A 144,179-nucleotide genomic window follows, 5' to 3' on the forward strand; every position below is an offset into this window, starting at 1 on the left:
AATTAGTAGGATAATTTCTATGATCATTTAAAAACATAAATAATTCTATATGTTATTTTTATGCATAATTTAAGTTAATTAAAAACATTTCATTCAAATACTCATTTGGTGCAGTCATTTTACATAATGGTAGGATAAAAATTAATATGTACAAACTTTTCTACTACAATAATAGTAGGATTTATATTTAAAATACTACATTATTATCTTGTGTAAATACTGTAGAAGTACTTTTAAAAATTCTATTATGTGTTGTTGTTTTTTTTTTTCAGGACATCCATGATATGGCTCATAATGAAAGACCTGACTGGCAAAAGGTTATCGCTTATGTAAAGGAAATATATAAGCATTTTGAAAGTTAAAATTTAAATCATATGAAATACTGTTATGCCACAAAAAAATATATTAGAAGCATAATATTTTAACAAGTTAAAGTTGTTGATACCTTATATGTTCGTTTTATAAATATGTGTTTTTAAAGTTCAAAGAAGTTTATTTTTGTTTTACTTAATGAGTATAAAACACAAACATTTTAACTAGTGTTTTATATAGAAATATTTATGTAGTAAACTGTAACTACTGTATTAGATTAAGGTCTGACCATTATATTTTTAGCTTGAAGAATTTGTTTGCTCAATACATACAATTGTTTGAATTAAAGAGCTGTATTAATAATAATACAAATATTTTTGTAATTTTATGGTAGTATTAAAAAAATTAAATAAGCTGGTATTAATAGAAGTTGACTTGAACTAAGAAACGTCTTTAAAACTTGATAATTTTTTCAGTTCAAACAAATTGTTCACTCATATTACTCTATTTTAAGAAATGTAACAATTCAGTATCAATAGCAAACACCTTGAAAATGCTAACTGACCAATAGATCACTTGTGGTCAAGCTATTGAAGAGGTTAATCTAATACTTATATTATGTTTTTGTATTGAGCTACATATACCAGTTTAGTTTTTATACATATTCATTGAAAAGTGTTTATGTGGTATTACTAGATAAGTTAGATTGAAATTCATTGTTTTTTAAAACAGGTTTATTCTGTAAAATAAAGTAATGGTAGTAAGAGGTTTTCATGTTATAAAGCAGTTTCAAATTGAATTTTATGATGCCACATTTAGTGACTTACTAAAAAGCTAAGTAATAACATTTGTCAGTGGGAGTGAGGAAGAACTCCACTAGTAATAATTGGCAACAAATCACCTCATGTCCTGAGTTAGTTAATATAAAATTAAGGCCAAAACATTTATTAAAATTATGGCTAAAACATTTATTTAGAATGATATACACCCCTGACTTGGCGATGTTACTGTTCTGACATGGTGAGATTTACTGTATGTTCCTTGCAGCATCAGTTATATTTTACATTGGAAGTTTAATTCTAAAATACGAGCTTCTCATTGGGAATGAGTAGTTATGTAAAATGAAATGATCTCTACTACTCAGATACTCTGCAATACTCAGTTGGCATTTTCATGGTCAGTTTTCTATTGTTGAGTTATTATTCACTTGTTGAGGTCCAATAGTACAGTGTATAGCTATGTATTTAGACAGATACTAAAATCTTGTAATATTTTGTATGTACATTATTGTAAAATGTATGAAAATTATAAATATGCAGTTGCCTTTTTAAGTAATTTTAAAGGTTGGCCCAGAACTCTTAAGAAACAGAAGGTTAAAAAAAAAATCAAAGCATTTTTAAAGAAAAATTAATTTTGTTCAGTACATTTTCTGAGTGCACCATTATTGTTCCAGATGAATCATAAACCAAAAAATTCAACACAAAATAACTGCGTATAAGTACATACTAGAAAATATCAGTTAGTTAACAAACATAAGAAATAGCTTTGTTTTTTTGTAATTGGCATTGAAAATTACCTTTTCTGTTTAGCTATTGTGTCAATTGTTCTATATTTTCATTAAAATATTTTAGAATGTTAGCCTTTTTTAATGGGCCAACCCAAAGTTAGCCATTTGAGATAAGTTGTTACTCTAGTATTTGTGGACTCATGACTGGAATTTCATAGTTTTTAACAGATAACCTGATAAGACTGCGTAATTTTAAGACTGTCTAGCTGTCTTTTCTTATTCCAGTATTCAAGCATACAAGTAAAGCTGATGCTGCATAATTTTATATTTCAAGTTGTAAAGCCTTAAAATTTTTACATTCACTTTTAAAATTAAGTTCAGCAGTAATAATGTATTCCTAAACAATATCTCATTTTTTAACTTAGTTATTAAAATTTAAAGCTCATTTTTTATTGCATGTTAGATTTTTCAAACATAAGCATTCCAATTTCAGAATTACTTTGATACATATAGTTGCTTTCTCATGGGAGTGTTATAAACAACAATTTTAATAGGCCGATTCCAAAAAACATTTTATTCTCATTCCAAAAATGTTCACTTGATTCATAGTTTGATTTTAATTATTTTACAGGTAATTTGCAACAGGTGCATATTCAATAAATGCAGTACATAAATTCTAATCTTAAAGTTTTTTCTACATTTCAAATGATAAATTTGATTGCTATCTATTCTCTATTAATTAATGTCAATTTCACATATGTTATTTTAATACATAAAAATACCCAAAATGATATAACACCCACATCGAAATAAGTTAATGATTAGGCAAGAAAATAACATCATACTTCTGTATTTGTACTCAATTCTAATTTCAATTTACTTATCAGTGTTAAATGAAACCATGAGAGCTATCAATTAATCCCTGGGTTTATTGACTGTGATGATTGTAAGTGAGTGATTCACAACTGATACGTCTCGTAGTGTACCCAGTTTGTTGCCAAAGCTTATGAAAATCTATTTTGATAATACATTATTACTTAGATCTGTGATACCTCCATATTAATATGACACAAAAATTAGAGATTAGAATTGAGTTACAAGAACCGAAGTGTAAAGTTTCAATTCCAAACCTTTCTGGAATCAAAATAAAATGTCTTTTCCTAGACAAATAATTAATTATTAAAAAAATGAAATACAATGGAATATTATTAAATTTTTGTCAGAGTAAAGTTCGTAATGCCCAAGATTTGAAAAGATGCATGGATTTATTTGGAATCTCTTTAGTTCTGATTTTGCTTATAATACTTTGCTGTGCAATGATGAAACAGTATGTTATACAATTTATCTGATAAATTATTAATTAATATACATGGTAAGTGTCCTTTTTTTAATCGTTCATTCCCGTTGCGTATCTTAATAAGACTGATATATGTAATTTTATATATGTGTGTGTTTTATGTATAAATACATAAGTAAAGTGTTTGGCCTATTTTTGGTATATTGAAGGTTTTGTAATTTGTATAGATCATGACAAACTGTTAGTTTTTGCATTTATATATGTCAAAGAATAACAATTAAGTACTGATATTTTAAGCCAAAGCAATGAAATTATGTAAGCTATTTTCAGAGTTACTTTTAGTGAAAACAGTAAGACCATTAAACTTTTATGAGATTGTACAAATTTCAAACATTGTTACTAAAAAGTTATTGTAATGTTTAATATTTATTGTAGAGTTGTTATGTTTAAATTCATTATGGTGCAATTTGTTATGTATTATTTGAAGTCTCTGTGCTCATTTTAACAAGTTTTCCAACATTCTGTTTTCTCTGAAGCTCTGAGCATGGGTCGTGATTGTAAAAATACATAACCAACTCAAGAAATTTACTGTAGAAGGAGGATGCTGAACTTCTTAAGAAATTGCTTATATTAGTGACCATCATAACTCAAATTTAGAAGTGATAATAGGATTGTGTAAAACATTTCCCATTGCTGGATACAGCTTCAATATACACAATGCTTGGCTGGAGGAGTTGTAGTAGGCAAGTTTTCTAAATCTCATCTATTTAGTGAATGTTCAATTTTCACATTTAAGGTATTATAAGGTATGGCAATTCTTCTAATATGGCAATTATGTGCCCTTTTTCTTGTGTGCAGCTTTTTTCAAGTAATATAACTATGGTATACACTAGTGTTGTGAAAACATTTTTCTGGAAGCCAACCTGTATTATCAGATTTATCATTTAGCAATACCTCTCCTTCAAAGCTAAAACATTTCAAGATGGATACAAAGGTCAAGTTAGCTAACTCTTTCCAAACGTCCATGCTTGCTGTCATATGATCATTAGAGTTATGATACTAAACAAGAAGTTCATTGTTGAAGCACTGATGAAAGATTTAATTAATTTTAAAGTTCCAAAATTAAACCATACCAATGAAAAATACTAAGTGCCTTTTGCAGTTTGATGTATATGTTCAATCATCAGCAGAGTAAAGAAAGTTATTATTTAGCACATAGTCCTCGGCCACCAACATCCCAAGTGTAACATTGTGCTGCTTTGGTCTGATATTTACAGAAGTCCTCTACAGACATACTAGTCAATTGTGGAGCTTTGAAATGTGCAACAAAATTTAAAGTCTTCCCAGGGTTATAAGTGAACTGTGTAATGTTTTCAAGTTCAAAAGTTTATGCTAGTGTAATGACAAAACTTCAGCTTAAAAAGTCCATTTAGGCAAATGTCTCAACCTGGCTGTGCCGATCCTCTGGTAGATTGTCAAATTCATTTGTCATTTTGAAGTCCCACAATTGTTACAATATTCAAGATACCAACTAAGACACATAGAGGATTACTGTCATCATCTTTCTAAAGTGGAGTGTATTATCACCATTGACCGGTCTGCAGATGTCAAATAGAAACATTCTTTACTTTCCACATGACCTTCACAGTTTAAATAGTACTACCACTCTGAAAATAGTAGTATAAAAACTTGTAAGATTAAGCTTTATTACAGTTTATTAAGTGTTATAGGTCTGAAAAATGTTTTATTCTATATACTGTTACTAGACAAATACCTTTAGTTTTCTACAACAGTAATTTCTTAAAAATAATGTTTTATAATAAAAGGTAATGTACAATTAAGGCATAAATGTAAAAGGATAAAAACTAATATGACTGATTTACTCTGTTTGTTTTGTGATATATCTGTGTGTATATGGTTACAAAATTTATAATAAGTTAAAAATTGAGTTTATTCAGCAGGTTTTAAAGCAGGTATTAATTTGAGAATGCCTAATATCTCAGTAAAAAACGTCAGTGTTCAAGAAATTATCTGGACAATGAAACAAATTTTGCCTCAATGGTGCAAAGAGCAATTGTAAGATAGTTAAGGATTTAACAGATTAAACTGAGAAAAGAATTCACGTAAGAATTTTATTCCTGTATAATGTAGAGGTAATATCATATTTTACATATCTTAATATTCCTAATTATTACCTTCAAAATGTGTCAAATAGATGTCCATATCAAGTGAAAAGTTCAGAAAATTTAAATATAAATGTTTGTCCTATAAAATAACCAACTTATAGGACAATTTGGGGTTCTGAATGTTTCATCTCACTACTTTAATTTATGGTTGAGGTATTATTTTGTACATATGACCTATTTGTAACAATATTAGTACGTTAATTAAAAGGTAATGTTGAGGTGTAGATGAGCTTTGTTATGTCGGTCATGAAAAGTTCAAGATGAGAATACAGACTACAAAATATGAGAAAAGAAATATCACACGAATGAGACTCTTTGTTCCATGGCACTTATGGACGGCAGCAGTTTGGTGCCAGGTGGAGATAGTCAACAGCAGTTGACTTCAAAACACATTACACATTCAAATAAATGTGACTGGTGATTGTCCCATCTTTAATATGACTGTTTTGTGTCTGTCCCAGTATTTTATATTTTAGTTCCTGTAAAAGCTTTGTGTTACTATTTTATATTCCACACGTATAAAATGGTGTGATTATTATCTGTATGAGCAAACAATTTAATAAAGTAATACATCACACATCATGTTTTACCATTGTTGCACATCTCTAGAATTTCAAAGATGTGCTGTTTGTTTTAAGTTGTTCAATATGTTGCCACATAATATCTGAAATGAAATGTTTCAACATATTTATTACTTGGTTTTCTTACAGGCATTTTGTTGTGTTTATAGATTTCCTTTCTTCTTTAAGTTGTCAGAAGTATTAAGACAAATCGTAAAGTTATAACTTGTTCTATTAATAATAAGAGTAGAATTTGTCGTAATGATGTTATGAAGCAGTGTTAAACAAAATAAGAGTGAAATTGATGGTAGATACGATAGTATATTTATTGGAAGTGAATATTTCAGGTATTGTTGACACTAATGTATTAATGGTTTGAAGCATCACTGCTTCTTCTATCAGTCTTCAAATACTATAAACTGTTTACAGTGATTTTTTCCAAAGATATAAATGAGTTATATAATCTTGTTTTGTTAAGAAACCCAATCTAGTCAATGTAAGTTTTGCTTGTTTTCTTATTGTTCTATAGTTCCTATGTTAAACTTTGTTTTAGCGTCTATGTAATTTGATGAAATAAAATTTGTGATTTGTTCTTATGTTGTTATTGTTTTCTTACACAGAGCTTTCCAGTAATACATGTTTTATGTTGATTATTGTAAAATTTAATCAAAGTTGTGTACAGTGATAACATTTTAGTGACAGTATATTTTAATGTACAATTAATTCACAACGTTACAAAAGTTTATTATTTTTATAGTTTTATATTTTTTGTTTCTGAGTAATTAAAAAATAAGAGTATAATCAATTTCATGGCAGACAACAGATTTTTCTTTCTATAACAATACTGTGGTAAATATTTGTAAAAAATAACCAAAGAGTAGATTGTGAAGGTTGCTTCTAGAATGCATAAAGAGTGACAAATGAACATTAACCTTTTACATGCTATGGCATCAGTATATATGAAACATGGTGAAAACCTCATAAATTGCCTGTGGCGATTGGCTTGACGATCTGTATTTAGACAGTATTTTATATAATCACAGTTGAAATATCCGAGTAACAATTTCGCTGCATTTCATATTTTTCAATGTATCAGTTAGTTCCGGGTTTAATGTTTTCTTCCTCGTAGGTTGTTTCAATGATAATTATTAATTATGATTATGATGTTGTTATGGTCTGTCAGCCAAAGAATTTATAAGAGGTATTAAGGAGCCATTTATAAGTGTTTTGCAGTTTTTAAGCCTCTGTGGTTTTAATGAAATTTATTAATTTAAAGTAAAAGTTGTTATGTGTTGTGATTTAATTTAAAAAAAAGTACAGTATTTTACTAGTAAAAAATCCATAAGTTAATGTTTTTAACAAATCTTTTCAGTGATTATTTACAATTAAAAGTGTACTTACATTCAGGCTCTGTAACATATATTTTGTCTGAGCACATATATTGAACTTGCAGAGAGTAGATGTTTTGTATAGTGCTGCTGTTATTAAGAGTTATTCCTTTTGAGAACTGTTTACTCACTATAAAATAAATTAAATAAATAGAATTGAATAAATAAAATAGAACTACTTTATTCAGCTATAACTGGTTATTCTGCCAACATCAAGCTAAAACTTGTCAAAACAGCTGATTGCCAATGTCATTCAGTTGGTGATTTAAACCATTGGACAACTATCACTCTGACTCATCTGGCCATAGACTGGGGACAACAATCAAACCCCATATGACATTGACCTTGAACATATAAACAGGTTCATGCTTAAACTACTTTCTGACAAGATTATCACCAGTTACATTTTTACTAATTGATATTTTTACTGATTAACTTTGCTTGTACATATATTTTATAAATTTGTAATTTTGTATATAATATCCTGTCTATATATTTAGTTTATATTTTATCGTTTGTAACTTGGCACAAATTAAGCTGGGTAAAGTATATATTGATTGATTTTAACTGTGAAATTTAACATCTACAATGGCTACTCCAATGAGAAATATATCTAAAACTGATATTAAAATCAATGACTTAATATTTGCCAAAGTGAAAGGGTTTCCCCATTGGCCTGCAAAAGTAACTGGCATTGATGATGAAACTTACAAAAATATAACCAAGTATGAAATTACCTTTTTTTCAACAAATGAAACTGCTTTCGTTAATAAAACGGATATTGTTAATTATAACGAATGTAAAATGAAATATACTCTCGACTCTATAGCAAAAAAACATAAAGAAAGTTACAAACTGGCTCTGTCTCAGATAGAAAAATTGGATAAAACACAAAGGTGTCAACCATCCTTGTCTCTACTTCATCAGAAAACCCCCTCAAATAAACAAAAAAAGAATGTTTCAGGAATTAATAAAACAACCTCTTCAAGTCCCTCATTACTCTATCAAAACCCATTAAATAAAACTCCAAATACTGAATCAGTGCAGACAGAGACTAATACGAGTAATATAGATGTGGACAAAGTAAAAAAATCTCAAAGTACAAAGAGCACCAATACCAATGAGAAAAGTTCTATTAGTCTCTCTTTATTAGAAAATAAGTGGGTAACTGATGATACTATCCAGCTGTATTATGATACGCTAACATCCTTAATCACAAAGTCGGATAAAACAATCTTACTTATGAATACCGTAGTAACCCATGCTATCAAATGTCTTCAAGACTATGACCATTTACTTGAGCCTTTACAATTATTTAATAAAAACTATGTTCTCTTCCCAATTCATGACTTGAAGCAAGATGTGCAAGACAATTATCCAGAGAACACTCAGTGCTCATACAAAACAGAAGGATCTCATTGGAGCCTTATGTTGTTTGTAAGAAACCTGCAAAAATTTCTATACTTCGATTCATGTGGCACATACAACAGGGAACATGCACAGAAGGTGGCTGAGAAGGTCCATGAGCACTTGGGTGTGGAAGGTGATGTCCTTTTTCAAATTGTCGAAGTCCCTCAACAGCCTAATACTGTTGACTGTGGAATTTACTTAACAATTTTCACAGACATTCTTATACAACTGATAGGTTGTGGTTCTTTGGACCCACTGGTATAACACAGGCAGCAGATTAGTATGCACAATTCGTCACTCTGACATCTTAACAAAACGCTCCCAACTGGCACTACTCTGGCACAACTATCCACATTTACTGCTGAATTGTCAGACTGTATCTGACATGATGTTTAAGCACTTTGTATCTACCTCTACTGGACCTCAAGCTCAAGTAGGCAATATTGTGGTAAGTGCAAACACAAAGCCTGTGACATTGATCTCTGAAAGTGACAGCAATATGACTACATATCAGGTGAAAGAAACACAACCAAAAAACCCATGGCAGTTTGAAAGACGGTCAAAGCGTTATAAATTAAAACCCAAACACAAAATATTTGCTGAAAGGGAAACTGCTATCTCAACATCAAATAGCTTCCATGTACTTACTGAAAAAAACAATTTACTACAGATAAAGGAGTCTAATAAAAATAAAAATTATGTATACAAAACTAACACAACAAGTAAAAAAAGGACAAATCATGTTCATGAGTATCGCCATGACAGCAACTATGAACTTTCAATTGACAAAATAAAAGTAGAATTGTACGCTGACAGCCAAGGTAAAGGACTACCAGAGATTATTGGTTCATGCAGTAAGGGAAAGATTTATGTGGATGGAGTAGTTAAATCTGGAGCCGATGTCCAACAGGTCTACAACCAAGCAGCTAAATCTCTACAACGTCCTATAATAATACTTGCAGGAACAAATGATATTTTAAAAGGATCTCCTCAAGTTATTTATAAAAAAATGGAAAATGAATTACAAATTCTGAGTAGGTCTAAGCCAGTGTGTGTAACAACAATCCCCCCTAGACATGATGTACACCATGACAACTCAATACACTATGATCTAGCCCTGACTAATAGTTACATAAGAGAAATTGTTTTAAGAATGGACAATGTTCACCTCATTGATTTGGATTCTTTCCAGCGTTATCACTTCACACGACAGGGTCTGCATTTAAACTATAAAGGAAAGAGAAAACTTGGTTTTATGATAGTTGATTTTGTGAACAGTGTTAATGGAAAAAAACATGAAGTAGACCAAGAAAACTGGGCAACTGGGCCAAGAAAAGTCTTCAGTCATCCACCAAATTCAAGCTCAGAAAGTAAAGGAGGTACTTGGACCAACTCTGTCACTGACGTCACAGACGAGAGCCCCGTACCTGAGGTCAACACTCCGTCATCTTCACAAGTGAAGTGCCGTGAGCAAAATGAGAGCATTGCAAGTGATCGAGTTTCTTTGGTGAATGTCACAAGTGATAATAATCAGTGTCCTTTGGAGCACTCTGTGGGTGTATCGGTCTCGAGTCATTTTTTGGAGGGGGAGAGGAGTCTAATTGTAGAAATTTAATTAGCTTAAGACCAGGTAATTTGCACTTTCGTCATTTTGAAAATTGTTCTAACACATCACGTTTACAAAATAATATTATAAATATAAAATTGCTATTTTTAAACATTCAAGGTCTTAATGGCAAAACCACTGTTCTAGAAACTTTCATACAAAATGAATTGAACCTATATGTCATTTGCTTATCAGAGCATTTTCTTAAACAATCAGTGGTAGCAACTTCATTTCCAAATGGTTTTTACTGTGCTTCTGCTTTCTGTAGAGCAAACCGGATTAGAGGAGGAACATTAATATTTGTCCACAATAATTTTCATGCAAGGCCTCTTTCTTGATGTTGCAGAATTTTGTATAGAACTTCATTTTGAAGTAACCGCTGTATCTATATATATATAAAAATGAATGTTTGTATGTTTGTCCTTTATGGAATCGTGAACTATTGGACCGATCATGATGAAAATTTGTACGTATATGTATTTTTCCACGGAGAAGGTTTATAAGCTATGCCCATCCCTTTCCCGATTCAGGATTCCGCCCCACTGGTTACAGAAATACCCATAAGAAATGCATTGCAGCAAACATATGTTAACGTCTTTTCAAATTTTTAATCAGCTGTTTTGTAAACATATATTACACTTATAGTTTTAAAGCATAGAGTAAGCTTAAGAGAAACGACAAATTTTGTTTTAAACTGTTTCTGCAATCACTGTTAAACATAGACTTTACTATCCAGATAATACAATTCAAATTTGACGTAAAAATTCACCTTTAACTGCAATATTTATTTAATATAAACCATGCTCATGCTTGATCAGAAGAGCAATGCAGATATCATAATTACTATCTTACGTTGGCTACAAATATAAAGAATGTTATAAAATCAACCTTAGTTGTTTTTTTTGACAGAAGTATGGTTCTCAAAACTCCGTGTGTACATATTCTCTCGATCGAGACAACAAAGCAAGCTCAATCGTGGCATCGGAGATATAACTAATTTAATCTAAAATTTATTATAGTAAAAAAAAAAAATTTACTAAGTAATATAAGGACTTCGGTTCTTAAGATTTGCGTGCGAAGCCGTGGGTAACAGCTAGATAGAGGCAGGAATATGGTACATACCTTCATAATACGCCCAAGAGGCTCACGATGGAACGACTATCAATTATCTCAGCAATGTTTAGAATGTGATAGAAAAAGAATAAGTGAATATAGTGTACTGTTTTCAACGGGAAATTGCGTGCGAAGCCGCGGGCAACTTTTGCAAAAAATTATTGAAATGCGCAGCAAAGCGCGCCGGGCCCGCTAGTTGTTAAATAAATTCAAGTTAATTATTGTGTCATTGTACCATTCAACTGATGGTGACCATAATATTTTTCTCAATAAACTTGAAAACCTTTTATTATATTTAACTCAATGGGCCAATTATACAATAGTTATTGGAGGCGATTTGAACATTAAATTTGATATTACAAAAAACAAACCATCTGTTAAATATTTTTTAAATTTATTAAGGGAGTACAATTTTTATTGTCTGAATCAATCTCCCACACGAGGTGCAAATTGCCTTGACAACATTTTTGTCAATTGTGGGCAGAATAGGGTTAACTCTTGTAATATTTTTCGTTTTCCCTTTTCTGATCATGATGGTGTAATGGCTGACCTTAATGTGCTAGATACTCAAGCTCTTTCTGCACCAAATGATAAAAATGGTTTTATTGGAAAAAACATGTACTTACAAATTGTCTTGCCTAAACAAGAAATATGCAACTTAATATCTAGTTTGAATGCTTATGACTGGGAACATTTAATTAATGAAATTTAGTTCACTGACGCTGAACAATCTTTTTGGTCCTTTTTTCAAATTCTTTTAAATAATATAAATTATTACTCAGTTATTAAGAAAAAATCATTTATAGCTAAAAGCAATTTTAAATATAAATGGTACACTAGTGAATTAAGGAATATGAAAGAAAAGTTGTTATGTTTTGACTCTTTAATCAGAAGTTCTAGGGAGCCTTCGAATGAACTTCTCCAACTTTTTAACCACCTAAAAAAAGAATATAAATTATCTATTAAAAACGCCAAACTTAATCACAACACCAATTATATTAAAACCAGCAACAATAAAAATAAAGCTGCATGGGAAATAATTAAAAGCAAGAGTAAAAGTACACCCCATAGGCTTCAAACTGATATTACTTCAGAAGATTTTAGTAATTTTTTTATTGACTCAATAAAAAAAATTAAAGTGAAAACCGGTACATTTATTAATAGTAGTTTAAATTCATTAAAAGCTAATTGTATTAATTCATCATTTTTATCATTTAAATCAATCAAGCCATCTGACACAATTGATGCAGCTAAAAGACTAAACAATTCAGATAGTAATGACATCTACAATATATCCAATAATCTGTTAAAGAGATTGATTTATACTTTTGTTGAGCCACTAACACTTTGCTTCAATATGTGTATGAGTCAGGGTATTTTTCCGGAGCAACTGAAGGTGTCCAGAATTTGTCCAGTCTTTAAAAAAGGTCCCTATAATGATCCAAGTAGCTACCGCCCAATTTCGGTCATCCCAGTCTTGTCTAAATTACTAGAACTACTGGTCTATGACCAAATAAGTGACTATTTAGAAGAAAATAAAATTTTAAGTCCATCACAATTTGGTTTCAGAAGAGGTAAATCCACTATTGATGCCATTGACAAGCTAATACGAAATATACTGTCAACTTTTGAAAATAAGGCCTTTGCTCAGGCCACTTTATGTGACCTGAGTAAGGCCTTTGATTGTGTAGAACACAGTACTCTTTTAGCCAAATTAAAGCATTATGGAATTCATGGAAGTGCCCTTGATTTTATAAAATCATACCTCATCAATAGAACACAAAAAGTATACATCAAAGGAAGTTGGTCACAGGAAGTCAAAATAGAGTACGGTGTCCCTCAGGGATCTGTACTTGGACCCTTACTTTTTATCATATATATATAAATGATATAACATTGGCTGTTGATGCTAATACGCTTCTCTACGCTGATGACACAACTTTTTTCAATAGTAGTAATAACCTGAATGAACTAAAGAAATTAACCGACACTACAATAAACAAGGCATCAATATGGTTTAAAGAAAACGGTTTTTTAATGAATGAAACTAAAACTCAAAACATTTTGTTTACTTTAAAATCAATTCCTGAAAATAGTTTTAATTTTGAATCAAGTAGTGTAATCAAAATTTTAGGAATTCATATTGATAATAATCTTTCATGGGGACCTCACATTGATTTTCTGTCTACTAAATTATCTAGAATTATTTTTTTATTGAGACGTCTATCTTGCTGCATAAGTGAAAATTATGTTCGGACTGCATATTTTGGATACTTTCAGTCAATTTTGAGATACGGATTAATACTGTGGGGAAATAGTGCTAGAGTTCAGGAAATACTGGTGCTTCAAAAGAAAGCTGTTAGAATTGTTGGTAAAGCTGAATATCTTGATCATTGTAAACCTGTTTTCATTAACCAAGGAATACTTACAATAGTTAATTTATATTTGTTTGACTTATCTGTTTACATTTTAAATAATAAGGACTTAATAAACCATACACAAACACATAATTATAACACACGAAACAAAAATAACATTTTAATTGAATATTGTCGACTGAGCAAATCTTTGAATAGTCATGTTATAATTGGCTTGAAGGTGTATAACAAATTGAAACATTTGATAGAAAAATACCCTCTTAAAATTTATAAAAATAAACTTTATGAATGGCTATTAAAAAACCCTTTATATAATATTGATGAGTTTTTTTCTATTAACAAAATAGACTTTTAATGATTGTTTTAAGATAAACTCATAATATAACTAGTATAATTATCAACTAGACAATTAATGTCTTATATTGTTATATATATAATATTTATGTATTATACTTATTAAATATTATTTAGAGACAATGCTACTTAGTCTGTAGCTGAATTAGACTTTGTCAATGCATGTAACATGTTTTACGACAAATAAACGAATTTATTATTATTATTATCACATGCAATTATGTTTTTGGCTAGTAGCACTGTTTACTTTGTTCTGTAATGGTGTTTTTATGTAGAAACAAATAATAAGGCAATGGAATTTACAGTTATTGGTGTAATCATATCAATATTGATATTGGATGTTTGTATAGCAACAGATTTTTGTTTCTGTTATGGTTTACATTATTGCAGCTAAGTGCATAAAGTTTTACAATATGTTGTTTATAATTTCATGACCTTTTTCATGAAATAGCTAAAAAAATAATACATATGGACAGTTTTGAATGAAACTCAAAAGTTTCGAAAAAGTTAAAGCAAATGTACCTACACATATTTAAAATAAATTGTTTTTGTACCAGAAAGAATATGTATTATATTCTTCATTTTTTTGCAAAAAAATTAAAATTATCTAGTGGTTATTGAACAATTTATTTCCAAAAGGCTTGAAAATATACAAAACTCAGGCAGGCAATTTAATTTCAATTTCAAGTAGCTTTATTCAAACCAAATATACATCAGTGTACAATAGTGTTATTTGTAAAGAAAAACAACTTTTGCTATGTTATGGGGGTAACATAGTAAAATAATTATGACACTCAAATCATAGTTATATTTGTTTCTTTAAACATGGTTTCAATTTTCACATTGTAAAATTTTCATATCAAGATTAAAATATTACTGTTACCATATTATAATAGTTTGTTAGAAAAAGATAAAACTATGCAGTCACAAAACTTGAGGTTTCCAATAAGCATATTGTTAGTCCAGCATTGATGGAATGCCATGTATTTTCGTAAATGGAGAGGTTGAATTCAAGACATTATTATCAAACAGATGTGCATAATATCAGCATTCTTAATTCAGCCAAAACGCCAGTAATGGTAATGTATGACACTTTCTGAAGCCTTCATGTCACCCAAAGGTGAAGCTTAAACTTCTGACTAGATAGTAAATCATTAAAACAACAATGTTGCAAATTGTCTTCAATGATAAAACCTTTAACGAAGATCCTGCAGACTCAAGACAAGAACACTCAGTAAGTCCACTGTCTGATCATACATAGTCTAAATTTCAGCTGTTGTCAACTAACCATTAAGGCCTGTATAAAAGTTTTATCAGAAAAAGTTGGAAATGAGATAACAGCTTATGGAACTGATGGATGTGGGGTAAAAATATTAACTTACGGAACAGCCGAATCAAGACTACATATACACTGGCGGTAGGGGGAGATAGAGAAGAGTGGAACAGTCCCTTACGGCATATATCTTCAAATGGAGTCCAATCAGTTTTTATTGCGCTCACTGCTTATTTGTGACATATTATATAATTTACATGGAAATTATGCTTTTCTTCAAATTATTAAAAAAAACCTTAGAATTTCTCTCCCTTTGGCACTTATTTTTACCACACCATTTTTTAAAGGAATTGTTTATGAATTATATTAAGGTAAACTTCATAGTTTTTAGACACAAACAAAAACACCTGATAAATACTTAGGACATCCATTGATGAAAATCTTACATTATAGAATCTGGAACCTCTATTGAAAAAATATTCTTGGTAGGGCAAATTTAGATAATTGTTACATTTGTATTTTAAGTAAATAACAAAACATGAAATGTGATGTAAACACAGTACGGATGGTTTAATTTTCTTGTATTCATTTAATTATAATTTTAAAAATTTCTGTTTATGGTGCCACAACCTGTAGAAATCAAAATTCAAAACATTAGGTATCATTACATATAATGAATATATGGAATGCGTATTTACAGACCAATATTTTTTGTGAAACAGATTTGACAAGTTTGCCTGCCGCAACTATATATAATACCAGAATGACTGTGTTATCCCCTCACACCACCATTCTATCACAAAAAGTGTCAGTATACAAGCATAGTTCTACAATAATTTAACCGGAGAGATAAAAAACATGTACAGCTAAAATATTTATATTGATAAGGTTCTTTATAGTTTTAGTAAATCTTGGCTTTTGACAGTTTTATTACTGTTAATGTAAAACGTTTTATTTATTTGGTTTGACTGATCATTGCATAAAATAGTTTTTTCCTGTTTGGAGGAGAAAAATCCTACATAAGACACCAGCAGCCCGTGTTTCTAGGTAGTGTCAGATTCTGACTAAAAACCTCCCCCCCCTACTCTACCCAAGACTGGGACCGCATGAAGCATTACTTCAGCCTTGTGGTTGCCTGCGGGCTACTTAACTACACTATAAAGCTCTTCTTTAATCTTAATATCTGGAGAATATGTCACCTTCTTCTTAAGTGTATGCCAGTTGGCTGGGCTCTGTAGCATTTTTCTCACTATATTTTCTGGAGTAATGTTGCCCAAAACATGAGTGTAGGGTCTCCGCATCCGATCCCATGCTTTGCATGCCAGCACTATATGTTCAGGTGTATCCACCGTTCTGTAATGCTTGCAGTTTTCACTTTTCGTCCTCTGCCTCTGGTACAGGTACTTATTGTTGCTATTTTCTGCTGCCACCAGGATTCATCTATCTTGCAAATACAGCTGAATCATGTGCATCAGGTACGGGCTGATTCTTCGCCTTTAAAGTGATTCCAAGATACTCCTCCACAAGACATTGAAAGCGTTATGGATATTTAGTGTCACCACTACCGGGATGTGCCACGGTCTCCCACTGGCAGCGTAATCCTCCAACCTCATCACCTCTTTTGCAGCATCTGCAGTAGATCGCCCCACTTGCGGACACCAAACTGGTTCTCTGTCAGCCCTCCTGTCGCTTCTATTTCTTCTACCAGTCTTTTGAGCAGTAAGTTAGTAAGTTCAATAGACAGAGTGGTTTAAAGGATGATAGCAGGTCTTCTGGCTTACCTTCTTTTTTTTAAGAAAATGGTTCGCCATCTTCTATGCCTTAGGGAATTTCTCATTAATAAGGGCATGAATCATGCATGACCCGTAGAATAACGTCTGGCTTAACTCCTTAACTTTAACAACCTCTGGAGGGATTCTGTCTGGTCCTGGACTCTTTTCTCATTTCAGCTTCCTACTTGCTGTCTCCTACTAGTTTACAGTGAAGGCTGGGATTTCTGTTGCAGCTATTTCTTTGGAGCCCACAGCAGGATGCTTTGGGAACAAAGTGTCCACCACTCGCTTCAACAACTAATCTAGTAGGATGGGAAGTCTTCACCCGAGTTTCATTTGCTCTATGGGTTCTCACCCATTTCATCACACAGCTCCTTCTACCTATCCCGCATTGATTTTAAGATTTCCCTTTCCAACAATCATCTAACCTGAGCCAGCTCTTGCTTAATATCCTCTTGAGCATCGATTCTCCCTAGTAAGAAACCTTCTTGCTTTCAAACAGCTTCTTCATAGGTCTGCTATATCCCAGGTCTATCAATAAGCCGGTTATAATTTTAGTATTCTACTTCTTAGTCTGAAGGCTTGAATTTCATGCCGTAACTATAGCCTCAGTCAAAGCTATAGCCTCTGGAGTTTAAATACTGCTTCCAAGTGTTTGATTCAGAACATTTTTGAGTCGCTCTAATCCTGCAGTATTTACAGTCTAGCCCTTAGCTTGTGGGGCATCCCTTGTAGATGCACCTTTCACCATTATTTCTATGCATTTATGATCGCTCAGAGTTTCTATTTCTGCTACTCTACATGACTTCATTTTACTTATGAATCCCTCTGAGCAAAATGTTAGGTCAAGTATAGACATTGAGTTTCCTCTTACAAAAGTAAGAAGGTTGCTTCTGTTTAGACAAGACAATCCCAAAGCAGCAGCATAGTCCAGCAAGTAACGCCCTCTGGCATCCTCGCGTGACTCTCTCCAATCTGGTGACAGCATTTAAGTCTTCAGCCACTAAGACTGCTTTACTGCTGCTCCTTATACAATCGGCCAAGTCATCCAGGGCTTCCTCTGTTTCTTCTTTAAGTCTGTTAGGTGAGTAACTAAAGATCCGCAGTTCAAAGAGCTCAATCCAGACAAAACCCTGTCCTGCTCCACCCTTGAGAATGGCCTTCCCACTGGTCTGAAGCAAGATAGCAGAGCATCCTTCTCAGTCAGTTTTACAATTTCCCTTTGAAACAATATAACCGATTTGGTTCGCTTACAATTAAAATATCTGCCCCTGACGGATTGTCTGTACATAGCAGGTCATGAGCAGCTTTACTCCTATTGACGTTTAGTTGGAGTATCTTGTACATTTACTGTTGATGCATCCGCCATATCTTCTTTTTTTCCTGTCATCCTACAAGCCGCCTTTTTTTGTCCTTCCTCTCCACAGTTGAAACAAACATTTGTCTTATCGGGTCCCTTGCACTTTCCTGCCAAGTGCCCTACTTCCCAGCAACGTTGGTTTTCCTCTCTGCTCTTCACCTGACAAAACACCTAACCAATACGGATCCTTTTTTTCTTTATCCAGTCTTCTAGCTACCTCCAGTCTGATTTTCAGTGTTGCCTTCTTGGTACCATTGTAAGCCGGCCATAGAAACTTGACAGCAATTTCATCTTTGTTTTCCATTCCTAGTATAGACTGGACTTCTTGTTTTACATCCTCCTTAGTTGTCTAGCCCTCAAGGTCGCTGATGTGTAAAACTGCCTTTCTTTCTTTTTTTACGTGAATTCTTAAGTCTGGAATCTTTCCTCTTACAGTTTTACAAAGTGAATCTGTTGCCCTGTTCTTCCCTTTCACCTTAATGAGCAGGTAATCTTTCCTTGTTTTTGCAGTGATAATGTCTACATGTTGAACTTAGCTGGAACCAGCTCTCTCTTAAAGGTTTTTAGTATATCAAAATATGACTGCCCTTCCTTGCCAGCAATACTCACTTCATCTTTTCTGCTTGGAGTTGCTTTATTGTCCACTTTTGATGGCAATTTTTCTGAGGTGTTACCATGGGGTGCTCCTCCTTGTCTGTTGCCTTCTGTATCCGTTGATGGGTTTGTTTCTAGTGATTTCCTTCTTTTCCTACCCAAGCAGAAATCTAGCTGGATTCCAGCCTCAATGAAGCAGCGTTGTACAATTTTGTGCGGTCTATCATGATCCATCTCTTCAGGAATTGCTATGATCGCTCAGAGTTTCTATTTCTGCTATTCTCCATAATTTTATTTTACTTGTGAATCCCTCTGAGCAACGTTCAGTATATAGACGTTGAGTTATGTTCATGCTGCCAATAGATTTTGTTTCTACCATGCTTCTAGTCCTTGAAAGAAGATTGATTACTTCTTCGTCCTGGAAGCCAACTTTGTTTTGCACTAAGACCACAAAACGCAAACAGTCAAAAAGGATTCTTGTATGTTCAGTAGGGGGTTCCATTCCCTCAAACTCGTCACTCTCTTTCCATGCTCTGTAAGCAGCTTCGTTTTTTAAATCTTCAGTAGGGGGTTCCATTCCCTCCATACTCTCCTTCTGCAATTATACGGTTTTTGAGTTCAGGCACTTGGGATCTCGAGACCCTGCACACCTGTTCTAGATCATGTGCTATCTCCCCTGTCATGCTGGGAGTTGCTATTATTGTCTGAGTTGCTACAGTTTTGCTCTCAACAAGTCTTGCTCTGCTTTGTTTGTCTGTTGGCTTTCCTAATTTTATCTCCTTGACCTCCACTGCAAGTTGATTCAGAGTCACAGCCAATCTTTCAGGTCTTCTCCAGATGTCTTAATCTCTGTCTTTGTCTTAGGGTTGTTCTGAATTAAGGCTTGAAGATCTCCTATCTTCTTTGATATTCTATTTCCCTCATCATCTCACCACTGTTTCGAGGGGAGCCTTCTGCTTTCCTTTTGACTTGATGGTGTGGAAAGGTCTAGTCTGTCTAGTGAATGGGACCAGTCTTTAGGTGAGGATCTTCCAATACTAGTATATTTGGATATGCTGTAATAGAAGTGTCTTCTCAAACTCGTCACTCTCTTTCCATGCTCTGTAAGCAGCTTCGTTTTCTAAATTTTCAGGAGTTTTCCGACTCTGGATGGTGGTCTCCATCAAAACTACACTGTCCTTTTCTTCACTTGATATATTATCTGCCAAGGAGGCCAAGTGTTCCTTCTCCAAGACATTACAGTCACCGGATGACGATGACCCAGAGCCTGCTTGCTCAACCCCATCAGCCGCCAGTACTGGAGATCAGACTTTCTGGACCATAAGGCTAGATCCTTGATAACCTGCCATGTTGGTTTTTTTCTGGGTTTCTACCCATATCCGGTACCCCAGGTGAGCCCTGTTGAACTAGCCCAACAGGGAAGTTGGGTTGCCTCTTCTGCCAATTCAGCAATACCAAAGTCCCTCCTTTCCACTTTTCCTGCCAGAAGGGACTTTGAGGACCACCGTTATCCTGGCAAGTGGCTCTTACAGGGTACTATCTTCCGGAGCCAGAAGACCCCTGGTTATTTTTCAGGTTGTTATTCCTCCAACGCATCCTTTCTCTATCTGGCTTGCACAGGCTTTTTTGGGCTTTGCATAAAATAGTTAAAGTTAGTGGTTTAATTTGATATCACTGGCTTACAGGGCCTAGCATCATAACTAACATTAAAGTTTTCTTTCTGTTCACATTGTGTTGAAACATTGCTTACACAAATTATTGACAGTTTCAGTTGAACATTTGTTGACTGAAGATCGCTCTTAATAACGAGACAGAAATGTCTCTAGAATTTAATTGTGTGAGCAATGATTCAACTCATTGTGAACCAGAAGACTTTAACGTTAGATTTATACTTTATTGAATTAAATGGAGTGTAATGTGGAGTATTGCTTTACTTGCAAGCTAACATAACGACATTGTTCAGTACACACAATGTGTACTAATTAAATAGAGACATTTTGGATTGAAAAGTTTGTTTCTCCATACAGCCTTTTTTTTATCAAATCAGTTTTATTCAGAGGATGGAGTCTATCACATATGAGGACACCATGATTGATACAGTTTGTTAGAAACCATTTATATCATGAGAATGAACTGTTGAGAAGGTTTCTCAAGAAACCTGTAACTTCTTTTTATAACAGGAATTGTTACAATTAAAACCTCTGTTTCTAATTGTGTTAGTAGTTTTTTGACATGATTTGAACCGAAATAAACGACAGCCATGAGGGTGGCCGTGTAAACTTAAGCATTACGATTACCTGATATTGTATGCAAATGTACCTGTGAGATATAATGCTGAAGAAATATTGATTTGAATCGGGATAATGTGGAAATACTAGAGTATTTAATTGCAGAGATAGAGGAAATGATAATTTTCTGAGTTTTAGATGTAGCAGTGAACCATGAAAGAAGCGGTGAACACTTGTCTGGGCTCTACAAAGTTTTAGTACTAATATAAGTATTTAATAATTAGTTTATTAATTTTCAGTGCAATTAAAAATTAGTAAAATTAGTTTTTCCTTGAATACTTTATTTGTGATCTTGAGATTCAGCCCAATGTTTTCAATATTTTAAATTGGGCTTGCTTCATTTTAATTTTTGAGATTGTGAAATTATAGAATTTTGCCTAAATACAACCCTAATACTTAACAATGAATGTTTACTGTGCTAAAATTATTAGTTATTTTCTTTTACAATGTAATGAATCTCATGGTTAAAGAAAAATTATAAATACTTACCAAAACATATGAAAAGAAGGCAGGTGGGACAGGAAGAAGTGCCCCACTGTTTGATTGCCTAATGGGAAAGCTGAGACAATGCAGCATGTCAAGTCAGGGTCAGGGCCTTCGTTGTGAATGTTAATTAACATACACTCTTTGCCTCTAATTCAGTTAAACCATTTTTCATTCATCTTCCCTCGTTGATTTTCTATATTTTTTAATGCAGTCTCTTTGTTGTTCACCGACAGATCACATTTTCTGGAGAGCTTTAAATATTATAACACCATTGGCCCTAAAAATTGTACATGTGTTTTTCAGTTAACATAACAACTGTTGTTTACCTGTTAGTTTGACAATGCTATACATGTATCCATGAAATGTTGAAACTCAAATATATGCCTTAAAAGTACTTACTTATAAAAAATAATGCATTAAACAATAAGTGTTTGAGGTTTAACACATTGACTACAGTGGACGCACATTACTATTATTCCGGCTGTTCTAAAGTCGGTACATTACTTGAGTCCCAGGAAGGTGTTAACATTCTGTAGCTAAAGATGTATCATAGTTGGACGTACTGACTGTAGTGAACATACATTACTAGTATTCAGGCTATCCTAAATTCGGTACATGACTTATGTCACAGTGAATGTGTTAACAATGTATTCTGTAGCTAGAGTTGTATCAAACAGGTTGGGACAGAGGAACTTGCTTATTTGAATTAGGCGCCATGAAGCGATTGTTTTTCCAATAAGGGTTGGGGTAGGCACATTCTAGAGAGCAGGTCATAAGATTTTTGATACAGTCAGTTTGTTTCATGGAATGTTCATAGGTGGAGCATGTGTTCGCTGTTGAAGTGTACTTTTCAAATGGATGCTTAATCATTGCTATGCAAAGTTCATTCCATGGCCTCATTTTAATATCGCGCCCGTGGTTGTGTTTCTGGCTGGAATTGTACAGTTTACTTGGCATAATAATGGTTGAATAATATTTCAAAATGCTAGAATCATAAATTAGGTTTAACCTTTCAGAGAACATTACCTGTGTTCATAAGAATAAAGGTATAGGAACCAAAAAAATACCCAAAATAAGAAATCATTGTTTTATTTTTAGACGAAAAGTATCTATAGTAGCTATTTTGAATGTGGACCTATACAATATTTTCAGCTAACATTTTCAACACTGAAATCTGTGCGCAGTCGTAATAGATTAAGAACTATTACTTTCTTACAAGCCCTAGAGCCAGCAGAAAAATTAGCCCAAAGTTTCACATCCTCATTGTACTATTTTAAAATTTATTCTAAAAGCTAAATTGTTTAGTTTTGTTATCTAATATTTACGTTCTTATAAAAAAACACATACAGAAATAATCAACAAAGAAATTGAATCGTTTATTTCAGAAAGGGCACATGTCACAGTTTTTCTAATTTTACACCAGCAATAAAAAAACCGTTTGTATTAAAGAAACCGAGTTTATTGTGAATTTTTAATAGATTATCTGAAGAAGTATACTGAAATACATATTCCACACAAATTTCACATATTTAATTTTTTAATTGTAGCCTCTACAATTTTTTTTAGTTTTGGATACGTGCCCTTTCTTCTCCATTAAAAACAGGGAAAATGATCATATAAACACATATTACACAATCAATTTAATGTTTTAATTTGCTAAATAGATAAAACAGTGTGTCTAACTGTTAAAAAGGACTTAATTTTTCCATTATTAGTTTAATCCAGGTCATCTTGACGTGTAGTTGGCCAAGCTATGATAGTGTCGTAGAATGATTTGCTTCTTCTGGTATGTATTTTTGAACTTTTTTTATGTCCTCAATCTTTTTTTCATTAATTAGGTTCTTTCCGTGGTAAGCTCGCTCTGATGGGTAATGGTATATGTACAACATTAGGTTTCATGAGAGGAAATGTGCTGCTTACCAATCCATTGATTGTTTCACTTCCCTTTTACAGTACCTTCATTCATTTCTAGATAGTATAGTTCAGATATTTTCAGCTTTTTTTTTCTATCTTTGTTTTTCATAGTCATGGTTTCTGTTGAATTTACATACTTTTTAAAGTATTTAGGCCACCACTGATCAAAATCCAAGATAATGCTACTGTCTTTTAACATTACAGTTTCAATTTTCCCTTTTGTGGCCATCTTTTATCAAAGTTTCATATTGTTCGGGTGTATATACTCTGTCTTGGTTTTTTTATTGCTCTTTTAATAACCCCAAAAGACCTGTCACCAGCGGCAAGAAACTGTGGCCTCTTACGGGAAAGTATTGTTTTACAGATAATTTTTCTGGTTTTGGGATATTGATAACAAGGCCCTCAAATACCGTGTGGTTTCTATTTTGGCCTGTACTCGCATCAGAGACCTGTCACACGGCAAGAAAACTGTGGCCTCTTACGGGAAAGTATTGTTTTACAGGTATTTTTTCTGTTGTGGGATATTGATAACAAGGCCCTCAATACCGTGTGGTTTCTATTTTGGCCTGTACACGCATCAGAGAAAACATGAATCTCTCGTGCCGTTTCGGGTACATGTTTGTTTATAAAATCAAAAATAAAGGAAGACACACTTCATTTCCTCCCCTTTTTAGCGATCCCCTCATGATAGAGATACGTTGTGCTCTTTTTTTGTTTTCAAGTCATAGACACAAAAGCAGTTAACCCAGAGTTGGCGGTAGTAAAAATATCTCTTGTACTGGGATAATTAGGTAAAGGGTAGATTCTGCATATAGTCAACACAAATTACCATATGTGTCTGGCTCATCTTCACTTCACACTTTTTTGTAACAAATTCTAAAGCAGAATAGAATTTTTTTCCACGTCTCAAGTGTACTATTTTTTCCGCTGCCGCTACTCTTTTTGCATTATCGTTTAGCGTATTGCTTTTTGATTTTGGTAGTAAGCTCCTCACATAAACCGCACACATCTTTCTGTGGCCTACCAAATCTGAAGTTGTAGTTTTCTTTATAATAAGTATAGTATGTACTGTACTTAACGTTTCAATTCTGGATTTATTTGTGTGAACATTTTGTGCATGATTTTAATGCTCAGCTCAGCAGAAAGATAAGTTTATAGGCTTTCCTGTGTAGTGAGACACTTTGGTTGGAAAGCACTCAATGTGATTCTTTTAGCTTCTGACATATTTCTGGAGGCACAACATTTACCTTAGGGTTTTTTGCCACGTTTGTCCTTTGGTGATTTTCCTACACTTAGTAAAGTCTGAAATCCTTCTAAGTCGTTTGCTGGTGACAGAGTACAATGCTATGATTGCATTTTTACAAACGGCAATATTTTCTCCTTTGTATGATAAATGATAAGAAACTGTATGCCTCTTACCTTTTGTTTTTTCAGCGGGAATACCTTGGCTTTGGTTCGAGACCTTTTAATTGCTTTAATTTCCATAAGTCCTTGCAGAAACGAATCTTGTTGATTTTTTGTTATCTATGCTGTACAACTCCAAAAAACATTTGTACTTGATCATCTTAGGTATTTTATCCAAACAATTTCTGTGGCACCTGAAAAAAAAAACATTTGTACTAAAACTGTCAGTATTGTTATTAAATATTTATACAGCAATACCTTACAAGTAATTGTTGTACATATCACTGATTATACAACCCACAAGTTATTGTACAACCTGGGATTTATTTAAAACGATAAAGATATATTTTAGCGTTAAAGTTCAATAACATGATTCATTTTTATGGCTTAATGTTTATAGGTTAAGTTTTGTAAGCTTTACTATTGATAAAGTCAGTAATAAATTTCTGGACTCTTGTCAGACTGATTAGTGTAGGCCTTTTTCTGTGTATGATTTAAAAATTATGTAATCCTAATTAATATAATTAAAACAACTTACTCACAACTGTTTTTTTTTTCCCAGGACCTTTTCCAGGAACTTCAGCTCCTTTGTAGTTTCTATAAGGCTCTCCAGATAACCGAGCCTTCTTAATAATATTACGTTTGTACTTATCATTGTTGTGAACTCCCCATTTCCTCTTCTTACTTAATGGAATTTCTAGACCTTGGTCAGTGTCACTTTCCATCATTTCTTTCTGCTAATATTGTAAATAAATACACGAAAGACTAACAAAGATGCTTTCACCAAATCGTCTGAACAATATAACAAACATTTGAGGTTAGACCAAGCAAAGCAAACTCAGTGCAGGCAACTGTTGCTCCAAGCATGCGCATCTGTCTAGTGTAGTCTGTTTGCTGTAGAAAGGGCACATGTCCAGGATATGTGCCCTTTCACAAATAAATCTAGTTTTTCAGATTGCCATAGTAACAAATGGAATACAGTTAGAGATGTGACCTTTTAACAGTAAATGTGTCCTAACACCCAAAGAAACTATTTCTGCAAAAAAACCATATTTGAAAAAAATGTGATTTGTGCCCTTTCTGAAATAAACGATTCAATTATAGAAACCTTTCATAGAAATGTCAAAATATGCATGTTCTGGAATGTCAGTACTATGTTTATGTGATTTAGAACATTATGTTCTTGAACATCAATACTACTTATTGTTACTAATGTTAATGGAAAAGGAGTATTACTAATTTGTACTCTACCTATCTAAAGGCATTTAATATCTGTGAGGTTATCAGCCTCAGTACTACCTAGAGTACTACCAGCTATCTTTATTTCCATCTTAAACGCTTTTGAAGCCACACATTCTTTTTTATTGGCTAGTGTTGCCAAAGCATATTTAATCCAAAAATAAAATGCTAGGTTCTTCATAAATTACTACAGTCAAGAATTGTTTAATGACAATATTTAATATATAAAAAGAAATTATAGTTAATTAGTATTATTTCCAACTATAACAATATATAGAGATATTTTACTTTTGTATTATATTTAGAAACTAAACAGTTCAACACATTTTAGAATTATAGTGAATTCTATATATTTTATGGAAAAATATGAGCCCCTTTTAATGATCTCATTTTTTATTAAGTCGTTTTCTAATATCCAAATAAAATTTTAGAATCTTATATTGAAATGTGTAAGAGATATTGGGCTACTTGTATGATTTGTGAGCAGCCAACAATACAAGCCAATTCAATGAAGTACCACGAAAGTATTTTTCCCGTGTAGCGTAGTTAATAGTGCGTTGTTTCATGCAATTCTATAGTATTTGGATTATCTGAAGTATAAAATAGAAATATAGCGAGCAGTCCGATACAAACAATAGGAGAAATTTATATTTGTTTTATGAGACCCAACAAGATTAAAACCTGTCATGGATTGTCATTGATCATCATAGCTACTGCAGTTCAGGCAGAATTCAGTAAAACACAATTTTAATCATAGTACATTAGATATAGTGTAAAGTGAATTGGTTATAGACAGAATAGTTGTAGAGTGGTGTAAATTGAGATAAAAGGATTAGTCTCTTTACTCTTATGAGGTTTGCTACTTGCAGTACTTCTGATGGAGACTGTGTTTAAAATAAGTTTAATTTGTGCCAGGTAATTACACGATTGTACAGTAGAAGTCCGATTCACTAAGCTTGACGAGACCAGGATGGGACTACCTCAGTTGCAGCGACCTTGTATAATATGAAGATCGCAATTTAATATCTTAATTTACAGAAAAAATAAATATTTATTAATAAAATTAATAATTTACATAATTTATCACCCAGCTGCAACCAATAGGTGAGTACTAACCCTGTACTGTTATTGTTGAATAATCAATGGTTTATAGTCATACAAACAGCATAGAATGAGGTGTTGCACTGTTTCATGCCCTCACATATAAAAAGCAGTTTAATTTTGTACACACATAAAAGGTTATTATTGTTTAAAAAAATACTGCTTTGATTAAGTGAGCTACTAGGAATACTCTCCACAATATCTTGCTCACACAATTTTTAATACATTCGTTCTGGATGGGACCAGTCTGGCTCTCTAACACTATTATTCCTGTGGAATACTAAAATGAGGCAGTCGTATAACTTATGTATTATATTCACACTAAAATGGCTACTTATGCTATAACAAACTATCATTACTACATTATTTATTCAACATTCTATTCACCTCACTAATGTCCAGTTCCAAGTCTTTATTGATATATCGCAATTGATTCAATCCTTCAATTCAGTGTCTTAGTGTGTTGTCACTTCGCCAGCCACCTTTACTGTCTTGTTACAACTGTCATAGTCAGCCAGAAAGTTCACTTTATGGAGATATGGGGTTACTAGAAGCCGTGATTAACAAAATTTGTTTCCTATTATTGTATTCTCGTCTACGCCATAGTGTAAGCTGTTATGTGTAGTCAAGATCTCTCAGAATAGACCACCAGTGAAGGTGTTAACTATATGTACTATAATTACTATACTATATAGCTATACAGTCAATGTACAATAAATTGACACTATGACTGGCAGATGTTGTAGTGCATGCTGCTTGTAATGACTAGTCAAGATCACTCAGTAAAGACTAGCAGTATAAGTGTTTAGAGTTCATGGAGCTATGTCCTTACTTGCTATGTTGTGATAGATAATATAAACTAACCAACATTTTTACTACCCCCTATTTTATATATAAGTGGCGGCTATTGAAATGAAATGAAAAATGTCTTTATTGGAGGCGAAGTTAGGACTATAAAGTCCTCTCTACCACTTAACCTCGTAAAAAATTAAACTAACATACATATACATGTATAACTAAACATAAATATATTAATTAACCTTATACGTTACAAGAATCTTAGCTTAAAAAAAATTAATAAATAAAAATAAAAACCTATAATTAAAGTAACTTTATAAATATTGCTGGGAATACCACAGAATCAGAGGTTGTAGGTGTAATGAAAGTTCCCAAGAATAACACAACAAGGTGCATCAACCAAGCAGGCAATAAATAAAGCCAGATTTAGTTAATATCTAACTTTATTTCTAAAGATTTCTATGATATTCATTATTATGTTTATAATGAAAAAAATTAGTGGTTCTAAGCCAATAATTAAAAAAAGAGTCTAAATTACAACTGGGTATTTGACATAGTTTCAAAGTGACATGATTAGATATGTGAGCTCACCCTCTGCACCACGTTCCCAGTCCCATTAAACCAATCTGAATTTTGTTTGGTCTTAAAGTTTTGTAGAAATAACTGATGCAAATTTATTACTCCTAAATTAATAGAACAGTTTTTATACAAGTTATTGAAACTCAAATTTCATGAAATAGATTTATATCCTTGTCAGGGTATTTTATAATTTTTCCTATGGGGTTTGGAAGTGCTGTTTTTTCTTGGCCAAATAAGACATTAAAATACTATTTGCAGCACATAGCATAGCAAATATTGTTTAGGGTTTTTATCCAGATGCCAATGCCATTGTAGCTGCTATAGTAAAAGCTATTAATTTATTGAATTATGAAATTATCTGATTTTCCTCTTAGCTTGTGGGTCCATTTTGGGCACATGGCTGTTGTATGTGCTGGCTCAGATACTTCCAGCAGACATCCTGTCCCTTAACTCGACTGATTGTATTTTTATATTGAAAATAAAATTACTTTTAAATTAGGTAAAATGGAAGCTTTATATACTTCTTTGTACATCTTCAAAAGAATAATAAACTAATACAATAACTTTGAACTTAAAGCTGGTAAACGTTATAAGTGTTGAGTTGTGTTTAAATCCAAGTCATTTTTTTTAGGGAGATGCAGGAAAATGCATCTATGCACACAGGTGGCCAGCCTGTTGTCTGCGACGCTCACATAAGACATGAAATACCCACTATAAACCTCCTGTATACTTCAGGATCATAACCTGGAAACCGTTTATCAAATTACTTAAGGTTAGGTCTGATTTTAACCTAAGCCCTCAGGGCTTACGCCGATCTGGCCTTCGAAGAACTAAGGTCTAGATCGCATGACGTTCCAGATGAACCTTCTTTGCGCGGAGGATGTCCTGGACAAAGTACGACAAACAGGCCTAGTGTTCCTGATCCTCCAGCATCACTTAGCAAACAAAGCATACCGATAGAGCACCAGTAGTGCGTGTTGCCTCTTGGTGGGGCCTTTCCTAACGCGAGAAGCGGAAGAAACTGTGTTCAGCATTGTCGGGAACGCCCAGGCAATAATGCAGTCCGGTGGCCCGGTTTTACCCCTACGTAATGGGAAAGCCTGGAAGTATCCATTTCCACTTAGGAATTGGGTGAGGTAGTAGTCCACCTCACCATGCCACCATTCCACCCAAGGTTTGACATGCGGGATGAGCCTTGCAGTCCATCGAAAGGTCATTTAAAAGGCTGAAATGCAAATACTGCCCTTTAAATACTAATTAGAGTGATGTACATGGTTACGAAAATGCTATGTGGAGATTTTGAACAGAGCCAACCACTATTCTTGGCCCAGCGATCTCGTAGGTTAGTTAACTGTGAGATTTCATTTGAGCTGAACGAGAGATCATAAAGGGCCACAATTAGTAAAATGGGTTAATATTCCTTGAGGCTGGTGAGATAAAGTTACTGATTAAAGCTACTCAATCCCATCAATACAATCCCAAACAAATTGGAAGACAGGATAGATGATTTATTCCCAATAATACACTGTTGACAGCATAGTTTGTGAAGCTAATGTTTCCCAATCCCACCATTTAGGATAACAGAATTTTGGAGATTTGTATTGTTATATTTCACAAAAATATAACACTACTTGTAGTGTTTTTTGTAACCTACTAACGATGGAAAATGTATGAAGTCTTGTTATCTTTTCAAATCATCTGTTGTCAGTGCATTAGACTTTCTATTAAGTTGGTTACATAAAGTTATTAGAATACTTAGAGGCAGAGTTTTTGGTATAGCTGAAGTTTCCTAATGCCAGCATTAAGTTGGCAAGATAGGATTATTTGTATATTCTCAACATTATCTTACTCATAGATCAGAGTTGTTGGTGTAACGGATGTTCTCTAATTTCACAATTAAGTTGGAAATTAGGGATGTTGGTGAAGTCAGTGATACCTAATCTTCCATAAGTTTCATAAGAAAATTGTAACGATTGCTGGTACATCTCGATTAGTACTTTGTGGGAGAGAGAGAGAGTGAGAGGGATAATGACAAACTTTTGATTCAGTTGATCATAGTAAAAGTCGCTTTAAAGTATCATTATTTTGTAAACCTGATAATGATCAGGACACAGGCCGTGCCAGTTATGTGGTACCATACATTTACGTATGTCTGATGTAATATACCTATTTTAGTATTCAGTGTTCCTAAACTTAATAAAGGTTGTCATTTTTGACTGGGCCATTCAAATTGAATTGTCCCCTCAACAAGGACTTTGAAATTTGAGCAAATTGAACTTGCAATTTAACCTTCAGTAATTTCAAAATTTAGATTTGTATTCCACTTTAAATCATTGATATTAGTAATAACATTAATTTTCATATGTATAAAGAGCAAAGATGATAACGAATGATTGAAGTCCCTTGTTATGTTAAAATGAAGCGCATTGTCAAGTAGTTGTACTGTAGTATATTGTTCTATTTTGTAAAATGATAACAATGGAAAATGTCTGCAATCCTGTATCATTTAAATAATCCACTGTCATTATAATAATCCTACCTTTAAGTTTAGGAGATACGGTTTTTGGTGTATTAGTCCCATATTATATTAACATAAAGCACATTGTCAAGTAATTAACAAGCAAACTAGGGGAGAGGATCTGTACATGATAAGTTGGAGAGGACTAGTACAAAGCTCTCGGGTTGAGGCAGGTTTGAAAACTGCATAATGTGTCATTTGGACACAAAGACCACAACGCCTTAGGTCATATTGTCATCAGCTCTCCTAAGTGTCATGATAGTTTAGTTTTAGGAAGGAAGCTAGTTGCTGACAGAGGTCAAGAATAACTTACAACTTTTTAAATCTAAAAATGGATGTGAATCTTCCTATGTTAGGGTGGTTCTTGTTTAATTTAAATGCTATTTATATATCACAAAACAACATAGAATGTATTGTACAGAGTTTTGTTGGCTACTGGTTCTTGATCTCCACTGTAGTTCATCTAAAGGTGTAGCTATTGATTGCATGCTAATATTGCTAGCAAGCCAATTAATTCTTCCCTCTTGTATTAAAATGCATACCTTGACTATAAGTGCAAGATATGCAATTTTCTCATAGTGTCATTTAACCAAAACCATATTTTCATGTTTCTAACTTAAATATTTTAATGTTGAGTTTGTAGAGACAAATAAACTTATGAAATCAGCCCAAAATACAATGAATTGCTGTATGTAAATACTGGTATTTTAAGCCATTGTCGGAAAGTAAACATTGCTTGAAGATAGTTCATTAACCTTTTCATATTAATAAGCTACACTGTATCATAGTAAGTTGGATAATTATCTGACTATACTGAATTGAAGACAATAGATTTTGGCAGAAAGAACTTCCTGTGGAGAGCTCTGGTGTACGCCATTCCATGGTAATGTGGAGGGAGAGGTCGACCAATAAAACTATTTGAGTGTCGGCTCAGCTAGTCAGTGCCTTCTCGTTGGTTGCCGTCACTGCATTCAGTGCTACTATTGAAAAAGTGAGTTGCTTGTGGTTCTAACCAAGTGATCAAGGAAGTGACATAAGTGATTCTGTGTTTGTATATACCTTCTAAAATAATTAATTACACTAAAAAACTATCTTTATAAGTAAGAAAATGACACATCAAGTTGATCTTTTACTAGCTGTTCCTACCAAATTATATAATTTAATTTATATTAATTAGAGTAAATTTAATTTACTTAGTATCATTATAAGATTACTATTTACTGGTAACTATTTTTACTAAAATGAAGATCATTCAAATATAAATAAGACAAATTTTGTTCTTAATACTAACATACTGACAGATACAGACTGCCTTGCAGAATTTGTGTGGAGGGAGATGGACACTAACAACCATCCTTGTGAGTCATATTAGTGTACCAGAACAGACAGGTTCATGACAGAGGTTACAGTGCAGTTATTGTTATGGTTTTAGATAAACAGAGTTTGCAAGCCCAATTGTTTTTATGGTACTTTGATGTTTATTTGTCAATAGCGATATAATTTATTTTCAAGTGATAATTGCAACTATTGTAATCAAAACGTCCATTTATTGTAGTAAAATTTTAATACATTTCAAAACATGTGTCCAATGGTTGGTTTTAGAGGGGTAAAAACCTAGTTTCGAGAAATATTGGTTTAAAATTGAAGTCCGACAGAAAGTGTGAAATTTTTAAATATTCTTAGTTATTAATTATAAGTGATAAGAAATACTGCACTTACACCCCTTGTTTGCCATGAAGGTTTTTTGAATTCTTAGCCCAACTCATAGCCCAGCTTTACAAAAATTCATTTTGACTTATGTCAAAAATGGTATACTATAAGAAAATAATCATGTTTCTTTTAAATTTTTGCCTAAATTGGTTCAAACATATTATTGAGAAAATATTATATACTGAAAAAGTTACATAAATTACCAAAGAAAGGTTCAGAGATTCTTTCATTCCTGCTAAAGACACTTAAAAGTGTGTAGTTTTAAAAAACCAGAGATTTTCTGTTTGGTTTTATTGTACTTTTTTGAAGTTTCAATAAACTTTTATTTGGGTGCTAAAATATTAGCCGTGAAACTTTCTTTTTTGGCTGGTGGGTAATCTAACATTATGAGTACCTTTTAGAAGACAAACAGTTGTTTAAGTGATTCTTAGTTTTCATTGTCATTGAGTTAAGTTTAAACTGATTTTGCAATGTCACTGCTGGAAACTGGTCATCTTGTCTGATAATTCTATTTTACACAGCACTGGATTTTAGCTCTCATAACTATTATCTTCTCTCACTTCAAAAACTTAACTTAAATTTATAAAATTATCCTAAAAATATAAAGTTTTAAGTATACGGAATAGTGTTACTATTATATTACCAACACAATTAAAATAGCTTTAAAAGTTGTACTGCTCTTACTCATAATGACATACCATCATACAATTAAAGATTTACCAACTATATAATAATTTACATATATAGTTTTGGTTTATTGACTTGTTCATAAAAAGTGAAAATAAATGTTCATAGATATATATATATATAATAAAGACAATATTGCGTTAGAATTAGAATTTAAAAAACTTCATTCTGCACACACACACACACACACATGTAAGTATAAAATGAAGTTTTTTAAATTCTAATGCAGTATTGTATTTATTTTCTTTTCTTGTTTTCATATGAGATGGGTGGAAAAATTCATCGAAAGAATTGGAGAAATGATAGCCACAAGGTCTAAGGAACCTAACAATATCTAAATTGAGGTTAGCACTTGTTAAAATTTATTTCACTTAGATCTCAGCACTTTTATTATTACCTACTACTGTTCAGTTCTCAGCTTTATTATTCTCTTTGATGAGATACTCACTACAGCTGTGACCTATGAGGATGCGAAGAAAAAAATTAAAATTAAGACTAATATGTTAAAAAAGCAAATAAAAACACACACACACACACACACACACACACACACACACACACACACACACACATAAGAGAGAGGAAGAGAGATTTGGTTTAAAACTTACTGTAATAATTTTATATTTTTGGAAATATTTTGTAGAAAATAAGATATATATATATATTTATATAAATTATGTACGGTATCATATAAAATGTAAGGTTAGACTTTCTTTTATGACCTAACGTAAATAGTATATAACACGTGAATTTTACAATATGCAAGTACAAAATATATGCCACTGAATACAGGTTATACTACTGAATTTCTATTTAAAATATATAAAAGTTACGTTTTAATTTTGTTTTACGTTTGAATGGCCATGCAGTGTATTCTGGTCTGAGACAAGTGGAAAAGTTAACCTGAATTGCTGCAGAAGCCAGCATTCTAAAAATGTTGAAAGTGGCTTGAATTTTAAACGAACCAACTTCTCAAAATTTATTAACTAATTTTGGGAGGACTCTCCCTTCCCCTCATCTGTCAATGTAGATGGCAGTTTTTAAAGTAAAGCCACTCTGGGATGTGCTCAAATTTTGCACAGTTCTTAACGTCTGTATTTAAATCTGTTGATAAAGAGAAGTTGAGAGAGGAACTTGAGATCTGAATCAAATATTGATCTTCAAGCCATATTGATCAGAGGCTACCATCATGAGCCTAAAATATCGCTCACCATGTGGGACTGAGGGTATTCCTAGTGTTCATTGTCAAAGATATATCCAATGTTGTTACCTTTGTATTTGTTATTGTCCAGGTTAAATTTATTTGTATAGTGTTTTCCTTCCATACAAAAACTGTTGTATTATGCCAATTCGAATAAGGCACTCAAAATCTTTCCAATTTTAGACTTATTTTCTGTTACCGTTGTAACGAAAATATTCAAAAAGATGGTATGTAAGTTTGTTATAAGAGAGTTTACCATATTATTCCTTCATACCAGTACAGTACAGCTTCATGTGGTTCAAATGCCACACACTAGTAGTAGTTTTTAGGAATTGTGAGTGGTTCAGAGGCTAAGCAACCAGGTATGTTGATATTATCTTTATTTACATTTTTCCATTTTGAATAAGCAGGTGAGAAAACCTGTCACTGTACTTAGTCCTAATAGAACCTTTTTACTTTCCAGTATGACAGGATATTCATTATGGTAAGGTTGAAGTAGGGCCTGCCTCCTGTCGAGATCCAATGAGGAGGGATAGCGGGCTATCTCAGTCATGTCACCTAGGAAGAAGGGAACGCCAACTCTTGTCCTTCCTCTCCAGTCAAAACATGCAGGGGATAGCACTCCCTCATATCGAAGCTTTTAACACTAGCTCTACCCACTGCAACTTTTACCCTACAGTAGACTAGACCTATTGATCCACCCTCCCACTCCACCTTTTCGACTTTTGTTATTGATGTCTCGCTATTGGACATCCAAAAGGGTGGTGACCAGATATATAAGTGACATATTGGTTTTGCTCTACCTGGTGTAGGTTGAACTGGAACTGGAAGGTATAAACCATGCAGAAGTGAATCCTCCTGAATTTACATTGTCTGTCAGAGGTATTGCAAGACAATTGAAAAACAATTTCACATCACTTGTCTTTGAGGAAGCTTTCAGCTTTGGATTTTCATCTAACCTTATTCACTTGATCAAGTTTTGTGCAATAGTGTGAAATTTGATGGTTTTTAATATTGATAGTTCCATTGCCAATATAAGAATTCCATAAGGCTCTAATTTTGCATAGGATTTTCTTGTAGTTTGTCAATGAAATCCTGTCCTTAACTGTGAGTCCTGCTTTACGCTGATGATATTAACATCTCTACCAATCTCTACTGGGGTGCCAGACCGTTTAGCTCTGTAGTCAGCCAATGATATTGCTATTGGGTGAGCTAACATTGAAGACATGCCCCTCAACCTCAGTAAACATTGTTATATACTTTTACTCAACAACTAATCCCTCATTTCTTTTTAAGTGACAATATGATCAAGAGATAGGAATCTGGGTAGGATTTTGATGTTCTCATTGATTCAAAGCTGATCTTCTCTGAATAAGCAAGAAATGCTGTTTCAAAAGCTAGAATAACTGGGATCTCATATTGTGGATCACCTAATTTTGTAACAGAAAAGATTCATATGTAATACTCTATACATCATTGTTCTGAAGCCATTTTATGAATGTCAGTTATCTGGAATAGAGAATGAGGAAACATAAATATATATACATAAATATAGAATCAAGGATATACAGAGGAAATTAGTATCATGGGTGGTCTGGAAGTTCCAAGGTCAAATTAAATGTGTAAACAAAGTTCTGACTTCGCACTATTTCAGCCTGTGTTTGGTAGACTTGTTATTTTTCTGTATCATTCTGCAAGGTTATACTGTTGATGAGTTCTGAGGTAGGCTATATCTTCTGTGTGAGAAATCTGTTTTTAGTAGTTTTTACAGACCTTGAAAGTAATATATGATTTGTGACTGTATGCCAACTTGTACTTAGTTTGTTTTAGTTAAAGCCTAATTTTTATGAAGTATTGTATGCTTGGACCTAAAGGCTCTGTTGAACTCTGAGTTTTTGAGAGTTCTAGTGGTCGGGTGTCAGTATCCAGTGGGAGGATTGGTGAGGTATATGGTTAAGTGAAAGCTTCACTTAAAATTATAAACAATTACATCACTAGAATAACTACTATTATAGAGTCTTTGTTTTATGAGCATGAGTATGTGATGTATTCAAACCAGTATAGAACCAAGCAAGACCTCTAGAGGAGCCTCTGATCAGTCTGATTTTCACCAACACAAACAGCTTAGTAGTTAATATACCAATATAGTAGGAACCTACAGTTATACAAATAATTATAAAAGTATGGGATAATAAGTTCCAGCTCAATAAAAATGTATGTGAATGGTGCTGTTTTAAAACTTGATTGCTATTGCTTTTTTTAGCTTCAATGTATTATGTAATTTTGTGAAATTATTTTGTTTTGTTTTCATTAATGAGAATTTAAGCACATTGATCAAACATTAAAGAACCTAATCTGTGTAAACAAATGTTGACTTTGTCTGTATAATTTTGTAGTAATAAGTCATATTACATACATGTCACATGTGTAGTAACTAAACAAGTTGAACATGTCTTTAATGGAGTTTTTAGGTAAATTAGTTTTAATAAATTTCATGTATATTGAAATTCATACAAATACACAAGCTGTCCTATAATAAAAACTGGGTGGTTCATGCCTGTCCAGTTAACTAATCTAGGAAAAGTAAAAATGATGTTACTTACATATCTGCAAAACCTGATGAATGTCCACGAGTGGTGAAATAATCTCTTTCACTGTGTGGTGTAAAAATCCTCTGTAAGAAGGTAGTTGGAGAAGTGGTTTCTCCCTCTCTTTCATTGTCATAGATATAAGAGGAAAAGGAGCAACAAGGAAGAATGGTAGTATCTTAAAATATGATGTTTTTTAAGAAATATTTCAAACTTATCTAATTTGTGAGAAGAACAAACAGGTACCAATAACATAACACTGCAACTGCTCAATCACAGTTTATGTATCTACATAGTAGTCTACACTCTACACTGTCTTTTGTTATACATATCTCATCAGCTATTCTAGGATATCATAAACATCATACAGATATTATAGACTATTATTTATTTATTTCAATGGCAACCATCATTTATATACAAACATTGCATATACAAAATTAAACAATGCAAGATGGCAAAAATACTCAATAACCAACAACAACCCAAATGACAATAAAAACTATGCTTGAACATGCAACAAAATAGATAACAATAAATAAGTCATAACAACGCTATGTAACTTATCCCTTGCAGGTAACAGACTGGGATCAAGCAAATAATAACGTTATAGCTATACAATGATAAATAACAATGACTAAAACAGTTAACTAAATTTAACAATAACAGTATAACACAATGTTATAACAAAATAGTGTGACTAAAAAGGGAAAGAATAATCATAACGGTATATTTCAGAAGTACAATAATAAATAGTAATAACTTTTATTATAATGACTAAAGTGTTAAAGAAAGAGAAGAAGGAAATAACTTAAGCTTAAAATAACAAATCAAAGAAGTATAAATTACAAAAAAAATGCAAGTTTTCTTTTATACATCTATTGGTTACAATAATCTTCTAAAGAAATCCTTATTCTGATTAAAATCCAAGTTATTTTGATTATAGATTTTACGTGTCTTCTTTCAAAATTTGTTGATGTGACACCAAATATTATTTTTACAACAATCTTTTATACACTAATAGATTTTAATCTAGTAAATCATCTGATTAAATTCAAGTAAAGAAATGGTTCTCTCATATTTTAATTACTAATAGTTCATTCAAACAGAAGCATAAAGGTAAAAGAGTAAACTTATCAATTAATCTACACGTATTTAATGAATTGCATTAACTTTTGACCCTGTAGACTTGTGCCCTGACAGACTACCTATTGTTTTCAGAGCCTCATTAATAATGAAATCCTACAAGAAGAATGCACATAGGTGTTTAAACTTAGCATTTTAATTGTTCAGAGTTACTGTACACTTATACTTGTCCTAAGCTAGTGTGTGTTGTGTCAGTGGAGCTGTGTTTAGAATTGTTGGTACTTCTTAGACCCTCGGCCTGCTTCTGATAATCAGTAATACCAGTAAATATCTTACCTAACATAACACATTCTTTAAACATGTTTATCACTAGTGATATGGATTAAATCAGAAATGGATGAAACAATAGGGCTTCTTTAAACATGTTGAGTGAACTTCACTGTTAATTTAATACACTTTTAACAGAAAATAAACTGGTTAATCAATTACATTGTATTCTAGCAGATTTAATGGAAAACCAGAAACCCTGTCACTATATTCTATTTTTACAGACCATTTTATTTTGGCTAACTGTTTGTGTCTAGTTCATACCATAATGCCTTTTAAGCAGTCCAGAAATCTAGGAAACTAGAGATTTCTTCAGTGAAAAGTTCTATTGATTGTTTCAAGTGTTGTTCTAGTAGTCTCTAAATATCTGTACTATTGGTCACTTGAATCTATTGCAGTTCTACCATCACACAGCATTGAAATTACCACTAAACATTGCACACAAAACTGTTCAGCTAAGATCTTTTGGTGGTGCCTATTGTGGCTTTTCACGGACTCTCAGTATCTATTCATTTGTTTATAAACATTTTCTGATATTACCCTACAACTATCTGTGCCCACAGAGGTTTCAATTTTGTTGTTCACTGGCAACACAGCTTGTGAACAAGCGAAGAAAGAGAATAGGCCACTAGGTTCTCTACAGAATTAACATTTTATGTAACTATAACTCTTAATCATGCTTGTACAAAGTACACTTTAAGATCAACTATTACTTTAGAAACATGTTATATTTAAGAGTTTAATAGATATATCAATCCAAAAAAGTATCTGAGGCATTTAAGTTTATGGGTTAGTTGTCTTTATGGTGGTTCCTTTATGAGGTGGTTTTTTTTATGGAAATCTGAGTGTGGTCAGATTAGCATCTATTTACACTCTAAACTTAACTTTAAGATTACATCTCTTCATTAATAATTGTGGTAGTAGATGCATGTCTAAATCAACTATATGTTGCAACTATATTTTCATATTGGTTAAAGCATTAGTATCACCATTTGATGTCGACGAAAGATAGATGTAACTTGTTTTATGAAAATTCAGACGTTTTTAATACTTACCTGATATGTTTATAGATAACATTGATTGCATAGGTTTGAATCAGGGTTGGCTGAGATCTATAAAAAGTTGAATGTAGAGAATTTATTTTTGGAAATATATAGTGGTGTATTAGAAAGTGTTTTACATTCATAAAAAAATATGCCACACTTTGAAAAAGAGCCATCTTGTTGTGAATTTTTATGTGGCAGGATATCACATATGTTAGGTTCCTTATTTATGATGGGATCAAGATTAAGTTCATTTTAAATATTGTTTAATTGCACATATGTATGCTTACGTTTTTAACCTTTTATATGAACAAATTAAAGATGTCCGAACAAATCAGTGTGTTATTATCTTTATAATAATTGTTTGACCTGATGGAGCTGTGTTAACAGTTCAATTGGAGCATGTGTAGACAATGTCCTAATAATGACTGTCAAGATGTGAAGTTATGTCACAGGTGAATAAGTGTTAATAAAAGGAAGATATTTTACATTGTCTTCAGAATGCAATCCATCCAGTATTTAGTATTTGTTTACCACCCTTAAACACTATGCTCTTATTTTATGATGATTAGGATAGTAACATTATACATTACATACAACACAACATAAACTACTTTCATTTTACTTTGACCACTATTAATAATACTGAATTAACTTGATTATTCTTATCTGATGTATAATGTGAATAACATATTTTTCCTGATTCCTGTTTAGGATAGATGGCAGGTACCACTACAATGTGTGACCGTACTCTGGCACTAGAGGCAGGACGCCGGCTAGCCAACCCTCTTCCTGGTGAAGAAGTGGTTATCAGCGGTATTGCAGGTTTTTACCCAGACTCTGACAATGTCATGGACTTTGCAGAGAAGCTGTTCAAAAAAATAGACTTAATATCAGATGACGATCGGCGCTGGAAACTGGGTAACTATAAAAGTTTTATATCCTAATTGAAAAGAACAATAAGTTTAAATGTGAAATAAATAGTCTTGAACTACATGTATATCATCAAAAAGAAACTAATGTTGTAATAACTAATGAATAAGTTCATTAAACATTTTGTCCTGCCAAAAAGGTTAAAAGAGCTATTATAAATTTTGATATTTTAAGATCAATGGTATAAATCAATATGAACAATCATTTCAAAAACCCAACAATTCAATAAAATTTTTCATGTTATTTTCTGTCAAAATAACTTAAATAATAAATAATAGTAATAAAAATACACAAAATAATAAAATTCTGAGTATGTTTAAAGTAATAAAATATGTTAATTTTTAAAAGAAGTTTATTATTAATAATAATTAGAGTACCATGATTGTACATATTAATTTCTTCTGTAGTGAAAATGACCAATTATAAATGACAGTGAATACATTTTTTTTAAATTTTGTGTTTTGACAAACTTGAAACTTATATTTTTATGACAATGTTTGATTATTCCTCAAACATGTTTATCTAAACTGTTGCTCAACTGTACAGCTGCACAATCTTAAATTTATTTAATATTAATTAAAAATATATAGATCTGTACATTTGAATGTATCACCTGAGGATAATATTTATTGAATTAAAAGTAACCTCCATCTCCTCCAAAATGGTGGTTGGGCAGTAACTAAAAAATCTTACAAGGAATTTACAATTGAGTAAACCTCAAATTAAAGGTCTCCATGATATAAAACCAATGATACCAAGAAAACTAATTTCTGACCACTCTTTCTAATAAGCGTACCATTTGAACAAAGGCGAACTAACTTCAATTGAACACTCTGTTGGATGAAATCAACTACGATAACTCTGACTTTCAGAGTTCTCCTTTTATCACAACCTTCAAAATGAGATATCAAATGATGGGTCACTGTTAAAGCTGAAACAGAGGGATTTGTGGGGTGTTACTTACCCTTACAAATATCCATTTTGTGGGAAAGGGTAAACAATATTAACTGCAACCTCACTGTGTGACATGTCACCGGTTTTGTTTTATCAAGGTCTTTAATTTAAGGTGTTGCTCAGCAGGTTATCTCAATGAAAATGTTTGGGTTGCACCCAACCCACCATATTGGGGGAAAGAGAGATAATTTCGAAATCCATCAAAAACATACTAAGATGGTGTTAAACATGGTGTGTAGCACACAAACACAGCTGATAAATTAGTAGCAGTGATGAAAGTTGATGTGTGTGTTTATTTTTGAGTACTTCTTGGAATGTTAAGATTCAATGTTTCAAAAAAACAACAATGTTGGATGTATGTTTTTATTTTTTATTTATTTGTATTTTATTTTTGAGTATATACAGTGTTAATATACAAATTTTTGCACAAAACATAAATAACACTTTAAAATTGGCCAATTAGTAACAAAGTAATGACATTTTTTAATAACTGTGTGGAAATTTCTAAAATTGGTCCAGCCTTTTTGGATAACACCTGTAAAATAACCTTGACACTTTTGAATAGTATTACAAAAGAATGTATGACACTCTAAGGGTTAATACTATCTCTTATTAATATTATAAATGTGCAATATTGAGATTTTCAAAAGCATTTTGATTTCTTAGTACTACTATAGTGGAACTTGGATAATTCCAAATTCAAGGAATAACTATATTCAGTTTTAAGTCCAATCCATCACTTTGTTGTTTTGCAATTTGTCCTTTCTTCCAGTGTTCATGAGTGAACTTAACCCTCTCCCGCTCGCAAGGCATGAATCGGCACGGCCACCACATAGCCACTGCAGCTTAAACGGCACAGATCGGCACGCACTGCTTTATCCACTAGAGCCGATAAGTGCTGCTCTCGAGTAGCAATATTTTGTACTACTACGGGTTGTTTGCTATCAGGAGACCATTTACTTTACTTTTACAGTAGATTTATTCCATTATTTTGCTATTTATATTAGTTGTGCGGAAACAATGGCGGATTGTAGTCGTACGTACACTTCGTGACAGTGAAATCGATCTCGTTATTAGTAGTGATTGCGACGATTCAAGTGAGTGTAGTGATGTACCAGAGCCTTGTGAAGTAGTTGGTGGCATTGAGGGTGTAGTTCGGAGTGATCACAGTGGCAGTGGCAGTGACGGCGAGCCAGACAATGACCTTCACCAAGTAACTGCGCAACAAACAACCCCACGCCCAGCTGTCCGTGTGCCCCCTCCCTGGCCTCGTACAATCAACTTCATTGAACCAATATATAGTAAAATAATTAATATATATATATATATATATAATTATAGTTAATTACAATGACAGAACGTGTGTAAGTTGAGGCGCCGCGTATTTTGACCGAGTGCGACCGGCAGAGCGAATTAATTGAGGTTAGAAGCACCTGGAAACAATGCGAGTGGGAGAGGGTTAAGTTTATTCCATGTATTGTATAGCTCTCTTTGTCTAGATAATCCAGCTGAAATTATCAAAACTGACACTTATCTATAATTAAACTTTAATTTAAAACCTTTAACTTAAATTACATTTAACTTTATAATTAATCACTTTAATCGATGGATCCTGGGGCTGAGTTATGTACCCGAGACCCTGTTATTAGCACCTTCATCAGCACAAAATATCTCTTTAAAAGGTTTTACTGTTTTAACTGTAATTCACTGTTTTCAAAAGTTAGGGTTACTCAAGCATATAACTTCTGCCCTATAGCAGCTTGAAGATGAGCGCAATAATATTAACACATAACCTTATAATTTTGGTTTACTTATAAATCTGTTTTAATTGTAGTATTTAGTTTTACCTAAAATCTGCAGTGAAAAAGAGATGTACTAAGAAACACTCTTCAAACTCAAAGGTATTTAAATGTTTTGAATTATTATTTTTTAATATGTTGGATCTGTTAGTAATAATTTATAACATCATGAAAACATATTAATATTGTATCAAATGCATTTTATAGAACATCCGGAGATTCCTCAAAGGACAGGGAAGTTGAATGAAGTAAGCAAATTCGATGCAGCCTTCTTTGGTGTTCACTTCAAACAAGCCCACACAATGGATCCCATGTGCCGGATGCTCCTCGAGAAGGCTTATGAGGCTATTGTAGATTCAGGTAATGTTGTATTTTATTTTCTTAATTTTTACTCAATATTCATCATTGATAACTTCAAAAATGTTAGTTTATTTATATGGACATACTAGTACTGTATTTTTTACTACAACATAATCAATTTGTTTTTTCTTCTTTGAGAAATCTTTTGTATATTTTTAAATAAATGATGATGGATATTTAAAAATCCTCTTAACCTCCTCTGTATATCTGGTAACTAGCTATAAGTATTCCATTTGAGGAAAAAATAACTTTCAGTTAGTTTCTTTATCTACTTCATAATATATGATATACAGTATATCAGTCACATGTTTCACAATTAATTTGAATCATTCATTGCAGGATATAATCCCAGGCAACTGCGAGGCACATGTACTGGAGTATTTATCGGAGCATGCTTCAGTGAGTCTGAGAAAACCTGGTTTTATGAGAAGTTACAAGTAAATGGGTTTGGAATTACAGGCTGTTCTCGAGCTATGCTTGCTAATCGAATTTCTTACTGGCTTGGTATTAATGGTAAGTTATTAATACCATAAATTGTATCAGATATCTTGTATGCATCCATTGTAGAAACAATATTAGAATATTTGTTATAGTTAAGTAAATATGTAATTTATTTGTTATACAAGAAGTTTTAAGTTTTGTAAGTGTAAAGGTGCAAAACAGTCTAACCCAACAAACATGTGAAATATTTTAAAAATGTTTGAGAGGATTCTTCCTCAGGCGCAGTTATCACAGATGATGATGGATTGTCACAGCTGCCTCAATGTTAGTTGAATAATTCATTTTCATCTATTAGGATGATATTTACCAAACGCAAGGGAAATTTGAGGTGCTAAACGTATCTTACCATGGAAATTTGTCAAACACTACCCTCTTATTGGTCAAACCTGTGCAGTCTAACACTAAGAAACAAACCACTTGTTCAACTTGTGGGATTTATGTATCAATTGTTTATTCCAAACAACAATGTTTTTATGTTTATTCATTGTCCTCTATTTATTACCAAATGTTATAGCTGATATCAACGATCTTATGCTTTGATATTTTTCAGGTAAAGTTTATTGACAGCTAAGATATTTTTATCAAGAAGATAGTGGTTGTTATGCTGATTAATAAAAGGATCATCAAACTTTTACTAATTTTAAACCAAGCTTTGATACTGGTATATTTGAAAAGATTGTATGGAGTTTTGTTTATAAAAGAATCCGTCACAATACCTCTGCAGCCAGTACCTTTTTTGACTTTCTAAATGCCATAAATCTCTTCATCATCTCTTTTAGTGGAAGCTTCCATATTTTGAATTTTCTCCTGGACTTATTTGATGGATTAAATCTTCTATTTTCAAAAGGACATTTTGATAGTGTGCATTCTGAGTGTTTTGTAGCTAACTCAGGATTGTCACGAGCCTCCAATTTGGGCTCTCTGTTTTCCATGTTGTTTTTCAGCACATATCAACATATATTCTGAACTGCAACTAATTTAGCTTTGTGAACATCTTGAACCATCAGAAGCCTTTTGAGCTTTTAAACCCATTAATGTTTTTAAACATTGTGATTAACAGGTCTATTGACTAATTCCCAGGTTTTTCTGATGTGTAAAACTTAATTGCCTTTTCAGAGTAAGATGTCAGTTCTGCTACAAGCTTTGTCATAATTCTGGGCGTTATTTTAGGGTTTACTGCAAGAAATAAGTATTCAAAGTCATTACATAATTTTTTTTCCAGCTGTTGTTGGTTTCCTCGATACTTTTTCTGACTTTGTTGGACATTTTGTATTTCACAACCAAGAAAATTTTGATCAGAAAATCTTAATCCAGTATGGGATCAGTTTCATGATTTACATAACTACTTGTAGAGGATTCATTAATAACATCTGTCAGCGAGAATAAAACATTTCAAGAATTTAATTGTCTAAATGATGTTTCAACTCAGTGTGAACTTAAAAATTTACATGATTGTCATAACTGTCACATAAGCTTAAGAACTGTAATGATGTCAGGAGCTATGCATACATCACTAACATCCACAACAGTAACAGCTGTTTTCTGATTTGGAGGTTTAACCACAGAATGATTATTGGTTTCTATCATCACTGTATGAAGCTGTACAGTAACAATACTGGGTGGATAGGTTGGTATTGCTTCTGAAGGCCTAATTGTGTCAAGAGACTTTAGGTTTGGACTAGCATCAGTATATATAAACCCAATGTTCCTATCAGTAATGATTGTTTGATATCTTTAGGAAATATCAAGCTGTATCCTCTTAGCAATAGCCTAGGAAAATAAGTTTTTTGCATCTTTTTTGTCAATTTTCTTTAGGAATATGTACCTGAGCTTTACTACAAAAAATGTGCAAAAGGAACATTTTAAATATTTTTCTTCATCACACCAAGCACTTGTAGTCATTGTACCGCATACTAAAGCAATTGGATACATATTTTTCAACTACGAGTAAATTGTTGTTCATATTACTTCTGCCCAAAATTTCTCATCCAGATTTTACTCAAAAACATATATACAACTCTTTTATCTAAAGTTCAGTTTGTGTGTTTTTTACACAATTCTGCTGAGGTGTACAGAGAACAGTTATCTGATGATGAATTCCATGTGCTTTCAGGTAACTATAAGATTTATTGATGTGTTCATTCTCAGTCGATGCTTTGGAGACTCCTAAAAATGTATAAAACACTTAGTTCTTGTTTTTAATCATTAAAGTAAAACTCTTTGCAGTGACATCATTAACAAATAATAAACTGTAACTAGCATCACTCTGTGATGGTACAGCAAGAACAATGAAGGCCACAGAGCAACAAAGAAATTACAACAAAATTGTATAGAGCCTGATTACAAGATTCCTCCAAATACTACTTTACACTGATATTAATTTTTTGTATAATTTGTTTCACTATCCACGCATTAATATGAGACTTATTAGGAACTGTACAAACATATTTGTCATACAGCACTGCACATTGATTTTTATCAGTAATTTTACATATATAAAGTAGGTTATTTTATAAATCGGGACAAAAACCACACAATAATGCTTTCAATACATCCATTCACTTCCGCCAAAAGCTTGAAATCTTTGGGGCAAGTCTTATAGTGAAATTTCTAAGTTAGTGACAGAAATGTTAGTAATTACAATGGCTGGCCAAACTGAAATGCTGTTCTCCACTCTCATCATGTACAAAGTGATTTATGAGTTGATTATGCATTCAGACAACAACTTTTATTTGTAATTTTAGGGATATACCAACGCTTCCATCAGTTTTATGCTAACAAAACAAGCACTCTGATCATTGTACTATTTTAGTTTAGTATAGCAAGGTTCTTGTGGGATGGATCACTAAAATTATATTAATAATTCTTTTATGCTTTTTTGGACTTCTGCAACAGCTTCTTCTGATTACTTGCTAGCATAACTGAAAAACAGGTCTATCTATGATAATGTGTCTGATGAACTCATTTACAAGGCTAATTTAATTTAATCAAGTTTAGCTTTGTCTTTGGCTGGTTGATTGACAGAATATAATAATGCTTCAAAGTTCTGTGAAAATCAGTCATCATAATAAATTAATACTCTTGTTTTTAGTAATTTAAGTTATACATATTAATGTATATATATATATATATATATATATATATATATATATATATATATTAATTTCTACATTGTGAGGAGTGTGTTAATGATGAAATCTTTCATTGAAGAAAAAGTGTCCTGTTTAGTACCAAACAATTTGTTAGTTACTTTTTCAAAAATGGTCTCCATACTCTTCCCTTCATAAGCTGCACATAGGTTTTCCTTATCTTCTTTGCAGAATAAGGAATTGTACCTAGATGTACTAAACAGTTAAAGTTAAATTTAATATCAAGACATATTTGTATTGATGCACTCTGATGACTGATAATGTCATTGGATGACGTTATTACTATATTATATATAACAAAAAACCAATCAATACCATTGATATAACCAAAACGCCTTTCCAGCACGAAGCACATTCTCATGGCAAATTTCCAAATGCCACAGTTTTGCTGGCCCTGGAATTTTCCAATATTAGATATCCTCTTTTTATGGGATATGGGGCTGTAAAATCTTAAGATACCATGGCATCCAATATCTTGGTTCTCATATAAATTCAAAATTAATTTTCTGTGAACATGTGAGTAGTGCTAAAAGCTATTCATGCAAATTTAAAAAGAATAAGAGTAATATGAAAGATAACAAGAGTAGTACACAATTAAAGAAATGGATCACCCAGTTTTAGATGATAAACATACCTTTTTGTTGCTTTACAGGCCTTGGTCTGATGTGACCTTGCTTTTGCCACAATTTCCTGAAACAGCAACCGCTTATTCAGTTGACACTTTGTTAGTAAGTGATCCTGGATATGAATTAGATAGCCCATATGTAAGTGACAGTAAAAGTTGTGCTATTACATGTGTAGGTTCTACTGGACTTGGAAAAACCAGAACCCAACTGAGTGAAAATCAATGATTTCTGCAGGGCAAATATAGTGTCTCATAAGATGGGAACCCCAATCTAAACTGCAACTACCTCCCTTGTACTGAGCACCTTCTTTTCTCACTTTTATGCCCTATTCTAATGAGTGATTGGAAATCCTCAAAGACAGTTTCTTGACTTCACATTCATCTTTCTCGTTCTGATTACTACCATTGCATAACTTTATTTTAATTTTATGTTTTGTGCATGAAAATAAATTATTTCTTCTCTTTTCTCTTTAAATTTATCAGTATTAATTAAGCACATAATTTTTATTTGGACCCTGACTAATTTTATGATTTAGTTTCTAACTAGGGATACTTAAAAACACCAAGAAATGGATTGTTAAAAATTACAAAAATGAGCCATCAATATAGTAATACTATAATAAAAGCTTTGTATTATGACTAAATAAATCATGATAAAACCATGCTAAATGCAGGAGAATCGTGTATTTTTTACAGAATGGAGATGTGACTTCCAGAAGAATAGTATGGAAATTTACAATCACTCTCCTAAAAAAGGTAGAAATTTTTAAACTAACTTATTTTTTCTGTGAAGTCTTCAATGGGTGAGCCAAGTTTTTATTTTGAGGGGATACAATTAAAGAATTCTACAGTACTGTATTTTTATTTCAATAAAGCAAAAGCTTACATATGACATAGTAGGCCACAGACAACATTGCAGCTCATAACTGACTTTCTAGCTCACAGTGAAGAGTGTCTTCTCATCTTGTCAGTGTTCTATTTTACAGATGGTTTACTCAAACTACAGTTCTGAAGTTGAGTACATCCCTGTTTAATTATTTCTGGTGGTATCTTCTTATGTTATTAAATTAAAACTTTTATTTCTAATATACTTCACAGTTTCAGTCAAACAAAAGAGTTTATTTGTTAATTATCTAATATTATGTAACTATATGGGAAATATTTTCTAAATAGGTCCAAGTTACACTGTAGACTCTGCCTGTTCATCAAGCCTGTACGCACTGGAACACGCCTATAAGTCAATTCGTGATGGACATTGTGATGCAGCTATTGTTGGTGGCTGCAACCTTTGCCTCCACCCCTATGTGTCACTGCAGTTCGCTCGATTGGGTGTGCTCTCACAAGATGGTCGCTGCAAATCTTTTGATGAGTCAGGTACAACTTTAAATTTTTTTAATCTCATTAAAATGTACATGAAACAAATTGTTGAACATTATCAAAAACAAATATTTAAAGTAAAATATTGCTGAATATTTGTTAAATGTAAAGAGTTAATGTAATTTAAAATTCTAAACATATCTTATTATTAAATTGTGTGCTGAAACCATTGACATTTTTTGTAAGTTTTTATTTTTCAATAGTTTTACTGCAGCATTAGTGGTATGTTTAATATGTGGTTTAAGGAAATAGTCCAGATTCTTGGCATGAGTCTAATTCTTTGTTATTGATGGTGGATAGTTTTAAAGGGTAGCAAGAATGTTACAGTGATGCCAGTACAACAAAAATAAACTAAACAAATTTTCAGGAACTGTTACCTATTCTCTTCTTAAAACACAACAATCACAGACAGCACCAAGTATTAGTTAACAGTAGATAAAATCAATCTAGACTCACTCACTGGCACTTTTAGTCTTTCCTCAACTGCTAGCACAAGTTGTAGACTTATATGTACACACAAATATGCATAATATCATTTTATGGTCTGGGGCCTGTCATTACATGTTTATTTACTTAAATTTGTGTCCTAATGATCAGACCTTTAGCAATCAATTCAGTGGATTTTAGAGGAGCATGAGTGTTTCATGTGGAATTTGAGAACATGTTTGTGCACAATTGCTCTCTTAAAGGAGCTCCTATTTTTTTTGTAGCTAGAAAAATTTTGAATGGCGGTTTTAATTATTTCTAGAGAGCAGTGTTAGAGTATTATATTGCTGAAGGAGCAGGAACACACAAAATGCTAGTGACATAATAATGTACCTAACGTGACATAATAATAACATGAGACATACTTAGACTGAGATAATACCCCTCACAATAATTGTTGATAAAGTTGTAGGATCTCATCAGCACATTTCTGGACAAATGAAAGGAGAAGGCCTGAGTCTGCCAGGGTGTAGACCCTGTCCGGCACAAGCAAGGGTTGTTGAGAGGTTATACCATATATGGTGGAGTGAGATTGAAAATTTAGATAGAACATTCCCATCGAAGTGTGTGCTGTACCCACAACCTCAAGACATGAGCTGGTGCAACTAAAACATTAGAACATGATATGAGAAATCACATATGGTCATATAGTGGTGGTGGTTACTTTGGTGTGATTATACAATTGTCTAATGTGCAATTTATAAGTGGAAATTAAATTATTTTAATTTATTTATTTGACAATCCAACAAATTGCAACATATTACAGCTGCAAAAGCCACACATACCTTGTCTAAAGCTTTAATAAAAACATGCATTATTTAGAGTTATTACAAAATATTTAGTCTAAGCCACTATACCCTACCACAACACAGATTGGCACTCTTTGAAAGGCAGCCAACTTATAAAGGGACCAAATTCTTGAACATCCTGCCCGAAAAAATAAAAAAACACTAACTGTACCAAAGAGATGCGGAACTTGCTAGTCAAATGGCTCCTAGAAAGACCCTTCTACTCCATAGAAGAATTTGAGAACTGGAGAAGAGAACCCCTACAAGACAATGAGATCTACGCACCATGACGGGGACGGGACAACAAGCCCAACTTCAAGGAAGGAAGACACATATGAATATGACTCATGTACTTTTCTCTATGATAATGTACACAGTTTGTAATAAAAAAAATAAAAAAATAAATAAATAAATAAACTAATTGCAGATTTTCCCCATTGCCAAGAGAAACAATAATAATCTTCAAGAAAAACAATTTATAAACTCAGCAAAATATGATGACAAGATATTGATAACCTCTCTTTACCAGTGAATTCAACACAATTGGTTTTATTTCAAAGTAGGTGTATTGCATTCTTTGGACTCTCCAAAGTAATCAGAGGGACAGTTGCATTACAAGAGTAGTGTAATTTACATACAGGAATTACACCAATAATTTTAAGATTTCTCACAGCATAGACCAATAACATGTGTGCAGAGATGAGTTTATATACACATTATATGGATAGATTAACTTTAATTAAACTTCACAGAACTGAGTTTTATTTTATACAACTAACAGTAACAATTCTAACTATCAATATTAAATGTAGATAAATTATAAACATTTGTTAGGTTATTGACATAAAGAAAATTAGGACTATCAAAGTAATTGGGTTAGAAGCACATCAAAGTTAACTGTTATCAACAGGTACAATACAGGTATAATGGTAACTTATTTTAGCCTGTATGATATCTGATTGTACCTTAGCCCTCTTTGTACATTTCCCTTCATTGGATATAGATAACAATCCCAGTATAATCTAACTCTGTCTTGATTTATTTAGAAATGTCATATATGCTGAGGAAGTTACAATCTAGGTTTCATTTTATCCAATGTAATTACTCGTATTAAAGAAATTATTATTGAAAATACATATTACATTTTACATAAAATTGTGTTATTTTTATAAAAGGCATGTTAACTCTTAGATAAATGTATGTATATAAAATTGTTATAAACCATAAAAATTAATATTTTTTTGTGATAACATTTTACATGATTTTCCATGAATTTAAGATTTTCATGAAATAGATGTAAATCCAGACTCATCCTCGTAGAGTTTGATAAACTCTTGTACCCTCTTTCACATGATATTTTAGAATATTGTTACCTATATAAAATACTACTATATAATTATTGCTCTGTGCAGCAAATGGATACTGTCGTTCAGAAGCTGTCTGCATACTCTATCTGCAGAAGGCGAAGGATGCACGACGTATCTACGCTACTGTAGTCCATGCCAAGACCAACTGTGATGGCTACAAGGAGCAAGGCATCACGTTTCCATCAGGACCACTGCAGCAACGCCTACTAGAGGAATTTTATGAAGAGTGTCAAATTAGCCCATCCTCATTAGCTTGGGTAGAAGCTCATGGAACAGGCACAAGGGTTAGTCCACTCATAATTATGACATTTTTAGCCATTATGTAATGAATTATTGCTAATATTTTGTTACTAAATGATGATTTGGGAGATAACTTGAGTATATTTTCAAAAGTGTTGACACTATATTGTAAATGAATATGTGATAAGTATTGTTTAGTACCTCACAGCTTACTATTAGTGATGCATTGTAAGAGATGTAAAGTTATATACATCTTACAATGAGTCATATATTATTGTTGCTGTAAAACTCTAGACAAATCAGACGATAACAACACAACTTATCAAAATAACCATTACATATGTTACATTATTGCACTTACAAACAAAAATAACAGGAAACTTTGGCGCATCATTTTAATGTTGTTGGGGCCTCATTCATTTGCTCATACACTTGTAACAGCTAAACATATGAAACCCCAATCCTTAAATTATCCAAACAAAAAATCACAATTAAACTTTATTAATTGAAATTTTGTTTTTAAGCAGACAACACAAAGTTTTAATTTGTGCATTGGTTTCTCTAGCTAGAAGGCCTTTTCAAAAACAATTCACATCTCATATTTATGTGTCTAGTATTGGTTAGGAGTCATAGATCAGACCCAGAATTTATCCATTTCTAATAGTTTTCCAATAAACCACATCATAATGAACAATAAATTCTGAAAACTTGTGTTGTCTATCAGATTGTGAGTTTCAAAATTGTATGATTTTAATTAAAAAGAAATTTAATTTGAAGCAGAAATGGAAATTAGGAATTCCGGGATACTTGTTTGAAGACACCATTACCTCAGAAACTGGATAGTGTTTGGTACAGGACTAAAAATCATTATACTTGTCCTCTTTTAAAGAGCAATTATTCCCCAAGAGTGTTCACTTCTGCCTGGCTCATACTTTCCGGTTGAACATACACTGGGTACAGCAAAAACTGATGTGTTACTTATATAAGGTGATGTGACTGATCCTCATTGGATCTTGACAGAGGTGGCTCCTATCACTAACCTTCCTAATCCTGAAAATCCTATCACTCTGGAAGCAAGTTCAAATGTCATTTTAGGTCTAAGAGCAATAAAGGATGTTCTTAACTTCTTGTCTTCAGTGAACAATAAAACCAATCTTACTGTACCAATATGTTTAAAATGTCTTGGTATGTCTTTTTTCTGATTACAAATCTTAACTTATTTTATTTTAGGAAGTGGATATGTCCTCAATTAATTTGGTGTAAAATGGTGGTAATCCAATTCATGGTATGTATTTCTAAAAAAAATTCTGCTGTACAGGTGGGAGATCCAGAGGAAGTAAAGGCCCTGGAGAATGTGTTCTGTCCTGGCCGTCAGGGTCCTCTGCAGATTGGTTCTGTCAAGTCCAATATCGGCCATTCTGAACCAGCGTCTGGCCTCTGCTCAGTCACAAAAGTGCTTATTGCCATGGAGACCGGTTTTATTCCACCAAATATCAACCTCAAAACACCTCGGAAGGACATTGATGCTTTCTACAATGGGAAGATAACCGTAAGTCATAAAATAAATGTAGTCATTAATTGAGTTGCCTTACACTAACCAGACTACTATTTCAGGCATCAATGCTTCAGTTTTACTAATACTATTTTGTAATGTGTGTTTACCAAACCTTTTCTCCACGATTATTTATTTCATTAAAGTTTATACTTTTTAAAATATAGAATAGTTAAAAAAAGTTCTTTGACTCTTGAATCACCAATCAAAAAATGTGGATGCATTTTTAGTCTTTGATTTGGTGACTGATAAAGAATAATAACAACTCACTGGAATTTTGTAATATTATATACAAAATAATAATATCACAAACCCCCCCCCCCTATGTTTATTATGATAGGGTTTACGTTTGTGGGGTGAAGAGGTTTTTATTTTACCTATAACACTTTACAAAAGAGTTGCCTTTTTAAATATGATTGGCCGATTCCTGTCTCATTAAGATGTAAGTTTTGTCTTCTAATTACCACAAAAAAGAGTTTAAGTATGCTTTAAAAAGATATTTAAATTTATTACCAAATATATAAAATAAAATCAATAAAATTTGTAATTTTACTGTTTTAGAGAAATCAGTACTTCTTTGCTTTCTTAGTTTCAATTCTTAGTTCTTACTCTTTTCTTACCCACCAGTCACAAAATTGAACCTACATTACAGGTTTCTAGGTGGCAGCCTTATTATACTGCCTTTGTTGCTTGAATTTCATGATAATAATTAATAATTTACATCCGGCATCTCAACATGATTTAAAGGAGTTGCTCTTTTTATTTAGAAAACTGATTCATCCTAATTTTATCTACAGGCATTTCTTTTTTTTATTTACATGTTTTACCACATAAAATAAAGTGGTAGATTATTAACAAATGTTACATAAGTATGCAGTCTAATAATTTAGGAATCAATTGTTTGTGGAAATGCATTGAGGATTTTTAATTGAAGTGGTTTTGACTTCATTCACTTTCTTTAATCTGGTGTCAGTACTGTAAGTGGAATTTTCATCCTACAAGTGAAATTGCATTACTATATGTATACTAGTAAAACTAAGAGTAAAATGAGAGTAAAAAACAGTTTAAAAAATATAAAGTTCAAAATTAAACTTGAATGATTGAAACAACTTCTGAAGAAAACATCACACATAGTTATAGATAATCTCCATAGACTATGACTTGTGTGATTGTTCAGTACAAATGGATATTTTTCAAAGCCCATTGCATGGCCTGATTTGTATTAAAATATGCTTTTTATGTTTGAATAATATAATTTCCCCCTAAGCTTGTATTTTCTAGCTCTAAGTTGAAGGTAACACTTGATAATAATTATAAAATAATAAAACCTATATTAGATTACTTTTATAATGTTATTGGCATATCATTATTTATTAAAAGTATAATTATACAAAGTGTATCCCTTATTCAAATAGTATAAAAGTAGTAATTAATCTGTATTCTTAGAGTTGTTTTGGATCAATAACAAAACTCTCTCCATGAAAAATAATTAAATTTTAACTATTTCACTATAACACTTTTCTTTGATAAGTACACTCGTGAAACTCATCATTTGTAGATGAGGAGTTTCTACATGAGGATTAATGATTGGAAACACACATCTGAGGAAGTCAGAAGTGGAGATTGTGTGGTCTGCTGTGGTGAATCTAACACACACACACATGGGCTCTGTAACAAAAAGAATACATGAAGTCAGATTAATTATTGGAACATTAATTTGAAATTTCCCACAATTAAAAATAAACTTAATGTTAAATAACAGTATTGTTATTTTTCATTTTACTAAAGTAATACTTGTTATACTTTATTTTAACGTGTTCAATTACTTTGCATATACAGTTAACACACGTTTATAAACATAATTACTTATAGATATAGCCATCACCAAAATTCTGTAGAAATAATAAAATAAAATAATTTTACTGAGTGTAACTGTCATCTAATATCGCTATTTACTCAATTTTTATCATTAAAATTTTAATTTATTTTATGTGATAGCATTGACACAGTAGAGTGTGGAAAGCTTGAAGATTGGTCTCTCCTACTTTCTTGGAGAGGTTTTACCCTGTTGGTACAGGCATTTTGATATAGTAAATTTCAATATTAGAAATTTAAAATTGGGTGTTTATTTCATTTTGTTTTATTAATTAGGAAGCACATGTATGAAGCCTAACATTTGTCCTTCTTCAAATTAAATTCTTATGCATCAAAACCAGAGTGGAATCTTGGTGAATTACCAACATAGATAAATGTTTTTAAATGTTCATAAATTACATCACTGAAATAATTCCAAAGGAACAATCTTTCCTAGAACATTGCAATTCTAGAAGTCAGTTCAACATAATAATTAGGAAGAGGAATTTTTTTCTGGAGCAGTTAGAACAAAACTAACAACTAATACAACTAAAAATTAAAAAAAAAAAAGATAGCTCGAGATACCCCAAGGGCACTAGTTCTCAAGGTTTATAAAATTTAGATGGAAGTAAAGATTATTGAATGTCAATGTTAAGACTATCAATATGTTAAGAATTGTACAATATTTTTTAAAGTTTTACAGTCCTCAAAGAACCGTCCATGTCTAGAATTTTCTCATCTAATATTGTTTTAAAGATATACACAGTATAATCAGAAATAAAATTTATGTAGGCTTTACTAATTAAATAGGGCATCATAATAAATTTAACAGATCCAATTGTGATCATTATGATTATTTTCTAGTATTAGTAGTTTTTAAAATTACAACTTTTCAATATACATGGTTTTATAGAAAACACTTTCTCACAGGTGGTAACAGAAAAAACACCTTGGAATGGAGGAATGGTGGGCATTAATTCTTTTGGATTTGGTGGTGCAAATTGTCATGTTTTGCTGAAATGGAATGAAAAGAACAAGATAAATGGAGGAGCTCCCAATGACGAAATCCCTCGTGTAGTTCCAGCCTCCGGCAGAACAGAGGAGGCGGTGAATGTCATACTCACAGATGTAAGCTCTATTTATTAATCATTTACTAGTTACACCCACATATGATTTATTGTGATAATGATGATGTTCTTGTGTTTGATAGTGAATTTGTTCCCAAAGTGTTACCTGAATGTAATTTTAAACGATATTATACTCGATTTATCCTTGAATCTGAACCATCAAATGAAGCTACATACAATTATTAATTTGATTTGATTTTCTACAGTTAATTTGATGAAATGTACAATAGAACATTACAACGTTCAACGGTTTGTCAAAATATAAGAAGACTAAATACTTCAATTTATTATTTAATTTATTTAAGTGTTGTAAGATTATTAATTTTGATAATGCAACCAATTAAAACAGAATTTAATAAATACACTTTATAATGATGTGACAGTTTTCTTTGAATAGAGTTGTTAAAATTAGAAAAATGTGAATAAGTATTTCTCCATGGCAGAGTGGCTGATTAATTCAGCTCAGTAGTTCCAAAAGTGTAACACAGTATGATTGTGTATGAGTGAATTTATCATACAGTTGTAAGATGTTGAATTTATCATAAGATGTTGGAGCAAGGGATTTTTCCCAAGGCTTTAAAGCTAACTAGAGTGTGTCCAATATTCAAGAAAGGGGACAAATCAAATCCCCAAGTTACCGCCCAATCTCCTTAATACCTATACTTGGTAAAATATTTGAATTAACAAATTACCACAAAATGCATGGATTGTACCTTTAAGCAGTTTTAAGAGAGTATTAGAGAACTGGTTCAAGAATAATGTTTATTACTCAGTCTCAGATTTCTTAAGCAGCGATATTACATGTTTATGTTTTTAAAATTAATTTTCGTTGTGTGTCACATTGACTTGTTACATTATAAACTGCAATTGTTTGTTTGTTTTTTTTTTGTATTTGTTTTATTTATTCATGATATTGTATTTGTTTTATTTATTCGTGATATTGTATGTGTTTTATTTATTAATTTATCTGTATGTACATAAAGGAATAAGCTGACCATGTCTATCGCAGTACTTAAGCTTTATGACAATAAAATATTTCTGATTTCTGTACAGTAATATTACAATTTATTTTAAATGGAGTTTACTATCAGTTGCTAAATAAGTTTTGAAGTTACCTCCAAATAATTATATGTTTAAAATTATTTTTATAGCACATTATACAAGTGTACAACTGTAGTACTGGGTATAGAGTTATTTTAAGCAGAGTTTATCATCGGTTCTAAAATTTAATTTCGGTTATAATTTTTCATTTTTCATTTTACTGAGTGTTGTGATTTTTCCAGGGTTGTTTTAATAATATTTTTAATCGAATGCTGTGATACTTGTAAAATGATAGATACTGTAGTTATATTTAGTTCAAAATAACTAATGACAGTTTATCATCATTTTGTAGATGTTTTAAAACCCAAATAAATGTACTAGTTATATTTTTCACAGTATTAGTTATGGTTGCAGGTAGAGTCTAGAGGCATAGATGTAGAGTATGTGAAACTGCTGCATGAAGTTCACACAGAAGAAATTCCAGGACACATTTTCCGTGGTTTTACAGTTCTTACCACTAACAATACTGCAAGGCTACGATCCATCAAGGTACCAATGCAGAAAGAAACTTTGTGTTCTCATTGTGTTCTATTTTTAGTGATATATTATTACACAATAACTACTTTTAAATATTTTTCACTCACCAGGAGTATTAATAGTAAAGATGATGTAAAGTAAACTAAAACAGTTGTAGCATTTATATTATATAAATACACATTAAGTGATGGAGCATACAAAATTAAATTATTGGTGTTTTTTTAAGTTGAAAGATTGCTGTAGTGATTCTTTTCATGAAATAAAACAGTTCAGTATATAAAACATATTTTAAAAATTTGTTCTTTTATTTGTTTTAACAGTAGTAAAATTCTGAATTTTAAGCTGCTTAAAAAGGGATTTATGTATAAGTTAAATGTATATTGTTATATACTGAACCACACTATGCTATTATGCACTACGTACTATGTTATTATGTTATTAATTCATTTTCTTAACATTGTAAGTTTGACATATTATGCTTGCAACATTCTTGTTCCTAGAGCTTACATAAGCTGACTAACTCAGTTCAATAACAGATCATTTTCTGCTTGAGAGCCAAAGTGTTAATAACTAAGGAAATATAAAATAATAAAAACGAATTTTATTATTGTAAATTTTTATGTTTCAGTACTACCCAGGAGACAAACGGCCTGTGTGGTTTGTGTTCTCTGGAATGGGATCGCAGTGGGCTGGCATGGGGAAAGCACTGATGAAAATCCCTGTCTTTACAGCAGCTATCCAGAAATGTCATGAAGTGCTTAAACCCAAAGGAGTTGACATAGTTTCCATCATTACCGACACTGATCCAACAATTTTTGACAATATATTAAATTCCTTTGTGGGAATAGCTGCTATTCAGGTAACAAGAGTTGTCAAATGTATTTCACTGACTATAAATGTATTTTTATATTATACTTTTATTAAAGTGCTTGAGAGTTTTTGGTGCTCTAAAACACATTAGTTCAATTCATTCCTATAAACATAATGTATTGTCATTAACTTTGTAGCTAATTTGAAACAACATATACAATTTATAATAATATACTATTTTCCTTTTAAAATCAACTAATTTTAAAGTAACTACAAAATATGTTTTTGCATAATTTTGAAATTACTGTGGCTTTTTATTAAAAAAAAAAATATTTAATACACTTCAAAAGAGTTTTAAAATCATTTTTCCACATGTGTAGTTTTTATATTGCTTTCAAAAAGATTTTATAACTCAATTCAAATCTATTTAACAACAAGTTTTTAACATAATTTTAACATGATTGTGTCTTAGTGAATTTAAAATAATTTAATATAATATCACACAGTTGTACAATAATATTTTAATTTATTTTAAATGGAATTTACTATCCGTTGGTAAATAGGTTTTAAATTTACTTTCAACCACGTTTAAAATAATGTTTATAGCACATTATATACAAATGTACAATTGTAATATTGAGTACAATTATTTTGAACAGATTTTGCCATCTGTTTTGAAATTTAATTTTGAAAGAGCAAGCAATAGAATAGGTACCTACCCAGTTTAGAAGACCAGCATAGCAGACACATGTTGACCGTGTTCTTCTTCCTTAACAAATGACTACAGGACAAGAGCCGAGTCCAAGTATTCAGAAAGTGGAGTGGAGAGGTAATGCCAAAAGATATGTTTGGCAGCCTGCACTGCACAATGGACCGAGCGATATGGTCTTATGATAATAAACCTTCCACAGTCATGCCCTCTTTCAATATTAGCAACATTTCAAACATTTAAACTGAGCCTTCTGCCATGGCTCAGTGTCCTAACATTATTATTTATAAACTAATATTACATGTATGTTTGATACAACATAAATTAAGGAGACTGTTTTGAGCGTATATGACATTTACTATTAACCATCCTGTTATTTGAATAAAATAATAGGTGAGAAATAATAATCATGAGATATAGTATTAAAACTGATACAACGAGACATATATATATATATATATATATATATATATATATATATATATATATATAATTTCTCACCTATAATTTTATTCAAATAACAGGATGGTTAATAGTAAATGTCATATACCCTCAAAACAGTCTCCTTAATTTATGTTGTATCAAACATACATGTAATATTAGTTTATAAATAATAATAATAATAATAATAATAATAATATATATATATATATATATATATATATATATATATATATATATATATATATTACATTTAGTTGAATGTAGATATATTTTTTATTCGATTCTTGAATTTGTTACTTTATATATATTATATATATATGTATTGTATATTATATGTATATGTATATACAATATATATACAATATATGTATATGTATGTATATTGTATGTATATGTTATATTTATATAAATATATATACAGGGTGATTCAAAACTAAACGGCAATCTCTCGAGAGCTTATTCTATAGCTAAAACCAAGTAAAAAAGTTCATATAACCATATGCCCGGAAACGCTTCGTTAGCGAGTTACGCCTAGCGAAAGATTTCGCCCGGATTTCAGAACCCTTGGTGAAGTCAGGCCGTATAAAAATGGTAATGGTAACTACAAAGATACAAATACGATTGTTTTTTATGTTTTTATATCTGACAAATTTATTAAAATTCGTCCCAGAGCTGTAAATGCAATACTTTCAGTGATATCTTACGTAAAACACAAGAATTGGTGCAAAGAAATAACACATTTTTGTGTTTAACGTAAGATTACTTCCATAAATGTTAAATAAAGGTCATTTTTTTCTTAAACAGATTTGTAGAACATTTAATTCTGAAAAGATTCATGTGAATTACTAAGGAAAAAAATTAATAATAGGTATTGAAATTTAGCTTTATTTAAAAATAAAACAGACGCACAAAAATGCATATTCTTATCTGCATAAAATATTAACTAATGTTTAGGTTGTGAGTAACAGCTGATCATTTATTCAACACTTTTTATCGTCATATTTTCTTTGCAAAGGTTGGCAATATCAGCTGGTCAACAATTAAGTTCATGAAGTAATATTTGAATAACCTTTATGGAGGTTTTTGTATTGTGGCGTGTGAAGATTGTATTTTGTGAGATCCTGTGATTATTTGGAAATATTTTATACAAGTGTATAAAATATTTTATTAAATATTTATTTTTAAAATATTTTATTAAATATTTTTATAAAAGTGTATGTAATTATCTTAGTAAATAATGGCAGATAATGTAAATGGTATGTATTCGTTTGAAGAGTATACGGACATGATACTGATTTACGGCAAAGTTAACAAGAATGGTTTAGCTGCAGTTCAGGAATATCGTGATACTTTTCCACATCGAAGAACACCTGATCGCAAAACATTTGAAGCTGTGGAGAGACGACTTAGAGAAACTGGTAGCTTTAAACCGAAACGAATAGATACTGGTCGTCAACGTAGCGCAAGGAACTATAATAATGAACAAGCAATAATAAATGCTGTAGAATTATCACCAACCACAAGCACCAGACGATTATCACGTCAGTTAAATATTTGCCAGTCAAGCGTATGGCGGACACTTCATGAAGCACAGTTGTACCCATTCCATATAACACGTGTTCAAGACTTATTACCGCAAGATCTTAATAAACGGAAGATGTTCTGCCGCTGGTTAAGAAGAAATTGTTTACGACATCAGTATTTTCTTCGGCGTATTCTCGTTACTGATGAATCCTGTTTTACTAGAAATGGAATTGTAAATTTTCGAAATACCCATACTTGGGCGTACGACAACCCACATGAAACTGCGACGAGGCATTTTCAACATACATTTTCAGTCAATGTATGGCTTGGTGTTCTGGGTGATAATTTGATTGGTCCATTTTTCCTCCCTAATCGACTTAATGGAGTAGCGTACTTAAATTTTTTAAGAACAAACCTGCCTACCCTCTTGGAAGATATTCCTGTTCAAAACAGAATAAATGCATGGTTTATGCACGACGGAGCATCTCCACATTTTTCTAATGATGTGAAAAACTATTTAAATGATACATACGGTAGACAATGGATTGGTCGAAATGGACCAGTAAAATGGCCACCACGTTCTCCGGACCTCACGCCAGCAGACTTTTTCTTATGGGGTTGGATGAAGTCAATTGTTTATTCAAAACGGATTAACACCATAGAGGAGTTACGTAATCGCATTACAGAGGCGGCAGAAACTATCAAGAATGCTCCAAACGTTATGAAACGCGCTAGAAAAGAGTGGATTCGTCGTGCGAAAACGTGCATTGCTAACAACGGAGGACACTTTGAGCAACTATTATAGGTGATTATTACAGTTTTATAAAGGTAAATACATTTTATGTTAATGTTCAGTCTAGAATAAATGATCAGCTGTTACTCACAACCTAAACATTAGTTAATATTTTATGCAGATAAGAATATGCATTTTTGTGCGTCTGTTTTATTTTTAAATAAAGCTAAATTTCAATACCTATTATTAATTTTTTTCCTTAGTAATTCACATGAATCTTTTCAGAATTAAATGTTCTACAAATCTGTTTAAGAAAAAAATGACCTTTATTTAACATTTATGGAAGTAATCTTACGTTAAACACAAAAATGTGTTATTTCTTTGCACCAATTCTTGTGTTTTACGTAAGATATCACTGAAAGTATTGCATTTACAGCTCTGGGACGAATTTTAATAAATTTGTCAGATATAAAAACATAAAAAACAATCGTATTTGTATCTTTGTAGTTACCATTACCATTTTTATACGGCCTGACTTCACCAAGGGTTCTGAAATCCGGGCGAAATCTTTCGCTAGGCGTAACTCGCTAACGAAGCGTTTCCGGGCATATGGTTATATGAACTTTTTACTTGTTTTTAGCTATAGAATAAGCTCCCGAGAGATTGCCGTTTAGTTTTGAATCACCCTTTATATAAAGTAACAATTCCAGAATCGAATAAAAAATATATCTACATTCAACTAAATGTAATTTAAGGTTATTAAATCGTTCAAACTTATAATATTGGAATAGTTTAAAATTATTTTACAAGTTTTATCAAAAAAAATAGTTTAAAAGTATCAAACTTTGTAATCAGTAATAGAGCAACTATATAGAAATATTGTACAGTTATATTGATATTACATTAAAACGGATTTTAAAATAAATGTTAGTATTGAAAGTAAACAATTTTAGATAGTTTTAAAATTTACTTTTACTAGGATTAAAAAAATATTCTTTTGAAACATTGAGTAACCTCTTTTCAAACTGACTAGAATTACTTTAAATTCTTTGTTAAAAACTGATTTCTGTTAGTCTGATTTTGAGAGGTTTGTAAATCATTAAAGTTAATAATATTACATTAGTCTTAGATTATTTTAAAAGTTTTTAAAACTCTTATTAAAGTATATTTTAAAAGTCTTTAATGTATTATAAACTAAACTACTGCAATGATTTGGAATAATTAAAAAATTATATTGGAGTAATCAAAATATTTGTTTTTTAAAGACATGTTTGTAGTGCACACATTTGTTGTTGAATAGTTTTAAAATCAGTTTTTTAATAATTTAGGAACATTAATTAAAATCCTGTCTGAACTCTTTCTAAACTAATTGTATCTTTTTTAACTCTTTTGTTAGTAACTCATTTCCAATTTATATTAAAATTACCAACAGTAATTTTAAAATTATTTTATTGCTTATTAGGAAAGTGATAATTGCAGTTGTGAACTTAATACCCAAGGTATGTTACAGATTGGACTGGTGGATGTTTTAACCACTATAGGAGTTGTGCCAGACCACATGATCGGTCATTCGGTGGGAGAGTTAGGCTGTGCATATGCTGATGGCTGCTTCACAGCAGAACAGATGATTCTGGCTGCTTACTACCGTGGACTTGCCTCCATTAAGTCAGAACTGATCACTGGAGCCATGGCTGCTATAGGTATGCTCAGTCCTGGCTGATATGTGTATAACTTTATTCAGTGATCTAAGCAATTACTTCAAACTTTACTGTGCTGTAAATGACTGTATATATGTGGTTATTTGAGTATATTTTAAACAGGAAAAAAAACAACTGCCATATATAACTTCTCAAACCTATGGAGATGTCCTAGCAGGCTAAAATTTTAATGTTGAAACACCCTCATGAAGAAACTATTCTGGCAGGTATTAAAAATCGATCAAGTAATTTTAAAAATGAGCAACAATTTCAAAAGTTCAAAAGGAAGAAACTATTTAGTTCCATCCATTGAAAATATATTATGTAAGAAGGAAATAATAATTCACACTCATAACCATACAATAATATTTTATGGTTGATGCAGGAATGGGTTATCATGACATCAAAGACATGGTACCCCCTGGGATCGATGTCGCTTGCCACAATTCAGCTGGCAGCTGTACAATCTCTGGTCCTGCTGATCTTGTCAAGTCATTTGTGTCCAGGCTGCAAGAACAAAAGATATTTGCCAAGGAAGTCAATGTGTCCAATATCGCATATCACAGCCGATACATTGCACCTGCTGGTCCCAAACTTCTATCTTACCTGAAGCAGGTAATAATAAAAACATTTACTAATTTTAGTGTTTATATTCATTTAGTAGTTTAAAGCGTATCTCTTCAATCTACAGAAGAACATCACATGAGAGAATAACCAAAATGTTTTATTTATAATAATTATACTTCCAACAATAAATTAAGTAAAACCATGGAGTAAATAAATAAAAAGTAAGTAAATAAAAAATGAAGTAATGTTGCCACAGTGTTACTACTGGTATATACATGTGAACTTGTTTCTTCAGTTCATCAGCCCCACAATGACACCATTATAGTGGATTATTCTTGTGTTTTGTGTTTACAAGGGCCATTTAAAATGTTCTAAACAATGCTAACTGTGTGTGAGATTTGAATTCGTTTTCACTTTTTTTAATACTCGTATAAGGAATGTCAAGGCAGCCTATATTCATCACAATAATGGAGATTTGTAGATAAAGTACAATGAGGGTGTAATATTGTGAAATTGAGTTATCAATGAAGAATGGACAAAATTCTGTGACTAAACAAAATGGGAGTCCTTCTATTGTGAATGATGACTTAATTGGGAGAGTGTATGTGGAAGTTAAAGTGAACAGATCATTCACAATAATAATGCTATGAGATGAGTGTTGCCACATGTTTTCAGAACCGTTTTAAATGAGATTTAATTAACCGCTTAAGTTGTCAAATCCTGCTGGTTTATTTTCTCAGGCACAATGTTTCTTTGCAAACAGGACTATATATATACAAGGTGTTTGAAAAGTCTGGGTACGGCTTAATATTTTACAAACCATAGCAGATAACATCTATAAACTTTGTACAGTGTTATATGGCTATGTAAACTATTTTTTATAGGCGGCGTTTCACTCTACTAACCGAAGTGTTTTCGTTGACTTTTTTTAATTAGCAAATTATGTCATAAATTTATAACACAATAAATAAAACTAAAATGAATTCGTCGTCTTTATGTTTATGGATTAATTAAGTTTACCATTGTTCTTTGTTGGTGAAATAGTTAACTTACCACTTAATTTTTGAATTAAATGTTTTTGTTATTTTTTATAAATACTAATCAGTGAAACCATTGGTTAATAGAGTGAAACGCCGCCTACCGCATCAGAATACGACGATCCAGTCAGAAATGACAGCGCATAATGTACTTCACAATGTGTACCTAAAACAACCCGCCATTTCTGATTGGATAAACCTTTTGAGATGCGGTTTGCGGCATTCAACTCTACTAAGTGAGCTCTTTCAAATGAGATATCACTCGACCCATGCTTTAATTTAAGATTTCCATGTTTTCATCTGTGGGCCGTCCCCCCATGGTTGGCATGTCATGGTAATAGCAAGGAAAAATAGTTTACATAGCCATATAACACTGTGCAAAGTTTATAGATGTTATCTGCTAAGGTTTTTAAAATATTAAGCCGTACCCAGACTTTTATATACCGTATACATTTTTGAAAATCCTCAAATGCAAAAACCAAAAATGTACTAACTGTACTTTTATTTTTAATATGTACAATTCATTCAATATACGAGTATACATAGTCATACAAGTATAGAAAAATCCAATTATAACCTACTAACCTACTCCTTCAATAGCTACATAATATTATTCAAACTGAAAAGACTGTAACTGTAAAAATTTATTTATATGTCCTCTTTTTATATTTATAAATGGTTTAACCAAACTCTTTACAAATGTTGAGGATGGAGCTTGTATTGGCTACTTGTTAACTTATTTACATTTAAACATATAAACCAATGTTTAAAACTTTTATTTTTGTGAGGCCTTTCGATAGCAAGGCTATCTTCGTCATACATATCACAAAAGTGTACAAAAATAAAGTTTTAAATATTGGTTTATATGTTTAAATGTACATAAGCAAACTCTTTACAGTTTAAGAACAATGTTTATTATTGTTTTTAAATGTTTAGCCATAAATAAATATAGCTATTTTAAAAGTAGTACAAATATGAATATCTGAATAATTTCAAATATCTGGAATAATTCAAATATGCCCTTTCCAATCTGTACAATGATGTAAGTAATTGCACTGGTCATTGTCAGACATCACATTGAACGTTTGTCTAGTTTGATGGACATCCAACGAATACCAGTTCTGGGGTTAATATTTTAACTTCCATATTTACAATGAAGCATGTATTCAACTACTTTATTTTATGAAAAGAGTTTCCTATATGAAGTTATTTAGAGAAATAAAATAGAAATCACGTAATTTAAAATGTTCTAAATATCACACTCCTCACATTTGATAGAATGATGTTAAAATACTGTTGTTTCACTTAATATTTTATATCTATTACAACCATTAAACAAAAATATTATACAGGTAATACCAGATCCTAAGCCCAGGTCTGTAAAATGGGTGAGCAGTTCTGTACCGGAAGCTCAGTGGGACAGTCCACTGGCCAGGCTGTGTTCTGCTGAATATCACACCAACAATCTGCTCAGCCCTGTTCTGTTTGAGGAAGCAGCACGTCACATCCACCCCCGTGCCATCACCGTGGAGATTGCTCCTCATGGCCTATTGCAGGCCATCCTGCGCCGTGCACTCGACAAGCAGTCCATCAACATCCCTCTTACTCATAAAGACAGCCCTGACAATTCTGTTATCCTCGTTACTGCTTTAGGGAAGTGAGTAGGTTTTTAATTATTGTGTTAGTGCTTTTTGCCTTCTTTTTGTTCCTGGAGCTTTGACCTGCTGAGACTTAAAGATTTGTTAGCATTTAAATTAAATAAAAAGGTGTAAGAAAAATTATAAAAATATCATTGTTTTCTATTTTTGTCAACATAAATGTTTTAACGGGATGGAACTTGAACATGTTTTTAATTGGTTCTTCCTAAATTAAAAAGATATTTATAAAACTATTGATATGAGGGGTATTTTTCCATTTGACATTTGTTATTTCAAATAAAATTAGCACACATAGTATTATTGTAATATTTAATTTTCTCATTTAGTTATTGATTTATACATTCAACTATCAAGTAATGTCTTCTTAAATTTTTCTAACACTTTACATCCTGATAAGAACAATGTATGCTAACTAAAATTTATGAGCTCTTTTCCAATTCTAGTACAAAGGGGAAAAGTGCTTTATAACATTTTTTTTTATTGTACAATAGATTTTAAATTACCATGACATAATGAAGGCTTGCCTTGAAAGGGAGTATAAAGGGCTATGCTCGACCATGCTTCAAAGACATGAAAGCTCCTTTTACTACCTCAAACCAAACATCCATTTCAAACTTAAATAATAAAAAAATTCTTGCTATTAAGATTAAATCCTAGCAATTTATTATATTTTCACAGTTTAACTGATCTAAAACACTGTTTATAGACTCTACGAAGCAGGTCTGAATCCACAGTTTGCAGCTCTGTACCCAGAAGTAAGCATGCCTGTGTCCCGTGGTACTCCGATGATTGCACCATTGGTACGTTGGGAACACTCAGAGGATTGGTATGTCACCTCATACCGGATGCAGGAGAAGATCAAGTCTGGTGAGAGAACTGTCAATATCAACCTCAAGGACGATGAACTTGAGTATCTTGGTGGCCACGTCATTGATGGACGCAATCTTTTCCCAGCCACTGGTTATTTGGTAAGTCATTAACTGGTATATGACTGTAGAAACAACATTTTCCCCCTTAAGGTCTTAAAACAGAAAGCTACAATTTAAGTGAAAACTCTTTTTAATGAAAAAGACTGGTCCTCAAGGGAACTGCACAGGGTTGATAATAGTTAAATTCAAAGTTATGGACACAAAAATCCTCTTAGAAATTAGCTGTGTATCAGTGGCTGATCTCATGCTTGTAATTAGCAAACAGTTACAAATTGCAGTTTTTCAACTAAACTGCCCTTAAATGGTCTGAAGTTGAAAGTTATGATGAAAGCAGCTATAATAATGAAAAGTAGTGAACGGTAATTTAAAGCAATCAATATAAAGTAATGGAAACTTAATAACATGACTTTGTAATTGAGAAAAGCGAATTTTATCTCATTCTGTATTTTCAGTGTTTCATCAACCTTTAGTATTCTAATCATAAAAAGTTTTAAATACATATTTGTTGTAGTCCTCTGTCAAGGACACCTCGCCAATGACTGTCAGGTTGGCATAGTGATGGGAGAATCGAATACTTAACAGAATCAAATATGGTGTATTCAAAACATCCTTGTATTCAAATACTTTATCTGCATTGAGTATTTCTAACAGACATAAACTTGTCTAGACTTGTCTTACGTCCTTCCTGTAATCTATTTTTTTCTTGGTTATTTGGAATTGCCCATGCCAAAAAGAAAAATCCTTTGCCTCCTACTAACATGTCATAACCATAATTTTATGAACTTCAGCAAAAATATCTTCGTTTACCTGCTACTTCAGTTCAATCTGAAAGATTCTTTTCTACTACAGGTATTATCCTCGATGATGGTAGAAATAGATTAAAGCCAAAAACCTCAATCATGTTTTGTTTTTACATAACAACTTGAAATAAATATTAATTTTGTTTATAAATGTATTCATTAATTAAATACAATTACACATTTTTTCAAGTTTGAAAATTATCTATTACAAATTATGAAACTTCCCTTAATTATTCTTTTCAGAGTCCAGATATACTCATTCAGACTATTTGCATACAAATATAAATAGTGTAATATTCAAGTGCTGTTCTATATACATATTTTCATTTAAAACACTCCAATGAATGCTTGTGTATGAATATGAACACAGCACTTGAATATTATATTTGTATACTATTACTCTGAATTAACGAATACTGTATGTTTGAATTCAATTCTTCCAAAGAAATTGTATTTATTTCAAAAATATTTGAATTCATTTTGAGGTATTTGAATATGTTCCGGGTCTGTATTCAAATACTATTTGATTCTCCCATCACTAGGATGGTTAGCCCCATGTCATCACACACCCAGACACAATTGAATGGATGAAGAAAAACACAGTACCGACAGGTACTGAACAGGATGCTTGGCAATAACAACAAGATTTAGTTTTTAATAATAATGAACCACATTGCTATAAAGTAAAATATATCCGAACACAAGTGTAAAAACTGTTAAATGATAACCTTATATAAATAATAATAACTAAACTCTATACACTGAACATGTTAACGAATGTTGGGTACAAAACACAATGAACATTTATCCAAATAGTAACATTGACCCTTATTCCTAATTTGTAGATGCTGGTTAAGTAAATATAAATTTATATAAAATCTTATTTTAGGTATATTTATTTAATGAGTGTTTTCATTTTATTATTTTGAAGGTATAAAATAATACCTATGTTTTATTATTTAAAGGAATTAAAATTATATTGTTTGATCACTGACAGAAATTAAGTAATTTTTAGAGTATTTTAGATGTATTTTTTAGTTATTTTTATTATTAATTTATAAATGTTTGTTTGGTAAATTTTAACTTAAACTTTATCTGGTTTAATGTTAAATTTCAAACTCTTTCTAAATTTAAAATTATTTGTTGTTATTTTAGTAATGAATAATGGCAATGTTTCAGGCGTGTGCTTGGGAAACTATAGGCTTGATGAGGGGAGAGCTTTACACAGATGTGTCTGTTGTCTTTGAGGATATTCGGTTCCACAGAGCCACAAATATTCCAAAGGATGGTAAGTTTATTGCAACAGTACATAAAGAAGTTATGACTAACAATTTGAAGTGTCACAGTATTGACTTAAGCGCAGACTCCACAACTGCATGCCATAGGAGGTGAACTGCACTTCAATTTAAAATGTACTGTTGTTAAACTTAACCAAATTATGCTGATATCAACCAGAAACTAATTTGAATATATCACTTTGAATGCGGAAGTAAAAATTAAATTAACTATTAATGATTTTCTGTTAATCTTGATTTTATAAACTGTATCATACACCCGTTTCTGGAAATATATCATTTCCCATAAAAATTTAATTGAAATTTTATTATTATTATTTGGTTTTAAACAATTTTTTGTAGCAGAATCTACAAAAGCCCCAATTGTTAACAGTTACGCTTGTGTAAGGTACATATCTTCATTCACCTACAACTTGAAAAGATTGACAGATTTGCACCTTGCTTTTATTTTGTTATCAAAATTTATAGCTCACAAGATTTGTGTTTAAGATATTTTGAGTGGCAATATTTAAAATACACATTTAATTATTTTTTCTAGAAATTCGACTGTTTTGAACTACTTATTGCAAATTTTATGATTGGCCAAACATTTAAGTTGAGACATGAGACCCACCTTCAAGTACCTCTGTCCCATAAGTTTTAATTTTCCATGCTACATGAGTTTCTCTATATTTGTATGTTTAGAAAACATTTTTGATTACACATAATTAGAGATCAGTAATACAAGTAGAATGCCGATCCATACAGGAGAAATATGCTGACTCGGTGTCAGCCAAGTTGCCATACTATTGATAGCACACTCTGGAATATGTTGCTCTGTGCCATCCCCTTTACCCCACACTTCCTCGTACTTTACTGCCACCCTCCCTTGCACACACCTTGCTCATCCTGCTGGACTGAGTTAGAGATTGTTTATGAGTAGAGCCACTAGAGTGAACTGTCGCACTGTTCTCACCAGCCTCAAATTATAACAGATGATTACCAGACTACTTCTATTATTGGTTTCTGATATAACATAATTATGTCTAGCCAAATAAAAATCAAGTTCATGGCAATATGTACTACTTTTGGTGCTGCATGTGTCTATAGACATTTTTGGGCATCATCTTTTTATTGTACAATGTCATGTTGTTGTTTCAATGAAAAAAAAAAACTAAATTTTAACTGTAATGTGTCTGTAGCTCTCTTTCTTTTAAGAACTTTGCTAAAAAATATTTAATATTTTAAACTATAAGCATTTTTTAATAACAGTATTAATGGATATATTGGACTTTGTAGGCATTTTTTCATTTTGAAGGGAATATGTTTTGACTGCCTAATCAGCATAATGCATAGTAAAATAAAATCTGCTTTATTGGTGATATTTGATTCTCTCTTATGTTCTATAACAGCACTTTGAAACCCTATTTTGTAATCGTAACTATGACGCCTTTGAGGGCCATCTGCTCACATTTTTGAATAAAGGGTCAATCCTATTTGCGTATTACCCTAACACATTCCCGAATGAAACTTGTATTTGTAGGATAATGTAGTACATACTTGCTTCAATACTTACTTTTATTTCCCAAACTTATTAACACTTTTATTTTCCAAACTTAAAATTTTTTGTTTCTGAATGGACTTGTAAATGGATTTTTTATATATGATTGATCTATTTCTGTTTTATTTAACGTATTGTATTTTATTTTTAGTTTCCTATAATCAGGCATTTATGTAGACTGATTACATTCTGGAATAAATGTTTAGCAAGTTATTGTTGAAAATAATAAAATTTTTATTTATTTATTTATTTACTTACAATATAAACAATACCTTACTTTTTAATCAACTGCTACTTTGTCTAAGGACTACATAAAATATTTTTTGTGAATGAAAATGGTTCTTGTCTACTTTATTTGATGGGTTATTAGAATGAGGTTGCTGTTTGATATATTTAAATTGCCAGTTATTCCTCCATTTTTGAAAATGGAGCAAAATAAAGGAATAATATAAACTACTCTTTGTTTAAAGTTTGTTAATGATAATGGAAGGTTTGAAAGTATAATAGGATTTTGGACATTTGCCATCGTTATATGTTACAAAGTGTTGGAATCTATCCTCTTCACAACGTTGTGTTATACATGTTTTAATAACGATCACAAATGTCTGAAACAATATTATCCTTTCAATATAAAAATTTTTTTTACTTTATTTCCTTTTTATTTCAAATATAAAATAGTTATCTAAAAACAAATACTTGGATATTAATAAGTATTTCCCTTGTGCTTTTTATCAACTACTTTTTATATAATTTGTTGTGTTCTAAAAATTAGGACTACCAATCATTCATTACCAATTAATTTCCAGTAATAATTTTTAACTTTTATTATTGTCTAATCATCCAAAAATTCATAAATTCTAGGTAGTTTGGACATTGTAGTCATGGTACAAAAAGGCAGTGGCAACTTTGAAATAGTTGAAGGAGGAGCGGCTATTGTAACAGGCAGAATTTATGTTCCTGAAAATATTAACAAAGAAATAGTAACTCTGGACCCTCCTGAAGACGAGCATGACCCAGCTCTTCTAGATATGTCAGGCAAGGACTTCTACAAGGAACTGCGATTGAGAGGATACAATTATAAGGGGCTCTTCAGGAGTGTCACCAAATCAAATAACAACGGTATGGTACCCTTTACACTTTTTCTTTTTGTTGTATATTTAAATTTTACTGTCTAAATACAAAACAAGGTGGCAGTGAATTTTCTTTCTTTTGCTTTATTAACATTACCTTTAGAATTTTAAACTCAACATAACTAGTGGCTAAGTATGGATAAAATATTGTTTTAAGTTATTTATGAGTACGACTCAAGTATGAACTGAAATATTCCTTAATATTTTTAAGCAATATAATATTATTGCTCTTAAGAACTCCACCTGTTTATATCCAACAAACATAAATTAATTGCTTAATACAGTATGATGTTTGAATAATTATTGTTTGTGATGTTTTTCTTCAGTTATAACGTGTTATAATGTCTTTGAACTAGGAACACGTGGATTCATTCAATGGCACAACAATTGGGTGGCATTCATGGACAACATGCTACAGATGCAGATCATCAGAGAAGATACGAGAGGGCTGTTTGTACCAACTTCTATTCAGAAACTTGTTATTGACATCAAGAGGCATGTCCAAGCATTGTTTGCACTTCCTGATGATATAAAAGGTAATACTTTTCCTCAGTAGATCGTTAAAACCTAACACAAAATACTAGTGGCATTGGCCACTTTAATACCTTGTACTGCTGAGTAAGTAGCCAAAAACCTTCTTGAGGCAGAAGTGTACTGAGTTGGATTACACAGCTGCACAAAAGTTGAATTATAAACATTACTATTGAGTTTTATTAAAACATAAGTTACTTTCTGGGCGTCTTTATATATCAAACATCTGTCCAAAAGTCCTAGAATGGCTGAGCAGGACAAATATAGTGTGTATTGTAAAGTTGAATGTTGGATACTTAAAACGTTATATATTAAATACATATGTGTTTCGTCAAACATTGGCAAATGCAGATTATGAAGCCCAAAAAGTTATATTACAAGTAGGATTTCATAAACATGTGAGTATCCCACACATACAGCTTGTACCATATGTTGATACTCATTCAAAATTCACTTCCTGCTATTGTTGGCATATTCAGATTAGAATATTCTTTTCACTTGAGTAAGAGTGTTCCATTTCTAATGGTATATTTCATTTTTAGATGTAGGTAATTTTATATAGGTAAGGATCTTATCTTATTTATTTAGATACTATCACTGTGACACATTTTTAAATGCAGAGTTTAACAATTTTTTAAGAAAGACGCAAAGTTTGAAATACCTTTCACTTATGTAGTCTTGTGAATATTTTCTCAAAATTTCATTGAAATGATAAACATTGTGCTTGAACTGGGTACATAAAAGTAAGTAAACATTTCATTATGTTGCCAAACACCTATTCAGTATTTTGAATAACTAATGTTTTAGTATTATGAAGCTGCAATAAAAAGATGTTTATATACATCACAATTAGGAACCAAACATCCTTAGCATTAAAAATGATGTTTTATTAACTATGATTATGCAATACATATACAACTATTTAAATATTATATACAATAACATAAGGGTATGTATGAGTAAACAATTATTTTTATTGAAAATACTTAAAATAATTGCTCATTAGTACAAGTATTTGATTAAAAAAGTACTTCTTACACAAAATGCCAGCCAGCACTGTATTACATAACATTTTAAGTATTATCTTATTTTTCAGAACTGCCTGTTTATGTGTACAACTATTTGGATATGATCAAATCTGGAGGTGTTCAGATAGAAGGTTTGAAGGCAAGTGCCATTGCAAGAAGGAAGCCATTGGGAGAACCTGTTCTAGAGAAGTACCAGTTCTTCCCTCACATCGTTCAAGAACAGGTTAGTTAAACCGTGAATTTTCATACAAACTTATAAAATCATACCTATATATCAGCTTTGGTGATGGTTCATGCATGCGAGTAGCTGAATAAACTGTCTTTTTTATCTTTATCTTTCCCTATGTTAATGTTAGGTTCACTTATGAGAGAATGTAAGGGTAACTGAACATGTTAAAAACCTGAAATAAACAATAAATTTAAGTTTTAAAATATTTTTTGTTATAGTTTTCATAATTTAATGTTTGAAAATAATTACTTTTTTAGTGAAATTAAAATTAAAATTGTGTTATAGCTACTAACACTTACACTTTTGTTAATTTCTCTGTGTTTTGAGGTCTTAGAATATTTACGTATAACTAACACATTATTTTATGTGTAATCTATGAGTTCTGTATTTTTAATAACAATACTCCAAACCATAAGTATTTATACCAAAACCAAATGTATTTTAAAATATACATTTGTATTACAATACATTTAAAAAAGAACTTAAACTGAAATAAGTTATCATTAGTGTTCAACTATTATATTTAAAATATTGTATTTGTATTATAAAAATAGCACACTAACACCTCTGAAACTAGTTAAGAAACTCTTTGGACATAAAATATGTAAGAATGTATACAAAAAGAAATCATATGGATCTGATATATAAGCAAAAATGATATGAAAAAACCCATACATACATATGAATTATTTGATATTAAAATTCAAACATTTTTTAAGGGGAAGACTCTTGAACTCCTATTTGTCATGCCTTTTAATTCCGCACCATTCGAAATCTTCTGTTTCCCCTTGTCATTTGGCTTGTAGTACCAAATTAGTTTTCCAAAATTCTTCACCCATGGGTTAGTTGAGCATGTAAAACTTTTAAGTAGGTTTTTATCTAAAGAGATTTTTAATGTATATAATGCCTTTTAGACAAAATTCTTCACAAATATAAAAGTCAAATTCGTATTTAAATCTGTATATTTAATCTCTTTCTGCCTCAAGGTTCTCTACTATTTATCACTCAATAATGGCAATTACCATTCAATTATTTGTCTGCAATTTTTAGCCAAATTCATTTACATTCCTTATTTAATAAATTATACATTTATTTTATAATATTAAATTTGAGAACTTTGCCTTTATGTTACATTTGCACACTTCACTTGGGATATTTATTACTAGGTATGGTACCTATCTGTTGTAGTTTTTATTTTTATGTGTTTTGTTTTATAACTAAAAATAACTTCTTTATCAAAATGACCCCAACATTTTTTGGAAATATTGCCAGTTGTGGCCACTACTATGTTTATTTCACTTGGAATAATCTGTTATAATTGTGTTTTTTAAATTAATATTTAATGATTCAATAACCTATTCATTAATGTTAAAAATAGAACCTCTTAACAGACTTAGCCTTCTGAAATATTAAATGTTCTTTGAAGTTCTTTTGAAATCACTTTAAATTGTGTTTGAAATGTTCTGTATTTTATTTGAAATAGGTAATATTTTTTTATTTAAATAATTCTTGCTCAGGGTACTTATTATTTTATTTTAATTTCTTTAAGTAGTGATTACTTTTACATCAATGTGTATACATCATTTTTCCATCTGTTTGTTTATAAAAATGTATTTTTGTGTGTAAGAGAAAATGAATATTTTTATTTTCATCCGATAAAATTATTTATCAAGACCCCAATTTTACTTTTGGTGGTTCATACACTCTGGTTCCAGAATAAAGTGGTCTGTCAGAAATCATCTTGACTCCTAAGATATCTAAATATTTTAAATTTATTATGTTTTACTGCATAATGGTGTTGTTAACATTGTTTGCTAACCTTTATTTTGCTTACACCTCAACAAGGATTACTTTTGATATTATTTTAAAGCCAAATGTAATGATTTACTGTAAGTTTTGAGATATATAAATATTGAATCACAAATCAACTTGTTTCACCTGTTATGTTAAATGATAAACAAATGATTATATGTTGATCTTCCAGGACATTGACTTGAATACATTTACAAGAATATGTGTTCATCTAGTACTAGAAAATATTTTGGTCACCAAAGTTAAAGCTGTTGAAGTGTTGGACAACGGCTGTGATCCTGATGCTGTATTACTCTCACCAGTCATCCTACAAATTCTAGGAGATCTTCCCCTTATTCAGGTGAATATTAATTGGTACATGTATTAATCCTTACATGTCCATGGACAATATCATGCTTGTGTATAATATAATTATTGTGGTGGCTGGTACACTGCCCCAAATATGGTAACTATTGTAAAAAAAACAATCAAATTCATATTACAATAGGAACATGATTACCTGGATCGTGGTTATCCAAAACTCCATGTTATCCAAAATACTCGTACAATTAGACTCAGTGTTGTATATACTATTATGTCATTAGACTGAAAATAAATTATTGTTTCTATATTATAATACTCTTTTGTAAGTTATGTGTTCTTTATGATTCTGCAAGTTGATTTAAATAGTACTTTTAATAAGGTAAAAAACCACATTGATTTTGCAGTAATGTTTTGCAATGAATGGCGCTTTATATTCCTCAGATGAACTAATGATCCCACTTGTTAAAATCTCATACATGCTCATGTCCAAAACTCAAACATGGGGACCCCTAAACATTAGAAGCTATAGACCAGTCTTTTTGCTCTCATCGGTCTCAAAACTCTTAGAAAAAATTATAATCACTAGACTTCTGGAGTATTTAAGAAGTAACAAATTACTAACTCATAAGCAGCATGGTTTTATCCCTGGTAAATTCACTACTACTGTAATTATTGATCTTATTGAGCTAATAATTGACAGCATAGAAACTGACAACACCCTAACTACTCTGTTCCTCTACCTTAGTAAGGCTTTTGACTGCTTAGATCATGACCGTATACTGACTAAATTTAACAGACTGGGATCCAACAAACAGCACTCCTGTGGCGATGGTTCACAAGCTACCTTAAGGGACGAAGTGAGACAGTGGAACTAAAGGAAACAGTCAACAGACTAATAAGTATAGTTCAGTCTAAACATCTGCCAGTCAGTGAAGGGGTTCTGCAAGGCTTGGTCCTTGGACCAGTTCTATTCATATTATTCATAAACGACTTCCCAGAAAATCTAGGAGGATATTGTAAAATACTGATTTATGCAGATGACACTATGCTACTCACAGCTAATAAGGATAAAAATCAACTAGAAATATACTTGTTCATTGCCTTTAATTTGGTTCTGTTTGGTATGTTCATACACTTAAAAACGATCTTATTCTTAATAAGAACAAAACAAAACAAATATAATTTGACAGTAAAATAGCTCTTATAAGTGAACTGCCAGGCCTCCAAGCAGCTGACGATGTTAAACATCTAGGCATAACACTTGATGAGAGCCTGAAGTGGGAAAGTCACCTAGACAGCATATGCCTTAGGCTTAGCACCTCTATTCCCTATGAAGAGAACTAAACAGGCCAGTAGTACTGAAGCCATAAAAATTGCATAACATGCACGTTTTGAAAGCCACTTATGTTACTGAATAACTGTCTGGGGTGGTTCTTCGGATGGAAATCTTCTTTGTGTCCTAATTATGCAGAAGATAGCTTTTAGGATAATGGCTGGAATAGAACCCAGAGAGATATGCAGAAATGCATTTAAAGACTGGAAATTATTAACAGTGATTTCCACCTACATCTTGGAAACCATTATGCACTGCAGAGCCAAGGATCCTTCTAAACCAAGGCATCTGCACAATCACTTTGCAAGACAAGCAGGAGACTATACACTCCCTATTCACCGAACTGCCTTATTTGAAAACTGTGCTATGCTGGAATGAAGCTATCCAACAAGCTGCCTGACTATCTGAAATATGACAACCCAAGAACCATGAAGAGAATCCTTCACCATTGGCTACAGAACTAGGCCTTTTACAAACTTGGAGAATTCTACTCTTGGAATGACAATCTTTGGCTTGAATAGACATCTATCAATTCTAAAACCTATTATCATTCTGAAACGTGCTATAATTTTCTATTACACGTATACATACTTTTGACTCTGTAACATATATCAATGTTATTGTTCAATAAACAATATTGTCTATTGCCTAAGAGAACAAGAATAGTCATATTATTGCAATGTGGTTAGAAATATTAAATATTTATTATAAACTAGATTTCATACTAACAGGCAAGAAAATACTGGTTTATGAAGTTAGTATTGATGCCTTATTTCTCCAGTCCAGGAACTCCTTCATGGAGCAGAATGAGTGTTGCTGCAGCAAGTTGTTTGTGGCGGCCTTCAGTTTATTTGCAGATAGTTACTTCAAGTGAGCAAAAAGCATGTAGGATAAGGTTGTGAGGGGTTTTTCTTGTATGAGTTGAGATGATGATTCCAGAAGAAAGTTATGCCTGTTTCTGGTGTTGTAGTGGTACTGGTCTGTTAGTCTTGTTTGGTTAGATGTGAAGATACACATGATAGTCTCAAGGATATGTAGCAGGGGGGGTTGTATACTTATTGTGACTGTTAATCGATATTCTAAAAAAATTTTTCCCTAATTTTTATTTAGTTGTTATCCATATATGTTATTTAATATTTTAAATTATAAAAGCCAAGAACAATAGTTTTAAATATTACTAAAATGTCAATATATCAAATACAAGTTCATTTCAATTTGTAAAGTAATTAGTAATTTTCTACACTCCTGTTTTCGACAGTGGTGAAGTAACTTGTTTCCTTGGTGCCATGGACATTTATAACACTTGTGTGTACATGGTGGGGTGCAGGGGTAGGTGAAAGACATAAAATAAAAATTATATATATATATATATATATATATATATATATATATACATATACACATAGGTATTTTATATATTTTTATTTTTATTTACTGCATATGTATATTACACAATAAAAATTGTTTGATACAGTACATTTGAATTTTGAAAATTGTAATAATCCACAATATATTATTAAACCAGCTGTAAATATATGATATGTTTGTTTTCCAGGCAGATATCAACATTTTATCTCCTCTTGAAAACCCAAAAGTAACTGATGTTGGGCCAAACATCCTTGTTGAAGACAAAAAAATTGTTACGGATCAGTCAGCTATATTTATAGTGGCCTCTAATTTGTTCACTCCATCAAGAGCAGAGGTAACTGATTTTTATTCTTTAAAAACTGATATGGTGCAATATTACATTGGTTGTTTTTGGATAAATATATACAAAACTGTAAATAATCCAACAGAACAAATAGTAAATTTTGCTAGTAAATAAGATTAATGTTTACTGTTTTGAATCACAATCATTCTGAATTTAACAAAAATAAATAAATCTATAGACATTTAACTTTATTTCACACTATGTAAAGATAATGAAGTGGGGGCAACAGATTGTGATTATAATTTTTTAAGTTTTCAATGCTTTTTAAATAATAAGAGGAATTTTTTTGTTTTCCAGGTTCTCAAAAGCTGTCTAGGTGCAATCAAAGATGATGGGTTCATTCTTGCTCGTGAAAAAGTAAATGAAGATTTAGTGCTAAATGGATTTACTGTGTGCATGGAAAGAACAATAGAAAGTGAGAAAATACTTTTGATTCGAAAGGTAAGAAAAATTGAATAAGTTGTGCTAAAATTGATTTTTGGAAGCTAACATCACATATGTTTCCTAGAGAAGTTTATGCTCTCCTAATTTTACAGTGTTATGTTTACTGTAGAGATTTTGAACAATAAGAATGAGTAGACATTTACCCTGTTATGTTTACTGTAGAGATTTTGAACAATAAGAATGAGTAGACATTTACCCTTGATTCATATTAAAAGTAAAGCCTGAACTACATTCACGTATATGAGATATACAGTACTACAAAAGTATATACTCAAACTCAGGTGCTTGACACTTAAAATTTGATTTAGAAGATTGTGACAGCCGGCATTCCTGTACGGTTTGCCTGCGGGCCTTATATTTTGGCCACTTAGAATGTAGTAGTCCATTCATTGTCTACACTTGAGGATTTAAAGTCAAGGTTTAGGTTAAGGAGAGTGAATTTCAGGTGAACCCGAGACTAAGAAGTAGAAATTCAGATGGAAATCATTCAGCTATCAGAGGAGACACAAAATAATGTTAGTAATTGCTTCCATTTCTTGTTGACCAATTACATTTTGCTGAAACCTATGTCTTATGAACTCTCTGATATTGTCAAAGCATTTTTTAAATTTTCATTTGAGTGTGATAATCTGTAGTTGTTGATATTTGAAAGCATCTCGTATAATTTTGTTTTTGCATAAGAAAAATTAAAATGTTCAATGCTAATTGAAATAGATTAGTTAGCAACAAGCAAATGAATGTATAAATATTCAAAGTAATCATCATTGAATTAATTTCATATACAATTTACAGTACTCTAAAATTACAAAAATAAAACAAACTTATTAAAGTAAAAACTTAGAACTAATCAGAAATTTTCTTTTTGTCTATGTAGTCAGTACAAAATTAAAAAAAGTCCTGGTGTGGGACACCTTACCAACAACCCTTGTGTCATGATTAGAGAGAACAAGGTTGTTAGTTCCTTTCTCTACCATAGATATGGTATGAGCTATTATGAAATAAAATTTATGATCCATTACAATGTGAAATAAATTATACTATATTGTTCTCCACACAATTACATTATGTCTTGCTGGTCCTGCCTCTGTCATGAAAGAGAGTCAACATTAATATATCCTATCCTTCTGCCCAACAGTTCTGATCATCCATTTCTAAAATCTAAATGCTCTATTAAAGATTTTCTTACATGACAGCATCAAATGATTATCCTATGACACAAACACTATTACGATAATATGTGTATAATGTACTGAAATAAAGAATACTGTAGTATCCTTGTGAGAAAGGACTCTTAGTCAAATTTAATACTCTTTTTGAAAAGTTCGTCTAGGAGAAGAACAAAAGTTTTACTGCCACTAATTTCAAATTAGTTCTTAAGATATTTTTTACTTAGAAGTTGAGGTGTTTAGCTACGCAGAATGGCTTGCTTGAATCTTAGAGACAATTTGGAGTAACACTGTCTAATTAATGTTGTAATGATATGATGGAAAGGCCAAGGGATCACATATATGTACATTCTACTTTTAAGGAAGTGGTAGCATAGATAAGTTTGACGTTAGAACCATTAGATGTTACTAAAACAGAAATGTGGTGTCTCTAGGACTGGTATGTGCTCTCTTGTTGAGGTGAGAAGCCTTAAAACCCGGTTTTGATAATTCCTGCATAATTTGGATAAAGGTTATAAATAAAAACTCTCCCACTGAATACTACAAAATTAAGTGTTACCAAGGTTATGTTTTGTTTTCTCTTTTGATAGTTGACTTTAGCACAATCAGTACCACATCAAATTAAATGCAAATTAACTTTATATTTCATATCTAAATAAAAAAAACAAGATATGGCACATGAAAATTTGTGTTTTTACTTTTGTAACACCCAACGATTGAATCCATAACTGCAAGTAAAAATCCTGTCATCCTTTCAAATCTATCATCAGCAATGAATATTTAAAAATCAATTCATAGAATATTTTTGTGGTTTTGGAAAAAATGTAAGGTTAGTTTGATTAAGGATTTAGTATAGTTAACTTAGGTATAAACATATACCTAGGTATAAACAAAAATATATAAGTTCTCTCTTCAGAAGAGCAGTGATTTGCATTTAATTTATGCATTTATAGTTAAAAATTATTTAATAGAATTAAAATACATTTTGTGTTTTTATAAATGTGTAAATATATAAAGATTTGAACTTGTTTAGTTCAACTGTGTTTCTTAAGTTTTCAAATTAAGAAAAAACTTACATGTGTATAATGAAGATCAACTATTATATACAGTATTGTATTAACTTAAATACATTTCTGGCATAAAATCAGATAGGAATGTAAATAGAATAGTGAAATAGTCTTTATTAACCATTGATCATACATAATGAAATAGGTTTCGTCCATAAATGTCAAAATTAAAATATATAAAACTATCTTAAAACTATATAAATCTAATTAAAATTGACAGTAAAACTATATTAACCTAATTAAAATTAACAGTAATCTCACAGCCAAATAATTCCTTTATAGAGTAAAATGGAGTTTTAAGCAACCAGCTGTACATTCTAGTCCTAAACATACTTATAGGCGCAGTTCTAGCAGATAGTGGTAATTTATTGAAAAAAAGTGTATACAATACAGTTTGTGTGATTTGGCAGTCTTTGTTAATCTATGAACTGGTATTGATTTAAGTTTATATACGATCATATAAACAATCCATGCCAATTGGAGTTATTACTGTGTGACATTTGCAATTCCACTTGTTTGATGGATAAGTACCTTTTTAGTGGATATAGATGTCATCACTAAGGATATGGATAGCAGAGTGTTATGTATCCTCTAAATAAAATCAAACACTGAGTTCTCACTGATGTATTGTAAATTCCACAGCATCCAGATTTTGTGATAAATACTCACTGAATTTAAAACTAATGGGTACAATATACAGAATAATCCATAATTTACACTGGTCTCTAAGGCACATAAAACACAAGTTTTATTACACTCAGAATTTTGCAACTTTGAGTACCTATAGTTTTATTAGTCGAATGTTTACTAAACAAGTGTAAGAACGAAACAATTTATTGCTGGTCTTAAAATTGAAATACACAAAATTAGCATATTAATCTAAAGTATAGTGTCCCTTCAATTTATAAATCATACTTGTGCAGCATGCAAAACAAAAGGAAGTTTCTAATTCAAAATATTGTGTCAAATACTACTATTTCAAAACTTTTTACTTAAGTGCCTAGTAAATTTAATAATTGAATCTCTTGATGTGTCTCATGAAAAGTAAATCAAATCTTTCATATGGAGGTCAAAAAAGAATAAATCAACTGTGTTCTTGATGATTTATTGCAGACACGACCACTCAAAAACATTCCACCAACTTTCAAAATTAGTTCTGAAGAATTCAACTGGGTAACTCAAGTTCAAAATGCTCTCAAAACTGAAGGCAGTAACAGAAAAATTGTACTCTATGCCGAAAAAGAGCCAACAAGTGGAATCATAGGCTTGGTGAATTGTATACGGAAAGAGCCTGGTGGAGAGAGAATCAGGTATTACATTTACTGAAAATTATTCAGTTATTTAATTTTTCTTGCCCATATTAGGAAGTAGTTTTCCTTCTTCATAAAAATAAGACATTTAAATATTTGATATTTTAGTTATACTATACACATTTTGATTTGAAAGCTATTTTAAGAAACTGGGTTCATGATAGAAATATATCTAGAATGAACATAAACAATTTCCTTACGGTTCAACTTATAACAATTAAATTTAACTAGGCGATAGTAATCTAAAAACTATGTTTTTTTGTTTAATCTGTAATTTCTAGCCTTCTTGGAGAATCAACTAGGGACGAGTTTGTGTACAATTTAAAATTTAAGCAATACATGAAATTTCTTTTCATTTTAGAGTTTCAAACACAAAATATGTGTGATATATCAATGTTTAGTTCTCAGTAGCTTAAATTAAATTTTTATAGTATTAAAATGTAATATATTTTATATAATTGAAGATGTATTACCATGAATTCTGAATTTATAATCAACTTGAGGTTTGCTTACATTTGACTTTTTCCTATGATTCAAGGAAGTAGCCAGCAAGGAGGTCCAAGGGGTCCGGTTATTGTAAAAAGATAATTTTTGATCCTACTGGGATGGGCAGTTTCATTTAATGAGTTAAATCATAAAAGAGTTAGTTCTTCCAGATTTATGTCCACCCTGTGTAAATTAACACATATCTGAACACTTTCTTACAGCAAATAAAGAAATTTTAATTGCTGAAACAGAGAGCTTGTACTGTAATAAATAAAATGATTCAATTTACACATTTAGACATTAAAATAAAATATTATAGAATTTTGTTAACTGAAATTTAAATGAGAAATAATTATGAAGTGAAATTGTTTCTTGAAAGCTTTATATATTTTTAATTTCAGCTGTGTGTTTGTGATGGATCCAAATGCTCCTGAGTTCTCAGTAGAACACAAGTTGTACCGAGACCAGATCTCTAAGGACCTGGCAGTGAATGTATTCAAGGATGGAGTCTGGGGGAGCTATCGTCACTTCCCCATCCAAGTTTTCTCACCCACAGCTGTAGACCATGCTTTTGTTAACACATCTGTCCGGGGTGATCTATCAAGTCTCACCTGGTTACAGGGGCCTGTTGGTTTCAAGTTAGTTTTCATATTTGATTTCTTTAGTTTTCCACCAATTCTTCATACAACAGAACAAATTATAAAATATGTGTAGATGTACATGGATTTTGATACCATTTACATTGTTATCATTCTGGAAATTTGAAGAGAATGTTAAGAGTAAACAAAATGAAAATTTAAAATTTAAAGAAAATGTTTCTTGTATGAGTCAGTTGATTCAAACTAGCTAAATGACATTAACTCTGCATAAATCATTAAAAGTAATTTTAAGGGTAGTAAAAAATTTGCTTACATAGTTATCAAATTTCAAATATTATTTAAAAAAACATATTTGTTTCCTTAGAGTTTAATTTTAAACTCTTGATAGTTCGTAATTTTTATATGAATGCCTCTTATCACCTCTAATCATAACTTGCAACAGCTTTGTATCATATTGACAGAAAATAATAATTTAAATATAGTTTCATAAGTGTGATTGAGAAACATTTATAACAGTTAGAGGTTTTGACTTCAATGTTTGATTAAAATCTTCAGTCCCAGTGGTGTAATGAACTCCACTGCCATTAGACCTACTGACAACACCATGTTGGAGTCACTTTCACATCTGTGCGAAATTTTTCACTATTTATTATTATATTTTACTCAATGCTACACAAATATGTTTACTTCAACTTCTAAGAATAAAAAACTGACTTTGGTTGTAGATGTTTACTGTTCCTATCTTGAGTATCAGCTGATTTGGATTTGTATAAGTTTTTCATATGTTTTGCTTAATATTGCTAAAATAAAATTATTCGCTTAGTGAGAGCTTACTGGATCAGTGCATTTATATCCCCTGATTATATAGTACAGTAAAGCTAACTCACTGAACAGTGACATGAATTGATTATCATCAATACTTATATGCTACTTGTATCCAGTATTTATATGGGTAAATAAATGCAATTCACAAAAACATTGACAATACTCTTGAATACTGGCCTTGAATACTGATTTGAATATTGGTCTATTCACTATCAGGTCTGGACAAGAATTCTGCCTTAGTTCCTGATAAATTATTATTGATTAAGACTATAAATGTTAATCTTACTTCAGTTGAGACTTAATAAAATTTGATTCAGATCCAACCGATTATTTATGGGTATTAGTATTTCCGATTGTTTCTTTCACTTGCTATTCACATCCAGTAAATATGTTTTTGAGTAAATATTTTTTACACAAAACATGTGTAAAAGTGCCTCATAGTACTATTATTCAATCTGGTTATATTACATAATTAATGCTAGTTTTAGTTCAGTTAGTGACTTGACAAGGGTGAAGTTATTCCTACCTAGTATATCTTATTTGATTACAGCGATCCAACACCAAAAGGGAAACATATGATTCATGTCTACTATTCAGCCTTAAACTTTCGAGATGTGATGATGATGACTGGGAAACTAGCTCCAGAAGTAATCACAAGAGACAGACGAGAGCAGGCAAGTATTTTCTCCCCAGATATGTCTTGGCTGGATTATTCTGAAAAGAGAGGATAATCAGTTAATAAATTGTTAGAATATAGAAATAAAATTTGAGTAATAAATATTTAAAATTTTTAGTCTTAATTTTACTGAAAATCCCACATGAAACAAATAAAATATTACCTTTTAAACAATTTTAAAAATGTATTAAATCATATTCAGAGATTATGTGGGGAATATTTACAAAGTATTTATAAATAATATTTTTCAGTCGAGAAATATGTTAACACAAATTATAATAAATCAAATACACATTTTATTATTGTTTTCTAAACATCCATTTGCAGCATTTAGAAGTTTTATTTTCATTTTTGCTATGCCATGTTTCCAAAATAACATTAAAACTCGTTTTTGATCAGGACTGTGTTTGTGGATTTGAGTTTTCTGGGCGTACTACTGATGGGAAAAGAGTAATGGGAATGACTTCCTCAAGATGTCTGTCCAATACTGTAGTTGGAGACATTTACTTGACTTGGGATATCCCTGATGAATGGACTCTGGAACAAGCTGCTACAGTACCTGTTGTCTATGGAACTGTAAGTTGTTTCTCCTGCTACCTAACCATAATGTTATCTACTGAATGAATGGTTTAGTGTTTAACAACCTGAACTTGGGATTTGTACCAGAAGTGAAAAAAGCTTGAAAATATGCCATGCCATTATTAACTATAAATATATTGAGTATTAGAGAATAAGGTAATAGTTACTATAACTATAATAAAGTGTGAATATTCAAAATTTAAAATGGAAAGGGCATAAATCTGTTTTTTATTTAATTTGTGATAGAATTACTTAAGTCTTTACATTTTAATAAATTCTAATGAATTACTTTGAAGATATTTAATTTAAATCTGTTGACTGAAGATGATCCACAATGAGGCTAAAATATCTCAACAATTTAATTTTGTAAGCAATGTTTTGACTAAGTGTGAACCTGAAAACCTAGATAGTAGTTATTGTACATTGTATTGTCAATTTAAATTTAGTAATTGATAAAATTCATTACTCTTGGTCTTCTTATTACCTTAGTTTAATATTAATAGCAGCCAATGAATAAATGCCTGTCACCAAATTATATAATTTGAATGGTGGATTCCATTAACATAATAACTATTATTAAAGTTGTTTTTAAAATAAATGAATTATTGAAAGTCATATAACATTAAACTAAACAAAATCCATTGGCATTGGTAAGGGCCTCTAAGGACTCTAAGGATTGTTTGTAAAGGAACGTTCAACAATGTCTTTGTGATAAATTTGTTTCTCATACACAGTTAAAATAGAAAGCAGAGAATCTCTTTGAAGAAAGGTTAGTTTCATACACTCTTTTGGACTAAGATTACATACAGTGTTCGAGAATTGAAAAATTCACAGTTCAAGTTACAGCCTTGTATATGTCAATATGTCAACAATTGTTAGTCTAGTACTTTTATACTATTATTTGATTTACTGTTTATGAGAGGATTCATACTGGTTTTACAAATGTTTAATTTATATTTTAGGCTATGTTTGCTCTGATCACATGTGGAAACATGAAGAAGGGTGACTCAGTGTTGATCCACGCAGGAACTGGAGGTGTGGGGCAAGCTGCCATATACCTAGCACTTCACCAAGGCTGCACAGTCTTCACAACTGTTGGTACACCAGAGAAAAGAGAATTTATCAAGCGCACCTTCCCACAGGTAAATTAACAAAACTCCATGTGATACAGCTTTCGGTGTGTGTGTAGAACTAATTGAATTAGGCTGTGGTAGTTACCCAAGCTATTTCCAGGTGGTGATATATTTCTGTACGTAGATACATCTTGATTCCAGGTCTTCTTTACCGTTTAACCTCCAATGCTGTGGGATTCTGTACAATGTCAGAAGCAGACCCATATTTAGGCATATGCTATTTTGTGCTCACACACATGGTGGCAAGTTTTAAGGGGCAAATATTTATTTTTCATATTCATAATAAAATGTTTACAAAGCTTTAAAAATAATTATAATATGTCATGTTTTACTACTCATGAGTCATGCTATCATTAGGTAGTCGGAATGGGGGCGGGCCACTGTAACATATATAGGTTTGTATATATCAACAGGTACTATTCTAAAGAGAATCCAACGCCAACACGCTGACTACTGCTCTTCTGCTCTCGGATCAAGAACTACAGATACCTGAATCTGAACATAACCACGATCTAACTGGTTGTAGAGATACAATAACAATAGCTCATTCATTTTACAGATAAAGCAAATCATTTACAAATAATAACTTCTACTTTTTATTTTAATAACAAAAAAAAGGTACCGGCTTTTGGTGCTTTTCAACCATGTACCGCAAATTTGAAAATTCGTAACTTGGAAACAAGTGTTCCGATTAAGACCAATTTTATAAAAAGATAGTTACAAGTGTAATATTTTTTAGTATGTAATTTAGTGTTTTTGAATTATATGAATAAAAGTTGTTATGAAATTACTGATTAGTGTTATTTTCTACATTACTTTTATTATTGATTGGGCAGTTCAAACAATTCAGCATTGGTGAAGTTATGAAGCTCTTAAAGTTATTATCTTGGGCATTTAACTTTGTAAACCACCATTTAAAACCTTAATTTTAGCACCGGCTTCATTGAACAGAATTTGTTAATTTATCACGACCGGCACATACGCCCAAACCACCACACTGCCTAGGCAGTAGCAGTGTTGCCACAATCGCACCCTGGACACCAAGAAGAAGCCTTAATAAGTTTTGTTTTAATATATTTGACCATTTATCATGAGGACTTTGGACATACAATAGCAGGTCTAAAAATTAATTGCTTGCTATGAAGCCACTTTCAAATATTTACATTATTTATAATATTTATATAAAGTCTGAAAGTGTGGCAGTGCTGTGCATTGAATCAGAAGTAGCAAATAATCTTAATTTTGGTGAAGTAATTGATGGTTTTGCTCATAAGCAAGAAGATAACCACTACTTAAGTAATCTAATGGAATTTTTTAAACTTCAAAAACATACTTTTTTAATCACAAGTTTTTATTTTTCATGGATTCAGGAAAGGTAAATTCACAACTGATGCTATTGATGGAGTGCTAACAGCTTTCAGCTTTTGAAAATAAAGAGTTTACTCAGGCCACTCTTTGTGACCTGAGCAAGGTTTTTGACTGTTAACCATTTAGACGTTTTAGCAAAACTCAATTACTACGGAATCCAGAGTGTGCAACTGAAGTTCTTCCAATCATACTTTATTAATCGCAAACAACAAGTTTTAATTAGAGGTAATTGGCCACATGAGTTGGAGGTAAAATATGGTGTCCCACAGGGATCAGTTTTGGGACCTAATATGCTGATGATACAACTTTGTTTCACACAAGGTCAAATATTGAAGAACTCAAAGTCTTGGTACAAAGTGCTTTTGAAAGTGCTTCAGATTAGTTTAGAGTTCATGGGTTTCTCCTAAATAAAGATAATAGGCAAAATATAATTTTTAATTTAAGGGCTATTGATACAAATTTTTCACAAGAAAACTATATTTATAAAGTAAAACTTTTAGGTGTTAATGTAGATAATTTAACATGGGCCCCCATATTGATCACATTAGTTCAAAACTATCTACAGTAATTTTCTTGAGTAAAAGGCTCACTAGCTACATTGAGGTAAACTATATTAGAGCGGCCTACTTCTCATATTTTCAATAAATTTTTACGTATGGATTTATTTTTTATAGAAACTGTAGTAGGATTGATGAAATTCTAATATTACAAAAAAAGGTCATAAGAATTATGTCTGGAGCAAACCACATGAATTAGAGTAAACCTCTATTTATCAGTTTGAAAATACAAACAATTATTAATATATACATATACACCTGTAACAACCCCAATAACATTAAAAATGCCACACATAATTATAGCAGTAGGAGTAAAACGAATGGGCTTACTACAATTGATTTTTGTTGACTAAACAAATCAGCCAGTAGTCATTATATTGTGTCACTGAAAGTTTATAACAAATTATTTCATAGTTAATAGTTACCCAAAAAATGTTTTCTGTAATACATTTTATAATTGCCTACTTAAAAATCCTTTTTATACAATTGGCGAGTTAAAAAAAATAAGTCATATTATTTTTAAATTTTAGTTTAGTCAACAAATTTGCTTTTTCTCTTGGTTAATCTTAGTTTTCTATCTTTCTAATATTTTATATAATTCATAAATTTATTAGTTTCTTGGTTGATTCTTTGTGTAGATTTTCTATGCGCATAGGATGTATAATGTTTTTCTATTATACAATTTATAGTTGACTTAGCTCTTAAGCTGCAATACCTTAGATGAACACCCTCGATTGAACACTTTGGAGGTGAATCTTATGTGTGAGGAAATGGTAATATACAATTGAGAGTTAAACTTGTATTGTTATCAGATTAAGGAGAGTCATATTGGCAATTCGAGAGACTGTTCATTTGAGCAAATGGTGATGATGGAAACGGATGGAAGAGGAGTCGATCTGGTGCTCAACTCTCTGGCAGAGGAAAAGTTGTTGGCATCTGCTCGCTGTCTTGCCCGAGGTGGCCGTTTCCTTGAGATAGGAAAGTTTGATTTGGCTAACAACAACCCCCTTGGTAAGCGGATTGAATTTTAATATGATAAGAAACGATTTTATTCATTGCTTCATTAATTTTAATCCCTATTGTTCTTTTTGTGTATGTAAACGATCTGTAATAATGTATTTGTTACAATGCAAATTAGAATGGTGTCTAGGATTGCTACATACACAATCCATTGTTAAAATTTGAAACCACAGATTTACCTTAAAAGTGCCACTTAACAAAATTTCCGTAACAATAATATTAGCCTTCTGAGTCATGTTAGTATTCATTGTTAGCAAATTTGACTGGCAAAACTATATAATGTTTTGTAAATTGGTTGATATTTTAGAATATTCATTGTCAAAGAAAAACTAGTAAAAATTGGTTGATACAAGTAAATTGGTATCAATAAACAAAATGTGTACAATTTTGGCAAAAGATATTAATTTGGATATTTTTGATTTACTTAAAAACATTATTTTTTAATAATTTGATAGTTATTTAAAATGTTCAACTCTATATAAAGAAATAATTGAATCAGTACAATATTCAAAATGATTTATTCTTACAGATCAGGAAAACTTCAATACAATGCTAGAATTGTCATTTATAGCAGATATGCATTAATACCAAACAAAATCTATTTTATACAGTTACAATAAATAATAAAATTATGTTTTAAGCCGTTAAAGTTAAAATTTAAATTGAAAGATTAAAATATTAAAAAAGATATATTATTTATATTCATTCATTATATGTTCAGTTAATGCATAAATATAAATTAAACTTTAATATTTCTTTATAAACGCAGAACCCTCACTCACTGATCAATAATTCTCCTACTTTTCAATAATCTAGAAAGCTGAAATAATTGTTGTGTACGGGTTACGGGGAATCGGAATAAAAGACTGAATTAGTTTACATCATCGACTGTGCTCGGTTAAGGTTGGGCCGTAACCCGTACACTACAATAATAAAACTCATTCAGACTATTATAAATATTTTAAAATCTTTTCGTTTTGGAAATGTTGAATCAATAAGAATATTATTGATATAATATTTATTTTGATTTTGTTAATACTTTACCAAGTAAAAATTCATCTACTAATAAATTGTCATTCTTTTAACCATACATTTAGCATCATAATGTTTGAAAATTATTTAAGTTGCCTTTGTTTTCTTTACAACAAATGGTGCTATTACCCATAGTACATATTTGCTTTAAAAATAAATAAATAACTCTGATGATATAAATGATATTAATTTACATACAAATCTTAGCTGTATGGTTTGTACAGGAATGGAGATGTTTCTGAGAGAGACCAGTTTTCATGGAATTCAACTCGACACTCTGTTTGTGACTCCACAGTCTACCAGGAAACAGGAACTCCAGGACCTCATTGTGGAAGGAATCAAGAATGGAGCTGTTAAACCTCTTTGCTCTACTGTATTTCCTGAGGATCAGATTGAAGCAGCATTTAGGTAAAATGTACCTTTAAATGGCAGTCTTTATAATTTTAAATTTATGATTTAGGCTAAGAAAATCCTTACTAAAAGTACATTATTAACAGAATTTAAAAAAGCCTTATAATGTTCAGGTATTTCAAATATAGAAGTATGCATCCATCTCATATTTATGAACAGCATGATAATTATTCTCTATTACTCTCCCTTGGATTAAAATCTTCATTATCTGCTGTTTCTTCCTAGGATGAATAAACTGTTTTGCCTTTGCTAAATAAGAGCTATAAAAAGCTGTAAGAAGATTGAAAGTCCTACATAGCTATTACTTTAATTCATAAATGCAACCATAAAACCAAATCATCAATCTTAAACAGTTTTAGTAATATTTCTCTCAATAGAATGTACTCGTATAGTTTATGGATATAGAAATAGTTTAAGACTTAGACATTTGATACAATCCGAGCTGTCAAATTGTTTGGTAGTTAGTTATTTAATGTTTGGTGTTTCTTATATTATTTGATTTTTAAAGCAATATTATTTGAGTCAAAATAATTACCTGAAATTATTTCAGTTCTTTGTTTAAAATATATTTTTTATTTTGAATGATTTGAAAGCATTAGAGGATTAAGAATTAAGAGTTAAAAATTGGTGTAATTGTTAAGTATCACATAGCTAAACATGATAACTTTATAAGTTACTTGTAATATGACCTTTTCATTAGATATAATATGAAAAATCTAAAGTAGAAGTTTGATTTAAGGTGAGTAAAACAATATGTACTGTGATACACAGATGGAATAATTAACAACAGAAGAGTGTGAGGCAAACTCATCATTTAAGGTACAACACCAAAAACAGCTACAAAACATACTGAAAAACACAACACAATAAACAATTAAAAACAATCCAGTATACCCATACTGTTTAGTGTTTATTTATTTACAATGGATAATTTGTAAGGATAACACAGCATCTCATCTGAAACAAAAAGTTAGAGGATGTTGGTTTTTTAAAAGGTGGCTGACTTTGACCTTATGTTGTTTTTACACTCTTGGACTATGCATAAGAATGTTTTGGGTTCTAAAAGAAGTTCTAATGTTGTATTGTCTGCCCACTCACATTAGTGTTACCTTAAATGTCTTTTTTAATTCTAAAAATACTTTGTAGGAAAATTAGAGCAGTGTTTGAAATAAGTTTTTGTTTTGTCAGATGTTTTCTAGCATAAGTATGACAAATGGATAAATATGTGTTTGTCTGTGACACTATTGCCAAGCAACAGGTGTAGGAGGAAAGTGTGGATCATTCTAAACAAACAAAGGAGAAATAAAGCATTCCTAAAGAGTACAATGAAGTATATGGTACTGTATGTTGTGAATAAATTAGTAACAATAAACTATGATACTTCACCAAGTAAACACTAATCATTTTCAGCTGTTCAAACAAAATTTTTCAACAAATAACAATCTCATGTTTCAGATATATGGCTTCGGGAAAGCATGTTGGAAAGGTTCTAGTTAAGATCAGAGAGGAGGAAGAAAACAAAAAAGCGCTACCCCAGCCAGTGAAGATGTTAGCACGTCCAAGGTTCTTTTGCAAAGAGGATTCTTCATACATTATTATTGGTATGCTCTTTCTTCTCATATAGATGATATCTAAGCTAAATGCCAGAGAAATAAACATTTAATGATTTTTGGTTGTTGCAACCATTACAGCTTAACTTACTTCCCTCAACACAGTGCAAATCTCTTTAAAAGTGCAGGAGCTAAATAAATATTGCAGAACTTTTAAGTAATGTTGGGGAAGCTGATAAAAAGATAAAATACACAGATGGCCATTGGATTGACTGACATATGTAACTTATGTGATTTTAAACAGTTTGATCAATTTCTAACTTGTTTCTCACTGGGCAAAGAAAAGATAATAATTTCTTATTTATTTATTAAAACAAATTAAAATAAAGCTTATCATATTTAAACAATAGAAATATTTGATTTACCAAATTCTACATGTAACTGTACAAAATGACTGATACAATTTATTCACTCTATGGTTAGGTGGCCTTGGGGGTTTTGGATTGGAACTGGCAGACTGGCTTGCTCTGCGTGGCTGCAAGAAATTGATACTGACTTCTCGCTCTGGCCTGCGCACAGGATACCAGGCCATGCGTATCAGGATCTGGCGTACCTATGGTGTAACTGTAGAGGTGTCCACTGCTGATGTTACCACAGAACAAGGTGTAATCCACTTGTTGAACCAAGCCACCAGACTCGGCCCTGTTGATGGAATCTTCAATTTGGCAGTAGTAAGCAAGTTGTGCCATTTTTAAAAGGTTTTCTGATAGGTCTTGCATAAAAATACAAACCCTATTCGATGCCTTGAGCCATTATTTGGTATCCTGGGCAGCTAATCGAGTTACCTGGGCGCCTGACTCTAGCCAGTTATAAAGTTGTGAAGAAATCAAATTAAAATTCCTTTAACAAATAATATTAAGTGCCCTACATGGACATCACATAAAAATATGCAATTACTTATGTTCAAGTTTTATTTTAACAGTAAAAATATAATGTAAATGCTAAGTTGACTATAACTGTTTGTTAAGGTCCTGAAAGATGCTTTCTTTGAGAACCAAACAGAAGCAGACTTTTTGAAATCTGCTGGACCCAAGGCCACAGCAACAAAACATCTGGACAGAATCTCTCGTAAACTCTGCCCATCTATGGAGCACTTTGTGATCTTCTCGAGTGTGTCATGTGGGAGAGGGAATGCCGGCCAGGCAAACTATGGATTGAGCAACTCTGTGATGGAAAGAATCTGTGAGGAGCGCCATCAGGATGGTCTACCAGCCTTGGCGGTGCAGTGGGGGGCAGTTGGTGAGGTGGGACTGGTGGCTGAGATGCAAGAGGACCATTTAGAAATCGTTATAGGTAACATTTTTTTAACATGTTTTCGTGATGACTATTGCGACTTGAAATACAATTAATTTGTATTGTTTGTCCTAGCCATACATATGATTAAAATTGGATAAGAACAATATAAAGCTTTCTACTGATAACTCAATTTTCCTTATTTATCATTTGCTTTTTCTAACTCATTAGTCATATTTGGTTAGTGCATTTAAAATAATTTCAATATCTGTATGATACCACCCAGTGTTTTGTACTGAGCAGTTATACAAGTAACTAAGTAAATTTTTGTGCGGTATCACTTCTGAAATTATCTCTATCTACATATAGTATATTGTTTTATTTCACTCATTTCAAAGTTAACAACAATTGATTTCAAATTTAATATCAGATCCTATATTGCATATGTATGTGAGATTAAAAAAAATGCTCACTAACTTATTTTAGTTCAAAGTACTGTATTGCATTTTTAATATCGTATAAACAATATCATTTGATTATCTTTAGAGTGTAGGTTTGTACTGATATGTTGTTTGGAATGTATTTACATCTACATATGTATGTTGGATACAGGTGGGACTCTGCAGCAGAGGATCAGCTCCTGTTTGGAGGTACTTGATGGGTTCATGTACTGTGGCCAGCCAGTAGTTGCCAGTATGGTGGTGGCTGAGAAACGAGCCGGTGGAGGTGTTGCAGGAAACATTGTTGATACTGTAGTCAACATTTTGGGTAACTACATACACTATCGATTGTGTTTTGTTGAAAATAACTCTGTATGAATGTTTAGTAATAGTTGTAGGTATTCATGTCATCTCTAGCCTTTAACTTGTACCATGTTGTGTAGTGTTAGATATACTGATCAGAACTTGGCCATTTAAAATACTCTCGTATCAAAACGTTTAGATACACGAGTTTGAGATTAACTACAAATTAAACTAGTAAAGCTACAATAACAGAACTAGTTACAGTAAAATTAAACAAACAATTTACAAAGAATAATCCCCAGTTTTAATGTTGATAACAACGAAAAAGGGTACTGGTTTGGACACTTTGAAAATGCATCTCGGAAACATGTGATCCGATTAAGACCAAATTTTTATACAATATAGGTACAAGTGTACTGTTTTGAGTGTGTAATTGTAGACTTTTATGAAAAACCTTTTATTAAATTACCATCTTGACTTTTATTCTTGTCAGGCTAGTTCAAAATATTCATCGTAGTCTTGTTATGGGAGCTCTTAAGTCATTATATTGGGCGCGTAACATTTTTTAAACCACTATTTAAAATATTTAATTTTTAAAACAACTTTTGATTCAGCAGGTTTTGTTCATTTACCATGTTCAGCACCTGCTTTTTGAAACACGCAAACTACCCAGGGTAGTGTTTTATATCGACAGTTACCAGGATTTTAGTGTATTTTGTGTAAATCATGATTTGCCACCTAAAATTCATAATTTAACTGTTTTACACAAGAAAGTCTCAAAAACTTACTACACATAAGTATTGTGTAAAATTATCTAATTATATATTTATGATGATTGAAACCAGTGGCACACCCAGAAATCTTCTTTGGAGGGTGTTCAAAACACCAGAGATTCGATGGTATGGAAAACTCCCCATACTATCAGGGGACCACCCCAAGGAAGTTTTGTACCTAACACAGTATAGAACTGCTCAGAGTTTGGCAACTCACTCACATATTGTAATAACTGAACATGTCGGGACTATTCCAAAAAATACTTTTTGTACCGGTTACTCATCTGTACAGAGAGTACAAGTTACCACAAACCAAAAGTACCAGGCACAGGTTATTGTTACAGATACTTTTACAATACAGATACTTTAGATGCTTACTTTAGATCCCGTTCGTTCTCCCCTGTTGGTGCGCCCCTGATTTGAACAGGCAATTGTTTACAGTGAGTTTTTGTAATAAAAAGTGATCCTACAGTAACTGGCTACCCCACCCCACAGCATGGCTTCTCTGTCATTCATTGGTTCACACTGTGCAAATAATCTGCTGATTATAATGGTGTATACTTCTTCTCAGACTTGCAAGGATCATGTCATATTTATCATTTAGATACAGTTTTGTGAGCATTTCATTAAGACCCATTAATCAGGTGTTGTCCATGACTTTTAAGTGAAATAAAATGTAAAACTAGATTTTTAGTTTCTTCATAGTTCTGACACTGCTTTCTATTATTTTGTATGTGTTCATTCCTGTTTGTCATATTTGAGGTCACAAAGTAGAATAAAAAATGAGAGAGTTGTTTGGAACCACCACTTCAAGCAGTATCTCCAAAAATGAGAAAAGTGATGGAAGATCGATTTGGAAATGAATGGGCTCAAACATTGAAAAAAATTATAAAAAAATTTTTAGAAAAATATTTGCTTTATAAACGACAAACCTTTTAAAATCAAACTGGGAAAGTTTGCTAGTAAACATGGTTATTAATATTTTCAGGTAAATTTTGGATTGAGCTTTAAAATTTGAAATATAAAAGGTACTGTTGTTCTGTAAGATTATTTCAACCACGATCAAAATGAAATACACTAGATATTCCAGACCTTGAGTGTATAATTTTTTTAACCATCAGGATGTTGTTATAGGGCTGAGAGATCTCAAGACAATCAGTCTTCATTCCACTCTGGCTGAACTGGGAATGGACTCGATGATGGCTGTAGAAATCAAACAGACTTTGGAGAGAGAGTTCCAGGTATTCCTGACACCTCAAGATATCCGTGCCATGACATTCGCCAAGTTACAGGACCTGGCTGCACAGACTGAAAATGAAACAAAAACTACTTCTCAAGGTTTGACATCACAAAAATGATCTTACACTGTTTATTCTCAGTTGAAAAATGATATTCTCTGTTGTTGAATATAGATAAAAATAGAGTACTAGATTTATCTCTTTGGGATCAAATACAACTATGTGTCATATATACAACATTATTTCATTATTAATTGCATTTATTGTGTAATTTCAGTTGGTGAAATGACAGCTCCAGATTTTGCAATCAACCATCTGGTCAGAGTAATAGGTGATGAGATGTTATCAGGAGAACCTATCATCCGATTACCCTCACTCTGTGGTGATGGCAATACCATAGAAGAGATTGCCGTCAATAACGATTTAATATTTCTTATTCCTGGAGTAGAAGGTTAGTACATGATATAATTGAATGGTATTATACAAATAAATATGTTTACATTAGCAAAACAAACAATCTAAAAGTAAATATACAACAGGTTCAAAATATAACAAAATATAAATTTGCATGATTTTTACATATCTTCAATAACTTTTCCTTTCTTTCTTTCACTGCCCTTAATTGCTATTCAGAGGGCTGTTTTCCATGACACTGAGGTGTGGTGCCAAAGTCTGAAGGATTATAGATTTTAATTCTAAAATATATTGCAATTGAATGAATATGACGTGTATACAGTATAATTTGTTATTATTATTTTATAACGGTCTTCAACCTACAAATTATAATTTACCAACAGAGAAATGTAAAAGTAACATTGTGAATTGTTATGACTTTCCAAACCACCTTTGCTATACCATTGCTAATACACAAAGTAATATAATTTAATTTCATATAATTTTCATTCTTTTATTCTTTCATTAATATTTCATTTTATAAAGAATATCAAGATTTTTAAATATTTGGGCCATTTAAATAACTCAAGTATTATTTGTTGAAATTCAATGTTACGTATAAAAATTAATGTAATAGTCGTATTTTAATGCACTATAACACTTATTTGTTACTTTCAATATATCAATAACACATCATTGTAACTTCTATTATATTGATAATGGGTGAAAAGGACTAAATCCTGTTAACAGTTGTTAATATTTTATTTTAATTCTAAAACGTAATTTAATATCAATGTTTATAATTGTTACTTAAATGACAATTATTTAAAATTTTGGTACAGGAGTTGCCAGTGTGGTGGAACCTCTTGCCAAAAACCTCAAGGCACAGGCTTTATGTCTTCAGTTTGATTACGAGAAAACTTACGACACAATTGGTGATATTGCTGAGAGTCTTCTCCCTGTAAGTCTGTTATATTACTGTTTAGTTACACTTTTTGTTAGGTGTACATAGTAATGAAGGACTTTTACAACTATGACCATTACGTTTCTATAATCTGTATACTCATGTAAAATACCTACATTTCTGATCAGTAGTCATACTATACAATTTTTGTTTCTATTGTTTGTATTTCTAGTTAGAGGATGAATATTTGGCTATTCCACTTAACTTAATTGTAAACTTCAGAAATATATTTATTCAAGAAATTCCTGCATGATTTTCATATGTAACCTATATGCAAATACATGTATGTAACTATATTTTAACACATTTGAAATATTATAGAAATCTATCATTAATTCGGGAACTATTATTATTAATATTGAGTTTAAAATAGTTTAAAAAGTTTCTGAATATGGAGAAAACTGTTTCAGCTATGTATAAAAAAATGTTTCATGCGTCCTATTTAAAAATGTAGTCCATCTGGCAAAAATTCTAAGCAACATATCCATCAAAAGTTAATACAAAAGAAGTGAAGATATCTCTAAAATCCTCTCTAAAAGAGATATCTTTGAGGCTTCTCTTACAATGTTCAGTACCAGTGTCCTGTGATATTAGAATTAGACATTCTGATTCAAACCCTTGCAAAGAACAAGAGAAAACATGTGACTGTTTTTTGTGTGAAAGTGGATATCTGTGTGAATATTTTGTTTCAGCATATAAAAAAAAGACTACGGACCTGGAGCTGGCTTCAAGATGGTAGGATACTCATTCGGTGCAATGGTGACTCTGGAAATAGTGCTGAGGTTAGAGAGAGAAGGCCGACAAGGCAGTGTGTGGCTCATAGATGGTGCTCCAGATTTCCTACAATCTCTTTCCATGAAAACTATGCACATGGAGGATGAAAAAGGCGGCTTTCTACACCTGCAGTTTGAACTCATCCAGAGGTTCATAGACCTCACTGCGCCTCAAGTGACTTTGGTTAGTAAGATATTAATAGTTTCTGTTCTGCTTGGAGCCTGTTCTATACCTTGGTCAAACTAAACTTCAGCTATTTGTTAGTACAAAGATGAGTCCAGGAACTTGATTTGGTTCTTAACAAAAAAATTCTCTTATCTATTACACAGTAATGAATTATTTTTTCTTTAAAAGAATTGTGCCTAGAAGTATTTTGTAAGTCCTGTTATATTTTTAATCGTATACTTTATAGTTGTTAAATATTCCATTACTACTTGCTGATGCCTATATTAAAAGTTGAAAGTCGCAATAAATGCAGTTTTACCTATACATTACAGCTACCTTGAGGAAAAGTTATAAATAAATGGGACAAATGATTAAATGTACTAAATGTGCAACTAAAGTATTTTGTTGGGAGTACAGGATTCCAAATCACTATACAAAAGCCTACCCATGAACTCTCAGATGGATCCATATGTTTGGGAATACTTTTAATAATAAGGGAGTTTAAGTGACAGGTTACTTTATTTGTATGTCAAGGAAGTCTTCATCTATTTTGAGATGCAATTGTGCTTCAGTGTGTACAGCTACCGTTTACAATTCCAATTCCATTTAAGCATCACATCCATAATTGCTTCAAGGATTTAGACCACAAATGTAGTGGTGAGTATGCTCAGTAGTTTTAAAATAGGTGTCTTTTCAGAAACAGACATAAGAAAGCTTCTACTATGGTTACACTCGATCTAGGAGTGAGGGTTATAGATGTACAAGTATCCTGTGTCTATCCAATCACCTTACATCACATGGACCCACTAGTGTTGCCAAACTTGCCAGTTATGAAAGGGGGTTCATATTGTTGCTTCTAATCTTTCAAAGTCCAAGCTCAAATCTTTTTTTGTTCTTACAGAAGTAGGGTTTTTGGGATGACTCCAATGACAACCATTACCTTAGACTTGACATTGTGTCATAATTACAGCCAAACCTCATTTGCTGCATAGCAGACACTAACTGCATTTTTCATAGACAGTATTCTAACTCATATCTGTATATGAGTAGGACATATTGTGCTAGCACTATCACAGCACTATCACAGCAGTAATGTAACACCTGAAGTTGGAACTTTGACATCTGTCTAATTATAAGCTTGACGCCTTTCCTTAAGGAGTCCTAGCATACACCACTAATGAGACTCTAATCAATCTATTACCGAAATACAATTACCGACAACATAATTATACTATTGTCTTTTTTACTGTCTACTGTTAATATAGGAGGTTCATGCCAAGAGGCGTGTGTACATTCATAGACAGTTTGGACAAATATAAAGTAAAGACAGTAGTTTAATTAGAAATTATTTGATATAATAACATTCAAACAAGACATTTTTATGACATATTTTATTAATAATATGTTAGTTAGGTCTGGTCACTTGAGAAAATAGAACATATGGCTGTTTATTTTCTCTAACAGTATATAATATAAATCTCTTACTTTTTCAAAATTTGTGACATAAAGTTTTGTAAATAAAATCTCTTCTTTATTTTTAGTTAAACCTTTGTTAATTGTTAGTAGAACTTACGGATTAATAATTATTGAGAAATTATTATAAATGTATATGTTACAGCCTGAAAGTGAACTAATGGCATTACCAGATTGGAACTCGAGGGTTGAGTTTATGGTGAAACATTCTCCTGAGGGACTCCACAGTAAGCGGTTCCAGAGACTCAGTCTGAATGCAGCTTATCACAGAATCTTGGCTGTCTTCAAATACAAGCCATTGGCTAACAAGTGCATTGCATCAAAGATTACACTAGTCCGTCCTTCTGAAATCTCAATGCCTTCTGAAGATGACTATGGCCTTTCAAAGGTAACTGAATACCATTTTTGTAATTCATTAATTGTAAAACATTAAAAAAATGAAATTAATTTTATACCCTCATTATGAGATTGGGAAAGAAAATTTCCTTTATTACTCGTACTGGTTAAAAAAATCAGCCAGATACAAAAATAAATCTTATAAATAAATATTTTACATTTCTATTTTTATGGTCAAATTGTCATATAATAATGTTAATTTTTATCATTTTACTATTGTTATGAGTTTAAGAGCAAATTTTAATCACTTATATGGTGAATCTAAATAGTATAGTTATTTAAAAAGTTTAATTTACTCTTCGTATTTAGCGAAGTAATGCAGCTGTATCATCACTTGCCAAAGGTGATGACGAATAATCAACCGTTACTGATCAAATTACTTGACATTTTAAGGTAACTTAACTGATTATAATTTTATAAGTGATCCAGAAGGTAAGATACAAAAATATTTTGTGCACACACATTTGTTCAATATAATTTACTAGAACTATTCTACTTGCATTGTTGTGTGGCAAGTATATCTCAGAATACAATAAATATAAAGTGTATATTATACAAAATACTAACAAAATTGGTAAATGCAAATTCACCCAGAACTAATAAAATATTAATTACTTAATTATTTTCCTATGGCAATTGTATTTCTATACAGCTATTTATTTGAATTGACAATTTAAAATCTTAGACTTTGCAGTTGAATCAGAAAACGTAGTTATAAAATGTGTATAAAATTGAATGGTATATGTGATTACTCACCCAGCCACGATTAAAGATTTTAATGGACTAATTTAAGTTTGACTTAAAGACTAAAATTTCTTTACAATAGTTGCATTCTTTCTTGTAATTTTTGCAATAATTATCAATATTTTTATTTGTATTTTTCAGTATTGCCTATCACCTGTGACAGTTCACTTTGTGGATGGCAACCACTTGACCATTCTAGACAACAAGAAGACTGCTGACCTTATCAACAAACCGACGGTAGAAGATGCTGTTGGATTCAAACAGTCAATCATGACTGCTCCGAGTGACACATTATCATCTCTTCAGAACAATATAAAACAAAAGTAATCCATTAATTTATTTGTAGAACTCACTATTAAACTATTTGTATTAAATAAAAACAAATATTGTTCTTATTTACACATTTTCTCCTTATAATCGGATAAGTTTTCTGTATGAACTGGAAGGATACGAGTCACTTATGAAGTCTGTTAGATCCAACTTAAGACACAAGATAAGTTTCTGACGGCGGAAGTTGAGGTTGCTTGATATTAGTGAAATAAACTTCCTGATGAACCACTTTGTATCTTACTCATTGACTGGTGAGAGAAGACTGCTGTTACTCATATATTCACATTGTATTTGATAAGATAGTGTTGCCTGAAAACCAGAGTATGTTCACCAATACCGTCCTGGTATTTGGTGTGTCTGAGTATTCTTGACAAATACTTTGGTGGTGAAGCTTAGAGAGATGAGGGAGTTTCACAAAATCCCTTTCATAATCTTTTGATTAGTTTAACTGCACTTAATTCTCCAGTTTAAAAACGAATTAATTACAGGTACATAGAGTCACATTCATCAAAAAATGTTTACAAATATCTTAATATCTTCAGAAATAGAATGACATTATTACACAACAACAATTTTTAAATCATTAATAAAACAGCTGCCATCTCAAAATTATATATATTATAATAACATCACATTCTCTAAAAATAAATTTACTATGTTGCAAATATAGATATACTTCTTCTAATTTGGGTTTTCCTACAACTAGCACCAGAATAGAAAAAAATGTGTAAGTACAGCTAAGTTGATTTCATGACCATCAAGCTAATGTTCTGACCTAGAAATAACATACATTTTTTTATATTTGTTCAAAATATTTTCTAAAATCAATACTTTTTTCTGAGACTGAATATTTAGAAACAAAGTTTTTAGAAGATTGGTTTGATGTGTGAAAATAGATGATTTATTACTAAATACCTAAAAGTGACACATGGAGATCTGATTTTCACATGTACTATATTCATTTAGCTCATATCACAATTTTGGATTACTCTTTAGCATGGAACTGACTTATTAGCATTAGAAGAAGTTGCCAAGTTGAAGTGGGTTTCAAGTGGAAATTGTTGGCAGAAAGACTGTGAGAGGTACTGATTCCTAGAATTGTAAGCTGTGTCGTTTGATCCAAAGGACCAGCGCACATTAAATTGTTACTCTTTACACTTAGAATTGTTACTCTGAGATGGAGTTAGTTTCTCCAGCAATACCTAAATGTAAATGCTTGAAGAAATTAGGAAATAATATTTTTTATTCTCAACGTTCCATTAGATAGCTCATCATAAACAAGGTTACTAACTAGAGCATCTGTAGAGTGTAGACATTTTTTAATGTTCAAGACAAAATGTGAAAAAGAAACCTTGTCTGATTATAATAACAATACACAGCGTATTGGTGAACAGATAAATTGCTTTAAAAATGATCAATAAGTCAATTGATAGTCATATAATAATTTTGCCAATTTGTCAAGTCATATTATTAAATTGAAAAATCATAAAGGAGGAAGGTACTAGGTGGTGCCAATAGGTGGCATAATGTAGCTATGCCCAGTTGTGTAACCAACTAGTTGCTATATTTTCAGCCCTGGAAGAAGAAATATCTTGAGGCATATACTCCTTGTGGTCCTCCTCGAGTAATAATTATTGGTATTTGTGGTAGTTGGATTCTAAAACGGAGTCACACATAGTAAGTGATAATATTTTTTGCACTGATATCCCATGATGAGACAACAATTAAATTGGGTGCAATCAAAAATATTTTACCAGTTCTGGACATTGGCTAGACTGAGAATAAATTGTTAATATAATCAAAAGCTAATTTATTGTTTATCTCAGACTCGCTGGTTAAAACAGCCACATTCTCCAAATGTGCTTCAGTCATCGTCGATCTTGTGTAGGTTTTTATATGAAAATGATCCCTCTATTGAACAGTTTGATGCAAGGATCGTCAAAAGAAGTTTCAATGTTATGTCAAAATAGGGGTATACGTCTTGAACTTTGTAGACATGTAACAGTTTATAAAGATTAAAAATATTTTTGAAGTTTCTTGTTCTTTATGTTCCTTTAAGAAACAAGACATGTATACATTCTATAGCAAAATCTTCTGGTGAAGGGAGATCTTTGTTCTAAAAACTGCAACATTTTATAAAGTGGTCAGTTAGTGGCTCTTTGTCCGGTTTTTCTTTTTTCACTACAGATGAGAAATCAAGAAATCAATCTCAGCTCATTGTACACAGCTTTTCTCTATTCCATTTCATTAAATAGAGTGTCTATTATTGTATGAAAAGTGTTTATTTTAAAGTTCTCTATGCAAGAAGTTGTATTTCACCTTCTCAGTCTCATCAGTTTGGAGCTTTCGTGGCCTCTTTTCTTTGACTTCATCTTCATATATACAAACTTCCGACTTTAGCAGAGCTCCATTTTCATAAATATCGAACTTTTTTCTTGCGTTACTAATATATTCTGATAATGATCCATACAATAGTGCTATTGTTGAAAAGTCAGTTTGAGATGATTGCAGCAATTTACTTAGTAGTAATGAAATGAAATGAAAAATGTCTTTATTAGAGGCGAAGTTAAGACTATAAAGTCCTCTCTACCACTTAACGTTAATATTAAATAATAAATAAAAATATAAAATCTGTTGAGTAGATCTCCTCACAGAAGTACAAAAACGCAGTTTCCAATCCTTGAAGCTTTAAAACGTAGCTACCGGTTTCATTTTGAGTGGTTGACTTTTATGTTTCGTTATTGGAAATAATTTTGAGTGCTTCTATTACTTCTTTCTAATCTTCATTCAATGCCTTGCAAGCGTCATCTCTCGCTGACCAACAGGTGTTTGACAGGATTTTTTAGGTTTCGGTTGTTTTTCTTATTAAGGCAACTAGTGAGCCTTTCCCACCTTTTGGTAGAGGCAGGGAAAAAGGTATACAGATTGTTTAGTAGCATGAAAACATCACGACTTTCTCTAAAACTACTATTTGAATGCCCGCCGACTAGATTTAGTGAATGGGCACTGCAAGGAGCATATATTGCTGTCGGCGTTATCTTTCTTATCTTTAGCACATTCACCCGGCAAGTGAGAGATCCGGGTTCGACTCCCGGCGGGGCAAGTACTTTTTGCGATTCAATGTTTATTGAAATTAAATAAGGCTATTGCCATTTATACAGTTTAATGTAAATAAAAGTCGTTTGACAGGTATTTGGTCTTCCGATCATATGTTAGTTTGCTTATTTAAACGCATATGTGACAGATACGGCCAAATACAAAATAATTGAATCGGAAATAGTAAGCGCTCTGTGGTGTAATGGTAGCACATTCACCCGGCAAGTGAGAGATCCGGGTTCGACTCCCGGCGGGGCAAGTACTTTTTGCGATTCAATGTTTATTGAAATTAAATAAGGCTATTGCCATTTATACAGTTTAATGTAAATAAAAGTCGTTTGACAGGTATTTGGTCTTCCGATCATATGTTAGTTTGCTTATTTAAACGCATATGTGACAGATACGGCCAAATACAAAATAATTGAATCGGAAATAGTAAGCGCTCTGTGGTGTAATGGTAGCACATTCACCCGGCAAGTGAGAGATCCGGGTTCGACTCCCGGCGGGGCAAGTACTTTTTGCGATTCAATGTTTATTGAAATTATATATATAATATATATATATATATATATATAAAGTTTTTAACTAAACGGTTTTGCCTTGAAATGTTAGTAGAATTCATCAAAACCCATAATGGGTTTTATAAGAACATTTTTGATAATTCGGTATGTATAGTTCAAATACATTAACTCGTTAGCCTAGCCACTTAGTTTAATTACTATAATTTATTTTAATTAAGCTTTATTTCACACATGCATTATTATAATTATACATTAGACAATTAAATCACTTATGATTTAATTTTCTAACCTAAAAAACAAACCCCCTAACCTAGGTTAGCTTGTCTAACCTTGTTGTGTTTTTGTTGTGTAGATGATAAGTCATCTACCCCTCTATGCTGTCCTGGCAGGTATGTCACGACAGTGTAGAATAAGTTCACAGTAGGCTATTTCTAATTTTTTATTATTTAAAAGTCATAGATGGTAAGAAAAAAATACCAAATTATAAAATGTTTGTGCTAAAAGTGAATTATTTATTAAACAATGAATTTCCAAAAGTTCAATCCAGGAGATTTGAAAAGTTTGCCCCATAACCATGTAAATTCGTGATAGACCGTGATATGTTTAGTGACAATTTGTATTAGAATTCAATCTAGATTAAGGCATTAAAAATACATTAGAGTCCCATGTGAGTTCTTTAGTTATGTTCAAATTCTTTGGCATGTTTTCATAACCAAACATGAGAACTCGTTGAAATCAGCGATATCACTTGTGAGTATTAAGTGCCGAGGTTAGAAATAATAATAATAATAACAATAATAATAACAACAACAACAACAACAACAATAATAATAATAATAATAATAATAATAATATTCTTTATTGCGTGAAACAATTACAATATTGCATGGCATGCGTCAACGTAACTATATAAAGTGCATAAGTACATCAAATAAATGATGTTGGTCAAGGTAAATACATACAATGTAATACGATTCTTATATGTATCAGAACCAGGGATTTCGTAGTTGTTGTTAATTTCAAAAATTTTCATCCCAGCGGCCCATCATGAACTCATCAGTTGAGTAAAATGCCTTTGACATAAGAAAATGTTTTAGTTGAGTTTTGAATTTTTTTGTTTCATTGAGTTGTTTGATGCCTTCAGGGAGCCTATTAACAACTCCAACTCCAACTCCAACTTGAGATGGTAAGTGTTCGAAAGCTGCTGTTCTGTGCTGTTCGACTCGAAAGTTATTCCTGCCTCTAGTCCCATATTGGTGGACATCCCTGCCCCGTACCAACTCGCATTTAAATCGGCAGTACAAGGCCACCTCGAGAATATAGAGACAGGGAAGGGTCAGCAATCCAAGCTCCCTAAAGGCATATTTGCACGACTCTCTGGGGTTTAATTTTGAAAGAAGTCTTACGGCTTTCTTTTGAGATCCGAAAAATCTTTCAAATCTGTATTTGGAACAGCTTCCCCACAATCTCAAGCCATATGTCAAATGTGGATGTATCAGACCGAAATAGGCCATTTTTAATACATCCACGGAACAAAATTTTGCAAGATTGTGCAGGACATAAATTCCCGAAGCAACCTTAGAGCAAACGTTTTCAATGTGAGCGTCCCATGTCAGCCCCCGATCAAGGTACATTCTAAGGAATCTAATGGAGTCTGTTTCTTCCAGAAGGAAATCGTCCAACATCACCGCGGGTTGAAGCTCTTGCTCTTTTTGTTGCCAAAGGCAAACATGTATAAATTTAATGTTTAAATGGGAATTGGAAACGTTTACTGACAATGATGAATGTAAAGGTGCTCGATAGTACTCATATTTAACCCCACAGGATCACGGTCCTGGTGCAGTGGGGATAGTTAGGGTGAAAAAAACGAGGACTTATTCAAATGACCATCACAGATTTTACCGATGAGAACGGTTGACATCAACGTAAAGGTTCTTGCCAATCCTACAGTTTGAACTACAGTGGGCGATTGGAAAAATAAAGAATATATAATTTTATGCAACTATTAAAAGATAAGTTATTTATTACATCAGAACAATGTTGTAACCAAAGCCAGGTATAAGAGTTGAGATATTTTGTTCTACACAGTGGTATCACTGCATCTACTCCAGTACTGAAAAGGAGTGGACACTCTCCCGCCCCTTACTTATCATGTTATCAAAATTTCGCTTTTCTAGACACTCATAACGACGTAAGCTACTCTTCTCCCACTATTTCGGAAGGCGTATATACATTACCATGGAGTAATCGTGACTGATATATAATAATAGTCCCGTCATGACCTCAATAGCGTTGGTTAAAAATAGAGATGTCCGGTCGCTTAACGAACTTCCAGTATAGGATGTTAAGACAATTTTGTACAATAAATGGTAAAACAAACTTATTTGGTAAATATTCAACGTTAATTTGAGCTGATGTGATAGAATTATCTTTTAAAATGTATGGATGCTATTTTAAGTTACTTAGTATTTATAGGTTGCAACAGCAGCCTGCAGATATATTTATTGATGAACTTAAAGCCTACACATCTACTCAAGATGTAAAATCATGCAATAACTTAATTATTATAGGAGACATAAACTTAAACTTATTGGATGACAATAGTATAATTGAAGAATATAAAATTACCTTAGCTTGTAATGGATTAGAATCTTTAGTAAATATTCCTACAAGAATCACAGATAAGTCACAAACATGCATTGATCACTTACTTGTTAGAATAAGAAACAAAAATAAAGTTACAGTCGAAGCAGCTGTGATTGACTGTGCCATAACTGATCATTGTTTATCAGCTGTTTGGGTGCGTGGAGAGAAGGATAATTCGGTCAAGGTCGCACAACTGGCCAACTCCTCTTATCGCGTAAATCATAACTATCTAAATTCATTGCTTGATAAAAGCTGACTGAGTGCAGTATATAATGAACAGAACGCATCAAATGCATTTGACACATTTTATAGTATTTTTCAAGATATATTGAATAAAAGCAAAGATTTAATTAAAAATAAAAACACTAAAATAGTTAAACTAAAACCGTGGATCGATGAATCTACTTGTAGGCGTATTAAAATAAGAAAACCTTTTACGTAAAAGGCTTAATAAGGAACCTGATAATGATTTACTTAAACGAAACTTCAAAGAATATAGAAACAAGCTACAGTTAGATATTCGATTGCTAAAAAGTAATTATTATCGCCGACGTTTTGAAACAAACAAAGGTAACTCTAGAGAGACGTGGAAAGTTTTAAATGAAATCACTGGACAAAAATCCATCACTAATTCCAACATTGCGTTAAATATTAACAACACCTATGAAAATGATCCATATGTCGTCGCTAATGAGTTTAAATAACTATTTTTTATCGGTTGCTGAAAAGCTTAGTACAAAACAATATAAGCCTCACAATTTTTATACTATGAATTTTAAAAACTATTTTACAGAGAGATCTCCAACTCGATCAATGTTCTTATATCCGGTTTTAGAACAAGATGTATATAATGCAATAAATTCGCTTAAAAACGGAAACGCCAGGAATAGATGGAATTAGCTCACAAATAATTAAAAGATATTCTAACAAAATTATTCATGTATTAGTATACATAATTTAACCTAAGTTTTGAAACGGGCGTTTTTCCAGATAAAATGAAGGAAGCAGTTGTAATTCCAATTCACAAGAAAGATTCCAAACTGATAAGTGGAAACTACAGGCCAATATCTTTATTATCATCATTTTCCAAGATAATTGAAAAATTAATGAAGAAGCAATTGACCGGTTTCCTTGAAAAAATTAAATTTTTGAGTGATAATCAATTTGGGTTTCGACAAGGCATGGATACTGAAAGTGCGCTTTTAAAATTTATGGGAAAAGTCTCAGAAGGTATTAATGTTGGAAAAAAAGTCTGTGGTCTTTTCCTAGATATATCACAAAGGATTTTGACATGGTAGATCACCAAATTTTGCTTATTAAACTATACAATTGTGGTTTAAGGGGAGTGATTTATAAATGGTTTGAGAGTTATATATCAAATAGAAAACAGTGTGTCAGAAATAAATGGGGGTATTTAGTGAAATGGGCAAAATTAAATACGGTGTTCCACAAGGATCGGTGTTAGGGGCAGTTCTCTTCTTGATATATATATATATATATATGATATATATATATAAATGACCTTTTGTAACGCAGAATTTCCATGGACAAGTCACATCATTTGCAGATGATACTGCTTTATGTTACATTGATGATAAGTGGGAGTGATATTCAGGAAAATATTAATTTAGATATGCAAGCTATTCAATGGTGGTTTACAAAAAACAATTTGGTTTTAAGTCCTACGAAAACAAATTCCATAAATTTTAATTTACGGGGGAAAGTAGATTTTTCCAATTAAAATTATTTCAAAATGCATTACTTGTATTTGCTGCTGTAGAACGTGCAGCACTAACTGTGTAGAGGTAAAACCTGCAGAGAGTGTCAAGTATTTAGGTCTAACTTTGGATTCAGAACTAACATGGAAAACCCATATTTTTTAATCTAAAACAAAAACTTAATAATGTCCTGCGGCTTTTCTTTTTCCTAAGAAATATATGTAATGATGATCTGTTGAGAAGAATGTTGTATTTTTCATTGGTACACAGCGATTAGAGTACGGAATCTCTTGCTGGGGGGGAACTTATGTAACAAGTAATAAAACATTATTATTTCTCAAAAACAATTCATCAGATTAATTTTGAAAAAAAAAACAAAACAGATCCGACCTTTCCGTTATTTTGTTAATTAAAAATTTTACCCTTGAGACATATGTATGTTTATAAAGTACTAAGGTTGTTTTTTAATCGTAGTAGAAACAATACGCACTTGAATGTGTATAAGACGAAATTACGTAATGCAAGAGATGTATGTGTATGTGCCTAGACCAGCTAATACCTATTTTACTAAAAACTTATAGCTTCCTAGCTCCAAGAATTTTTAACCAAATTACCATTTCAATTCGTAATGCCAAATCTTTAACCTTCTTCAATTCTAGATTGAGGTCTTGGCTTTTAAGCATAGAAAAATATTGATGAATTATTACTTGTAAATATAGCTAGAAAGGTAACATAGCTTTTTATTTTTCTATTTTGCTAGTAAATAGTAAATTGGTTCGGTTATGATGTGTGTGTATTTTACCATGTGTTTTTTCCATGTATTTAAGTTGCAATAGAATTAATTAATAGATTAGGTATATGTACAGCAATGCCATATTTCAATAAGTTGCCAATTTTGGATTTTTTGTTCAGGTTTTTGTGTATGTCATAACGAAATTGTATGTGGAAATTCAAGGACTTTTTGTATTCCTCTTGTGTGTTTATGTTTAAGTTTCAAGAAAATCTTTTAAGTAATCATTTTAAAATTTCTGTTGAGATTCTTTTCTTTTTTCTGTAACATTTTATGCTTTTTGTTGGCTTATTGCATAATTAAATTGTATTATATGAAACTTATAGGCTCTTAATTTTCCACTAGTAACAACTTGTGAAATTTATATATTAGTTAATGTATTATACATATATAGTATTAAAGTTTGGATCTATATATTTTATGTTAAATAGAAGATTTAGCCATCACTCTAGGAAAAATTGTGTGTTAATTTCCTCCACACAGGCTTTGCCTTGGAGGTTAGTTATTGTCTCTATTAGAACGTATATTTTTATATTTGTATTTCTATTGTACATTAGTAGATATTATGGTAATATTGGATGTAAACATGGTTTCTGTACAATTCTGTAATGTATTTTGAGAAAATAAATCATTATCATTATTATTATTATTATTATTATTTTAGCATAGGGATTTTAATTTCTATTAAATATGTACGCGAAAGGAAAGATAACAAGAGAAAAACTGAATGCCTTATTAATACAGGTGTCTCCAGTAATATCTTTATACCATCTGCTATTTATTATTATAGGTAAAAAAAGGTTTATGGGGTGTTGTAAAAAAATCAATGTGTTATCTGCTTCGTATAAAACTAAAGATCTTTCATATTTTGCTGGCAACAAAGAAACGTTTAAATGTATTACTCTGTATAGCTTGTTTTATTACAGTAAAAATAGTCAAATGTAATATGAATGTCGAGTTTAGCTTCAGTTTGCCTTCTTGTAAGTGCAGCGTCTAAAATCCGACTTGTCACAAACTTGATTCCTGAAATTTGGAGTCTTGTTCGTCTGAAGAGATCTAAAAAAGTGTAGATTTCATGAGTCAAGTCTGTGACAGCGTCGGGTGTTTAAACGCTGCTCTAAAAGTAGTAAACTGGAGCTAAACTCAGTATTCACATTGAACCAACCCTACCCACTATAGCTACATTATGTGTAGCTAAATTTAGTTGGAACATAAAATCGTAAGTACTGGAAGGAATAAAGTATAATATCGTGTTAAGAGCTGGCTTTATAGCCAATACTGTAATTACAAGTACTAGATTTAAGCACATACTCTTGATATTTAAACTTCAAGTGTGAAATCAAAGTACCTATAATTCGAAAACTGCAAATAGCCGATAATGTGAATAGCACGATTAAAAATGGTAAGATTTAAAAGTGCACTGGCTGAAATACAGGACACACTTGAAAGTTATCCAAACGTGTTTACTTGTTGGACAAAGCACTCAAATCATTCACTTCAAATTATTCACTTTCATTTGGAAGTGAAATTAACACGGACAGACCTCACACCACTAAATATTCGCCAGTAAGAATTTAGGATGATTGCTTAAAACAAGGTATAGTTGAACCTAGTGGTTCAGGCTACTGTAGTCTGACATTTATAAACAAGAAGATATGCTATTCTGGATCGAACAGTTTAGATACTCGAGTTTGATAGTTAACCACAAACTAACTGGTGGATCTACAATAACGGGAGTTACATTAACGTTAAAAAAATAAAGATAAATGCTCGTTTATTCTAGCTTTTAGAAACAGAAAGCAAATAATTTACCAACAATAACCTCCAGTTTTTATGTCGATAACAACGAAAAATGGTATCGATTACTAGCCCTTTTCAACCGAACTGCAACTTTGTACATTCATTACTCAGAGACTTGAGATCCGATTAAGAAAGAAATTCCATACAAGATAGTTGCAGGAGGACTGTTTTCGAATATGAAAATTTAGATTTAAAAAATGTTTATGAAGAAATGTTGTAATGAAATTACCATAAAATTTTATTCATGATCAGGTGGTTAAACAAGTCAGTCTCGTTATTTAGCTCTTAAGGCCATTATCTCGGGCATGCAATGTTGTACAGCACTATTTAAAACTTTTAATGTTTAGTACTTAATCGAGCAGGTTTTGTTAATTTACCGCGGCTGGCGCCTGCTCGTTCAAACGCGTAAAACGCCAGACTGCTCAGAGCGGCGTTGTCCCGGCAACAGCAGTAGTAAATTGTACAGAATTAAATAAAAAGTTTGTAAAACAAAGTTTTCCAACAGAGGATAATATTGATTATTGCCAATATACTGAGTTTAAATTTGGTCAAATGTCCGGTTTTAAATAATCTATAAATAATAAATGATTATTAAAAATAATATCGAGATTATGTGAGTTTAAAGTTAGGTTTGCCACCTAATCACATACCTATTTTAAAATGTGTTCTAACATTTTAGTTGTTGATGCCGTAAAAATGAAGGTAAGATCTGGTATCAAGGTCAGATAAAAATTCAAGGTTAAGCCTTTATATCTGGATTTCCGTGGCAACTACATAATTTTCACTCTATAAAATGTAGTCTTTATTCGACTTCACATCGGTTAAATACACACAATGGTGTATAATAGATAATTATTTTGGATGGGGTTGGCACACTGGGGGTTTAGGGGTTATAAAATACTCCCAATAACAGGGGCTCGGGAATCCTCCCCCGGGATTGTTGACTTTTAAGACCTCGTAAATGTTTTCTGGAGTTGTGTTTGGACTTATTTATATATTAATGTTTGTATATTTTAGAGATGGTAGGGGAAAATTTTGAACACTTACTTTGATCACAGGTACTTAAAAATTGGTGTTTACTTGTAATAAATAAATAAATAAATAAATACTTAATAATTTACAGTGTTCAATTGTTTTAAAATTCAAATAGCTATAACTACTGAATGAATCCACCTTTTGAAGTTCCGGTTTGCGGCATTGTACTTTGCTAAGTAAGACCTTTAATTTGATACCAAACTTGACCTATGCTGCTATTTAAGAATTTTGTCTGACTCCTTGTGGACCGTCCCCCAAAGGGATTATCTGGCCGGTAATTGGGCAGATATGTGCATTAATATCACCAGTAAGCACGTGTGAACTTTGGTATCTTTTTATATTGTGGTTTAAAAATTAAAAAAGAGGTTCCAGACTTAATTGACACCCTGTATATATATATATATATATATATATATATATATATATATATATATATATATATATATAGGGTGTTTTGCGAGAAGTTATGATAGTAGACTCAAAAGCAAGCAAAATGTTCATATGCCCTATCTCGCTTTATTCAGTGTCTGTCTGTTCATATGTGTTTGTATTTCAAAACATATATCTCGTTGGAACAAATATGGAACTTAGAATTTCTATTTAAAAGGCCAGTAATATAAATTTAAATTCATATTATCATTTTCCATTTCAAAATGGCGATATTTTAGAATTTCCAAATTTAATAGCCCAAACTTTTAATCCTCCATAGACATTGTAAGAATAGTTATTTATTGTAAATCTAATAAGAAAACTAACAATAACAACTTTGTTTAGATCAGTTGAGAAATAAAATAATTACACCAATTCCAGTTTGTTGTTTATGTTTTCTTACATGTGGGAAATATACTTATTCTTAGAACCGAATTGTTTGTTATTTATAGGCCTTTGCTTCATTAACATTTATTTTCTAGTTAATAATCTAAAATTAACTTTTCCCATAACAATAGTACTAAATATTGTTTAACTACAAGGCTACGTTGTGTTGTAATTATTAATTTTTATTTTGGCTTTGACTGGTGATCACTGACACTTTATTCTGTTGCAGTAGTAATTATTTAAAAGATGGCTATGTTCAGCAATGAGGAGTACGATGATATAAATTTAGTACACGGCGCCACTTGGGGAAACAGTGCTAAGGCAAAGAAGATTTACATGGAGAGGTTTCTTGGTAGAGATATTCTTGATCGCAAGACGTTTGAAACTGTTTAAGAGTGACAGGTACTTTTATAACGACCATTACAGAAAGGCCCGCTGCACTAAAGTATGACGTACAAGAAGGGAATCTATAATGAACTAAACGTTAACTAAACTGCAGTGTGGCTTACGGTTAATTCTAATGGTGACCACTCCACCACCAACAATAAGTACAACAGTTACTTCCACACGACTCTCTTTGTTTGGAGTTTGTTTTTGACGATGGAAGGACTGTGAAGGAATCAGAATTTTTCTGGATATCTGCCATCGTTCAGTGATAAAATAAAATCAGTAACACTACGTTTCGAGATCTGCAATCTGATCTCTTCTTCAGGTAAATAACTAACCTAACACATATAATTACAAACTAGGTTAAAATAAACAAATCATACCACAGTTTTGAAATACGCGTAAGTCAGGAATCACAACCTCCATGTTGTGTGTCAACTTCACTAACTCTAAAAGAAGAGATCAGATTGCAGATCTCGAAACGTAGTGTTACTAATTTCTTTTGTATCACTGAACGATGATAAATGCTCGGAAAACCCTGATTCCTTTTCAAGTATTGAATATTTTAATTGGCAATTTACAAATCATATTCAGGATCTAAATCAGTCTAAGAAAGTATTATTTACGGAAGAAGCTACATTTTCCAGATATGTTACAATAGATTCTCGTAGCATGCATACTTGGGCACTACAGAATCCTCACGAATCTGTGGTTGGTCTCACCAGCAGCAGTTTGGTTTAAATGTGTGGTGTGGTATACTTGGAGATTACCTGCTAGGACACGTATCCTTCCGCCTCGTCTCAATAAAAGAAAACATTTACCTAGAACGTTTGGAAAGAGCTTTTCCGGATTCATTGGTTGATGTTCGACTTGCAACACGAGAAAACATGTGATTTATGCATGAGAGTGCGCCGATTTCAGAAATATTGTGACTGATTACTTTAATGTCACATGCCCTCTGAAATGTATTGGACGTGGAGGTATAGTAAATTGGCCAGCTAGATCACTGGAACTCAACCCATTGGATTATTTTTTTGCGGTCACGTGAAGTCTATAGGAGTCGTAATAAAAATTCTTTATTGCTGTAAACAATTGATAAAATAGTATTTAAAACATCATTTCATAATTATTCGTTGTTTTCGTACAAAGGTGTACGAAACAGAGTTACCAGATGTACAAGAATTGCCCCGAAGGATGCGAACAGAATGCAACACTATCCTGGTACTCCTAATATCTTTGAAAGGACAAGAAATTCCTTATAGTGCCGAATTGAAACGTGCATTGCTGAAAGAGGGCGCCACATTGAGCAACATTAGTGTAAATTTTATGTAAAAATAAAATTTCTTATCCATATACATGTTCCAGTTTGTTTAAAAACAGCTTTCATAGTGGAAAGGGCAATAAATAAAAAAATTAACATTTGGGTTAAACAATTTCAGTAATAAACCAAAAACACTCACCAACTAAAAGTTACGTAATTACTTTTAAACAGTTTTAAACAAATTTGGTATTGTTGGTATTTTAATTAATTTTTCAATAAATAATTACACCTGCAATTTTTAAATAGGATTAACAGTTTTTGAAATACTTTAGATTTGGAAAACTTGTAAATGCCGCCATTTCGATATGGAAAGTGATAATATTTATGTAAAAATTATGTCTACTCTCATATCCTGAAGTTGTGCCAACCTCTCGCGTAACACTCTGTATATCAAATTAAAACTTCCGCATTTTCAACGTAACAGTGTGCATTTTAAATGTTTTATAGTGATTATATAAGTATACAGTGAACAATATTATGTAAGCCTTATTTAAGTAAACAATGAATGCACTCAATCACAATGGAATCCTATTCACTTTCTTTCTACCTTTCTTTCTTTTAATGTGTCATTTAACTTAGTACAACTGTCAATCACACAATAACTAATTTACATAGGAGCAATCTGTTTACTCTACATCCACAAGTAAAAATAGCACCGCATTACTATAATTGCAGAGACAAAATAAAACAACAATATCTCTAAAACGCTCTGTTCCAGTTAAAATGTACAGTGCTGAAGATTTAGTACGTGATTCAAGGTTTACAGTGGTACAGTTTCGTTCAATGTAGCAGAGGAGTGGAAGTGCAACAAATCTTTCATTTAATACAGCATCTTTTGATAAAAATCAATCCATTGCTGGATCTTATAACATTTTATCTTAATATGTGAATTTACCTTTTATCTGTGTGTGTGTTTTACCTTTATGGTTTTAATAAACATACCATGTTCCATTGCTAATTAGTCCAACTACTTGGCTCTCTTCTTTTTAATATTTTTTCAAGTTTAGTTCTATGAACAAGGTGATGATAACCAGATACTTGGTTTGAAAAGGAAACTTTTTATAAAATCATTCAACTGTCCGTTTTCTTCTATTAAAATTGGTGAACTAATTACACGGAAAATTCTCATCATATACTTCCATATATATATATATATATATATATATATATATATATATATATATATATATATATATATATATATATGGAAGTATATGATGAGAATTACTTATATATATATATATATATATATATATTTATTTATATAATTGACATATATATAATTAATCAATTAAATATTACATCGCGTTTTTTTAACTATATATTTGTATTTGATTTTATCTTTCGTATATTTTTTTATTCCAGATCTTTTGATGTAATCTTAATTTTTCGAAATTGGTTTAATTGAATTCATACGATCTTTCCTATGCTTATATTTGGGTTTTTTGTTGTAGAATCATTTTATTTATACTTAGAACAAAAGTCAAATTCAATTTCAGAATACATTTTTTAACTGAGTTTAAAATTCCTTTTGTTGCATTATATTCGTATATCTACAAACTTTAAGTTCCTTTATATGTTTTATGTCACTAATTGTATAGTTATGTTTAAAATAAGTGGTAAATGCCATGTCGTAAAACAGTTTTTTCTAATCAAATATTTTTCTAATTTATTATATTTTGCTTTTACAAGAGGAATATGTATTTAACCTTACATACACTTAAATACACTTTAATCTGATGTAATATCCTCCATAAAGTTCTGTTTGTATTGGCTGCATCCAGATTATCCACCACACCCCCATTCCAGTAAGATAACTCTTTCAGAAGGAAGATTGTTGGTTACGCTAAGATATTTAAACATTTTAAATAGTAACATCTACTAAAACATGCAGATTCACTACTAGTCCCACTTCACATAAAATTGGTAGGTAAACAATCTGCTTTTCTTTAAAAATTCTATTATATGATGGAAACATATCACAGCATTTGATTAAAAGAAAACTCCTAATTCGCCGGTATTGATGTTTTGATAAATGTAGAAAAGAAGCATCAAAACGAAATGAGGACTGAATAAAGAAGATAAAACTGAATCGGGGCATACTGATCTTTTTATCAAGTATAATTTTAGACCTCCTACGTTCTCGGAGGGCACCGATTCTGGTACACTACCAGAACGTGAACGGCCTTCTTTCTAAACTTAGTCTTTGAAAAGCAATGTGTACATTTGTTTACGGCATTATGCTCGTTATTGTGATCGTGATATTTGTGACTCTTAGCTTAGTCTTACTGATTTTGACATTTATCGTTATGATAGATCTCTTTAATCAAGCGATAAATCGAGTGGTAGTGTGTTCTTGTGGTACATAGTTTGAATTTGAAGGTGTGTACCAACCAACCCTCAATACAAAATATTGAAAGCATTTTTATTTCAGTTAAACTTGTTTCACGACCTCGCCTTTCTTAATAGGTGGTGTATACATTACTCCTCAACAGTCTTCCGATGCTTGCGCTGTCTACTGTGATTCAATTGTTGAAGTTCTCACGACGGACTGCAATTAAAACATTTTTTGTTGTATTGGGAGACTTCAATTTGCCTGGCGTTGCATGGTTTGCGCCGAATACTGCACATACTTGTAAGTATGCTTCACATGTCTTGAAACTGATGGATGCTTCGGTTTAACCCAGATTATTACTGTTGAAAATCAGTGTGGAGTTGTTGGATTTGATTTTTAGTTCTGATCCTTCTAACAAAATTGAAGCTGCACTTGACGCAGCTCATCCTGCCATATGTTTTCATTCTGAAATAGTTCACAGCCAATATGCTAATGGTGGATATCGATCAATTTGTTTATAATTTCAATAAATACTATTTGAATGAAATCAATCTTATACTCCACCATTTGTTGGAAACAGTTTATTATTGCCATCCTGATATCACTACGTTTTTCAACTACTTTCTGGCTAATATCAACTCTTTTGTGATTGGTAACACTAAAGAAAAACAAGACAACAAGACAAATCTAATTCTACAAAATTAGTTAAGGGATTTCACTGTTCAAAGGAGAAATCTTACAAAACGTATACGTCACAACAGAATACTGACCATAATTTTCAATAGGTTCCTGCAGAAAGATATATTCTCGGAGATCCTGAAATCTAGTTTTCTTGTACCAATCCATAAGTTCTCAAATATTGGTGATGTACAGAACTATCGTCTAATAGTGATTCAATCATTATTCACTCTACCAGTTTTTCTTCTAAAACCATTTTTCCCTCTGAGCAACATCAATTTACCAGCGAACAATCCAATCCTTCTTCATTTGCATAGTGTAAACAGGTAGATATCGTCTATGAAGATTTTTCTAAGGCATTTGATGTTGTTAGCCACAATAATCTACTTGCCAAACTAAGCGCTTGTGGCATTCATGGCAATCTTTTACAGTGGTTTTCTTCTTACCGAGCACATCGTAAATTGTGTGTGAGAGTTCTGGATGCTACTTCCCGTTAATTTTATGCTACCTCTACAGTTCCTCAGGGATCTCACTTACGACAATTTTTATTTACCATTATCATTAGCCGCTTGATTTGATAGATGTTGAGTGCCTAATGTTTACATATGGCAAACATTTTTCTGTTCAATTTTATCTCCCATGGATTGTCATATTCTTCATCATTGTCCCATTAGAGTTGAGAACTGGTCATCCCTGAATGAAATGAAGATAAACGCTAAGATGTGTGCCACAAGTAAGTCATCCCTGTTATTTGATTATTGTTTGGGTAACAATGTCCTTTGTCGCAAGACGTCAATCCGGAATCTTGGAGTGTGTTTACTCGTAACCTGTTTCCAGGAAATCATATTGAGACAATTATCGGAAAGCCGCAAGAATGTTATGATTTCTCACCAGAATGTCGAGATGGGGTCGTAGTATGGAGGATATGATCTACACATATCAGATCTGTCTTGGAATATGGAAGCGTTATTTGGTCCCCATTTTAACTCGGACACATCCAGCGACTCCAAAGTATCAAGGACCGTTTCGTAAAGATTGTAGGCTACAAGCTTTAGTTTAAATTATTATTACACCATTCCAGTGCAGGTACTGGAGAGGATGTTGAGATTGGATCGACTGATCGATTGAAGAGAGCTATTAGATCTGGTGTTCCTTCAGTGTAATAAGTAATATTTTTGTAATAACCGGCAAGGATAATTTGTCCTGAGTTGCTACGTCATATTGCGTTCAGAGTATCTTCAGTTACGCGATATAAAGATCTTTTTCGTTGTCTCCAGTGCTGCACTGATTACGAATTCCACAGTTTTATCCCTGGATTGCGTCGGCTTGGAAATCTCGTTTCTTCTTCGAAGGTGTGGCATCGCCGAAGAGATCTTTTATCTTTGCTAGACTGCCGTGATTTGAACTAGGGGTGTCAATTGTGGTGAGTTGTTTACTTCTTGTTACCTGTTGTGTTTAGTATTAGTTGATAATATTATATATTTGACTTATATTGCATGTTAATTGTTGCAAGCTGTTTATTATTGTTATTTTGCATGTTGTTTTTACTGGTATCTATTGATAATATAATATATTATTATATTGTATATGTATTATTGGTATTTGATGATTATATGGAATATTATATACGATTTAGTTATATGGCATTGTTGAATGCAGTTTTCAAATCACTAGATTACAAGTAAATTCCTGTATTTAAAAATTTGTTTTTTCTTGATTTCTGTAATTAGTGTATTGGTTAATAATGTTGTATAGTATTATGCATGGCACTTAACATCCTTGTGGTAGTTGCCTCTCATATTTACTACTCGATTGCTTACACTTTGTTCACGTATCTAAACAACATCCAATATTACCTCATAATTTTCATTGAGCTTGTTTATCATCTTGATAATTATATTTTTATATATGTCATTTTATGTAAAAGTGGTGTTAACCATCAATAAATAAGTTTCCAACGCCAAGGCTTCCTCCTTGGACAAATTTGTACATTAATGATCATCCGCTTCCATGTCTACACTATCTGTTAAATTCATCTGTTGAAGGTAGTAATTTATTAACTAATATTCTATTGAATTTTTGACTGCCGTACAAAGATTGTACTCAGAGCATATTGTAATTCCAAGATTGAATATTCGTAATTGATTAAATGAGCTTTTTGTTCTTTGGAGCGGTACAATAGACTTTCAAACCTTATTCGGGCCTTCCAAGACTGAAAATTGCCTGCCCCTGAACAGAGAAAGGAATATTTTCTGTTGTGGTCGTTCACTAAAAATATCATTGATATAAAAAGCTCTCATTATACTTTAAAAACATATATTTTATGCTACGAAATTTAGCCTACTTTTTATTAAAATTCGGCAGTAAATTTGTATCTAAACTTTCAATTTTCTGGCAATTAAGTATTGTTAATAAGTAGTTAACTAAAACACTTGCACTGCGATGATCCTTTGCAGAAATCAGGAAGTTTCAAATTTCAAATATATAATAAAACCGTCATCTTGTAAGAGTAGAGAGAGCACAAGAGCCATATGATTGTTTATTTTCAATGATCTACTTGGAGTAAAGGGAAAATCCAAATAATTTGATGATTGAAATTAATTTCCATTCATAGAGATAAGGTTGAAGATAACATGAGAGATAATAACAAAATGTCATCACTGTTTAATTAATAGCGGTTAGATAAGGATAAGTCTTAAAATAGCACGCACGTAGCTGCAGCAAAAAGGACCAAAAACACCAGTTTTGTAGAGAAGGGCAAAGGAAAACGATATGTAGGTAAAATAATATAAGCACATATAATTTTTAAGCAACGTTTCAAAAAGTTCTACATATTTAGTCAAGAAGGCGAAAAAAACCGCGAATTCTTATGTAAACATCCCGTTTATGAGTATAGCAGTTCCTCTGAACTGTTATATTTGTGCATAATTTTGCAGATAAATATAGGAAGTAATACGAATATTTTTTAATTCTTTATTTTGCATGTTTACCTGGATAATCAAATATTAGCTACACCCCATAAGTCCGAGAATGGAATCAACAGACATATATAAAATAAAAAAAATATTTATATTTATATATCATCAGTGTAATAGATGACAAAATCCATTTTTGACTGCTAACAGGGTGTGGGGCGGTGCAGGGTAGTGTACTCCCTCTAGATAGACACGGATACCTGTAGATATAGCCTACACCGAAATATATACGTTACGGTACGCCACTCTTATTCAGACAACCTGGCATGGCTCATGTGTAATAAAATATAGAGTATTATAATTATTTTAATTCTTTGCAAATATTTTAATATAAATATAGAAAAATTAAAAATTTTGGCCTCACAAATCTTGCTTAATTATACAATAGCACGTGTCTGAATACAGGCCTATGTACTTTTATATCCAATTTAATCAGCAATTAGTAATTTAGTTGGTTGATATTTTTTACTTCAAATGTATGTACCTTAGTTTTATTAAAATCTTTTCGTTTCAAAACATTTTAATTTAAATTAAAAATCTAACATTCTGTTTAATATAAATTTGTTCAAGTAAATTAGTTTTATATTTATAACATTTACATAATTTATAGAACGATTGTAATTAGTTTATTGCTTTGATTGAACACAATTCCGTCGAAAAAACGTCTTTATTTTGTCTTTTAATTAATATCTCTTAATGGAAATGATTTTGCAATTAAAATAGTATTTTGCAACATTTTAATAAAATATCTTATTCCAGTTAGTAAAATCTCACAATGTTTTATTCACAATTATTCTAACCTTATAATTTAATTCAAAATTAGTTGCCGATGAATTTATGTCCAATCATTTATAAGAACTGTTTTTATAGTTTTATCTACATCATCTTGTTTAATTTTATTATACTATGAACTAAACTTACTATATATATATATAAAAATTATTATTATTATTAGAGGCCTAAATTTAACAAAGGAACAACAAAGTTTTGGAAAGAAATGGAAATCTAGACTTTTAAACAGTTTTTTGTCTTAATAATGAGATATGTGTGGAAATGTAATCGTATTGTACCTTAATAGTAGATCAATAGTTATGTGCCATCAGTTTTGAGTCATAGCCTGTAGTTTGGCTTCACAATTGTCCTTCAAATAAACGCTTACATTCATATCTTTGTTATCATCGCCGTTTAAATTTTGTGAACGGTTACAAATTTAAAATAAATAAAAACTACCGTCTTTAGTTATTTGGTTGTTTAAACTAAAATTATTACAACTAATCACAATTATATGTACTCACCTATTACGAAAACGAATTCCTTAAACATTTGTAAATCAAAATAAGCTCATTAGGGTTATTATTATTTAGTTCGAAAAAAGTTCTCTATGAGTTGAATATGGTCCAACAAATTTCCAACACAAGTTGGGTTGAATCTAATCCACAAACTTCCCGAGGGCATTAACTATTAGTCAATTAGCTCGTATGAGTCACCAAAAACAAATACAGACCAACTAGAATATTCTTTACTTTTGATCGGGCCTCATGGCATTAGATCAGTCTTGGTTTTCGTAATAACTTCTTTTGCCTTTTAATGAGGTATGAAGATTTCATAGTCTTCAAACAGCTATTGGGATCAAGTTATGTCTATTGCAATTCCAATTTTCTCATTTTTTATACAATTTAGGATGCAACTTTAGACCCTGCTTGTGCATGACGTTTATGAAATGGTGTTTGGAACGTGGCGTTACTTAGGCACATGTGGACAAATAAGCCAGTTTATTTACATGAGTATCGTTCACTGTGCTGCCTACTCAACCAGTGTTGCTGATCGATGGACCATGTCGCTAGTTATTGTTGGTCGTATGTCATTATCGTAGTTATAGTTTTAGTTACAACACTGTCATTCATACACATTGTGAAGGAATAACCTGCAATATGGAATAATTATTCAGAAAGTTATTAAAACAGGAATATCGAGAAACAGCAGTAGACGGAGTTGTGATGGTTATTTCAACAGGAATTTGATGAGTACGTTTCCACGTTTCATAGTTTTATAAATTTTGGTTATTAAACCTAATCATACAATCTTTACTCGAGAAATAACTGAGATATCTAGAATTTTCACTTACATACTAAAAGTAGAAATAACACTTTGTTTAAAGAAAGCAAATGAGTATAGTTATATAGCCTAATAGTTACCAATTGAATATAAACAAATATTAGTTTGTCGAAAATATTATACAACGTATATGAAATTAACTTTTATTTTAAATAACAATAAAATAATAATATACCATGTACACAAGTCCAAACTATACAGTAACATAATTAATCGTACCAATTTCATAAATTATCGCAACCAATGATTTGGATAGTATAATTTGGATCGTAACATAATTTGGACAGCCCTGTATTTTACTAGTGTATTTAATATAAAACACCAAAATTTTAAGTCATTTTAGGATTATACTTACGTTTGTAACTGAGAAAGACCCAGTAAATAATAAAAATACACCGCGTTATTTTGAGTCGTTGAGAGTAAGTTATAAACAATATGGAGGAAGATTGGGTGCAGTGAGACACGAGTCAAATGTTATTTTTCAATGTTGATTCAAGCTGACCACGGCAGCCTAGGTAGCCAATATAATAAGTTGTATGTCATCGTATCGAAAAATATGTTTGGTCGATCACAAGTTATAGTTACCAAGTTTGGTGTTTTTTAAAAAGAAAACTTTCATTGTTTACATTGTCTGCTGAACAATATAACCGTTTGTGGAATCAGTTACGGTTTCAGTTCTATCAATTTAGTTTTTCATATGGTATATTTTACTGTTCAAAATAAAAATAGTCTGTTTACCAAAATTTTCCAGATTATTCAGTCATCTAATTCTATAAAGTTGATACTGTGTTGCATGTTAATGATATGGTTATCTACTGTGTGCATACCCACAACACCAGAAATGTCACGAATCACAACCACATTCATATATTTGTGTGAGAGAAATTCATCATACTCTGGACGTAAAATCCACAATTTTATTTTAGAATCTTTGAGATGCCTTTAGCTAAGCTGGGTGACTGGCTGCAGGTCACTCAGTATACAATATAGCAGAGTTTCTCGACTTGATTCAACATCTTCCATGAACTTTCAATGTTAATGAGTATAACGGCTTATCCATTACTTTCGAGTTTTAACGGTTTGATTGTTTTATTTTGACTTATTATCAGCAGTATATTTTCACCATATTATTCTCACGTTGTAAGTGAAAATTCTAGTAACCTCATAAGATGAAAGAGTGCTTAAAACATTGTCTCTTATAGCAGGAGAAAAACATGATCAAGATATATTGCTGATAATTAAAAATGGTAAAATAGTACATAGTATTGCCACTTAAGTTTCAGTAGGCGTCACTTCAGCTTGGTACAAAATCACTAACTGTAAATATCGACATATTGGGGAAAAGGGAAAATTTTGATTTATAGCTCTAATTAGTAAATTTACTGCAGAGTATGATTGTTGAAGTAGCTGGAGTCTACTTGGCGTAACAGATCTTGCAAGCCTAAAAGTAAAGGAGAGGTATCCTCAGCCCTCTATGAATTCTAGAAACTCAAACAGAGAAAACCTTCCTTCCAAGGTATCATGACTGAGCTGCCCACCATCCTTACTCATGGTTGCTATACCGTCAGATCTCGCCAGTAGGCGGCACCTATCCTTACCTATCCTGTTATTCCAGAAGCCAAATAGAAGTCCTTATAGTATAAAATTTAGTGACAGTTTTCCTCAACCTTATATTTGTGAAAAAGTGAAGGAAAAGAAAAAACAAACAAAAAGTCATTTAAGTACATTTAAAAAATCCACTTGTCCACAATCAGTTGAAATCAGACCATTTTGTTTCCCACCACTGAAAAATGACTGAAAAGAAAACTTAAATGTAATCAAGAAGAGTTTAAAGTTAAACCAATGCGCAGTCGCAGTTTGTGGTTGACACAAAAAAAGGTTGTTATGACTCCTGACATGTCACAACACCTTGATATGTTTGTTTACTTTAACCTAGATTGTAGTTATGTGTTAGGTTAAATCCACCTGAGGAAGGAAATCTGATTACAGATCTCAAAACGTAGTGTTACTGCTTTTTTTATCACTGAACGAATCTAAATGTCCTAAAAGTACTCTTTTTCACAAAGCTTCCATTGTCAAATACAAACTAGGTATGCTTATAACTATTTATACATGTAAGGTATTAAGATGATACGGTTATTAAGTAACTACAGTATTATATTAACTTGTTAACTAAGAAGGAATCATCGTACCACTGTACGATAATCCTTCTATAATAATAAGCCATCTTCAGTTTAATACTTCGGGATGACAACCGCTCACGAAATCTCCCTTTTATCCAACTGTGGCTGAAGGGATATTATTTGAATCTATTTCTTCTATAAAAATATGTTATGTTCACTCATTTTGTTGTAATTTAACAAAGTGTCTATTTTGGAGATTAACGGGAAAATTTGATCAGTGCAATCTACTAAAATGTACACAACACAGTATAGTGCTTCGGCACAGTACTCGTACGATAATATTATTCATGACAGGGCGTATTTGAGTGTAGAGTTTCGTAATCACTCAGAACCAATGTAATGAATATGATTATTACACATACAAAGTCATTTGTAATGTCAGTACATTGCTAACAACGATGTTACGCAATAATCAAATTAATTTCCCCGTGTAATTTAAATAATCAGTAGGACACACTTCTCGGGCTGACAGGAACGGAACCCCTGAAGTGGCAAAAGTATGCATGATACTTCCAGAACCTCATCGTACTTCCAATAAATCCGGCCAACTTAGACACGATAGAAATAAAGTTTTAACTAAAAGATTTAGTTGAAATTCAATCAAAAATTTTCACCTGAAATAACATATAACGCGAACAAATAAGAAGTACTTGTTTAATAAATATTATGAAAAGATGTAAAACTATTAAATAAATAACGTGTATCTTAAAATTTTACAATAAGTAGTAAGGAATAAGTCTTTTTACTCAATTGAATACATATATTGCAAATGGAATATACTGCATTGTATACTTGTAAACCAGTAAAGTTGGAAACTCATTGGAATGCTTTTTTTGCATTTTAGGTATATATTAAGGAGAAGTTAAAAAATATGAAAAAATCTATTTCTAAAAATCAATCCCAAATCGTACAAAGCGTTTTACTTTATTAGTAAATAAATTACAAAGTGATACAGTATTTTTTTGTCAGAGTTAATTTAATATCTCGTTATTATGTTCTCTATCTCCGTAATAGATCCGAATAAGATATTTACCAATAAAGTAATACGCTTTGTAGGATTCGTGATTAACTTGTAGAGGTAGCTTTTTACCTTTGTTTTGAATTATTAATTAATATGTGCATTAAAATGACTAATATTGAATTACCTTCATTCGCTGGTAGAATCATTCTAGGTTGTATTGTTTTAAAAACGCAGGGCGTTGCTTTCATATTTAGAACAAACTTGACTTAAATGGCTTTGATTTTTTCAACGTAGTGTAACGCATGTAAGATTTTGTTTCTAAACATGTTTTAGGATATTTTGATAATGTTATTGTTCTACAAATTGACAAAGTATTCTAAATTGTATTAGTATCTTTGTTTAAAAATTTCATAGTTGTTGTAGAAAGTAACGATTTCCTAAGGCGTGTCTTAGGAATTAAGCCCATTAATAATTTCTTTAGAGTTTATCAACAAGTGAAGTGTGATTTTACATTTCAAAATTGGCGAGTTATTCGTTAGCGAATATATTGATATATTCGATGGAAACTAATTATCAATTTATAGAAGTAAAGCAAATTTTATAAAAAAGGAGCGACAACCAGTTCCAATATAACTGTTACATTAAATATAATAAAATAGTACGTTGTAGCACGTACCTAGAACTGGTTCTTCCTTTTAAACGTATGTTATTGAGTATTATCTGAGCTTTTAATCTTAATTGGTAACAGCCTAGTTGCTATGCGGACATATCAGTAGTGTAATATTTATACCCAAGGGTGGTTCTCTCATTTTATTACGTGTCAACTGAATCCCCATGAAACCCAAAATCATAGTTTGAATTGCGTTGCTTAAGAGTGTTTATATTCCAATAAAAATAGAATAAAGTGCCCAGAGCTCGGGAGGTATACGATTAAAAAGTTGTTAACTTTCTGATTTGTTACTGTTAAGTAACAATATGGGACTGATATCCATATAAATTATGTCATCAACAGTGCATAAAACATGTTAGTTTTTATTATGAGAAATTCAAAGCTTTTCTACCATTGATTCAGTGGAAACGTTGTATAGTGCTTTTGACAGAAGCAGGTTATAGTACTGTTTGTAGTTTGGGATCCACCTTCAATTGGCAGTATTTCAGCACTTGAACAAGTCCAAAACAAATTCCTTCGATATTTATGTTACAAACAATTAAACTTTCCTTGTGACCGAGACCTTTCAACGGCGATTCTTAGAAGATTTTTTCATTTGATACAGTTACATCCAGAAGGAACAAATATGGTATTACGTTTATTTACAACATTATTCATGGTAATAGACAGTTACGTTGTTTTAAATAAGATTCAGTTGTTTGTTCCTAGAAGCAACTTGCGTCTATCAATAGTTTTTTTGTTCCCAGGTGTAACACAGTCCAACACTATAATTTTTCATGTTTGAAAGTCTTAAGACTCTTAAATTTATTTTAACAGGAGGTAGTGTTCAATAACATAGTTGGTGAGTTAAAATCCCAAATTGACAAAGTTTGTTGATTTATTAAAGTAAACCATTCAATTTTATATTGTTAGAACAATTATTCTTTTGTTTAGTTAGGTATAACGAGCGTCTGAACTTGTGCAGAGCATTATTTTAATTTAACTAATTATTTGATAATTTAGTACAATTTTAATTAATTTTTGCTTAGCCTGATATTCTTATTTAAAGTATTTGTTTTTCTTTGTACTGAAATGTATTGTATTTTGTTTAGTTTTATAAAATGTCAAAATAGCTATAAAGATATTGCACCTGTGGCTATTGTATGTATAATTTAAATAAATAAATAAAGCGCGCTACCGCCATTGACTGGCTATAATAAGTATTCATAATTTTCTTGATATGTTGTTTTCACTCTCATTCACAATTTGGAGTGAATTTGGATCGAGGCATTGTTAATTTTCTCTTTCATAATAAGCATATAGGATATAATTGCAACTTTAAAGTACTATTTTCAGTTTAGAAACCCTCACAGTCCTTAAGATATAACTATGAGTGAGAGTATAAGTTTATTGCAGTTTCCTATAAGTTTGATGTCATTTCCAATGGGCGATCATGAACTAACGTATTTGTAGGTCACTGAATTGGCATCCCTTCATTATAGTAGCGAAGTACTCAAAAGTGTCATTATCGGTTTTGGTTTTACGTTCGGGCTAAGAAAACCTCTGATAAATCCTCGAGCAAAACCAAGACAGCAGATGTAAGCGTAAGCAGGTCGGGAATCGATAGTGTTGTGAAGAGAACAGGGAGCGACGTCTCACCGATATTAAAATCTGCGATGTGTTTAGGGAGGCTGAAGTAGGAATCGATGGTCTTGAAGGGGGAGTAGGCCAGGGCGCAAGACAGACTCAGCGGCAGCGGCACTGATGTCGGCGGACAGGAGGCAGTCGAGTCGGGAGCGTAACGCGCTCAGTGTTCAGTGGGACACCACATGAAACAGTGGTCGAGCCGGAGACGGGGTCTGACACTGCTAGCAGCATCGCGGCGCGGAGACATGCGCGCCCCACACCACTGCCACTGCTGCTTGCTGCCCCTTCTGCTGCTGATTCTGCTGCTAACGCTTCCCCTCTCTCTCACCGGTCAGTATTGTCACGTCACACTGTCTCTTCTCGGTGTCGAGTATACCCCCTGCTATAGCACTCGCACACTTGGACGATGTAGATATCATATAATAATTTACTACATTGTCGCCAAAAACGTATTTGAATGTATATACCGCCGTTTACAATGTCATTCTTATAATATGAAAACACCTTTTATTTCAAATGCAGAGTAAGTTACTTGTAGATTAATGTTTAAAAGTTATAAACAAAAATCAACATTTCATAGTCTGTTCTCCTTCGTTTATTAAAGCACAAGCTAAGCAAAATAAAAATTATAGTATAACTCGTTTTGGGCCATTTTAAAAAAGTAAAACTGGCGTAAAAATCAACAGGTAAAAAATAATTATAAGTTGACACACAGCACAGATCTCACGGAAAATCTTTCTTAAAAACAGAGTTTAAGTACAATGTGACTGCATTAAAAAAACACAAGGCGTGTGGAGCTCTCAAGGCACTATACACACCACTTCTTCAAATACAAGATTTTATAACCACTTATTTTATTATAAAAAAAATGTAAGCAACAAAACAAGTAACCCTGTGTTGAAAATTTTAGAATGTTTCAAAAAAAGCATCTGCTGTATTTTGAAACTTAAACATTTCTGACAATATCTCTATATGTCAAATGTTATATATATATATATATATATATATATATATATATATATATATATATAGAGAGAGAGAGAGAGAGAGAGATAGAAGATATAAATGGTCTACTGCAAGATCAGAAATAAATAGAAAATAGTTTTAACTATGTGAATACATTGTGAACGGTTTTTGAAATGAATTATTCAATATTTTAATTTTAAAAACCTAAATATTATTCCTCAAATATATGTATATATATATACACATATATAACTACATATATATATACATATACATACATACACATATATATATATATATATATATATATATATATATATATATATATATATATATATACATACATATTCACTTTGATTTATTACTCTACGTTTCTGGTATTTCCAACAAATAAAGATCCCATAAAATACATTCTTAGTACCTATTTCAATTCTTCAACTTCCTGTTTTTTATTTTGGCGGATTAATTTTAAATATTGATTTTGAAATAAATAAATATTATTCAATAATATTTAAAAATTATATTAAAATCAAAGGTTCGATAGGTTGCCATAACATTTTAATAAAAAAAGTGAATTACTGACTATGGTGTTACATTGAAGAATGAAAACTATTATTTAATTTAAAAAAATTATGTTTCAATCCATAAGAATGTATTTAAAACCCTATTTTGTGGTTAATTTGATAAGAAGCTTCCTATAAATCCATCTAGTAAATGATGTTAAACACAAAAGTAACAAAATAACGAGCGTAACGATAAGTGAAATATACAGCATTTGTCATAGTTATGTATAACAAGAATAAGTCAAACAAGTCGTTTCAAGAAATGGTGGCTCTCTCCTCTTCACGTGACACGAATGAAATAATTAAATTAAACATTTAATAAGATTAAGAAATAAATAAACCGGCTTAACACGGCAAGAGTCGCAGAAGAGAAGGGGATACCTGTCCTTGAAATATCCAAGTTATTATTATTATAATCAACTATTGTTGCATTGTAAGTAACCTTCACGTTTTCCTTTCAAACCATAGAATAATAAACTCAACACAAGGAAAAGAGTATAATTAAAACAATATTTTTGTAAAGAAAAATGTAATTTGATCCTTAAAGAATTATATCTCTCTCAATATAATGATTGTGTTGAATTCAACAGAAACTAAGAAGAGATAACAATTCTTCGACAAGTAGTGGTAGGGGAGTTCAGATGCGGTCAATATATAACCACAAATCCTGTTGAATAATACCACATGAATGTGTTCGCGTTTCTAGAAGCTTCTAAAAATTCTCACTGCAATCCTCTTAATAAAAGTTTGCTGTGGCCCTCTCTTTTGTCAACCTCAATCGGCATATTCCGGATTTTCTAACAACCGTCCGTGTTTTCAGATTGAGATGGTGTTGGGAAAACAGTGGTATCACCAGAACGTAGATTTTAAAACTATTACGGTTATTAAAGATATGTTAATGTAGGTAAACATAAAATTATAATCGCTCATTTTGCGTATACTAACCACAAATGTAATCAACTGTTCCAGCAATTGTAAACAATATAATATTTTGTTTCATTTAAGAGATTTAGCCAAAGCTGAAGCACTCTATCTAAATCATATTGTACGAATCATCCTTTAACAAATCAGTGATTATTTCCTTATTGCAAATTGTTATTTCAATTGCAAATTAACGTACAATCTAAATTACATTTTTTATCAAATAGAGTGTTTTCGGACTAAAAATGGGGTTTTCGGTTTTTTTCTTTATATGGTAGGATATAAAAGAGTCCGTTGTACAGCAATTGATAATTTAATTAGTATCGAAGTCTCTAAAATATTATAAATAAACCACAAGATATGAACTATTAACCTAGGAACCAGGGACATAAACCAGGAATAATGTTTGGTCCAAACAATAACATTCATCATATATTTTTCACTTGATAATGGATGGTTTAATAAAATGAAAAGTTATCGCAAACAATTACTTAAAGATTGAAATGTTATAGAATGGAATTATTACACAAACTTTCAAATATATACACACAACACATATATTATTGGTTATAACTTAAAAGAAATAGGTGCATAATTTTAGTATGTAAACCAGTCCCATAAGAAGTAAAAAAAGCAGATATTCGAAATTTTATTATAATTGAGAAATATGAAACGTTATGGTTTCAAATTGATACGACTTCACGGAAATTACTGGCTTTCGAAGTTACTGGGTACAGTCTCATTACTGAGGCATTGGACATGTTTGTACACATACGAGTATGTGCTTGCACTTAAAACTATTGCCAAAGTTGTTATGTTGAGGTGGACAGTGGTGTCTAAAATGGTACAACCGAATTTCTGTCACACAAACTTAAAGATTTCATTCCAATCATGTTAATCTGTTTATACTACTAATGCCCATGTCGTTGCTTATAATTTTATAATATTAGGGCTTGCGTTGATTACTTATAATATTAAGTTGTCAATCAAGATAAGAGTAGCCTACATTATAAAATGATGTAACAAATTATCTAACAACGGTTACAAGTTTCTATTAAATGGGGCTTTTACAAAAGGTTGAAGTATTCCAGTATTAGTCTTATCTAACGTTTGACCATATATACATATTCTTAATTTAAAGTTTGTTATTGATGAAGAATAACTTGAAATTTGTAATTGTAGGATTTCGGACATTTTCCATCGTTATAGGTTACAAAATATACAGGGTGGTTATAAATTATTGTACACATTTTAAGATTGAATAAATAAATAACCAATCAACTTAAAAACATGGGAATTGTTTTATTAAATTGTAAATTTAAAACAGTTTTATATACTGACTGAAAATTAATAATTGTACACATTACAATAATTATAAAATGTAGTTATAAAAAGAAAGTAAAAATGTCACTTAAACTGTGGGTGTAAGGTATGATTCTTCTTAATGACTTGTGTTGTGACATAGAACTGTTCAAAGAAGGTTTCGTTTAGAGTATGGCAGCAATCCTCCGAGTAACAATTCTATAAAACGTATAGGCAGTTTGAACAGACGGGAATTGTCCAACATAGAAAAGGTGCTGGTAGACCTCCAGTTTCTGAAGCTATTGTTGATCAAGTAAGAGAATTGTTTACGAGGAGCCCTGGTAAGTCTACTCGGCGTGCAAGTTTGGAATTAGGATTACCTCGATCAACAGTCTTAAAAATTTTGCACAAACACCTTAAGCTCCATCCATACAAAATTCAGTTATTATATGAACTAAAACTTAACGATAAACCTCGACGCTACGATTTTGCTGTTAGATTACTTGACCTCGAAGAACAAACAATAAACATTGGAGAAAGCAATTTATTGAAAAAAGTAATCTTTTCTGATGAAGCAACCTTTCATGTTTCTGGTAAGGTGAATAGACACAATTGTAGGATTTGGGGTTCTGAAAATCATCATAATGTTCGATAACAAGAAAGAGACAGCCCTAAAATAAACGTTTGGTGTGCATTGGCTATAGATGAAGTGATAGGACCCTTTTTCTTCGCAGAACCGACAGTCACTAAAGAGGTATACCTCGACATGCTTGAACTTTTTGCAATACCGCAAATTGAGCATAGACAACCAAATGTTTACTGGCAGCAAGATGGTGCCCCTCCACACTGGGGTAAGATAGTACGTGACTACCTAAATGACACGTTTCCTGGTCGTTGGATTGGACGGGATGGTCCAATTCCTTGGCCTCCACGTTCCCCAGACATTACACCCTTAGACTTTTTTTTGTGGGGCTATGTCAAGGACAGAGTCTTCGCCAAAAAAGTTCAAGATATTGAGGAACTCAAGAATAGAGTTCGAGAGGTTATTGGAAGCATAACTCCAGCAATGCTCAGAAACACATGGTGTGAGATTGAATTTATACTACAAACTTTGCGTGCAAACCTCGGAGAGCACGTGGAATTAGTTTAGTTTCCTTGTAAAAGTATGAGTAACAGTAATCTTTTTATCCTTCATTGGTAATACAACTGTTTTAAATTTGCTATTTAATAAAACAATTTCCATGTTTTTAAGTTGATTGGTTATTTATTTATTCAATCTTAAAATGTGTACAATAATTTATAACCACCCTATATAACACTACATTTCAGGGATTGAAACATACCTTCTTTTTTATTTGTAAACTCTATAATACATTAAAAAGATTATAAACTTAAAATGCGCCAACGGACTGTAACTCATATACATATAAAGTTATCCTATTGTACAATGTAAATTATACTCCACATGCCATCATTTTTCCTTCATCTCGATCTTTTGGGCTCATCGCCTCTTGGTTTGTTGTTAAAATATGAACAATCTGTTTTCGGTGGTAGGGTCTAAGCAAGTCGTGGAGAACTAATAAATGCTTGAACTTTCATATATATTTATTTCTGAGTACTATTGCCTAACGATTGCCTAACGTATAACTTTAATTCCTGACATATTTTGAATTTAAAGTTGAGGATTTCAGACTTAGATTCCTTTATCAGTGCGCTTTAAAAGAGGAACACAGAGTTCTGAAAGTAACAGATAGAAATTACAACAGGTACACAAATTTGTACTTGATAAACTTTATTGAAACGCATGTTTTCTGAGTAATTTCAGTTTAAATATTATATAGGCCTATATTTTGAATGGAACTTAGAACAAGTTTATTTTTTATTGCAAACTCGCTCTGTATGTACTCAATTTCAACCCAATCAGTGAAACCACTCTAGAGATAAACACTTTTGTAAATAAATGGCAACAATCATACAAATAGCAATACCAAAAACCAGACTGAAAACACGATGAACAAGTTTTAAAGTGTCGATGAAAATATCGTAATAATTTCTTAAATTATGTTATACTTACAATAATTTAAAGAGCACACATCACTTCAAATTGCACTATTACTACATAACATGACGATTTTATTAATAAAAAACGCATACAAATTTAAATAGTTAAATCAAAATAAAAAATATTTAAGTCTCTGTAAATACTGTATTAAATTCAGTTGTCATGTTCCAATAAAATGTATCCAGTTTTAATTTTTATTACTTTACTTCTTTGCTTAGATTTAATTTACATAATTATATAGGCTATTGGTCCTGTAACTAATATGACAACTGCCATTCCTATTCTAGAATAAGAAACCTTCAGCCTCATACATTGCTCTAAATGGAGTTTTGGAAGGAGTCTCTGATTTTAGAACTAGTAACAAATAGGAATGGAAAAACGTCATAATATATTATACGAGTAATGAGTTAGCGTACAGGCTAAATATACCGTGCGAAGGCAATTAACCTGAAATGAACACCCTAGCAAAGGTATTCAAAAACACCAACTTCTTGATTACAGGGTTTTTAGACACGTGCCATTGTTCAGTCATAAAGGAAATCACTAACACTAATGTTTCGAGATCTGAAATCTTATGTCTTCCTCAGGTGGATAATTAACCTAACATATAACTAGAATGTAAGTTAAAATATACTTATCATAACAGCCACTGGTCTGTTGTTAGTTGGTCATGGAGTTCAGAGGTATAACCTGAAAACCTTTACGAGAGCGCTGTGACACGCATAAATCAGGAATCATAACAACCATTTTATGTGTCAGCTACATGCAAATTATCTAAAAAGTGCATGCAATTAAACAAAAATCTAATTATACTAAAAGAAGAAAAAAAAATAACATAACACACCACTGAGAACTAAAAGAGGATCGGCCTCTCCTCTTCTTAGAAAAGAAAAGAACTAACTAGTGACTGGTATGATTGTTTTATTTTAACCTAGCTTGATAGGTTAGTTATCCACCTAGGGAAGACATCAGATTGAAAATCACGAAATTTAGCGTTACTGGTTTCTTGTATCAATGAACGATGGCGTGTGTCCTAAAATTCGTATTAAATTTATAAAATGATGGGGTTTTAATGCGTTTTCTAAGGTGTTCATTTCAAGTTAAAATGTGTTTGTACGGTATATTAAACCTGTAGGCTAACTCAATACTCGTATCGTATATCACGAAGTTCCCTAAATACGAATACAAATTTATAGCTTTACCAACATTTATTGCTAAAATATACTGACCTAGCAACTAACTATTAATAATTGGAAATTAATAAAACTCGATCTTCAACAATTATGTTTTAAACAAAATATGTCATGTTTGAATGAAGTGAAAATTGAGATAGTGGATATTACAAACATAATGATAAGAATAACATGAATATGGCCAAGTCTTTTAAAATCAGTTCACGACTGTTTTACCTACCGTTCCTGCTTGCAAAAAAATCAATCACAATCGTTTGTCAATAACGATATGCATTTCTTGAAGCGGAAACAGTGGACGTTTAGGATAAACTCAGTTGCAACGCTAGAGATAAACGTGTCACTTCCATCCGTTAGCGTGATCAATAACGTGTCAATATAATAAATTGGAATTTATTCGCACAATATAACAATAGTTGCTACAATTACAGTACAGTTTTATATTACTCCGCACCAACGTACAGGGAGAATGCTAATTCTTCCCTAACTAGCTGAATAAAGTACATTACACGTAATAATGAAAAACGTAATAGTAAAGAACACGTTATTTAAGTCTACAAGAGGATGGTATAATGGTTAGTGTAATATTCACTTAGGCAAAAATCAATGTAACAACCAGTAGCGTAGCCAGAAATTTCGTTCGGGGGGGGTCCCGAAACCGGGGAATCCGGGGGAAGTTTTTGTGTGTTATTTGCCAATGAGTTCACTGGTAAAAGGTAAATACCAAAAATATGGGCTTTAGTAACTACGCCTTATAGAAAGTGTAAAGATGTAATAGGCAAATTTAACTCTCACAGCAACTCTAGTACCACAAAATTTTCTTGTATAGCTACAGAATCTTTACAAAGTTCGATTCTGGCCGAGTATAAGGCACCAATAGTGATGTTGGATTGACTGGATAAGAAAGAAAAGAACAAAACAGAGCTTCACTCAAGCGAATAATTGATACAACTATATTCTGTGGAAAAAATGAAATACCCCTTCGGGGACATTGGGCCACTGACGGCCGAAACCCTTTAGAAAAGGAGGGCAATTTTCGAGCGTTGCTCGGGTACAGATCAAACTAACGGTCAGAAAATGCACCGGAAAAACTCTACTGATTAGAAGTTCGGCTACTTTGGTAAGCCGATTGAGGTATTTATGAATGAGTTATAATAACAATCTTTGTATCATTACACTGTAGACGAGTAGTATATAATCATCGAAAAATCCAAAAAAATCACTTTCGGTCGGAATAAAATACACCTGAAAAATTCTAATGATTAGAACTTCAACTACTTCGGACTTCAGTTAATGAGGTAAACGTGGTATTTTTGATTGAGTTAGGACGACGATTTTTTTGTTATCAATAAACTGTACTCGACTACCTATATAATTATCGACGAAAAATCACTTTCCGGTCGGTAAATACCGAAGAAAAGCTCTACATATTCAAGTTTTGACGATTTTGGATTTTACTGGTTGAGTGGTTGAGGTAAGAGTGGTATTTATAATTTTGTTAGGACATTGATTTTAAGTATTAATTCAACGCCGACTAATACATATATAATTATCGAGAGAAAAAAAAACAAAAATAATCACTTCCGATCGGAATATACTAAGGAAAATGAAATAATACCTCAGTCAGTGAAATCCAAAGTAGTCGGAACTTCTTATCAGTAGAGCGTTTAAAGTGTATTTTCCAACCGAAAGTGATTTTTTATATTTTTTTTTTTCGATAATTTATATACACGTCCTACGTCTACAGTTTAATGACACTAAAAATCAACGTCGTGACGACTCTAAGCAGCCATTTTACTTCCCCAAGACGAATTTGAACGAAGTGGTCGCTAATTTTTAAACTGTCCAAGTCCAAGTCGGGTCGCTAGGATGGCCTCTGGGCGCTCCTACTGGTCTGTGTGCAGTATCTGAGCAGGTGAGCTCAATGACTTGCCTGTCAACTGGAATAATTGCTCCTGCAACAGTCTAGCAGCTGGTCGGTGTGCCACTGAGGGCCACTGCTTCATTGAAGAGCCGGGTGAGGGCGGTCAGCTGCGCAGCTATTTCAAGACGGCTTGTAGGCTGCGCTGGGCGGGGGCGGCTGCTTCTGCTGCTGCATCAGCTGCTGGTGCCTCCGTTTGTTGCGGCGGAGTGGCTGGTGTAGGTGGCCACTGTAGTTTCTGCCTGGGAGTCACCCTGGCCTCTGTGTGACCGGAAGGTCAGCCAAAGATGCTGGCGGGCGATGAAGTCAGTTGGCTGGGTTCTGGGGTTTCCTCCGGCGCTTCTTCTTCTGCGGTATGTCGTCCTCAGCTTCACTCTCCGATACGGAGTCCGCTGGTTGCTTGGGCGGCTGGGCCGTTGATCGCCCTCGCCGCTGGTTTGGTTGGTCTAACTGGACAGCTGCCCCTCTGGCCCTCCTTGTAGGCTGGACACCCACGATAGTTTGGCGTTGTGATCGCCGCCACAATTGCAGCAGTGACCCTTTCTTCGTCGAGACTTTGGGGCAGTTCATCTTCATATGATTTTTCCCCGCAGCGGACGCATTTTCTCGGCCTCCCGCAGTTTTCCGAGCCGTGGCCAAAACCTTGGCACCTGGTAGCACTGCGGCGGGCCGACCGGCTTCTTCTTGTAGACAGTGACTGAGACCCTGACGTGGAGCAGGCTTGTCACATTGTAGATTTGGCAAGCCCGCTTGGTGTCAGGTTCTCTCGCTCACTGTCCCTGGTCAGCGTGATCAGCCAGCTCCTGGTAGGTCCCCCGGGCTGTCCGAAGTCGTGCAACCTCGTCGACGGCGAAGCCCTCGTCAGTTAAGACATCGAAGAGCTCCACATCATCGGTGTCGGGCAGTCCGCTGATCACAACCTTAAGCGATCTTTCACGCCCAAGTTTGTGAGTGTAGAAGAACAGCTTCTTGGAACATAGGTACCGCTGAATTGCCCTGAAAGTCCTCCACGGTGGTCACTTTCAAGCGATAGTGAACACCGCGGAACGTTTGTCATAAGGCCGTCCTCTGCGCCAACTCCTCCAACTTCTTGGTGTAGGTAGCCAGTCCGGAACACTGTCCAGGAATAGCAAGGGTATCCTGGGCGTAGAAACCGAAGCCGTAGGTTGGTCAGATGTCACAGTAACAGTGGTGACGTTGTGGCCTTTAAAAAGGCCCCTTTGCTGAAGCAGCGCGACCTTCTTAGGCGCCGAGCTGGCAGGTGGAGAGCTAGGCCTCTTAGCTGATTGCCCGGGCTTCCAAAGGCACGCTGTCCCATCTTCTTGAAGATGTCACTCATGTTGTTCCAGGAGTTGTTGACACAACGAGCGCTTGATGTCGAATGTTCGCCGTATTACAATTTAGGTTGCTTTGCGACGTCACGTGACCGCGCTCTATAGCAAATACCGTGATTAGACTACCCTATCCGAAAGGGCCGAACCCAAAAGTATCGTTTGATACTTTATGATTTAAACGAAAGGACAATATATATTTTTAACAACGGTCACTTTAATCAATTAAATCAATCAATTTAATGTTTGCAGACAAGAGTAAATGATATGACTCCTTTTTTCTCCTACTCCATGCTTTTTTTCAATATGTCTTAAAATTTCGGGGGGGGGTCCGGACCCCCTGGACCCCCCCCCTTCGCTACGCCACTGGTAACAACTGTTACAATAAGAGTGTCATTTGTAGCTATATGAGCTTTTATAAAGCTGAAATAGTGTAGTTTAATTAGTATGAAAAGTTTAATTTTTAATACATAAGATACACTACTAACAAAGTTAATGAAATTATAATATAACTGTAACTTCGCATGTAACCTTATGGATTAATTTGCAAATTTATTTCATGTGTTCTTGTCAACTAAATCCAGTTAAATTTTCTCGAAACGGAGAATAGTGTATATGTAATTATACAAACCTTCTTAACGCAGTTTTCTATACATTAAAAACTGTTATCTATTATGTTATATTTCATTATATTGAATAAATAAGTATGCATACCGAACCGCAAATCGTACCGCATGGAATCAAATCTTTTAAAACATCACATATAAATTGTCCTATATAAATTCTGCATATATACATATATATATATATATATATATATATATATATATATATATATATAAAACTTTTATCAATAATAATATTATACTTAACTTATAGTTTATAAACCTTCAAATTAGAAATGGAAAAAACCACATATACGTATGAAAGAAAAGATAGATTTACAAACTTTTCAACAAACAATTCAATTTTGTTGTGGAATTGCTCTTAAAGCAATAAATCGTAACAGCTACTTTAAAGTATGATTTCATCTTTAAAGTTATTTATGTTCCTCTTTTCAAAAATAACAATAGTAGAACCAAACTCAGCAATCATTTGTTTGTTTATATGGAATGGCCCTATTAACGTTCTTAACCTCTGTAAGGGTTGGGGGAGGAGCGTTCTGAATTCACATCTGTTTCGAATTAAAGCAATAGTACTTCAGGTTCTGTAAGCTCACTGGTAGTAGATTTATTGAACGTTGTGGTAGTATAATTCAATATAGTTCATTGGAGGTTTCAGTATTGATTTATAAATAGAAATTTGCATAAATTAAGTTTGTTTTTCTTGAGTTTTAAATATAAATCTAATTATTATATATTTACAAACCAAATAAAAAGGCATACAAATTTGTCTGTAAACAAAAAAACTACAATGAAAAAAATTGCAAAATGTTATCCTATCATGAACTTGTACAATTTCATGCTAAATTATGTTGAAAGAAATTACTATTTGTGTCATTGAGGTCTTTCTTAGTCAATGACTAATTGCTCCAAACTCTAAAATTCTACAAAGTTCCATTTGCGTCAATAAGGTAAAACATAATTATAGTAAAAATCTCATTTTGTGGTTTCTCTTGTTTCATTGTCTCAGACAAGGCTCCTAGTTCCTCCAAGAGAAGCACCACCCGGAGCACATAAAGGGCTCCACACAGAACTCTAAAATGAATTGAAAACTATTTTTTGGAACTCTAAAATGAATTGAAAACTATTTTTTGTTATAAATGAGGTAGGTCTTCATTACTGGAAAAATTCTAACTCTTGAAATCCACGTTTCGCTACTTAAAAGATTTCATGCGGCATCTATCGGAGAACCTGTATCAACTCTGAAATGAATAGCGATATATCCCCTTCTATCGTAGACGTTAAGAGGTCATTGAGGTAGTTGTGATACTTGCATTTATCTTGTGATGCTGCTCCAGATAGGTATGTCATTGCCGTTAGTAAAATACCTCACATATCCAACATATCTTGTATTATTTACAACAGTATAGCTTTTCTTAAGTATCATTAAAGTAATTCATGGCGTGTGATACAATCCCTACCTTTGCATTCTAACTTACAGAGAAGCTCCAAAACAGTCAATGAGGCTTTCAATCGAAGAATGATTGAAA

General features: G+C 31.9%; 1 protein-coding gene across 1 annotated transcript; it reads left to right on the forward strand.

The window, feature by feature from the left end:
- The first annotated feature begins 32,334 nt into the window (after positions 1-32,334).
- On the forward strand, positions 32,335-104,148 carry LOC124369213 (fatty acid synthase-like). Its single transcript, XM_046827054.1, is given in 39 exon segments — positions 32,335-32,428; positions 40,794-41,000; positions 43,973-44,125; positions 44,465-44,638; positions 49,574-49,774; positions 52,464-52,702; positions 53,977-54,207; positions 56,995-57,192; positions 58,647-58,781; positions 59,398-59,628; positions 64,500-64,689; positions 65,072-65,301; positions 67,643-67,947; positions 68,655-68,916; positions 70,857-70,965; positions 73,374-73,631; positions 73,999-74,178; positions 75,270-75,424; positions 77,415-77,582; positions 80,434-80,580; positions 80,887-81,030; positions 84,380-84,576; positions 85,464-85,700; positions 87,037-87,160; positions 87,562-87,738; positions 88,704-88,883; positions 91,612-91,810; positions 93,076-93,259; positions 94,718-94,863; positions 95,296-95,543; positions 95,841-96,165; positions 96,718-96,873; positions 98,756-98,959; positions 99,137-99,310; positions 100,095-100,213; positions 100,909-100,929; positions 100,931-101,173; positions 102,774-103,016; positions 103,910-104,148. Coding segments are annotated over 38 exon segments (7,275 nt in total). The 5' UTR covers positions 32,335-32,428; positions 40,794-40,798; the 3' UTR covers positions 104,096-104,148.
- Positions 104,149-144,179: the final 40,031 nt, after the last annotated feature.

The sequence above is a fragment of the Homalodisca vitripennis genome, chromosome X, assembly GCF_021130785.1.
Source record: "Homalodisca vitripennis isolate AUS2020 chromosome X, UT_GWSS_2.1, whole genome shotgun sequence".
Taxonomy (NCBI): domain Eukaryota; kingdom Metazoa; phylum Arthropoda; class Insecta; order Hemiptera; family Cicadellidae; genus Homalodisca; species Homalodisca vitripennis.